This window comes from Terrapene carolina, unplaced genomic scaffold (assembly GCF_002925995.2).
Source record: "Terrapene carolina triunguis isolate 2854851 unplaced genomic scaffold, T_m_triunguis-2.0 Scaffold173, whole genome shotgun sequence".
NCBI classification, from domain to species: Eukaryota; Metazoa; Chordata; order Testudines; family Emydidae; genus Terrapene; species Terrapene triunguis.
In genome coordinates this window covers 2,255,851-2,400,029 of record NW_020664524.1, presented here as the reverse complement: position 1 = coordinate 2,400,029, position 144,179 = coordinate 2,255,851, and the positions used below count along the sequence as shown (strand labels likewise).

At 44.6% G+C, this 144,179-nt stretch overlaps 2 protein-coding genes across 2 annotated transcripts; one reads left to right on the top strand and one right to left on the bottom strand.

Annotated features, from left to right (window-relative positions):
• Positions 1–17,009: 17,009 nt before the first annotated feature.
• On the bottom strand, positions 17,010–24,957 carry LOC115271241 (aryl hydrocarbon receptor-like). The gene is made up of 3 exons (XM_029912055.1): positions 24,631–24,957; positions 17,673–17,860; positions 17,010–17,176 (listed from the first exon to the last, which is right to left on the bottom strand). Exons 1-3 carry the CDS (start codon positions 24,687–24,689, stop codon positions 17,010–17,012), a joined length of 414 nt encoding a protein of 137 aa, XP_029767915.1. The 5' UTR covers positions 24,690–24,957.
• A 34,689-nt stretch (positions 24,958–59,646) lies between these two features.
• NDUFA10 (NADH:ubiquinone oxidoreductase subunit A10) lies at positions 59,647–120,399 on the top strand. The gene is made up of 10 exons (XM_024194088.1): positions 59,647–59,778; positions 65,910–66,078; positions 66,694–66,909; positions 68,256–68,342; positions 75,349–75,470; positions 78,718–78,797; positions 85,524–85,578; positions 94,656–94,741; positions 105,032–105,140; positions 119,952–120,399. The coding sequence occupies exons 1-10, from the start codon at positions 59,698–59,700 to the stop codon at positions 120,018–120,020; spliced, it is 1,074 nt and encodes a 357-aa protein (XP_024049856.1). The 5' UTR covers positions 59,647–59,697; the 3' UTR covers positions 120,021–120,399.
• Positions 120,400–144,179: the final 23,780 nt, after the last annotated feature.

The following is a 144,179-nucleotide window of genomic DNA, read 5'->3' as shown; positions in this document are numbered from 1 at the left end:
GGTATGGCTACACTGCAATTACAAACCCACAGCTGGCCCATGCCAGCTGGCTCAGGCTTGCGGGGCTCTTTAACTGCAGTGTAGACATTCGGGCTGGAGCCCTGGCTCTACGAACCTGCAAGGTGGGAAAGTCCCAGAGCCGGGGCTGCAGCCCAAGGCCAAATGTCTACACTGCAATTAAACAGCCCCTTAGCCCGAGCCCCAATCAGCTGACACAGGACGGCTGTGGGTGTCTAACTGCAGTGTAGACATACCCTCAAATGAGATGGAACGTCCCCCCAGCTCAGGCTCTGAACTTCTGCAAGCAGAGGTCGTGGGCCACACCCCAAACTGAAGGGAAAATAGCCAGGAAAGACAGGAAATGGCCCAGGGGAAGTTAATCTGGAGCAGTGGCCAGAAGGGACGTAGCTGCCTCTCACCTCTCAGCCCTGGGCCAGGACCTGGTGGAGGAGGCGGCCCAGGTCCCTCTACCCTTCTCTCCTTCCTTGGCCTACTGAGAGGTCGCAGAGGACTCTGGGGGCCGGAGGGTGATTTGATCACTAGGCCCCGCTCGGGCAGCCCGGAAAAGTGGTCCCAAGACTCAGAGAGAGTGTTTGACCACGGCCTGACCACTAGACTTTCTGGCCATCTACTGGTCCCTATTAGGACAGACGCACTCCCTTTGTATCCACCTGCACCATGTCCTGGCACAGTTGCCACCATTTTCCCATCCGCTGGCTCTCTCTTATTTCTCTTTTCCCTTCTGTTCCTTTTTCTCCCTTCTTGTCTTTCTTCTGGGCATCTTTTCTCTCCCGCCCCCCAACTCCTTTATTTCCCCTACCACCATTCTTTTCCTGCTCCTTCTCTCCCTCCCTCACTTCTGCCTCCTGTCAACTTAACAGGAGCTACAAGGGTGTATCTGAAGCTAGAGTATGCCTGCATCCCATCCTCCAGTACTGTAACACACGAGGTAGAATGGAACTATGGAGCAAACCCACAGACACGTGTGATTATTTGTAAACAGAACAGCACATGGACACAACTCCCCCTCAAACACTGGTTGAAAAGTAAACTACACAGGAGCACGGAAGCATTGTCTCTGGGAGTGGTCCACATCCTGCAAAAAAGAGTGGCAAGCTGGCATGTGCAAACAGTGAGCAAATATCCAAATTAAAGAAGGGGTTGGCAAATGATTCAATTTTTAGTGGTAAATATCAATTTCATCAGACACACACAAATCAACAAATATTTCCATCAGGACTAATCAATAGTTACAGATGAGTGAGAAAAATCCTGATTGAGAACTCAGAGTTGGATTTAAGGGTATTTAATTGGCATATTTTGACATGTGATGCTGACAATTTGTCTGTAACTGTTATAAAGCTTTAACTTTTTGAATCTCAACATCTACTGTCATTAGAAACTGTCTGACCCCTCAATTGCCTCCCATGGCATAACTTCCAGCAGCTGTGAAATTTTACATTGATAAAAACTGAACCAAAGGTTTAAAAATAAACATCAATACCAACCATCAAAATTGTATATAAAAAAATCCAATTCTGACAAGCCTGTAGATATTTTACAGTATGGCTCACATCATGAGAGAGACTGCTATAGATACCTCTCCTCCCATTCTATCTAGGGTAGTGGTCCCCAAACTGTGAGGCGCACCCCCGGGGGGCCACACAGGAACATCCAGGGGAGTGCAGCAGGGTCGGGGCCTGGGCCAGCCCCCATGAGGTGCACCACCCCACCCCTCTCTGCCCCTAGAACCCCAGGACAAGAACTGGGGAAAAGCCTGGATCCCTACAGCTTGAGCAAAACCCTTCTACCTAAGGAATGTGTGTAATTATGTGGATAAATTAATGATAGAAAGGTAAGGGAGATGTCATTTGATTTGTAAAAATCTACAGACTCAGAATGTTCGAGGGTGTCACCCTCTGTGACATGGCAGGGGGGGCTCCTGGCCCCAGCTCCAGGTCCAGCTGGTGGAAATTTCGATAATACAGTGTTGAAAATGGGCCAAGTTGGGTATCATTCAAAAGCCCTTTCTCCTACAAACACGGTGGTACCAAACATGACAAACCTAGAACAATTTTGCAGATATACATTGGAGAAAATGCTTAAAAATCAACTTTTTAAATTATATTCTTACCACAGGCCATGTCAAACATGCATCCTTCACAAAGTTAAGTACTCGACTGACAGAACTCTGTTATCAATTAATGCTCAGTAAACTTTTTTTTTAATATGGAGATATACCTATCTCATAGAACTGGAAGGGACCTTGAAAGGTCATTGAGTCCAGTCCCCTGCCTTCACAGCAGGACCAAGTCCTATCCCTGACAGATTTCCCCCCGCCCTCCAGATCCCTAAATGGCCCCCTCAAGGATTAAACTCACAATGCTGGGTTTAGCAGGCCAATGTTCAAACCACTGAGCTATCCCTCCCCCCTGTACATGATACCCGATTAATTTATTATTACAGATTACTAGAATTGTAAGGAGTACTTCAAGTTGATTTGTTGTCATCAGCACACACACAAAAAGAAGCAATTCAGTGGTATTGATTATCAGCTTGGTTTATTATGCTGAAAGAATTGTAATGAGGCACTGATTAAGATATCAGCATCCAACCAGAAATTACTGGAATCCACCTGCAAACGGTCTGCACATAGTTACATAACATAATTAGACCTCTTAGCTGAAAAGCAGACAGTCGTGTTTGAAGACATTTCTCAAAGGGTTCAGGACTTGCAAGGCCAGTTCCACATATCCAGTGTACATTCCACTCTCACTGACCTATTGTGCACGACAGAGGGCTGCAGTATCACAGAATGGAGCAAGCAATTCGATGAGAATTGACGACAAAGACAACTTTTGGGATGGTGCAGTGATACATGAAGATCCTTGAATCTTTGCTGCTCTTTACTCTATCTGTCAGTACTGCTGATTGGAACGTGCACCTGGCAGCACTGGAAGACTTAGTGAAATGCATTTCTGCTTTAGATTTAACCAACTGTTTGCTATGATTGCCTGGTATCTCACTGAAATAAGTGGTGTAGAAAAGCCTGACCCTGCCATACAGGAGGAGTTTTGACAAGGAAATCGGGTTGTTAAAAAGTTACCATTTCCCTTCTGTGCACTTGATTCAGATGAAGCCCTAGAACAGAAAAACAGAGCAGGGGAAAGTGTTACCGACTTGATAGGCATAACACAGCATCCAAATGCTCTTTTCCTGACAACCCCAGAACTCCATCGAATTCTGAATGAAACATTAAGTGTGTCTGGGAGGACATCCCCAGAAGTAACCATCTAGACTCATTAAATGCCAAGAAGGGGCAATTTTAAAGCTACAGGATTAGCGTGCTCACACTGGGAATCTGTTTGCATATGACAGACCATAGTGCATCAATGTCCTGATGAAAGCGTGTTCAAATCATAGAATCCTAGAACCACAGGGTTAGAAGGGACCACAAAGATCATCTAGTCTAACCCCCCGCCAAGATGCAGGATATGTTGTGTCTAAACCATCTAAGACAGATGGCTCCAGCCTCCTTTTGAAAACCTCCAGGGAAGGAACTTCCATGACCTTCCTAGGCAGTCTGTTTCATTGTCCTACTGTTCTTACAGTTAGGAAGTTTTTTCTGAGATTTAATCTAAATCTGCTATGTTGTAGTTTCAACCCATTGCCTTTTTTCCTGCCCTCTGTGGCAAGAGAACAACTTTTCTCCATCTTTTTTATGGCAGACTTTTAAGTATTTGAAGATGGTTATCATGTCCCCCCTTAATCTCCTCTTTTCCAAACTAAACATACCCAGTTTCTTCAGCTTTTGCCATATGACTTGTGTTCTATTCTTTTGATCATCTTTGTCACACTTCTGAATTCTTTCCAGTTTCTCTACATCCTTTCTGTACAGTGGTAACCAAAACTGGACATGGTTCTCCAGCTGAGGTCAAATCAGCACCGAGCAGAACGGTTCTATCACCTCTTGTGACTCGCATGCTGTGCCTCTGTTAATGCAACCTAAAATTGCATTTGCTTTTTTTGCAACAGCATCGCATTGCTGACTCATGTAGAGGTTGTGATCCACCACAACTCCCAGATCCTTCTCAGCAGTGCTGCTGCCAAGCCAGTTATCCCCCATTCTGTATTTGTGCATTTGGTTTTTCTTCCCTAAGTGTAGCACCTTACATTTGTCTTTGTTGAATTTCATTTTGTTGTCTATAGCCCAGTTCTCCAATTTATCAAGATCCCTCTGAATTTTAGCTCTGTCCTCCACAGTGTTTGCCACCCCACACCCATCTCTGTCACACCCATCTCTGTCATCATCATTATGTCATCTGCTGATTGATCAGTAGGCTCTGTACTCCTACATCCAGGTCATTCATAAAGATGTTACGCAACACCAGATCCAGGACAGATCCATGTAGAACCTCACTTGAGACCTCCCTCCAATCTGACATCATTCCATTCATAGCTAGTCTTTGTTTGCGATTGTTTAACCAGTTATGAATCCACTTAATGGTAGTTCCACCAAGCCCATATTTCTCCAGCTTGCTGATCAGAATATCATGTGGGACTGTGTCAAAAGCCTGGCTGAAGTCCAGGTATAATATGTCCATTGCATTCCCCCAGCCACCAAACCAGTTACCCTGTCAAGGAAGGAAATCAAGTTGGTTTAGCATGATTTGTTCTTGGTAAATCCATTCTGGCTGCTAAATTACCCTTTTATCCTTCAGGTATTCACAAATTGAAAGTTTTATACGATGCTTTAGTAGCTTCCCAGCTATTGAAGTCAGGCTGACTGGTCTATAATTCCCTGGCTCCTGCTTTTTCCCCTGTCTAAAGATGGGCACTACATTAGCCCTCCTCCAGTCTTCCGAGACCTCTGCTGTCATCCATGAGTTAGCAAATATTATTGCCAGTGGCTCCAAGATTTCTTCAGCTAATTCCATCAGTACCCTGGGATGAATAGCATCAGGTCCCGCTGATTTGAATTCATTCAAATTGGTCAGAAGATCTGACGTTCTTTATTTATCCCGATCTGCATCCGTTCCCCTTTATTGTCTATGGTAACTTCATTAGTCATCCAGTCACATGCTATTTTTTGTGAGAAGACTGAAGCAAAGTAGTCATTGGGCAGCTCTGCCTTCCTATTATCTTCCGTTACCAGTTCACCTTCTCCATTGAGCAGCGGACCCACACCATCCCATATCTTTATTTTTTGTCTGACATATTTGAAGAACCCCTTCTTGTTGTCTCTGACATTCCTTGCCAGCTGTAACTCATTCTTTGCCTTGGCTTTCCTGATTTTGTCCCTATATGCTCACGCTATTCCCATGTATACTTCTTTGGTGACATGCCCCTTCTTCCATTTCCTGTAAGTAACCCTTTTGGGTTTTAGATAGCTAGAAAGCTACGCATGCAGCCACAAGCTATAGATGGTATGGCTGAGGTACAAGCTCTCGACAAACCAGAAACCATTAACACCTGAGGAGAAATGGCTGAACACTTCATTATGAGGCTACAGAGAAAATACTGGACCTTTGACAAAGTCTACCTCAAGTCTGAAATGTATTCAAAGGAATAAATTAAAAATATTACCAGAAAAAAAGAGATGTCATGTCCAATAGAAAATCATTGACTCCACAAACATCTCCAACATCAAAATGAAGAAGCTACTGTCTCATGCTTGCCCGAAGGACAAGTGAACCACATAGCTTGCAGGACAAATGCTCCAGCATGTGAAGAATTGCTTAAAGAATGTTGTCATCACATGGCATAATGAAGCTGCTGCCTCACACTGTTCAGTGGAGTTTCTTCTGTAATTCCCAGGAGGAGGCTGACACTAAACCTTGCATGTCATCAGTGCCACTGAGAGAGGTGCTTCTAAACTCTGGATTTTTGTTCTAGTGCTCTCGGTGAGACTCTACCTGAGACCTCCGCAAGATTCTGTTTTTCTGCCTTCTGCTAGAAAAAAGTCTCTGTATCACTTGGACCATTAAAAGCCCCCACTCTGCCAGGTTTCCACGTCCTTTCAGGATGTGACACTGCTGGGAGGTTGGCTGGAAAGACCAAATTATCTTACTGGAAGGCATTTGATTCAGCCTCTGATGAGTCGCTCCTCATTCTGAAGGTGCTCAGAATGGCTGAGCCAGTCGCAGATGAGGTAATAATTGCACTAGAGGCATTCATGTGCCAAGTTTACCATTTGAAGACCAACATTACGACACTTGCAGAGTTACATTGGTGGATGTTTTCCAAGAAGTAGACAAATGGAGATAAATTGCCACCGACGAGAGCTGCATTTATACCTCCCATCAAGAGGACAAATTATCAAGCAATGGAATGAGTCTGAGATGATTGAGTGCATCCAAAACCACTTCCCTTGCCAGGCATGGAGGATGGACTGATCAGACCAGTTATGTGTGTTCCCAAATCAGTCCCAGCTAATCAAATGCTCGTGTGCACCACCCTGCAAATATTTGGCCTGCAGCCTGCCTTGTACGGAGATGTGTGTGTGCAACACGGGCAAGGATCAGTGTGATAACGTGTCTAGCAGAAGTGCCTTAGACGGAGATGACACGGATGATAACTTTGACGAAAAAACATTTTCAGTCGTACATGTCAGGGCCAACTTCTCTACGATTCCCAGAGATCAATGCCTTTTTTATGTAAGTAACGCATCCCTGCAGTAAAGTATAACTAAAAACTGTTGATTTTTAAATATTTTCTCGAATACGTATCTACATAATTGCTCTAGGTTTGTCATGTTTGGTACCACTGTGTTTGGGGGTGAAAGGGCTTTCAAAGAATACCCAACTCGACCCATTTCCGACGACACTATTATCAAAATTTCCACCACAAAGAGCACCTGGAGGTGGGCGGCGAGGCAGCGAGTCCCCCCTGCCATGGTACACCACTGAAATGATGATTCTGTAGATTTTTACGAATCAAATGACCACCACCACCACCCCGTGCACACACACTTACCTTTCTGACACTAACTGGCCCATGGAGTGACATTTTATCACATTATGCTCCCAAGTACATATCACCCACATATCCAGCACACAGGGGGACAGAACTCACCCTGCCCAGGAGGCTGCATATGTGCTCTGAGTGCCAGGCTTCCTGCTACAACCTGGACCAAGAGGTTTTAAAAAGATCTGAGAAAACAAACATTAAAAAAACTCCCAAATGTCAGATCCCCTCAAATGACTACACTGTATGAACAAAGACAGCAGGCTGAGCACCCCCAAAGGTAATCCCACCAAGAGGAAACAAAAATGGAGGGAAAACAAAATTTACCTTGCTCTTCCCAGCAGTGACTCATCTGTTACATGTGGTCTCATGAGGGTGTGTCAGCATCACCAATCAACTCACTTTAAGTGCCACACGTAGAGGCCACCCACACAGGAGGTGCAGAAATGGCCATGTGATTGGATATACTATAAATACAGCCCACACACGGCAAGAAAGGCTTCTCATCACGTGAATTTGTGAAATGTTAGGTGGAGCAAAATGGGCCCAGCTCTCCTGCCAGGTGCTCCAGTATTTTAATTATGCTCAGTGTTGACATGATGTAGACAACTAGGAGGAAAGCCATCCCATCTCATTGCTACTGTTCTGGAAACAGAGGCATGGTACATTCCCTCAGCATGGAGGAGAGGCTGCCAGCTGTATCTTCAGGACAGAGAGCTGTTGGAGGCCTTCCATAACTACTGGGAAGGTTCTGGCTCCATGGGAAACAATGTTGATCTTTCCATACCTGTTTGCTTTAGATGGTGTTATGAGAATGCTCTAGAAAAGAGAGGTGTGTCTATCCACCTGTAAGCAGTTAACAAACCATCTTCATTGGTTTTGTAGAAGCAACAGACATTGTGGTGTACTGCAAATGGCTCCTTATGGACAACTCTTCACATGCTGCTCTTCATGGGTGACACCCTGATCTTTTACCAGAAGCACAATTCCCGAATGTCAAGAGCAAGTAGTAAGGGTTTGGTCTCAAAGGCAGACAAACAAAGGCAATTACATGCAGTGTCAGCTCAGCCAATGGGGCATGCAGGAATATTGCAAAATCCGTTGGCAGGTCAGGTACAGGAACTTCAGGCCAATGAGAGCAGGAGACCCAAAGCATGGCTGCAGGTGCAGGGATTTGATACAAAGGCTTTAGTTGTCTGATTTTGGCCTATCTCCCAAAATGATACTTGTCACATATCGGTCAGGTGACTAGTCCCTTTTGCCAGGTAACAGGCAAACACTTCTGCCAAGACCATCCTTTCATACCCATCCATTCCATTTGGCAGCGCCACATCTGTAGCACTGGAAGCCAGTCAAGCCATGGTCCAGAATTATATTCCAGATCTTTATATACAAAGAGTTTTCAGACATGTATCATCCAAGAAAGGAAAAACTAAAGGAGAGTTCTGACCTCATTCCTTCCACTAATAGCTACATGCACCGAGTCAAAGGTCACGGAGACCAATTTGAAATTGCTCTTATGGTTATGATAGTAACTATGATAGAGGGTCAGCGCCTGTTTTCCCAGTGACCACCCCATCTCCCAGGGAGTCCACTTTAAAATTGAGGCTTTTGCTTTGAAGATCAGCAGCAAGTCTTCCCGTCACTTGAAGACACGATATCTCATTCTTTTATTAGCAGGTGCCTCCCACTGGAGCCAACGTTGCAAAACGTTTACCAAATGTACAGCATCAAGGAGACTGGGGAGGAATGTTGTATGCTCTCTGCCCTGCACATGTACCATCTTTGCTCCTTTAAATGCAAACAGCTTCCACTACCTCATTCAGACAAATACGGAACACCAAAAAAGCCATATCTGCATTTCTCTATCCACCAAACCAGTTACCCTGTCAAAGAAGGAAATCAAGCTGGTTTGGCATGATTTGTTCTTGGTAAATCCATGACCAACAGGATCCAATGAGAAAAGAGAAGGGTTGCCTTGCCTTTGCGCAAATTCTCTTGGCCCTCCCCGCCAACAGAACAGCCTTTTGTGTCTCTGCTCTCAGCTGCAAAAGCCTCTCTTATCTAACAGTTACTGCTCTGCAATGCTGAAATAGCTGCTTGCACAACCAGCTTGTCAAAATAACTCGGCTGGCAGCCCTTCAGCATTTCTTAGCACCACGGCTCGATTCTTAGTACTGAAGTTCCTGTCCTACTGGCAGAGAGCAAAGCGGAATGATTCACGTGTGAGGAACTGCCTTCTCTGTGGGATTAATCAGATGAGCTGAAGAAGCTTCACTTCTGTTTTTGTGCTTGTTTCTGATAATATGGCTGCTGCATAGGCTCAGATAACTTGGCAGTGCCCGGTACATCCCAGCATATCAGTATGGAGTGTTGATGTTGAAAAAGCAGTGTGTTTCTCTGGCATGATCTATGGTGGATCAAATTCTCATGTCAAAAATAACCTGAACGTCATCGACACTGTTGCTTTATGCTTTTAAACAGACGGCATGTCTCACCCCGGAGGTGGCTGCATTTCAGCAGCAGAGGAAGCAATCCCACCTATACACACCCACAGTGTGGGTTATGTATCAGCTTGTGAAGCACCAGAGAATTCTGTCAAATGAACCATGTTCTATCCTGGAGACCCTTGGACGGCAGGCACGCTAGGGGAAGAGCAGTAGTGTAAATCATCACCAATGCCACCCATGGGATAAAACATTGAGAAGCTCACTGAGTAGAGAATCCATTACTTTATGACATGTTTTATTCCCTTCTTTTTGAGGAGAGGAGTAATTTGCCGGCACGGGAAGTCTGCCTCTTGAATGGCATTACGGAGGACAGCTGGAGAGGTAAACACAAGTAGATTGGTTTGCCAAATAAATCAGCTTCAAGTCTTTTCCTGCACAAATGAATCGGGCTCGCTGGGTATCATGTGTCACATTAAATATCATAAAACATGCTTATTGGAAAAACAAACCTTTTGGTTTTCTTGAATCCATCTATCCTGGCTGCTCCCGGCAGGGGTTTTCTAAGGCTGTAGCAACACACAGCTTCAGAGACCACAAAGGGATGGGGGAAGAAAACGGAGTGAAGAAGATACTGAATTGAACAAGCGTTTTAGAGGAAGCTTGTATCAGCAGATCGGCATCCGCACCCAACTCAACCAGCCCCAATGGCCTTTCCTGTTTTGCCACCTCCTTCCTGTTGAGGGAAAGGACGATTGGTGGGGAATGCACTGGACTGAGGCACAAATTCCGTGCTCCGGTCCCAACTCGGTCACAGACACCTGGTGTGACTTTGGCCACTTACTCTCTCTCCACCTCAGTGCCACATATGTAAAATGGGGATAATAAAGCTCACTTTTCCCCTACCCTTTACCTGCCTTGTCTATTTAGACTGTACACTCTCCCTTACAGCACTCTACACCATCAGGCCCTGATGTGGATTGGGACCTCTAGCAACTACTGCAGTCATACTAATACAGGCAGTCCTCGGACTTATGACACAATTGACTCCTGAGAACCGTGTCGTAAGCTGAAAACCTTGTACCTTGAATCCCATAGGAAGACTATGGGATCGAGCGTCGTAAACTCAGAACAGGACATCAATTTACAAATAAGAGATCCAGATGATCTACTGTCCAACGCAAGAGCTGCAATAGCACTAAAACCTCCATTTCTAGGCTGGGTGAAACTAGCTGTATACGGCAAGTGCACTCACACATACTACATCAGCTTATTCCCTTTAACTGGTTGAACACTGCAATTGATGAGAATTTTTTCTTCCAGACTTCAGAGAAAGAGGCACTTGTCATTTTACTCCTCTCTTTCCAGACTCCTCAGGAAAGATCAGCAGCGTGCAAGCTGGATGGACTTGTGAGCATATGCAGCTATATCAAATCAGCACACATAACAGATTCAGGGCTGCTTGTCAGTGAGTCACTTAGCCCAGGCCCTGGGATTTCAAGATGGACAGAGCCATCACTTAGGTCAGGGCTGAGACAGAATCCAAAACTTATCAGTGGCACATTTTAAACAAGTGAGATGTTATATGATTAAAATATGACCATGTAGATCATTGTTGCTACCACTGTTACACAACTGCAACAAAACTTGTACAAACTATGTCATGTACGGTGTGAATGGAAAAGTTAGGGTTTACTGAATACAAATAGGATAATCACATTCATGTATCATTTTTGTATCTGGAGTTAGTCAATATTTCATATGTACCTGTATTTCAAATGTGTTTGCTCCTGGGTAACACCCACAAGATACTTACATCCAGTCTAGCCAGCATATTATGTTGGGAATGTTTAAGCTGACGGCCCATCAACGAACACAATGGGCCATGGAAGAAGCCTATCCCCACCTAATGAACTTTCCAGATGGACGTTCTAACTAAAATATGGGTAATGGCCCCTGCTATGACACATCGAAGCATGCAAGGGCATGTGACTAGATCATGTGGTACTAAACTCCATCTTGTGCCTGTACTTCTCCACAAACTATGTTGAGGGCTTTTTTGGGATAATGACGTTTTCCTCCACGTGGCAGAAGCTTTAAAAGGTCCTGGAAACATCTCCATTTTGCCTCTTTCCTGCTCAAACTTCTGGATTATGGATTTATACCAATGGGAGCATTCTAACCAAGGGACGGAGGTCCTTCCAATGATTTGGAAGCAACTAGAGACTTAACAAGCCAGCAGTTTATTCCATCTCTGTTCCAAAGCTGATCCAAGAACTTTGCAATTACTGTATGTACTTGATTCCTTTAACCAATTTTAACTCTCACTTTTCTTTCTTTCTATAAATAAACCTTTAGATTTTAGATACCAAAGGATTGGCAACAGCGTGATTTCTGGGTAAGATCTGAGTTATGTATTGACCTGGGTGTGTGGCTGGTCCTTTGGGATCAGAAGAACTCTTTGGTTTGATGAAATTGGTTTTAAATAACCACTCATCTTTAAGTCTAGTGTCTGGGTGTTGAATCCAGGACTGGAATACCTAAGGAGGCTGCATTTCTGTCTTCTTGTTAGCCAGTGTGGTGAGACAGAAGTTTACTTTTGTTGCTGGTTCGGTACATCTTATGGAAGAATAACCACCAGTTTGGGGCTGGTCAGCAGCTTGTCCTGAATTTGGTATTCTCAGTTGTGACCCACTGAGGCATGGTGACAACAAGGAATGAGGAGGATCAGATTTTTCATACCACAGCTTTGTTTTTCCTCTCTACCACTCCAGAAAAATAAAGAGAAAGTCGCAGCAGCCTTTATTTTGCTTGTATAAAGTGAATCGCTTGCATACTTGAGAATGAGAGCTTAAGAGGCATCCATTCAACAGAAACTGTCCTATTTTTACATTTAAATGCAACTTTAAAAATACTAATTAAATTTTGCCTTCAACTCTGTTATTCACAATTCCCTTTCTACAGTTATATTTCTTTGCTTACCAATCATGTCATTTTCCATTTGGCAAGGTCTGACTTATTCTAACCACTCCCATAACCAAACACATTAGAAATTAACTGAACTGCATGGGCGTAGTTTGGGGGCAGGGGGCATTGCCCCCTGAAACTGCAAGCCTTGGGCAGGCGTAGAATTTGCCCCTCCCCCCACATGCAGCCCCATTGACCTGACTGGAGCTGCCCCCCTCCCCCCAAATATAGAAGTCAAATTACACCTAGTGCAATGGTCTTCTTTTTGTTGGTTTAACTTTTATTTACATAACACTTTGCCCTATTGATCTCTCATATTTTTGACCTCCAGCATAAATCACGAACATCAGAAAAGCTCTAAAAACACCAGTCCATTAGTTCTGCTGAAGAAGAAGCCACAGAGGGGGCAGAAGAGATTAGTGTGTCTCCAGAGGCCCCGGTATAGATAATGTCTATTCTTTAATAAAACATTTTGAAGAGTGGTGGAGTACAATAAAAATGAATTCTCCAGAACCTGCACAATTTTCCACAATCAGGTTGTTTACAGTTCTAAAATAAATTTATTAGACCTCAAATCTAACCAAAAAGCCTTTGCTTTGACACAATTGTTGGAGAAATTTTTCCAAAATGAGATTTTTTTCCCCTCCCAGCTCTTTCAGTGTCACTTTTCTGCCACAGTTGAGTTTCCCCCTTGTACATACCAGAAAAGGGCTAAGAGTATGTCCATCTTGAATCAGACACCTACAAAGGCTCTGGTACAGCAAGCAGCTTGCTAAAATTGTTAGGGTTTTCTTTTTGGGGGATGGGGAATGATGAATGTCTGCAGACACCACCAAACTGTTTGCCACTGCTGAGACAAGGTGGCCTTCGTCTCTAAGTAGGGTTGCCAGGTGTCCGGTTTTCGACCAAAATGCCCGGTCGAAAAGGGACCCTGGCAGCTCTGGTCAGCACCGCTGACCGGGCTGTTAAAAGTCTGGTCAGTAGCGCAGCAGGGCAGGCACCCCCGGGAAGCTGCCGGCATGTCCCTCTGGCTCCTAGGCACAGGGGCGACCATGGGAACTCTGCGTACTGACCCCACTCCAAGCGCCGGCTCCGCAGCTCCCATTGGCTGGGAACTGCGGCCAATGGGAGCTGCGGGGACAGTGCCTAGAAGCAGGGGCAGCGCATGGAGTTACGTGGCCGTCCCTGTGCTTAAGAGCCAGAGGACATGTCACTGCTTCCGGGAGCTGCCTGAGGTAAGCACTGCCTGGAGCCCACACCCCGAACCTCCTCCCACACCCCAACCTATTGCCCCAGCACTGAGCCCCCTCCCGCACCCAAACTCCCTCCCAGAACCCGCACCCCACATCCCCTCCCACACCCCAACTCCCTGCCCCAGCCCTGAGCCCCCTCCTGTACCCAAAACCCTTCATCCCTGACCCCACCCCAGAGCCTGCACCCCCAGCCAGAGGCCCCCTCGCCCCACCGCACCCCAACCCTCTGCCCCAGCCCCATGAAACTGAGCGATTGAGCGAGGGTGGGGGAGGGCGAGCAACAGAGGGATGGAGGAAGGAGTGAGCATGGGGTGGAGTCTCGTCGAAGGGGTGGGGCCTCAGGGCAGAGGTGGGGCATGGGTATTCGATTTTCGGCAACTAGAAAGTTGGCAACTCTCTCTCTAAGACAGGGGTTCTCAAACTGGGGGTCAGGACCCCTCAGGGGGTCGCAAGGTTATTACATGGGGGGTCACGAGCTGTCAGCCTCCACCACATACCCCGCTTTGCCGCTAGCATTTATAATGGTGTTAAATATATTAAAAAATATTTTTAATGTATAAGGGGGGTCACACTCAGAGGCTTGCTGTGTGAAAGGGGTCACCAGCACAAAAGTCTGAGAACCCCGGCTCTAAGACAAGTAGGACAGGCTTGGTAATGGACTTCTTACAGAAGGCAGTAACCTGTCATGGAGTGAAGAGCAAAGGGAGATGCCTGAGCCAATGCCAACAGAGGTGATGGTTGTATAGTTGGTGGCAAGGGCTCAGAGTGGGGCTTGTTCCAACTACAACCTGAGCAGAGAATTAAACTATTAAAATAATTAACTGCAGTGGGCTATGAACTCCTCATACCCTGTAGTTAGATGGGAACTCCCAGGAGACCTGCACATCCATGAGAGAGCCAGGAAGATGGTGCATTTCCAGTGGGAGCCCCTGGATAAGGCTTGTCAGAGCTACCACTCTTCTAGCAATGGAGGGCTGAATGGAACCATCGGTGCTGTTCCTTAGAAGTGCTTTGTGCCTGGCTGACTAATCCTTTGCCTTGCTCTTCCAACTCCCATCAGAGGATCCCAAAGTGCTTTCTCAGCATGAAACCATTAAGCCACAATGGCCCTGTGAGCTCTGCAGAAGCTGTAAGCCACATTTTACAGGTGGAAAAATAAAGGCAGAGACCTCAAGGCCAAAGTCTTCATAAAAGCATCTGTCTTTCAGAGGGGTTGAGAATCCACAGCTCCAGTAAGTGGTGATGAAACCCTGGGTGCGCAGCCGCCAAAAATGGGGGCACCCCAAATGAGTGCATCCTGGGCACGCAGTGGGTCAATGGCAGCAGAAGCAGGATTAGAGCTCAGCTCTCTCCCAACTTGAAGTCTATGACCCCTCCCAGCAAGCATGACCACCCCTGGCATGTCCTGAGCACCTCCCTGAAACCACAAACTGGCCCTGATGTTCTCAGGTCTAAGCCACAGCCAGTTCAAAAGTCCTGCTAATGCAACGTTACGGCAGAACACACAAGGGTAGCACACCACAGTGCCCCAATGCAGTGGGGCACAGATACAGCGTCTCTCTGCAAGAACAGTCTCTCTGCCCAGAGGAAGACCAAAAATAGACAGTGACTCCGTTCTCCCCTCCCAGCCTCTCTCCAAAGCAAAACACTTCCCAGGATACCACATCAAAGGCTGATCTGACTGTACAGCAGCCCAGATCAATTATCTCTTCGCTTTGAAATAAGTCATGCTGAGGGAGGGAGCACAGAACAAGTCCCACCCTTACAGAGCTCAAATGTAGAGATTTTCTGCGGCCTTATGCAACAGAAATATTTAAAACTTACATGATTATACTGAATAAAATACTCCAATTAACAACATCTTCTTGTTATAGCTAGGTACCTACAGTACGCCCATCACCATATGTGAGTGCTGTCCAGAGCTGTCTATCAAACACAGACACGCACATAATTGTACTTTTCTCCCCTACCCCACACCAAGAGTTTGGAAAACTAAGTGGAACCATCAAGATTCACATTTCATTTTGTGCCCAATTCAATGAAAAGTACTAGAGCTCCCACAATGTCGTAACGGTTCCAAAGCTACAGAATACACCCACCCGTGACCTACATCTTTCTTTCAGTTCTCCTTGTGGAAGTCTGCAGGTTTCTGTGATGTGGAAACAGGATGTAATTTGTCTTGAATCAGGCCCTTTACAATACCATGGTATTTCAGCCAAGCCCAGGCCAACCAAAACGAACCCCAGGACCAGAGCTAGATGAAAAAAAATATTTTTCCCTTACAGGAAATGTTGACTCTTCATTGAAAACCAAAACTGAAACATTGTTTGGCTTATAGCTGAATATTTATTTTCAGGGATGGGGGAGGGGGAAGAGAATTTTCCAATTAAAAATCAGAAATTTGAGGATAGCAGCCATTTTCTGTGACAATTTTCAGTTAGTTGAAAACACAATTTTCCACCAAAAAAAAAAAAAAAAAAATTGATGGGAAAATTTTGACCAGCCCTACCTAGGACGTGCTCAGTGGGATCACAAACCACCTTGCAGATTTTACATTGAAAATGGACACCAAAACAACTCTATCAAATTCCCAGACAGAAACAGTGACTTGTTTTTTAGAGTGCTCTACATTTGCTAAATACGACCCTATCTCAATCCCTCTGTCCGCTGGGTAGAACTACTAAGGCTTACACATGGAGATAAATATCATTCAACTAAAATTAGGATAAAACTTATCACAATACGGATTTTCCGAATCATTTAGCATTGGCCTAACTGCTCCCCTTGACAGCCGTAGCAGTTTTACCTTTGACATCAATGGGGAGCAGAGATAGGCCAACACTGTGCATTTTTGAAATCCCCTCTTTTATATTTAGCATATTAAAGATTTCAAGACAGAGGAAGGTTATGGCTGAAAGTTTTGCTTCTTGCTCCCCTAAAACTGGGACCACAACTGCGACATCACGGTTACCTGAGGAGCCTACATAGGATTAGATGCTTTACCACATGCATTCTTGCGCTATTAGTCAAGCAAGGAGCAAGAATAGAATGTTGGCCTAGGACTCCCTGGCCAAAATTCTCATCTTTCTCAAAAGCACAGGGATCCTCCACTAGCATTCTCCATGATACCGTCCCTGCAACTCCAGCCATCAGGCAATGGTGAGTCTGGGTGCTTTCCATTTTATGTTTCTAAGCAGTTGGCCACCTACAAGTATCTCCTCTTTCCCCATTGCACCCTCTGTATTTCCCAGGAGCAGAAGCAAACAGACAGGGGAGGAAGGAGTGAGATTTCTATCCTCATTCCTAGAAGCACTGCACTCGGAAAGTGAGATTTCTGGAGCCAACCCTATGATGAATATCTAGATGGAGCAGATTCTCAAAACCAGACAGTCTCACGAACCTGTGTACAGGCCCGTTCCCCAAAGTGCTTAGTAATATTGATCCCCAGGGTCTTCTCCAACACAGAGCCAACAGGCTTCATCAAGAAGGAATGTTCGTACCTGGGCAGCACCTCCTCCCACAAGCTACTCTCACAAGCACTGACTAAGTCACAGAACAGCGTCCATTAAAAAGGGCCTCAGACTCCTCCTCTTCCCAGAAGTCTTTGCTTGGAGTTCGACAAGTGAGCCTGCCTTCCCCCACTTAGGGTGGGGATGCTAGCCTGCTCTGCCTCAACCTCCCAAGTCCATCCTCTAGGCAAGGACAAATCTCCCATGGCCCATTTCCTCCGGCCACTAAAGCTTAATAGTAATGAGTTAAAAGCGCAGCCCTGAGCCACTCTGCTCTTCTGGCCTTAACGAACAAACAGGGAGCATCAATCCAGCTTCCTAGGAAGCACGGTCTGTCCTGCCCTAAGACTGCTCCCTCCTCCCCAGTGGCAGCTCATTCTGGCACAAATTGCATTCAGGACTGAGAGGCCATCTGGCTCAGAAGAAGATAAAATGCTGCCTAGCAGATCCCTGAACATCCCTTAACACCATCAAGCCAGGAAGCCCTCCCAGTCTCAGCACAGGAGTCTCTTTGAGTTGCTGACACTTACCCATGAGGTAGCTTTTCACTTTCAGGTATCCTACAATCAGCCGGAGGACGGAAAGCTTATCGAGCCTGGCCTGGACATCCTCAGGGAAGGGCAGCAAGCTCGTCAGTTTGTTCAGCTCCTGATTGAGGCGGTCCCGGTGCCGCTTGGAGGGGTTTGACAGTACGCCCTCGGGAGGTGGTGGCTTCCGGCTAACAGAGGGAAAGAAAAATGCAAATAAGAAGGGAACTATCAGCATAAACCTGGCACAAGTCACATCCCCCTCTGCTAGGCCCTTCCCAAACTCCATCTGTGCACCACTGTAATCTTAATCGTCATCAAATAGTCGCTTGCATGTTCTTTGTCCACTTGTTTAAGAGAACCACACAATGGGAACTGCTTGACCCAGGTCAGAGCAAAAGAGCTTTCCAGCAAGTGGGAAGAAGATATAAAAGGGGGAAATGACATCATGATGGTACCTCACTCTCTCTACAATCACACATCTGGAAACACCTGAGGAACAAAGACTGAACTGGGGGAAGTGATGGTCCCAGGCTAAAGGGATTTCTAGCCTGTGTATGAAAATCTGGGAAAGCCAACCTACCCAACTTAAAAAAAGAATGTAAGACTTTAGAGCCTACAAGTTGAAGCCTTAAGAATGTGCCAGCCTGTTTATCACTCAGGGTGAGAATTTGTTAATTCATATCTTACCTATCTAGTATGATCAGCTCAGTTTGCGGTTTTGTTTATTTACTAGGTAATCACTTAACATCTACCCTTTTGTAGTTAATAAACGTATTTTATATTTTAACCCAGATCAGCGTGCATTTGATTAAGGTGTCTGGGGAAAAATCTCAGCTTCGTTACCACAAGTGTGCACGGTCCTCTTCACATTGAGGGAGAGGCGGACTGGGTGTTAAACTCATATATGGGACAGATTTGCTCTGGGGTCCTAGGCTGGGAGGCTGGTAGTCAGAGAGCCTGCGTATAACTGCAGCTGGGTGTGTCCCTACCTGTGTGAATGCTGATGAAAGTGCAAGCTGGGAGGGCTTTGCAGCTTCTCACAGCAGCACAGTGTGAGAGGGAGCCCAGACTAGTGCGTCACAGGGCTCAGTGGTACCCCAGTTCCAGGTGGCACCCCGGTGGGAACTCGTCACAGTAGGATTAACTACTTTATAATTAGAATCCATTTTTCAAAGACTTCGTCACACTTTCGTTACAGAATCTGTTCATCAGAAGTTTAAACTTGGGCTAGAGCAATGGATCCATGTAGAGATAGGATGAGAATTTAAACAAAAAAATGCTTTACTAGAGTTTTCAGTTCCAGATTTTTAGGAGTGAGAAAATAAAATGATCTAGGTTTAGCAGTTCTACATCAAACATGATTCTTTGCTCTCTTGTTACTCAAAAACTGCCCATGAGAGTCCAGAAAGGAGAATAAATAAGAAGCTTTATTTTTCAAATTTTAAAAAGGGATTGACCACTATTTCACCATAGTATTTTTTTAGGGCTGTCGATTAATTGCAGTTAATGCATGGGATTAACACAACACAAATTAATTAAATTTTTTTAAATAGTTGTGATTAATCACAGTTTTAATCGCACTGTTAAACAACAATAGAATACCAATTTAAATTTATTATAAATATTTTGGATATTTTTCTACATTTTTAAATATATTGATTTAAATTACAACACAGAATACAAAGTGTACAGTGCTCACTTTATATTATTTTTATTACAAATATTTGCACTGTAAAAAAGAAATAGTATTTTTCAATTCACTTCATACAAGTAGTGTAGTGTAATCTCTTTATCATGAAAGTGTAATTTACAAATACAGAATTATTTTTTTATATAACTGCAACAATGTAAAACTTTAGAGTCTACAAGTCCACTCAGTCCTACTTCTTGTTCAGCCAATTGCTAAGACAAACACATTTGTTTACATTTACGGGAGATAATATTGCCCACTTCTTATTTACAATGTCACCTGAAAGTGAGAACAGGCATGGCACTGTTGTTGCCGGTGTTGCAAGGTATTTGTGTGCCAGATATGCTAAATATTTGTATGCCCCATTATGCTTCAACTTGTAAGCACTAAAGTTTTACATTGTGTTGTTTAAGTTGCACTTTCAAGTTAAAGAGATTGCACTACAGTACTTGTATGAGGTGAACTGAAAGATACTATTTCTTTTGTTTCTCTTTTTTACAGTGCAAATATTTGTAATAAAAAATAATAATATATAGTCAATTAATCATGACTATTTTTATCTCGCAATTAACTGTAATTTTTTTGTTAATCATTTGACAGCTCTAGTATTTTTTAATGATATTTTCACATATTGTACCAAAATAATGTGTGTGACAACATACTTGCAGTGTACTATTCAACGACTATATGTCTGCATGCTGCATAGAGTCTGAGAAAAGGTTTGTTGCTTGGTACACGAGAGACTAAATTGGAACTCAAACTGTGTGGAAGCCTGGTTGAGTCTGTAGTTTATAGTTGTTTTCTTTAATAGATGTCTCTTGTTTAAGAAGACAAGTGATTCTGTACCTCAAGACAATCAGATTGTTGGATGTCTGATCCTTATCTAATGAAAAAGTTGTTTGTTTGTCTTTTTAGAGGGAGTCAGAAACTAGCTTGTTCACAGAAGTTCAGTAAAGTTAGTTTACACAAACTGTACGATTATAAAAAGCAGAACAAAATGTAATGCTCTTATATTGCCCCATTTAAGGCATCTAATGCATTTTAGATCTGGGACAAATTTTCTTAGAGGGGGCCCACTTTCTAGTAAAGGCAGAAGAAGATCATTCTTCACTCACAAGGTCCTTCCAGGAGACGGGGACAATGTTAGGAGAAATAGGCAGACAGCAATGATACAAGAGGCTCTGCTTAGAAATAATGATAACTGAGTATGCTGAGGCAGTGGGAGGCTTTTGGTGAGTTGCCAGTCAGGTGCAAGGGTGAAGGATCTCTTGTAGCATCCAGATGAACATTGAGAGTGCTCTATGGAGGAATCTATGGTACCTACTCACCAACGATGCAGGGAAGTGTCAGAAAGAGGGAGCTAAATTTAGGTTACTAGGAAGAAGGCTTAAATTAAACAGCCTCTACAATAGCTTCCTCTTAAATGCTCCTGGCTCAACACACAAGGAACTCCCAAGGTCTCCATGGATGAGAAGATGTTGTAAAGAGGCACAGGTTGTTCATTAGACACTGGGGAAATCATAGGGAAAAGGATAGTCTGTACAGAATAGCTGGGGTTCCACCTTAACCAGACTACTTACCCATAAAGTAAATAATGTATACCAGGGAAATTCCCAGCTGCTCAGATCTGAAGTTTTACAGCCTTGCCCTTATGTCTCACTTTGACCTGACCAGACCACCCGTCCACTCCTGGTGGTGGAAGGACAGTTCAGTCCTAAGTCACTTCCCTGCTTGTCCTCTTTGCTGAGGCTGCCATGGCAGTGGCATCTGTGAAGCACACACACATCCACTGTGGAGCTGGAGCGAGACCAGCTCCTCTCCGAAAGGCAGCTGTCACCTAGTGACTGTCAGTTACTGTCAACCTGTGCTGGTTTCACACAGCAACCCGGGGGATGATATCCTAGCTCATTACCCATCCTAGCACCCAACCAGACCTCTTGGATCCGGTTCCTCTGGCGAGCTCACACATAGTAATGCAGATTCAAAGCAGTATTTAATCTAGCTGTAATGCAAAGGATAGCTATTTCTCCTCAAGAGAGCCTCCTCCAGACATATTATTTCAAATTGCCTCGTTTAACTCAAAGTTGTGTAACATAACTTCTTTCCGGAAGAAATGAAATCCTAATTCCTACCAGAAAATGTTGACCATAAAGATAGTTCATAATATCAAGTTACACTAACATGCTTTGCAATCCACTCCTGCCTCTCCCCACACACACTGGCCTTAACATTGCATAAAAGCACTGCCATGTGACACTGGTAAAAAACCACTGAAAGTCACTTTCTTCACACATTGAACAAGGGTGTGTGTTAGAATCAGGAAGCCAGTATCATCCTTAAAGCTACTCTGCCCCTGATTTACTGTAGCGCTTCTCTTAGAACCTTCCCTAGCCCTGCCAGCCTGGCTTTTTACTCCAGATTTAAAGAGAACAGTACAATTATGCTCATAAGCACTTCCAGCTCCCAACATGAGAAATGAAGAAGTCCCCTCACATCCAAACTAGACAGCCTACTTCTCCCATTTTAAGGTGGTTCAGTGGAGTTCCTAGAGCAAGCTCTTCTACTCTAGTACTTGAGATTTTTCTTCTGCGGGGCTAATACATTAAAAATTGGTCTGTCTAGGTCCTGTGTCCCAGTCAAGGCCATGAGACCCCTTACTACCCCATTTCACTCTCTTTAATTCCCCATTCGTAAGACCCAAACACACACAAACTGCAATCCTTCCTGCCAGCAACTGCACAGGAGTACCCATCAAACTGCTCCTTCATTGGCCAAAGGAGTTACTGTTGAGTAATAGGAGGCTCCCCACTCTGTGCTACAACAAACATTTTCCCAGTAGGGTGCGCTATCCGGCGATTATCAACTAGCATCATAACCTGAACCACATGCATCAGAAGGCAGAGCATGGCCGCTAAATGGGTCAGCTCTGTGAATTTGTTTACTTGTCAGAGCCATGACAAGACACAGCTATATTATATGTGTATGTTTTACAGTGCGAAACTCAGCAAACAAACACTGGGCTGCGGCCCAAAGCAGTTTTTCCCACCGGAATTTATGATGGAACTGTTAACAAACCTAGCAACACCAACATAAACATCAGGGGTGTTGCTGGAAATAAAACTGTTCTCTAACAGGGCAAAGAAACTGGATTTGTTATACACTATCACACTGCACCATTCTACTTACATTTGCTACAGTATTCCTCTACACCGGTGCTTCTCAAACTGAGGGTTGTGACCCCTCAGGGGGTTGCAAGGTTATTGCGTGGGGGGTCACGAGCTGTCAACATCCACCCCAAATCCCACTTTGCCTCCAGCATTTATGATAGTGTTAAATATTTAAAAAGTGTTTTTAATTTATAAGGGGGGGGTCGCACTCATTGTGCGAAAGGGGTCACCAATACAAATGTTTGAGAACCACTGCTCTACACTCAGCATGGGAAACACTGCAGGAAGCTGAACTATTGCAAGCTGGTGAACCTGCAACTGCAATAGTGCCTGTGCTGTAAATTAATAACATCAGTTACGGTTTTCTGTTTGGGGCAGCAATGTATATTGCATAGTTAAACAAAGATGCGAGGTAAGGTAAGTAGATACATACTCCTGGCTTTGTCTTGCATATGCAGTTTATTGGGATGCCTATTAATAGCATCTCATATATTAATTATATTTACAAATGGTATTTAACCTATTCCCCACCTCCCACCCACCAACAATTTGAATGAATTGATATTGGACCAAACAGCCCTGCTTTAACAAACATAATTTCCCTTCCTACTGCACTTTGCCCCACCCAAGCCTATCTGTCTTCCAGTTCTGGCATATTCTGAGGAGGGACTGCCAAGTACTCTGAATGCTCTGGGTCTGGGATACGGTCACATGTAGAGTTAGTTGCAAAACTTTTGACAGAACAGTTTTCCATTAGAAAATGTGTCAATTTCAGTGAATTTTTTGATGGGAAAAAGTCAAAATGAATCATTCTGATAATGTCAAATTGTTTCATTTCAACTTTATTGTTTCAATGCATTTCATTACTACTTTTATATTATATTAAACTTAATTTTAATCTGATATGTATATAAAACATTTATATTATAATGTTTCAACGCTAACCCAGTAGACATTTTGAAATGGTAAGCGCTTTGGAAATCTCAAGGAGACAGCAGGGGAAGCCTGATTCCCCATTTCCCCAAAACTTGTGCAATCATTTACACCCATGCAAAGTGAGCATGAAGCACTCATCTTTCTGATCTGAAAGCATTTTGCACAGCCTTAGTGCAAAGCAGTGGAGAATCAGAGCCATTATCTTTTGCCCTGACTTGGCACTCCAGCAAGGGCAAAGGTTTCTCTCTCTCTCTCTCTGTCACTGCAGCTCCAGCGGAAGGAATCGTCTTTCCTCTAGGGCACTGGGAAGAAAAACCTGATTCGTTTTATTAGTACAAGAATAGCCCAGTGTCTCCACCACTCTGATCTACTTGTAGGACATCCTGAGAACCTGGCCCAGAGCCTGGATTGTCATCCTTAGATTACTTAGAGCAAATGTCCCAAAATTCCACAAACCACTGCCCATTTCATTTTCTGGAGATTTCTGTCACGTTCTCACAGCTCCAAAGGGAATTTATAACTTTAAAAAACCTGGGAAGGATTTTGACTAGACTTCCCAAAGCAGGAAACAACACCCTTGTGCGCTCTTTCTTCCCTGGGAATGGCTTTTTTTAAGAGTCAACTTGTCTTTGGAGCGGAGCTGCTAAGTGAACCCGGGAAAGCACATATATTCAGCGTGAACTTTTGTGTGAGTCTTTGGACAATTTCAGATTTCACAGTCAAACAATGCAGTCCAGATGGGATTTAAGTGGCATCAGAGAATCGGCGAGCTATTTCAGCAGCCCCATCCCAGAGACCCAGGCTTCTCTCGGAGTGTATTTCACAACCAGTTCTGGAGCAAATACTTTAGACATAAGTGAGCCAAAGGGGGAGCAAAGGGACAGCAGAGAACCAAGCCTTGTGAGGTCTGTCCAGGGGACAGGGGGGAAAGGAACTCGAGGACGCTGAATAGCACCAATGAGAAGGACTAGAGCCAGGGGACAACCTGCCTGAACACTGGAGCGAGCAGGAGCCAGGGGCAGAGGAAACACCTGCCCTTTGATTAAAGCAAACAGAGGCAGCACCAGCACCTCCCCAGACAGCCCTGCAAAGCCCCAGGGGTGGGCACGGGTGATTTACACACGCTCCGGGAAGGGGAGCTGCTCTCTCTCTCACACACACCTACCTTTTCTGCACCGGCCTTTTCCTCTTTTTCCCGGCATAAACGCCTCCCGTCCGCAGCATGACGAGCCTGGGACACAAGCCGCCCCCAGGGGAAAGTTCTCGCTGCTCTTCCTGGCACGCAGTGGGGCGGCGGGGAGGAAGCCCAGACTCCCAAGGGAAACCCACCGAGCCCGGCCTGCCCCGCGACGGGAAGGGGGGCAAAGCCCCAACGCTGCTGCAAGCCGTGGCGCGAGCCTGCCCCCTCCCGCGGCCGGTCCCGGCTGCCCCACGCCACGCGCGCCCTCCCGACCCAGCTGGGACTGGGACAAAGTTGACGCAGCTGGGCAGGTACAACCCTGCAGGGCGGGGCCGCGCGCCAGCCCCCTCCGCTCCCCGGGCAACACCCCACCCAGGAATCACAGCCACGCGGGGAGATGCTTTAAGGTGGATCGGAAAGTTGACACCGAGTCCTTGGCAGTGGGGGGTGGGGAGTTGCCTCCCATTGCCCCCCTTTCCTGCTGCCCCCTTGGGGCCCTCGCCCCCCTGCTGCCAGCTCCGTGGGGGAAAGGCCGGGAGAAGGGTCGCCTGCATGGCTGTAGAGCTCCCTGCCTCCTGCTGCCCCTCAGCCTGGCTCCCCGGGGCAGCGCGGGGGGGGGGGGGGGGGGCGGTCCTGTGCTATAAGGCCCCAGCCCCGCCAGGCAGAGCAGGAGGGAGAGACTCATAAAAAGGGGGGGGGCAGGGCTGCCCAGAGGATTCAGGGGGCCTGGGGCAAAGCAATTTCGGGGGCCGTCCATAAAAAAAAGTTGCAATACTATAGTAATGTGTATTTGGAAATGTAAAAAATAATCAGTGTATTTGAAAATACACTAAATACATTATTTAGAAACATTAAATGCTTTAATGGGATGTATACATTTGCAATTATATAATGGGCTGTCACTGGGTGATGGTGATGGTTGGTGCCAATGGGCTGTCGCTGCCTGGGGGTGGCGCCACTGTTGCCCAGGGCTGGGTGGGGAGCTGGGCTCTGGGTCGGGGGGTGCCCGGCTCAGAGGGGCTTGGCTCAGTGATGTGGGGAGATGGGGTCAGGGGGGTGCCCAGCTCAGAGGGGCTGGGCTCAGAGCTGGGGGTCAGGGCTGTGGGGGGGATGGGGTTGGGGGGGGTCAGCCTCAGAGGGGCTGGGTTCAAAGCTAGGGGTCAGGGCTGTGGGGGGATGGGGTCGGGGGGTACCCAGCTCAGAGGGGCTGGGCTCAGAGCTAGGGGTCAGGGCTGCGGGGGAAGGAGGGAGGGGGTGCCCGGCTCAGAGGGGCTGGGCTTGGAGCTGGGGGTCAGGGATGGGGGATGCCCGGCTCAGAGGGGCTGGCGAGGTGCCCGGCTCAGAGGGGCTTACCATGCCATTTACCCCCTCTCCCAGAGCCTCAGCGAGCTGCGTCCAGGAGCTCCTGCCGCTCGGCCCGCCGGAGCTTGCAGCTCCGTCCCCTTACCAGGTGGCTCTGAGTGGGAGGAGCTCAGGCCATGTGGCTGCAGCGCTCTCCAGGGCCGCTCCTGGACGCGGCACGCTGAGGTGCCAGGGGATGGGGGAAGGCGAAGGCAGAGGCGGAGGGGAGCCTCCGACATTCTCTTGGGGGCCGCTGCGGGGCCCAGGGTCTGGGGCAAATTGCCCCACTTGCCCCCCCCCCCCTCTGGGCAGTCCTAGGGGGGCCTGGACGGGACCCGAGAAGCCGACCAGGTTCAGCCCCCAGCAGGAGAGAGTCCAGGCCTTGTGCCTTGCCTTTTTAGCCTTCTAAGACAGTGGTTTTCCAACTTTTTTTCTGAGGACCCGGTTGATGAAAATTGTTGATGCCTGTGACCCAAGGGAGCTGGGGATGAGGGGGTTGGGTTGTGGGAGGGGGACAGGGCTCTGGGTGGGGGGGGCACGCTCTGGGGTGGGTCTGGGGATGAGGGGTTTGGGTGTTGGAGAGGGTTCTGGGTTTGGGGGGGTCTCAATGGGAGTGTGGAGCCGGTGCTTTGGGTGGAGAAAGCGCACAGAGTCCCGTGGCCCCCCTGCCTAGAAGCTATACCCACTGCTGGCCGCTGTCAGGGCGCAGCGCAGTGTCGGAACAGGTAGGCACTAGCCTGCCTTAGGAGGGCAGCACCACCGACGGGACTTTTAACGTCCCACTCGGCGGCGCTGACCAGAGCAAGGTGACCCAGTGCCTTACATGCCATGACCCAGAACTGGGTTGTGACTCACGGTTTGAAAAACACTGTTCTAAGATCATCTTCCTGAGTGGAGAGCTGCTTCTTAGCCTATGTGCAGAGTGCCCCAGGTGGCACCTGACCAAGATTCATCACCGAATTTGGTCCTGGTTGGATCATTAGCTTCCCTGGCCCAGGTCGGGTACTGATATAAGAACATCCAAATGGTCATACTGGGTCAGACCAAAGGTCCATCTAGCCCATCAACCTGTCTTCCGACAATGGCCAATGCCAGGTACCCCAGAGGGAATGAACAGAACAGGTAATCATCAAGTGATCCATCCCCTGTCACCCATTCCCAGCTTCTGGCAAACAGAGGCTAGGGACACCATCCCTGCCCATCCTGGCTAATAGCCATTGATGGTCCTATCCTCCATGAACGTATCTAGTTCTTTTTTGAATACTCTCATAGTCTTGGCCTATGTCACAACATCCTCTGGCAAAGAGTTCCACAGACTGACTGTGCATTGTGTGAAGAAATACTTCCTTTTGTTTCTTTTAAACCTGCTGCCTATTAATTTCATTTGGTGACCCCTAGTTCTTGTGTTATGTGAAGGAGGAAATAACACTTCCTGATTTACTTTCTCCACACCAGTCATGATTTTATAGAGCTCTATCATATCCACCCCAGTTGTCTCTTTTCCAAGCTGAAAAGACCCAGTCTGATTAATCTCTCCTCATACAGAAGCCGTTCCATGCCCCTAATCATTTTTGTTGCCCTTTTCTGAACCTTTTCCAATTCCAATATATCTTTTTTGAGATACTGCGTGCAGATGTGGTCGCCCTATTCAAGATGTGGGCGTACCAGGGATTTATACAGAGGCAATATAATATTTTCTGTCTTATTATCTATCCCGTTCTTAATGATTCCCAACATTCTGTTCACTTTTTTGACTGCACATTGATAGGGAGCGCTACGTGACTGCTGATCCATGCCCTGCAGCGGAGAGCTCATTTACAATAAACATAAAGGGAGCAAACTGCAAAGAAGGAAGAAGAGGCATTATCCCCAGGCTCTCAGCAGAGCTGTTCTGCACAGCTCACTCCTGCCCTACCATGGACTCCCTTGCCCTGCTCCTCTATACAAGAAGAGCCAGTATGACAATGGGCCATTTGGGAGCTAGATGGGCACTGAAACGGCTCTATTTTTCTTTGGAGACTTCCTGTACAGTACATTTCCGACGAGTGATTTGACTTTGTAACATCTAAATCCAGTGTGTTTCTGCAGCATATGGGGCCCAACCATGCTCCCACTGCAGTCAATGGCATTTTAGGGTGGAGGAAGCAGGATCAGGCCCCACCCTGGTGAACACCGCTAGGGAGTGCACATTTCAGAGAACAACCCACACCCCAGCACCCACAGATGGCAACCTTCTAAAATCCTGCATCTAAGACACACGAGAGGATATTTTTTAAGCCCCCCCTGGAAGAGAACTGGTGGAAAGGGGGATAGTGAACACATTGTTCTATCTCTTAACCATTGGGTGGAAGGGAAAACAGATTTCTCACTAGGTAGCCTGGGAAGAGTGCCGAGAAGGTGTCACCACTATTTTGATGCATGGCATCTCTTTTCCTGGGATATATTTACCTAATTATCAACCTTCAACTAAGTAAGAAAAATCTACAATTGATTCTGTTTTCTGTTCTTTTCTCCTTTTTTTTCTGTTCCCTCAGAATAAGAGGATGTTCGATGAAATTGAAAATTAGCAAACTGAAAACTGATCAAACGAAATACGTTTTTGTACAAAAAGTATAATTAGAACTCATTGCTACATGAAGTTGAAGTGTGGAACTCATTGCCACATGAAGTCTTTAAGGCCAAGAATTTAGCAAGGGTCAAAAAAGAGATTGGACATTTATATGGATATCCAGAATGATCACAATTAATGGTTCCAAAACATTTTGGAAGAAACATTAAACATCACGTATCATGGCTTAAGTCAATCTCTAACTATTAGAGACAAGGATCAGATCCAGTACGGGTGTGGATTATCCCCCACCCCTAGTTCTTGAAACTTCATCTGAAGCATCTGGCACTGGCCATAGTCAGAGATAGGATCATGGGCTAGATGGGCCTCGGGTCTGATTCAGTCTGGCAATCACTATGTTCTTTTCCCTTCTGTGTATTTTCTTCAGTATTTAAAAGGATTCATGTTTGACTCTATCCTTTGTGTCTCTTTTCTGTGATACTGTCTCACCACCCTAGATTGCCCCAGTGCTCCAGAACTGCGCAAAGAACCTCTCCCTTTCTGCCTCTTCAACACAGAACTGCTCTGGGCTGCACTGCCCCAAGCTACTGATGCCACTGTGAGCTACCTGCCCTGCTGCTGGGTCAGAGGCAGGAGAGTGGGACCAGGGAGCAGCAAAAGACAGAGGGAGCCTCCCAGGAGGTTGAATGGAGAGTGTGGGACTGGCCCCATGCCCTTTATCTTCTCTCCCAATCACAGCCCTTCTCCAAACTCAATGGCCTTCCTACAAACCCAAGGCACCGTCGACCATTTCTGAGATGCAAGAGACGTCAGGCCTAGCTGTTGTCATAAGGGCTAAATATCAGAAAATTCCTAATGGAGATTATGGCGAGACCAGATTGATCCCTTTCCAAGGCCAGTAGTGGGAGCTCTTCCATTGGGATGAATGCGCAAACCACTCTCCATTAGTACAATCATTATGTGAGTAACATACTAGATATGACTAGTGGGAAATTTTCCATCAAAACTGTTTTTTCCATAGAAAATTGGGTGTTCAACTAAATTTTTTCATAAAAAGTGTCTGCTTTCCATGGGAAATTTAGATTTTTCATTAAATAAAGAACACACAAAAACAAATTTGATTTGGACATGCTTCTGCAGTGCCTATGAGAATTGTAGTTTGGTTACCTTAAATCCATAGTCTCATCTATTAGTCTATTGGTCAGGCTCACTGGTCAGACTACATCTCTCATGCTGGACCTCAGCCTGGGACTCCCATGATGCCCCACTTCCCCAAAAAGAAGAGTGTAGTGCATCATGAGAGATGTAGTCCAACTAAAGAGCCCTGTCTCTAGAGAAGAATGGGAGCAGCGGGAACCTGAACTACAACTTCCATGAGGCACCACAGTATTTCCAAATAAAAAATATTTCATTTTGTTGGCCCAAATACTCTGATATTCAAATTTTTGCTGAAAAATAGAAAATTTCAGCGGAAAATATAGACACAAAAGTTATTTGTCTTTCTCAACATTTTCCAACTAGCTCTGCTCCTGTCTCTTTGATTGCTGAGAGTGTGGTGTGTTGTAAGGAGCTGTGTGTCTCTTGATACCAGAGCCCAGACTACCTCCTGATGCAGCTCCGCTAACCCATTGCCTCTTGTTTTGTATTTATTTCTGTTGGTTAATATTACCCAAAGTTTACACGTCTGTGCTCCCTCCTCAGACCTGACTTCATTTATTGTAGAAACAGGCGGAGAGTAAGACAACATTTAGTAGAAACTGCTATTCACATAAAGACACCAAGCAAGCAAAGGAGAATGTTAGGAAGAAGTACTAAAATAGATACTGATACTTAGCATATCTAACCATGTAATATTTTGACTATTATCTCTACCCTCCTCTTGTTTTCCCCTGCTAATGATTATCATACTCCCTTGTTGTGTCTTGTCTTAAATCAGGCCTCTCTCGTGGAATCACTTATGTATGTGAATAGTCCTATTGGCCTAGTCTTGACTAGTGTAATGGGGCATAATTCTCCAGCCCCTCTTCTTTTAGTGTCCAGTCCATATAATGTATTCAAGTCTTCTCCACCAACACCTGTAGAGTGCAATACCTATTACTGTCAGCCTCTCTTCATCAAAACCCTGGGAGGAAAAGAGGTCTCCCTTACATGGATCAGACTAGGGCAGGGCCAGACCTATCCTAACTCAATAACATTTCCTTCCTGCTTTTTATCAAGATCGTCATCTGAGGAGCCAGTTAGTTCCTTAATTTACCCACCCTCCTCATCTGATTAGCTATTTCATCCCTATTTCCTCAATCAGCTGTCACTAGGGAAAGTAATTGATGCTACAATGATCTGAGGGCTAACCCATCTTTTAGACCTCAGCACTCTATCACAACTAGGAAGAGGTCATGACTGACAACATGTTATGGGTCTGTCCTTCCTGCAGACACCTTTTAGCACATTAGCTAGTTGTGGTCAACCTTATGAAGGAGTCTAGGGTCAACCATGACCTGCTAACACCTGTTAAAAGCTTTCTACACCAGGAACAAAGCCTTGGCTGGTGTTGTGTTAGCCAACATGATGTCAACCATGACCACTTTCCCTAGTCAAGCCATTGCCTTTGAACTAATAGATTAATAGATTTTAAGGCTTACTTCTGAGGGAATTCTGTGCCAAAAAATTAAAAAATCACCACCAAAAAATAAAAATGATGCACATACTATTTTAAAATTCTGCATATTTTATTTGTTAATAAATAAATGTGGAGGCTCCGCATGGCAGTGGGGAGCACAGACCACTGGCTACACGGAGATGGGAGATCACTCTGCAATGCCCAGACACAGACTCGGCGGTGAGGCTACACCCAACTCTGACACAGTGCAAGGGCTGGGCCTGCCCCAGAAACACCCCAGGGCCCTGCCCCTCCACACCAGGCACACCAAGATAGCAAGCGAGAGGGACAGAATCTCACACACATCCCCAGCCCTGGCCCCCAATATGGGTGTGGGGCAAGCAGGCTCAGCCTGGCAAGATCCAAGTGTGGGGGGATCCAGGTGTGGGGTAAGAGGGTTCTGTGTGGGGCAGTCTGGGTGTGGGAGTCTGGGTGTGTGATTGAGGAGTGATGGGGGCAGGAAGGGGGAGGTGTGGTGTGGAGCTTCCTGCAGCCGGGTAAGGTTTCTGGGGGTGGGTCTGCCCCAGCCCCAGCTGCTCCTTGTATGGGAAGAGGAAGTCCCATCCTCCCCAGTCCAGACAGGACTAGCAGCGGGGCCCCGGCACAGTGTAGGACCCACTGGCCAGGGTGTCCTCAGCCTTGCACACACACCCCCGGTGGTTTTTACCTCTCCGCCAACTGCTCCAGGTACCCGAAATGATGCACCCACACTGCTGGGGAGGGGCGTGTGACAGCTCTTGCGGCTTCCCTTTGCTTACCAAATAATCTCTATAGAAACCACATTGGAAAAACTGAGCTAGAGAAGAAGGATGGCCCAGTGACTAGGGGACTAGTGTGGCTCTCAGAGGACTAGCATCAACTCACTTCTTTGCCAACAGTTTCTCTCTCATTCTTAATGCCAGCTGAGCTACTACTGTTAGTCAGATCTCAGACTTCAGAGTAAAGTGGATTGCTTCTGGGGGCAGAAAGGCATTTCCCTTCTCCTCTCTCACTCTGTACGTACTCTATCGGGTTAGAAGTTCTTGCTTCCCTCTGAAACCTCAGCTATTGGTCTCTGCTAGAGGCAAGATACGTGACTAGAGGGACAAAATCTTCGATCCTTGAGGGCAGGTGAACCATTTGTTCTTGTCGAAGGAGATCCTTGATGAGGAAGAGGAGTTAGTGGGATCTTCACACTGAAACATTCTGAAAGGAACATTTATCTAGAAGGAAACATGGATTTGGCCAATATTTCCATATATCTTTTTCTCTCAAGTTAGGTTTTAAGAAGAGTTTCCTCCTGACAGCTCAGTTTTTTCTGCTTCACCTGCCAATGAAGTTACATTTGAAGATGTGATATCCCAATTGACTGTGGCCCATTTGGACAGAGATGCCAGGAGATCCCCAGCTGTCAGGTTTATATGTGATCTTCTGAGCAGTGCCAACTACTCCATGATCTAGGAGTGACTGAACCATGTGGTCCCATCAACATGACCACCTGCTCCCTAAGCCATGGTAAAGATGCCTATAGTCAGCATGTTTCTTTCAGTGTCCTGGCTATCGAGGAATGAGTTGGTGTGTGCTAAAGGGCTCTCTGGCTCTAACACAATCCAACAGAGTAATGATTTTTATTATTTGTAGGCATTTCTTGGCTCGGTGTGGAAGGAATTCCAGTCTATGAAGTCACAGAAGAAATAAAATAATTGCTTCTAGCTCCTTACTTATTCCATTTTGGGGTGATTTTAATTGTATGTCTGAGAAAATTGGTAACAGCAGACAGATGGTTTTGAGAACAGATGGTAGACTTCTACAATCAGTTATGTGAAGCCACCATCAACAGAAGATATCCATAGGGAATGATAGCTAAATAATCCTGGATGTAGTGGACATATGCAAGATTGTGTCCTTAAAGTCTAAAACAGAAAAACCTACCAGTGAAATGAGACAAACCTTTTTCAGAGTTATAGGAAAGAAGCGTTTGAAGAAAATAATTTCAAAAACAGTTGAAAAAAAGTTAGAGAGACCCTCTCAAACTGAATCTAGAGCTAGGTGGGAACTGGAATTACCATTCTGTGAGAAATTCCAACATTCTGGTGGGAAAAAATTGTTTCAAATCAGAAACAAAAAATCAAAATTTCCCTTGAAACAAGAATTCTGAAAAATTTTGCTTCAGGACCAGCAAAATGTTTTGTTTCAATAGTGCCATTTTGTTTAATTTCATTTTGACTTTCATAATATATTAATATTAAAGTTAATATTTTAATAATATTACTGTCTAAACAAATCATTTTGATTTCTCCCCATTAAAAAATTTAATCAAAATGGATATATTCCCACAAAATGTTTCGATTTCAACAGAAAACTGTTCGATGGAACATTTTTTGACCAGCTTTACTGAAATATATTCTGTTTTTTTTAAAAAGTGAGTATAAACAGCGTTAGCACTACACCTGCCTTCGAATGCCCTGCCCATTTGTGTGGCTTCATAAGCGCAGCTTCCTGTTTTCTTAAAAACAATTCTCTCTCCCGTTGCTCGGTGGAAGACCCAGTCACAGAACAAGGAGAAATGGACAGAGGATACAATGAAAATGATCCTAGAGACAAAGTGCTGTCAAATGCACCAAGTAAACCAACTGAAAGGAAGAAAGTATCTTTTCTGATCTTTCAGTTTTAGGAATCATGAGGGTTGCTTGCAACAACAGTAGGTGAAAAGATGCAGAGAGGTGTGTGATTTTTTTTTTAAGCTGCTGGTGTCCTTTTAACAAAAACAGGCTATGAATAATAATACGAGATGTTAGTAGCCGTGTATTCCAAGAGAGCATTGCAGTATGAGGGGAAGGGGAGACAGAAACCAAAGATGTGAAATAAAAATGGGTCGGTTATTGATGTCATTTGTATAACAATAACACCTAGTTGCCACAACTGAGATCAGGATCCCATTGTGTTAGGCACTGTACAAAAAGGTAGTAAGAGACAGTCTCTGCCTTGAAGAATTTACCAAAAAGTAGAAAAGCTAAAATAATGGGAGGGCAAACAGAGGCACCGAGATACAGCCTGATGCCCAGCTCATTGCAGTCTCCACTTGGCCATATTATCAGTTTCAGGCTATCAGCAACTGTAGCCTGCCTTCGTGGTCTTCTCTAGCCATCACCTCTCTTTGGGCAGGGACCCACGTCCCACTTCCTTCTCACCATGCATTTTAGGCTGCAGTCACCTAGCACTCACTGTGATTCTCCCCAAGCAGGTCTGACAAATGTCCAGCCCCCCCTCTTTAGCGTCACTCTGGGGACAATGGCAGTGATTTACCAGTGACCACACAGCTCTTTCAGAACACAGTACATGTATTCAAAGATAAAAGCATTCAGAAAAAAACACAGAACCCCAAAACAGTATCGAAAGCCTTTACCAGCAGTTCCCCATCAGTCCTATGGAGACCCTGCCAGGTTCCAGTCTTTGGGTCCCACCTTGAGCCAGAGGCCAGGTCCATTGGTTCAATCTAAAGGCAGGCCCTGAGGTTGTGCCTTTATACCCAAGCTCTTGCTTTGCTTTCCAGGTGAAACTAGACACTGCCCCTCTCCCCAGGAGGTCAGACCTCAAAGGGTTGGTTATCTGCATAGCCAGCTTTGGACTTCTGCATCAAGCAGCCCCCAGACATTTTAGTTCCTGAGGGAATGCAACAACCCTCCACCATGGAGTAGAATGCAATCCCGAAAGGTACTGCATGTGGTTGTCACACATACTGCCCCCAGATCATTATAGTAGGATTAGTAACATTATATAGGATAACTACAGGGCCTGATGCATCCAACTGCTCTCTAAATCTTCCCGTTTCTATGACACAAAAGACAAACTAAATGGTGTAGTTTGGGGTGGGAGGGGTTCTATGGAACTGAAACCTCATTGAATTTGCTGAACGGGGTCCTAAATGAGAGTAACAGTCATCAGCTTTCAAGCAGAACACTTAAAAAGAAATGCTTGCTAAGGACATCCTAGAATGCCAAGGTGTTAAAGAGAAAAGAAGGTAAGAATAAAAAAAATCTTCATTTCTAAGAAACCCAGAGGGGTTTTTAAAGCTGTTTGTAGATTCCAAGGATACATTCTTTGGAAGAAATGCAATTAGTAGTTGCTCAGGGGCTAAGCAGAAGTGGCTACTGCTACTAGAAAGATCTTAGCAAACATTCCTCAGGTCAGATGAGCTGATATCAACGTTTTCTGAAAAGTTTGTTAAGACATTAATCTATGACTAGATGTTGAGATCTTAAGGATCAGAAATGTAGCTAGACCACAAGCATTTCAATTACGTAACTTAAGACAAAGATTCAGTTTAGCTCTGGAAACTGCTCTCCGAATCTCTGTCAAATGGAGAAGGGAAACCACTGTAATCTCAGCTAACAATCAGTGTAGTAACTTGGCCTCAGAGTTTCAGGAAGTTCCCAACTCCCACTGAGCTAGAGGAAGATTGTCATAGGCACAGATGGGAGTTCAGTGCCCAACTCCCACTGGAAATCAGTATGACCTGGGCACTAACTCCTGTTTGGACCTTTGAAAATCTCCTTTGCATGCCTAGCTCCTTGAGGCTGAGACTGGGGCCTCCATCAGTAGGAAATGCCCCTGGCATTCCTAAATGGGAAGGATGGCCCAGTGGTTAAGGTGCTAGTTGGGAACGCAAGTTGAAGTCCTTGCTTTGCCACAAACATCTGATATGACCTTGGCCCTCATTTAATCTCTCTCTGTCTGTGTTCCTGATCTGTAAAATGGACATAAGAGCAGTGCCCTGCCTCACAGGAGTCTTGTGAAGATAAATACATTAAAGATTTTGAGGTGCTCAGATACATTAATATAGAATTAAAGGACAGTAATATAATTAATGCCAATCAACCTAGGTTTATGGAAAATAGATCCTGTCAAACTAATTTGATATCTTTTTTGATGAGATGACAAGTTTGGTTGATAAAGGTAATAGTGTTGACTTAGATTTCTGTAAGGTGTTTGACTTGGTACCTCACAACATTTTTATTAAAAAACTCCAGTAATATAAAATTAATATGGCACAATTAAATGGATTAAAAGCTGGCTAATTGATAGGTCTCAAAAGGTAATTGTAAATGGGGAATCATAAAGCGGGTGTGTTTCCAGTGGGGTCCCACATGAATCGGTTCTTGACCCTATGCTAGTTAACATTTTGATCAATGACGGAAGAAAACATACAGTCATAAAGTTTGCAGATGACACAAAAATTGGAGGAGTGGTAAATAATGATGATAGCTCACTGATATAGTGATCTAGATCGCTTGGTAAACAATATATGGTTTAATACAGCTAAATTTAAATTTATACATCTAGGACCAAAGAATGTAGGCCACACTTACAAGATGGGGGACTCTATACTGGGAAGCAGAGACAGAAAAAGACTTGGGGTCATGATGGATAATCAGCTGAACATGGGATCCTAGTGTGATGCTGTGGCCAAAACTTGGCTGCATAAACAGGGAAATCTTGAGTAGGAGTAGCGAGTTATTTTACCTCTGTATTTGGCACTGGCGTGACCACTGCTGGAATACTGGGTCCGTTTTTTGTTTTTCACAATTCAAGAAGAATGTTGCTAAATTGGAGAAGGTTCAGAGAAGACCCACAAGAATGATTAAAAGATTAGAAAGTTTGCTTTACAGTGATCAACTATTTAGTAAAAAGAATGAGGAGTACTTGTGGCACCTTAGAGACTAACACATTTATTTGAGCATAAGCTTTCGTGGGCTAAAACCCACTTCATCGGATGCATGCAGTGGAAAATACAGTAGGAAGATATATATATATATATATATATATATACACACAGAGAATATGAAAAAATGGGCGTTGCCGTACTAACTATAACGAGAGTAATTAATTAAGGTGGGCTATTATCAGCAGGAGAAAAAAAAACTTTTGTAGTGATAATCAGGATGGCCCATTTCCAACAGTTGACAAGAAGGTGTGAGTAACAGTAGGGGGGGAAATTAGCATGGGGAAATAGGTTTTACTTTGTGTAATGACCCATCCACTCCCAGTCTTTATTTAGTAATTCCCTTATTCCCTCCAGAAAATGCATAGTAGCCTCCAGAGTAATCTACTGGAAAAAGCCCTAGAGAGCAGCGAGATAGCCTTTAAGCAAGTATCTGGAATCAGATCACTGCAAAATTAGAATTATTGTTATTATTACCATTTATATTACAGTAATGCCTAGAGTCACCAACTGAGATCAAGGTCCACTGTGCTAATGCTGTACAAATATATAGTATGAGAGGCATTTCCTGCCCTGAAGATCTTACCACCTAAATAGAGAAGACAGAGAAAGGATGGGAGGAGAAACAGATGCACAGAGAGGTAAAGTGATTTGCCCAACGTCACATGGCTGGCCCGTGGTAAAGATGGGCATAGAACCCAAGTCACCTACCTCTCAGGCCATTGGACAATACTGCCTCCACCTAAATACCTTCCCCTTGCCAAGCTCCCACTACATTCAAGAGAGGTACTGGCAAGCAACTGTACAGTGAGCTCCCATAGGCAAGATGAGCCTGGAGACTTCATTGGAGTTACATACTATAGTGTTCCTCTTTGAGAGAGTCTGCCTAAATCGAGGTCCCTGTGTCTTGATCTAGATGTCTTTAAATGCATGTCTCCATTGTAGTGGCACTGTTTTATGAAGGGGAGGGGAAAAGGAGGTTGGTGATAGCCAATTGGCTGACATCTGCTGATGTTATGAACAGCTGTCTTTCAAAGAAGTTCAGGAACAGCAGGGATGTCAGCCCAGGTCGGCCCTCCAGACAACAGAACCAGCATTGCATGTGCTTGAATGATTGAAGTGGGCATAACATGCAAGCAGAGAGAAATGGAGGGACGCATCAGAAGTGCTGCCATTCCCAGGTGCTCCCACTGTATGGAACCAAGGAAGACCCTGCCCCCCTTCCATCCCATAGGAAAGCAAGGAAAGCCATCCTCGCGTGTGCAGATGATTATCTCACGGCTTTCTCATTTGCAAGGGTGCTCCAGAAGCAGGAAAGAATGAGCTGTGAAATGCACTCTCTGAAGCTCAGATGAATAAGTCATGAATTCATTCACCACTGCCCAACATCTGCTGTTGTGCTGCCAGGCAGATCAAACCTTCACAGTTAAAAAACAAAAAAGGCAGCTTTAGGCTTACTATACATTTCAGTCCAGACCTGTTTGCTTCTTAAAGAAATGGCACCATGGCAGTGTCATCACATGCAGTCTGCAAACCCCTTCCCAATGCAGCGCTGGGGACCTGCCACAGCCCTCACACTTCCCAAGAGCTTTAAGGGCAGACTTTTCCAGGGGGAAGTAAGGCCTCTAGTCAGTGACAACCATGGGCTGTGAGACAGGCTGAACTCTTCCTGCTCAAAAGGGAACTGCACTCCAGTTGCATCACCTCTTAGTCTGGGACTTTGTACACTTGAGAACTTCTGTGGATCAGAAGAATAATACTTGGTCTGTGATTAGTCAAAGGCCAACAGAATACAGAAGAAACATTTCCCAGCATCTGTTAGTTACGAGCCAGGTTGTGTCCTCAGGAGCACAGGAAGGGTTCAAAGTCTAATGCAGGATTTCAACTGGCAGCCCTCTCTAATGCAACAGCTTTCCCTCCCCCTGACAGGGTTCATAATGTGTGTGAGATTTTAGTGATGCGTAGATCTTTAGCTGGTGAATTTCACCCCCTGAGACTAGGGGAACAGAGGCGGCTGAAATTTCATGTTCTCTATGGCAACCCAAGGGGAAAATCTGTTAAATGGTTGATTCTTGTAGTACAACCCCCTACTGATGTAGATTCCCTAGTGGAAGACAGACGGAGACCCCTCCTGCAGAGCTGGTTTCTTCCTTCCTTCGTCCAATTGCACTGCCAACTCTGGTGATATTTTGGTGATTTTCCTCAACCCCCAGCTTCTGGAGTCATCTGATAACATGGCAATCTCAGGGTTTGTTTTTAAAATAAGTTTCTAGCCCTTGTTGGCTCCAGAAACAAGTTGATAATGGACCCAAGAGTAAGCTAAAGGCTCAAAAAGCAGAAAGCAAAGAAAAAGGAACCACACATTCATTATTTTAAAAATATCTGATTTTTAAGGCAATCTCATGAGTTTTTGAGGTCCGCCACATGAGTTTTGAAAACTGGGGATTGGCCATATTGGCCTTATCACAGAAGGTGCAGAGTTGGTTATTCTTACTGCAGGGATCTCTTTGTGGCAGGTTTCCCTGGAGCAAGAAGAGGCCACTATGCCTGATAGGGGCTGTGGGACTCCATTTTGGGTCATGCAAGGAATGCTGCTGTTTATACCTTTGCACGGCACCATCTGATGTTAGGAATGCAGGACTGCAAGGAAGGCAACACTACTGCTTCCCAATAATGAGTGGTGAATTGCTAGCTATTATAACACCGCTTGGTTTAGTCTCGTATTGGTGGGGGCCCTGTACTTCTTTCTGGCCAACTGATAGAAAAGGTTAATGGAGGGGAGGGTGAAATACATCCATGGAAAAAGAAGAGAAAAGGAAAAAAACAACCTCCCCAAAAGTGTAGAGATCACAGTATGGGGAAACTTGACATGGCTAGATCCTAATGCAGGAACTGGGCTCTTCTCCGGAACACAGCAGTGGAGTTTGGCAGAGTGGATGCCAGTTCTCATTTAGCCCAGGCTTTCCCAAGGTGATATCTGCTTGGCTGACAAAGGTTCCAGCTGTGTGAGTGTTGTCTGGACAGATAGCCCGTACAACAGGCTCCGATCAAACTGCCCAATAACCACAGACTCCTTTAGAAGCGATGGCACTCGATCAGGTTTATTGCCAATGAAGCATGGTGCTAATGCCCTGGCTCAATGGTTACAGGTACACTAACATATATATGCCCGTGACAATGGACCAGCTCAGTCAGTGGCGGGACTTTCCACTGCCCCCTAGGCCAGACAAAGGGTTAAAGTGAGGTATTCCAACATTGGTAGATTGAGACAAATACTCTGGGATAAACAACTTAGGTATCACGTTACGTGTTTTATGACATGTTTTTTACCTTCCCTTGTACTCTTCTCCTGATGTTTCAGACAAAACATCCCTATATACCACCTGTCTTTGTACCTTTCCTCATGATGTTTCCGACAAAATATCTCAGTTCATCACTTTTGTCAAACCATTTTATTATGTGCTTGGCCAGGGTGTTCTTGTGCTGGCCTGCTGGAATGCATTTACACATTCAGTGTGTTTTAGCAATGCTAGCAATACTAGTGCTGAGTTCATGTACTGGACGCTGACTTGTCAGCAAGCATCTGCTTTTGACAGGGCCTGACTTACTCATAGCATAACTTTTGCTGACTTTGGTTCAGGCCTCAGGACTTGCACCAGGACCATGCTTCAGATTCTCTCTTTCAACTACTTTCTCCCACTTTTTGTGTTTTTATGGGGAGGGTGTTTCCCCATCATCCCAGAAAAGCATAATGCATGGACTGAAGATGACCCAGTGGGTTAAACACCGTTATGTGGTCACCTTACTTTACCATCCATACATCCATGCCCCAACTGTCCTTTAGTCTGCACAGTCCCTTGTATGACCAATGGATAGATTTTATTTTCCAACTGTGTTTAGTCCTTTATGGTGGGCCTGGGAACGTTAGGCCCAGGGCCATGATTGAGGAGTGGGGTTCATAATTCATAGATTCATAGATTCTAAGGCTGGAAGGGACCTCGAGAGGTCATCGAGTCCAGTCCCCTGCCCTCATGCCCTAATTGTGCTTTGATGACCTTCGGGTAGTATTATAAAGGGAGCCACCTCTTGCACTTAGTTGGTGGTCAATAATATGGGCTTTGGTCAGGATTATAGATTATATTTGTCATCGTGCTTATACTTTTGTAGAATATATATATATGATTACATGATATACCTATCTATCTCGATAGTTTACTTGAATTTATATAAACTAATATGCAGCTCAGGGGAATCACCGGTGGACAAGGTGAATGGAAAAGACGTCATTCAGGTAAATGAACAATTTAGAAATAACGTTAGAGGATTTGTGTGTGTGCGTGTGTGCATGTGTGTATGTGTGAGATGGAGTTAGGAACCAGGGTTGTGTAAATCTAAAAACAAGCACTGGGAACTTACACTTGTTTCTTTTCTGAAAATCTCTCAACAGCTCGACGATGCCTTTCTAGAGGACCCAGAGGCCCTGGACAGTGTTGTATCAAACAGCGAAGATGAACCGGGCCCGCCTTGTTTTTGCTCAACGCCGATACAAATTGTTGAAGAGGACTCCGAGGCTGACGGCTATGAGGAGTTTAGGAGGAGGCTTGGCATGGAACTAACTGAGCCAGTGCCAAGTTGTGAGCGTAAACAAGTCATGCAGACTCCTGTACATGTTGCTGTTTATGCTGTCCTTAATCACTGTCTTAGGGAAAAGCTTTTTGAAGCTTGTGAGGGCTGTGTCATAGATGGACCAGGCCAGCGGCACTATGACTGTGTGACTTGGACTTCAATGGATATAAACTGCAAGCTCTGGGGCCTGTGTGCTGAGCTGTGTTTGGAAAGCTTATTAAAAACTGTTATTGCCATAGGTTATGCTACGTAATGTCTGTGCTTAACTCAAGAACATTTAGTGCAAGGGGTGACCTTGATAAATGCTGTGCAATTCAGTGGAGACCCTGATCGTGTTTTAAAGAAAATGACCAAACCGGAAGATGCCTGCTTACAGCGTTATATTGACCGTCTGGTCCGCACAAAAAGTTACAGAACCCCGCTTACGAAAAAGTCTATTTGTAAGAAATCTAAAAGGATTAAATTAGAGAATGGTGAGGGGACAAACATGCGATATAAAACTTGGTAGCTGTAAATTAAAAAAAAAATCTATTGAAAAGGGCTTTGTGACTATCTGTGTTTCTGTTAGAAGGTCTCTGTGGCCCTTAAGTGAGCTAAAAGTTTGAATGGAGCGTCTTGGTTTGTTTTGAAGGAGCTTTATGTCTTTTAAATAAAAAAAATAGTTTGTGAGAACCTTGTCGTTGTGTAAAAGAGACCCATTTAGAGCAAAAAGCTAAAATGTACATTCATAGAATATCAGGGTTGGAAGGGACCTCAGGAGGTCATCTAGTCCAACCCCCTGCTCAAAGCAGGACCAATCCCCAAATGGCTCCCTCAAAGATTGAACTCACAACCCTGGGTTTAGGAGGCCAATGCTCAGAACACTGAGCTATCCCTCCCCAAAAGATATGTTGTAGAATCTTGGGGGGGGCACCCAAAAAATGTTTTAAAAAAAAAAAAGCAGGGATGGTTCAGACACGTTGTTTGAGTACAATAGAGCTGACTCACCCTGTTGAACTGAATGGTTTTAACCACACCCCCACTGAATAGCCAGGGTGACTGAGATTACCCACCCTTGTTGCCATCAGGGTTAATCGTGTTAGTGATCAGTAATTAAATTTGATGGGTGTACACCCACAGTAAGGGAGGTGGGTGGGTGAGCATGGTGAACTCTGATTAATAGGAAATGAAATAAAACCCCAGGAGCTGGTAGAACTCTATTGGACAGTTTAAATAAAATCTCCGGAGTTGGTTGAATGCTATGGGTCACTCTTTCTAGCAACTCAAAGTCATTAAAAGTTTAAAATAATATATTTACAAAAATAAACAAGGATCTAACCCCAAACTGAAATGTTTCCAGAGTTCATAAATCTCCACCATACTTTAGAACAAGCTTTTGCTCTAAAGAAAATCAAACATTTAAAAGCTATGGGTATTTGTAGGGTGCTTACTATGGTTGTGATACACCCATTTTATTTAAAAAACAACCCTCAAACTTTAAGCATGAAAGAAACGTATTTAAAAAACAAATAAACAAGCCCCAAGACATCCATTGATATCTGCAAGGGGCCCCCACTTGGGAATGGGTACAGTAATGTTACGGACTGTTGTGTATGGTGATTTACTGTTTAATACTGTAAGAAGGCCCTACAGAAAAAAATAAACTATATCGGGGTGTCCGATAGGGTATTTTTTGGTTTTGTTTACGAAAGGGTACAGGCTGGTAAAATCATAATAGTGGATTTCTTCTCCGGGGTTAGGTTTGTAATACAGGCGGGACTTCGGCGGCAGCTCAATTGGCTGCCGGTACCTTCGCCGGCATGTCGGTGGAGGGTCCTTAGGGACCTTGCGGGGCCCTCTTAGGGGCACGAGGCCCGATTCGGGGGAATCGGGTGAATCGCCCTAAAGCTGGCCCTGCCTGCAAGCTCCCTGTCTGTGTCTTTCATCACCTCCCACTCGTGCTCCCAGAGAGTCCTCACTACAAAACCAAATCATTTCAGATAGTCCGTCTTGAGCTGTGTCTTGTAATAAAGAAACCCAAAAGTTGTCCCCGTCATAGGGTTCTGGGCTTTTTCACAATAACAGGTGACACAGCCATGGAAAAAACACCGTTAAACTCAAAGGCCGTGCATACCCCGTCAACATTGGCGTAACTGTCTAAAATGTAGGGGCCTACCTGTAGTTCCCCACCCTGTACAACATGCCGTAGCTGTATATTTTCTGTGTGAGAGGTATGCAATAGCCACTGAATAGATGGGGTCGAATATCTCTTTTTCTGTCTGTGGTAGTTGTCTGGAGGGAGAAGAGCTACCGTGTTAGGCTCCAAAAACATAAACCTGTACATAGCCATGCAGACAGACGCCAGCATTATGTACCGGAAAGGATCTAGACACAGTTTTATTTTGGTGAATTTATCAGGGCCTCTCTCTATATCTCCCATCTCTGTCATTTTCATAATCGCTGTGGGAAAATGGGCCTACTAGACACTGGGACAGATTCCGGCCTAGACGAGCCTTACAGGCCACAGGCCTGAGCCAGACTAGATGTCAAGGTCTCTGCCAGCATCGGTCAAGGGGTATGGCCAGAGGAGGGAGGGAGAGGCCGAGGGAAAACAGAACAAAAAGCCCCAGCAGACATAGCACGTGTGTTTACGCTTGGTGAAATATAATAACCGCTTGTGTGAAGCAATAAGCGAGACTGTAACTAATTGAACTAGCTAATCATATCGCTGCATTTGGCTGCCCTAAACCCCCCTTCTCCAAGTGCATGAACTCCCTTCCCGTAAGCTGCACCCTGACGGGACCATTTGCACAAGAGGCACCCCAAATGAGGCAAGATAATACCAGTATCGGAAAACCACCCGAAACCCCTCTACTTAATTAGCACCCTATTCCGAGAAAATTGCCCAACGGTTGCCGAGAAGGGCGGAGGTTGCCGAGAAGGGCGGAAAGACCCTAACCTCCTATTCTGATAAATGACATGTAACGTGTAATATGTTTGCGGTTTTCGACTATAAAGGTAACTCTGTATGCTCAATTCGGGGGAGTGGTTTGTAACCTCTACCCCCAACGCGTTGGTATGTATTGCAATAAACGGGCCTCAGGCTTGAGTCTCTGATCAAAATGATGCGTGGGTAACTTTTTCCACGACATCTCTTTTCTGTATAGGATTCAGGTCTGTCTCAAAATTTTGACATCCTGCTGACAGTAATACTTGAGCTCTTTCTGCAAGTCAAAGTCTCATATCTGTAGTCCCGATACCGGCCGAGAAACTCTGTTTTCTCCCTGGGCATCATGCTGTCTACGCAATAGTACTCCACCCCAGGCATAGGCCCCACGTAATTTTGATTTTCTAAAGTGTTAAAAAAATGTGGAAAATACCCTTTACACCCTTCAAACTCCATCGCCTGCAGGAGCTTGCTAAGCTTCATGGGCAAGAAGTTTAAAGAGTCTATAAAACGAATGCCCAGGGCCTTAACTTCCAAACACATTAGTTTACTACCCTAAGTGATTAGTTTACTATGCACGTCTTTTCCTTCAGTAACTGTCTAACGATGAACTACGCATCGTAACCTTTGGAATTGTGCACTAGGAATGTGTAGTCCTGGAACTCTTTGACAATAAAGTTCTTAAAGTTAGAAAGACACTCATCGCCCTTACATTCCCAGGATTTTTCTGGCTTTAGGGACATAGCAAAAATGTAATTGGGCATGTGCAACCCAGTCTCCTACGTGCATTCAAAATCATTAAAAAATATACTTTTCTGATGATTTGGGCTTTCTAAGGCTGTCCATAAAACACAGGTGGCTGTCTACATCACTGGCGATCAAACCCTGACACGGCTTACAGCGCCTCCCTTTACACCTGTGCCGCTTGTCCACGTAAGACTGACACTTATCACACAAAGTTTTAGACAGGCATTCGACTTGTTTTTTTGATACACAGTCCACATGTCTGTCTGAACACTCTTTGGAGCGACAATACAGTCTACAGCTAGGACACCTCAGCTGCACGCCCACACTGTTCGAGCACATTACGCTCAAGCAGAGGCGGCAACGATACCTGCACGAGTGGTTGTGACTGTACACCGTGTGGCAAAACTCACAGTAATTTTTCGCTCCGAACAACTTTTTCACATCCAGAACCCCATAGTAATGCTCATTGTGCAACAGAATGAAATAAGTCTTGGAGTATACCGGGTCCCCCGTTTAAAAAAAAACCTGTCTGCCTTTCGCCGCATACAGCACCACCTGTATGTTGACTCCTAAATGCTGTTCAAATGTTGCTACATCACTGAGCAGAACCATTTTTTTTAATCTGACCACCCCAGTTTCTCATGCAACTTTCTCACCCTCGCTAACAATTCCACATCTGTAGGTTTACGGTCGGACATGACAGCCAAAAGCCAGCCCACAAAACACAGATTGGTACCGGCGTAAGTCAGGTCTACTAAACACTGTCTCTTTTTATGGATGATTTGACTACTGAGAATAGAATTTAAAACTCTATGACTGGCCCCACCCCTGTTTTTTACAACTGTCACAACCGACATGCATCTCTCTATTGCTCTGTAGCAGCTTTGAGGTCTGATTTAAGAAATCCTCAGCAGACAGCTCATCCCTAGTTCTTCTGACAGAAAACAAAGGGTTAGTTATATTACGGCTCTCTAAACGTAACTGAACATAATCATCAAGGCCTACCCTGCCATTAACGTCATCGAGAACTAACTGTATCTCCCTGTATATGGCTTCAACAACCTGCTGAGCTGAACTTATTCGCTCAAGATTGACAAAACGAAATCTCTCACAGTACACCGACCCCCCCAAATCTAGGTAATTCACATTGCCAACTTCTCACTCTCTCCATATACACCTCTGCATTTTCAGGGTTACTTGGGGGTTCCTCTACGTGGGACCATCAGCAGCATCTTCTACATCAGATGCTATTTGAGAGTCAGACTCTGAGGGGCCTCCGGGAGGGTCATCAGGAGTAGATGGGAACCCATCTAGAGAGTCTTCTGGGGAATTTTCTAAATCAGACTCTGTGTGAGAGTCACCACCACCTTGCAGGTCGGATTCCACCTCCCCATTTTCAGACAAGCCAGTTTGAGAGCCTCCAGTAGGGGCCATCTTTTTTTGTTTTTTCCCCCCTCATTACCTCTTTAGCCTTTTTTAAAGAATTTACAGCAACCCTGGCCTGGAACTTTTTGGCAGCCGTCTGTTTATCCCCCAAGCGCTGTCCCCCCTTTTGTTTACACCTTATCTGATGTGTATCCTTGAGGGTGCCCCTTTTACCGAGGCCCCTTTCCACGAATAGTCGTGCCTGCTCAGAGCCACCCTTTGGAAAAATTGAAGTATTTTTCAAAAAGTCACCCGCAAGAGCTTTTACATTTTTGATATAGTTTCCAGCCCTCCTTTCTTTTAGAACCCCTGAGGATACAGCATCCACTAATATTCTGAACGAAGCGTCATATTTTGCAAATTCCTGATTCTTTGGCGGTTCTGGTGGAGGTGTCCCCGTAGCTCCGACTACAGCATTGCAGGAGAGCTGCCCATGCCTAATTAGGGGGGGGAAATATTTTACAAAACTTAACTTTACCATCTTTCTCCCCCACACCTATGTATTTACTTAAAATACACAACCCCATAAAACAACCAAACCAATAAGCAAAATATATTTACTGGGCTTCATCCAGCCATCAGTTACTGATGCTGGTGAGTTTTCCTTTTCAGCGGTCTCTTTCCATTTTCTTTTGAGCTTGTTCATCCTCTCATCTAAGGGTCTCTCATGTTGTGACCAGGGCCGGCTCTAGCTTTTTTGCCGCCCCAAGCAAAAAAAATTTTGGCTGCCCCCCGTCCCAGCCCTGGGCCCCTTGCCACCCCCCCCCGCCGCCCCAGCCCCGGGCCCTCCCCCCCCCCCCCCCCCCACCCTCCTGCCGCCGCGGCCCTGGGTCACTGGTCACTTGCTCCCAGGGCCGGTCATTCAGCAGGAATTTTAGATGTGCACAGAACACAGACAGGATTGGTTCCCATATGGTTACAGAACTGCAGTAAAGTGGAACAATTTTCGGCTTGTGTGATTGGAGGATATCTGGATGCATATTATAAGACTGTCCTACATAAATGAGGAAAAGTTGAGGTGCCTTTATTATTCTTTTGTTCCACTCTTTCTTTCTATGGGGAATTTGCCAATGCAATATCACTGTCTTCCTTTTAAACAAACAAACAAACAAACAAACAAAAAGGCAATGGCTGTTGAAAACAGCAATTCCAGTCCTAATAATCACTGGGAAGCATTTCTTGCTCAATTTTATCCTACTTTTTCTACAGCAAGTTACAGTGGATCAGTATATTTGATTTGGGAGAAATGAAGTAACAGCTGCCCAAACTGAGCTTGAGCACTCCTGAATTTTGAGGTGTTCAAATCTGGAAGGCAGGTTCCGGGGGGGCGGGGGGGGAGCTGTGGTTCCGCAGGGGAGCACGCAGCATGTATGCAGCAGCGTGTCTGGTGCTGCGCGAAGCCAGACACGCTGGTCTGAGTGGCACGGTAAGGGGGCTGGGGGGTTGGAGAAGGGGAAGGAGGTTCCGGGGTGGCAGTCAAGGGACAGGGAGCAGGGGGGGGTTGAATGGGGCAGAGGTTTGGGGGGGCAGTCAGGGGCAGGGAGAAGGGGGGTTAGATGGGTCAGGGGTTCAGGGGGGGCAGTCAGGGGACAGGCAGCAGTTGGATAGGCATGGGAGTCCGAGGGGTTTGTCAGGGGACAGGTAGGGGGTGGGGTCCTAGGGAGGAAGTTGGGCGGGTCTCAGGAGGGGGCAGTTGGGGACAAGGAGATGGGAGGCTTAGATAGGGGTGGGGTCCTAGGGGGCAGTTGGGGCAGGGGTCCCGGGAGGGGGTGATCAGGGGACAGGGAGCAGGGGGGTTGGAGTTTTTGTGGGGGGCAGTCGGAGGGAGTGGATGGGGGCAGGGTGGGGCTACCCTCCCTCCCTGTGGAGTGTCCTATTCTTTGAATGTTAAAACATGGAATCCCTACTCACAGTGCAGCTCTCCATTCAAAGCAGGCTGCAGCATGAGGTCTCAGCTTCCTCACTCCCTCCCCCTCTTTCCTGTTGGTAGTGGCCAAGGGAATGCTGGGAAATGTAGTTCTTTCCCTGCTCCAGGACTGGCTCTATAGGCAGGGAGCTAACCAAGGAACTACAGCTCCCAGGGCCCTCTGTTGGTTCTCAGCTCCCAGGCTGGATCCCCCGGCTGCCGCCCCTGCAAATGGGCTGCCCCAAGCACGTGCTTGCTTTGCTGGTGCCTAGAGCCGCCCCTGGTTGTGACCGTACTGTGTTTTAAAACACATAAAACAGTATTGTAAACTTAAAAATAAAATACTCATTAGGCTGTTATTCTATTTAAAAAGTCATAGCTTTAAACAAAATAATCCATTTCAGGCTGTACAACAAACACCGGTTTTGCTTCATTTCTACCACTTTAAAAAAATAAATAAAAAAACCCCACAAACATTTTTAAAAACACATCTCATTTTGCAGAATAAAAACCAAACTGCTTTAAAAACTAGAACACACCAAACCAATAGTTTGCAGCCATATACTTTTTTAAAAAAACCAGCAATATACTTTTGAAAAAATGCATCTATGTTTTGCACAAACTCAGACACACACACAAAGCAGTTTAAAACACCAAACCAACATTTTGCAACAAAATATTTTTTAAACACTCACAGTTATCTCTAGCGTAGGCCCCTGAATCACTAACAATTTAAACATTAAAGAGAACTCTTTTAAGAAGACAAACCACCCCATTTTTTTAAAAAAAACCACATCTCTTTTTTTTTGCAGAATAAAAACCAAACCGATTTTAAAAATCAACTTTTAAAAACCATTTTGCACAGAAAAACAGTTAGTTTAAAAAACACCATACCATCAGTTTGAAGCCATAAAACTCCAGCAGTTTAAAACAAAGTTTGCAACAAAATACTATCAGCAGTTTGCAGCCATAAAAACCCTTAGCAATATACTTTTTGTTTTTTTAAAAAAAACAACCTACTGTATACCTTGAACAGCCCCTAACTCACAATTTAAACATTACAACTATTTAAAAAAAACAAAACCCACACACGCTTTAAAAAACAATTGCAGAAAGTTACTTTCCACCACAGGATAAAGGGTTGCTGGCATGCGATTGTTCTGTTTCCCCCCATGTGTGTTTGGGCCGATGGGTTAAAGGACAAGCAAAAATTTTAGTTAGTATTACCCCCAAAACCCTATGCAACCTGTGTAATACCTGAAGGTTTTTTTTTATTTAATAGTATTAAGCTCAACTGTAGTTAAAAATGGTTTGTTGGTTTGTTTTGTTTTTGTTTTGTTTTTCTGTTTTTTGGTTTGTTTTTTACCTTGGCCTGGTGGTGAAATGCAACTTAAAGTTACTAGTTCCATGCTAAACAGATCACACTTTAATAAAGATAGGTACCATTATTTAATAAGGACAGCATGGCCAAAGAGTGACATTATATAATATATATTTTCAGAGTTAAAAACAGGGAGCATACCTCCTCTTGCAGTCCAGCAACAATTCAATTCAACATAGTTTCTGTTGAAAGAGGACAGTGTCCAAAAAACTGAGATTTTTATACCATCCTAACTTTTTGTTTCATACACACTTCAAAAGTCTGTAGTTAGCAGGTTGATTCGATCACCACAACTCTGAATTAATAGATACTTAAGGGCTTTAGGCACCCCTCCCCTAACATTCCCTTTTGTGATCTGGGGTGGGGGGATTAAGTCGTCTGCACAACTGGGCTGCTTTTGGCTAATTATTTTTTCTTTTAGTTAAAATACATTTTCTTAAGGGGCCAAGGGGCGGGGTTAAGGTTTGATTGATGGTAGGGCCCTTATACTACTCAACATGGAAGCTAAATGGTTGTGCCCTTGCAAACATAATCTGAAGCAGTACCAATAATTATTTTTGTTTGTTTGTTTTTCATTATTTTCAGCACTTCTACAACCACTGATACTTTTAGGGATTGGGTTCCTTCCTACTCTAGTTTATACTGAAAATTCTTTTTTACTTGCCCATCTGCAAACCCTGTAACTTGCTTTCCTTCCTTATAATAGGAGCTACCATTCACAAACAAGATGTCCCCCCCCCCTCCAATTACCTGTTCAACCGGGTTGCCTTAATGACAGGGCTCACAGACATGTATCTGACCCGTTAAAGTTAGTTCCCAGATATTTCAGGCTCTTTTAGGGTAACCAATTGAGCATTTTTTGTGTTGGGAGCAAAGACCCATTGTATAGCCTTATGCACTTTCACATGCCCCTTAGATAAGTTTTCCTGACTTACTAATTTTTCCAGAGCATGATGACTTTTAACAATTACTTTACTTGCTCCAATAATTACCTGTGCCTTTTGCAGCATCCAGTAGGCAGCAAGGGCAGGTTTGCTCACAGATTCCCAATTTGCTTTCTGGAGATGTTAAAGCTTGGCTATGATATGTCCTGTTTTTTTCGCAGCACCAGTATCCTGAGTGATCAAGCTGACAATACAGAAATTTTTAACCCCAGGATACAACACAAAGGGGAACTCATTGTTAGGGGCAGCCAAAGTAGGCACTTCCATTAACCCCCTTTTTAAGCTTTCCCATACACAAGTTGCTTCTTCTGTCCAGGTCCATTGCGGTCTTTTAACTACCTCATACAAGGGTCCTGCTTTTTCTGCATATCCCACCATAAATTCTCAGCAAAAATTAGTGAGATCCAAAAGAGACTGCAAGAATTTAGTATCCACTGGCATTGGAAGGTTAACAATACACTTCCCTCTCTCCTTATCTACTGATCTTCCCCCTGCAGTGAGTCTGATTCCAAGATACTGCACCTCTCTCTGTTTGATCTGGGATTTAGAAGGGTTAAGTTTCAAGTGTATGCCTGGCAGCAACACAGTAACCTCCACACTAACCCTGCATGCTCCTCTTCTGTTTTGCTTACTACCAAGATCTTATTCCCATATTGAACTATTTTACCCATTTGCAACAATCCTTCCTTTTCCAACATATTCCTTACAGCAACATGAATATTGTGGGGGCATCGCAGTACCCCATAGGCAGAACTTTCCAGCAATATTTAGTACCCTGGAATACAAAAGCCATTCGATACTGGGATTCCGAGCTTAAAGGTAAGCTTCAAAAAACATTTGCCACATTAAGTACAGTAAACCACTTCATTTCGGGGGGGCACTACCTCCAGCAGCTCAAGATAAGCAGCTAGAATGGCGGCGGCGGGGGGGGGGGGGGCTCTTAGCGGTTTTATTTAACCTTGATAGTTAATTTCCATGTTCCATCTGGCTTTTTTTACCAGCGAAATTGGGGCTGCATTAGGTGCTGAGCATCTCCAGATTAGTTTTCACTTTTCCAGTTCTTCTATGACCTGTTTCAGTGATTATTTTGCTTCCTGAGGTATCGGATACTGTTTAATGTACAGAGGGGTGTCTCCTTATACTGTAACTGAAGTCTGTACTTCTCCTGTATCTAAAGAGTCTGTAGCCCACACATTTCGTATTTTAGTCCACCACGTTTCCCAGCCTTCCAGTGTGGGAGGTGGCTTTTTTGGTTTTATTGCCTTTACTGTTTGAGTAGCAAGCCCCATGGGGATCAGACTAACATGTTCCTTTCCCTCTTTTACAGCAAGGGCTTGTTTGTTACACATATTTGGGCTACAGTCTTACTAAAGACAATCTTAGACAGTTTTTGTAAACTATTCTGACAACATTTTTGGCCATGTCCCCACCATCCCCCAATCTGAGCTCAAAAAAGATTTACTGGAGAACTTTGTTAGAAGTATCTTTGCAAGTATAGATGAGCTCCGTCTCTCACAAAAGTGAGCTCTGTTAAGGTAGTGTGATTGAGTGGCTGTAGTGATAGACTAGCAGGTAAGAAGTTTAAGGATCTAGTCCAGGGGCGGGCAAACCTTTTGGGCTGAGGGCAGCATCGGGTTTCGTAAATTGTATGGAGGGCCGGTTAGGGGAGGGGGTTGTGGCCTGGGCTCCACCTTCTATGTGCCCCCCCGGACCTCCGCCACCCCATCCAACCCCTCCTCTCATTCCTGACAGCCCCCCCGGGACCCCTGCCCCATCCAACCACCCCTTCTTCCTGTCCCCTGACAGCCCCAGAACCCCTGCCCCCCCATCCAAACCCCCCTCCTTCCTGACTGCCCCCCGGATCCCCTGCCCCCATTCAACCCCGTTTCCCCCCAACCCCTATCCACACCTCCGCCCCCTGACTACCACCCCGAACTCCCCTGCCCTCTATCCAACCCCCCCTGCTCCCTGCCCCCTTACCACTCTGCCTGGAGCACTGGTGGCTGGTGGCACTACAGCCACGCCACCCACCTGGAGCCAGCCACGCCTCCACCACCACCATGCAGCTCAGAGCACTGGGCCAGGCCGTGCTCTGCAGCTGCGCTGCCCCAGGAACTCACAGCCCTGCTGCCCAGAGCATTGCGCCGGCGGCGGAGCGAGCAAGCTGAGGCTGCGGGGGAGGAGGGACAGCAGGAGAGAGACCAGAGGCTAGCCTCCTGGGCCAGGAGCTCAGGGGCCGGGCAGGATGGTCCTGCGGGCCGGATGTGGCCCGTGAGCCGTAGTTTGCTCACCCCTGGTCTAGTCTGAGTGCTGCTATTACGCTGCTGGGTGGTCATTCAAGTCAACTCCCACCTCAGTTTCCCACCCCCCCCTTTGTGAAATGGAGAAAATGACCTGGCTTGGACGGAAAAACTAAATATTATCCTGCAGTAGGTGCATTTTCCCACACTGTCCTCACTGCCCATCTTAAACCAGCACTTAAACCTGGCTCCAGGAATGACCAGATACCTCTCAGGTAGGGCTCATCCTGTAATCAGGGTTGGCTTAGCCCCAGGCACTCCAGCTCCTCGGGCAAGCCACCCTGTTACAGTCCTGATTCGAGATGGGAACATTTTTCAAAATCTTGCAAATTCTCGCAGGATAGGAAAACCATTTCCTGCCCAGCCGTACCTAGTACTTGACATCCCCAAGACAGCAAAGCATGCCCCTTGAAGGTTGGGGGGCACCAGCTGGGGCACTGTCTTGTCCTCCAACCTACTGGTCATTTAAAACTACAGCTCACTTGAGCAGTGTTTTCTAGTCCTGCCTATTGCTGCGGGGGGCACAATTCACCAATACACTCATGCAGTGGTGGGCAAGATTTTGCTCAATACATACAAAGAAATGAAAGAATCTTCACCACCTTGCTGGAAGGTGGCAGCTTTTTACCCACACCTAGCAACCCCACACAAGAGATTAGAACTGGAAAATAATATTGTATCCAGTTATACCTGTAGGGCAGTTCAGGTAGAAAGAATATGTTTACACTAGCTGGAATCTGGAGAGATCACTCCTTTTGTGGAGGTGACGTGGAATTGTTAGTGGACACAAATGGTGAAGACCTCAGTTTTACAACTCATCTGAAAGAAAATACTCAAAAGGCACAAAAAACAGTGCTTACAAAACTGGGACCACACACTGCCCCTTAGATCTATTCATACAATTCCTACTGAAGATGGATGTTGCACCTTTTTAATGGTAAGCCTGACTCAAAATGATGAATCATAGAAGTGTAGGACTGGAAGGGATCTTGAAAGGTCATTGAGTCCAGTCCCCTGCCTTCACAGCAGGACCAAGTACCATCCCTGGCAGATTTTTGCCCCAGATCCCTAAATGGCCCCCTCAAGGATTGGGCTCACAACCTTGGGTTTAGCAGGCCAATGCTCAAACCACTGAGCTATCCTCCCCCCCAAAGACCAGAGTGTGTGACGAGAAAAGTTTATACCAGGAGTGGAAGCAAATTCCGGACTACAAGAAGTGCTTTTAAAAAGCTGGAAAACAGGCAGGGTTGAATTTCAGCCTTTCTTCTCTGGAAAAACTTGAGGAAAGTACAGGTTTGGAGATCTTGACCCCACCTGCACTGGCGCAGTACACTGTCTGAACGGGATCCTAACTGTCTTGAAGGTCCCATGGTATTCTTAGCTAATCTTTTCATGGATAATAGCGATTTTCACAGCCACTGAAATCTGACATTTCTTTGATCTTTCCAGACCATCCAGCTGATCCCTGGCGATGGGAGGTGGCAGCAGCACAGTGACTGCATCCTTCACATCTCATCACATGTGGGCTAATGTAAAGAGACACGACAGACACAACATGCGCCGTGTTAGGGTACATCACATCACAGAAGACTAAACAGGAACAAACAGTTAATCTACAGTGAAAGATCTGAGTTTCCAGAAAACTAACGACTCTAAAGCATTTAGCAACTGCTGCAGAGCCCCTGGAAGTCAATGGTCCCATTGACTTCAATGGGCTGTAAAGCCAGTTCTTGGATACTAAAGTGATTGGGAAATTAGAAGGATTATACAGTACATAATATTACCAAGATTTACATTATCTCTGATAGAGACAAGGTAGGTGAGGCCCAACAGAAGTTGGTCCAGTAAAAGATACTACCTCACCTACCTTGTCTCTCATATTTTGGGACCAACGTGGCTATGTCAACACTGCAAACATTATCTCTGATAGACTAGTTCATGCAAAGCCCAGTGTCCAGGGGATAGTACCATATACATAATATTATATCATTATAATTTCTCTTTCTGAAGCTCCATACAGCAACACTTGCAAATATAGGTATTTCTAAGTTGGGGAGAAAGTCAAAATGGGCAAAGTCACTGGAACACAATCAACACAATCATTACAACAGGCCCTTGTGCTCCTCACACTGCTCCACTGCTGAGCCCTGTCATCTGGCTCCAACTCCTCTTATTTATAAACTCCCCCCTCCCCTTGAGTTCCCATTTAGTTCCACTTTCAGAGTGCGTGACAGGGTTTGGAGGGCAATCCAGACCAGGGAAGGGTTGTGTCACCACTTGCCCTGCAAACCCGAGTGCCTCACGATGCTTTGCTGCTGTAGCTCCCAACCTGGGATGCTCCCAACCAGCCTGCAAACATGCAAGTCACACCCTGAAGTGTCTGTGGGCTTAGACAGCCCTGGTTCAGCAGCCTGTCCACAGCCCAACTCTGGCTTCCACCAGCCTTGGTTACAACCAGCAAGGTGAGCCCAACACAGTCCCAATTTCAAATTTTCACAAAACCATGTGCTCTGTAATGTCCAGCCCTTTCCTGGATAGTTCACAGCTGTTCGTGCCTCTAATGACAAAAAAGGAGTCTGGCAAGTGTGAATGCAGACAGGGGCATGCGTAAGCAGGGCAAGCAGGGCCACAGGCCCCGCCCATCAGTGGGGGCACAGAACTCCTCTGGGGCGAGCGAGCTCCTCCGGGGCAGGGCCGGGGGATGACATTCCTAGGCCTGGGGAGAACCAGGTCCTCCGGCCACGGGGGACGAGCCAGCTCTTCCAGGCAAGGGGGGGGCATGGGAGAAGAGCCAGCTCCTCCGGCTGTGGGGGGGGCCAGAAAGTGCCCCTCCAAAAGTGGCCACATTTTTATTTCTGGGCATGCCCCCACATGCAGAGTCCCCCAAACAAAGATAAGAACTATGTATCCTCCCCACTTATTATATCTTCCCTTATTTACAACACTGAATGCTACAAAACAAGTATGTGGGTACACAACCAATCCACGCCTGGGTGGGAAAACCTGTGCCTAATCCTAGGAGATAGGAGATATAGGGCAAAGATAGAATCGTAGGACTGGAAGGGACCTCGAGAGGTCATCTAGTCCAGTCCCCTGCACTCAAGGCAGGACTAAGTATTATCTAGACCATCTCTGACAGGTGTTTGTCCAAACTGCTCTTAAAAATCCCCAATGATGGAGATTCCACCACCTCCCTAGGCAATTTATTCCAGTGCTTAACCACTCTGACAGTTGGGAAGTTTTTCCTAATGTCCAACCTAAACTGCCCTTGCTGCAATTTAAGCCCATTGCTTCTTGTCCTATCCTTAGAGGTTAAGAAGAACAATTGCCCCCCTCCTCCTTGTAACAACCTTTTATGTACTTGAAAACTGTTATCATGTCCCCTCTCAGTCTTTTCTTCTCCAGACTAAACAGACCCATTTTTTTCAATCTTCCCTCATAGATCATGTTTTCTAGAGCTTTAATAGTTTTTATCGCTCTTCTCTGGACTTTCTCCAATTTGTCCACATCTTTCCTGAAATGTGGCACCCAGAACTGGACACAATACTCCAGTTGAGGCCTAATCAGCGTGGAGTAGAACAGAAGAATTATTTCTCATGTCTTGCTTACAATACTCCTGCTAATACATCCCAGAATGATGTTTGCTTTTTTTGCAACAGTGTTACACTGTTGACTCATATTTAGCTTGTAATCCACTATGACCCCCAGATCCCTTTCCACAGTACTCCTTCCTAGGCAGTCATTTCCCATTTTGTATGTGTGCAACTGATTGATTGTTCCTTCTTAAGAGGCATACTTTGCATTTGTCCTTATTGAATTTCATCCTATTTACTTCAGACCATTTCTCCATTTTGTCCAGATCATTTTGAATTATAATCCTATCCTCAAAAACACTTGCAACCCCTCCCAGCTTGGTATCGTCCACAAACTTTCTAAGTATGCTCTCTATGCCATTATCTAAATCATTGATGAAGATATTGAACAGAACCCAACCCAGAACTGATCCCTGTGGAACCCCACTTGTTATACCCTTCCAGCATGACTGTGAACCACTGATAACTACTCTATGGGAACAATTTCCCAACCAGTTATGCACCCACCTTATAGTAGCTCCATCTAGGTTGCATTTCCCTAGTTTGTTTATGAGAAGGTCATGCAAGACCGTATCAAAAGCCTTACTAAAGTCAAGATATACCACATCTACCGCTTCCCCCCTATCCACAAGGCTTGTTACCTTGTCAAAGAAAGCTATCGTTGGTTTGACACAATTTGTTTTTGACAAATCCATGCTGTTATTTATCACCTTATTATCTTCTAGGTGTTTGCAAACTGATTGCTTAATTATTTGCTCCATTATCTTTCTGGGTACAGAAGTTAAGCTGACTGGTCTGTAATTCCCCGGGTTGTCCTTATTTCCCTTTTTATAGATGAGCACTATATTTACCCTTTTCCAGTCTTCTGGAATGTCTCCCGTCTTCCATGACTTTTCAAAGATAATGCTAGTGGCTCAGATATCTCCTCAGTCAGCTCCTTGAGTATTCTAGGATGCATTTCATCAGGCCCTGGTGATTTGAAGACATCTAACTTGTCTAAGTAATTTTTGACTTGTTCTTTCCCTATTTTAGACTCTGATCCTACCTCATTTTCATGGGCATTCACTATGTTAGACGTCCAATTGCCACCAACCTTCTTGTTGAAAACCGAAACAAAGAATTAAGCACCTCTGCCATTGCCACATTTTCTGTTATTGTCTTTCCCCTCTCATTGAGTAACGGGCCTACTCTGTCCTTGGTCTTCCTCTTGCTTCTAATGTATTTGTAGAATGTTTTCTTGTTTCCTTTTATGTCCCTAGGCAGTTTGATCTCATTTTGTGCCTTGGCTTTTCTAATTTTGTCCCTACATACTTGTGTTATTTGTTTATATTCATCCTTTGTAATTTGACTGAGTTTCCACTGTTTGTGGAACCACAAAGTGGCATCACACTACGCAGAAACTTGCCACCGGAACAGGAATGGACAGTAATGACAAAGAAATGGGCATGTAGCTCTGTCCTGAGTTGGTTGTACCTACCTCTGACAGATAACCTGAGCCATTTCTTTTTACTGTCTGGCAATCCTTGTGTAGCTTGTCACACCAAAAAAACAAAACCCAGTGAGTTGAATTGTATTAAGTATGGTGTCAGACTTGAATAATTAACCTATGGTGATTCCCATAGCTTTATTTTTCTTTAATACTGTATACAAGGTGTCTGTGTTGTTTGGGGTAGCATGTCTGCACTTTTAAGTGTTAAACAGTGGAGATAGTTTGGGAATTAACATTGGTTACAGCTGCCTAGAGCAATGGGCAGGCAGACTCCTGTACTCATGCAGAGCACCACTGATTTCAAACAGAATTTGGGTGGGGTGGGGTGCTCCCCTATAGAGCTGATTGCAGGACAGTGGCCTTAGAAAGTAACCTCTTTGAAGACATGGTAGGGCCATTGTCTGCCCTTTGTTCTGTGCGGGGCCACGCATATCCTCAGGGCTAACAAATAACGGGTGGCTCTACAGTTGAGCTACTCCTCCCTGGCAAGTGGAGTGGACTGCTCATCTCTCCTGGGGTGGCATAGGGCAGGAGTCAGCAACCTTTCAGAAGTGATGTGCCGAGTCTTCATTTATTCATTTTAATTTAAGGTTTCACGTGCCAGTAATACATTTTAACGTTTTTAGAAGGTCTCTTTCTCTAAGTCTATAATATATTAATAAACTGTTGTTGTATGTAAAGTAAATAAGGTTTTAAAAATGTTTAAGAAGATTCATTAAAAATTAAATTAAAATGCAGAGCCCCCCAGACCGGTGGCTAGGACCCAGGCAGTGTGAGTGCCACTGAAAATCAACTCGCGTGCCGCCTTTGGCATGCATGCCATAGGTTGCCTACCCCTGACATAGGGAGTGCATGACGGATCATTACACCCTGTCCCACAGGTACTTTATCCACCCCCCCATCAGTGTAGCAGCTGAACCTGCCTTGCTCTTGAATCACTCCCCTCCCCCATGAGGCAGGACAGCAGTGCCGCTGTTGCCATGTGGCACTCGGGGAAACTGAGGCACAGATAGACTAGTGTTTTGGCCAAGGTCACAGGGGGAGTCTGTGGCAGAGCAGGGACTTGAACCTGGGTCTCTTGGGGCCTGGCCCACCCTTCCAGCCCGCAGGGAGGGGCCATGCTCCGGCCCGGCCCACGGGGACACACCCAGCCGGCGGTGGCGCAGCGGGGCTCGGAGAGCCCCACGCCCGGCCGAACGGGACACTCCCCGTGGCGGGGGGAAGGGTCAGGGGAGAGGAACCAAACGGAGGAGGGACTGAGAGCAGGCACCTCGCCCACAACTCGCCCTACCCACTCAGGCGCTCGCCAAAGTCACCTATGCACCGGGCCCTCTTACGTCATATCCGCGCCGGCACCCGGTTAGGCCCCCGCCTGTGGGTCCTTCCGCTGCAGGCGTCGCGTTGGTCGCAGCGGAAGAGCGTCTTCCAGGCGCTGTGCTGGGTCCGCGATGTCCTTGCGCCTGGGGAAGCTCGCCCTCCCGGGGGCTGCGGCCGCTCGGGGCCGCCCGGGGCTCGGCGCCGTGCGAGTGGTGAGGCGGGGCGGGGCGGGGCGGGGGGCTTGCGGCATTCCGCGTCCTAGGGCGGACCCTGGCAGCGGGTCACTCGTTATCTCTGTGCAGCGCCGGGCCCAGCGCCCGTGCTCAGGGTCTGACGGGTCCCCGTACGGGGCGGGGGGAATTTCCCCCAGGACTCACGGGCAGTGACCTTGGCGGGTTCCCACCTTCCGCTGCAGCCGGGGGTGTGAGTCGCTTGCCAGGCTCATCTGGGGAGAAATTCCTGCCGTTGTAGGGGGCCTCGGGCACTGGTGCAGCTTGGCCCCTCCTGTGGCACATAATAGTCTAGTCTTTTGTAGGCTGTAATACTTTGGTCTCATTTTGGGGGCTGGGTCAAGGAGGTGATCTGTGATCTACAGGAGGCGGGACTAGTTCTTTCTGGCCTTAAATTCTATAACTTCGTGTGTCCTTCAAATGTTACCTCAAGCCGTGTTTAGTAATAATTCTGGGGAAGAGTACTGGATCGGTATCGCATCTTGCTGTCACAAGTGACTGGATACCACAGAAGTGATGCACGCGACCTTTTGCAAGGCTTCAGAGTGAAAAAAGTGACACGAGGATCCTTTATAAAATTCATGTTTGGCACCCACATTATATCAATATAGATATATATAAAATATGCACACACACACATCTAGGTAAACTTAATTCATATTCTAACCTGGAATTCATTACAAATCTGAAGACACTCCTTGTGTTTTCTAAGACTTCGGCTACATGTTACATGTAATCATTAGCAGATCACTTGGGCAGGAAGAATGGTTTCGTTATTAAGGCACAGGGCTGGGAGTCAGAAAAATCAGCATTCTGCTCATTGCTCTGACAGATTTCTTTTCACAAGTCATTTCACCACTCCAGCACAGTTTTTTATCTGTAAAATGGAGCCCCTGATACACTACTACGGTACTATTCCAAAGACTTGAGGCTTGATTTACCCATGTTTGGAAGGCGCTTGGAAAGCTTTGGGTGGAGGGTACTATAGAGTAGCAAAGCGCTATTTATTTTCTTTATTCTTAGAGCTCTACATTTAAGAGCTCAGTCTTGCAAACATGTTCATTTTTACCAGTCTAAAAACACAATCTTCTTGCCTGTTCATTTTGATGATGATGAGAAAACTAGTGATGTTTTACTAAGCTCAGTGGGGGAGAACAAGAAGACAGTCAAGGAAAGTGTGGGCCCCTTACTGAATGAGGGAGGCAACCTAGTGACAGAGGATGTGGAAAAAGCTAATGTACTCAATGATTTTTTTGCCTCTGTCTTCACGAACAAGGTCAGCTCCCAGACTGCTGCACTGGGCAGCACAGTATGGGGAAAAGGTGACCAGCCCTCTGTGGAGAAAGAAGTGGTTCGGGACTATTTAGAAAAACTGGACGATAACAAGTCCATGGGGCCGGATTCGCTGCATCCGAGGGTGCTAAAGGAGTTGGCAGATGTGATTGCAGAGCCGTTGGCCATTATCTTTGAAAACTCATGGTGATCGGGGGAGGTCCCGGGTGACTGGAAAAAGGCTAATGTAGTGCCCATCTTTAAAAAAGGGAAGAAGGAGGATCCGGGGAATTACAGGCCAGTCAGCCTCACCTCAGTCCCTGGAAAAATCATGGAGCAGGTCCTCAAGGAATCAATTATGAAGCACTTAGAGGAGAGGAAAGTGATCAGGAACAGTCAGCATGGATTCACCAAGGGCAAGTCATGCCTGACCAACCTAATTGCCTTCTATGAGGAGATAACTGGGTCTGTGGATGACGGGAAAGCAGTGGATGTGTTATTCCCTGACTTTAGCAAAGCTTTTGATACGGTCTCTCACAGTATTCTTGCCAGCAAGTTAAAGAAATATGGGCTGGATGAATGGACTATAAGGTGGATAGAAAGCTGGCTAGATTGTCGGGCTCAACGGGTAGTGATCAACGGCTCCATGTCTAGTTGGCAGCCGGTTTCAAGTGGAGTGTCCCAAGGGTAGGTCCTGGGGCCGGTTTTGTTCAGTATCTTCATTAATGATCTGGAGGATGGCGTGGACTGCACTCTCAGCAAGTTTGCAGATGACACTAAACTGGGAGGAGCGGTAGATACGCTGGAGGGTAGGGATAGGATACAGAGGGACCTAGACAAATTAGAGGATTGGGCCAAAAGAAACCTGATGAGGTTCAACAAAGACAAGTGCAGAGTCCTGCACTTAGGACGGAAGAATCCCATTCACTGCTACAGACTAGAGACCGAGTGGCTAGGCAGCAGTTCTGAAAGGTTGCCGACCCCTGCCCTAGGTCCTTTTCTGCAGAAGTGGTGTGCCGAGTCTTCATTTATTCACTCTAATTTAAGGTTTCACGTGCCAGTAATACATTTTAAAGTTTTTAGAAGGTCTCTTTCTATAAGTCTATAATATATAACTAAACTATTGTTGTATGTAAAGTAAATAAGGTATTAAAAATGTTTAAGAAGCTTCATTGAAAATTACATTAAAATGCAGAGCCCCTCGGACCGGTGGCCAGGACCCAGGCAGCGTGAGTGCCGCTGAAAATCAGCTCGCGTGCCGCAGGTTGCCTACCCCTGACCTAGGGGTTACAGTGGACGAGAAGCTGGATTTGAGTCAACAGTGTGCCCTAGTTGCCAAGAAGGCTAACGGCATTTTGGGTTGCATAAGTAGGGGCATTGCCAGCAGATCGAGGGATGTGATCATTCCCCTCTATTCGACATTGATGAGGCCTCATCTGGAGTACTGTGTCCAGGTTTGGGCCCCACACTACAAGAAGGATGTGGAAAAATTGGAAAGAGTCCAGCGGAGGGCAACAAAAATGATTAGGGGGCTGGAGCACAAGAGTTATGAGGAGAGGCTGAGGGAACTGGGATTGTTTAGTCTACAGAAGAGAAGAATGAGGGGGGATTTGATAGCTGCTTTCAACTACCTGAAAGGGGGTTCCAAAGAGGATGGATTTAGACTGTTCTCAGTGGTACCAGATGACAGAACAAGGAGTAATGGTCTCAAGTTGCAGTGAGGGAGGTTTAGGTTGGATATTAGGAAAAACTTTCACTAGGAGGGTGGTGAAGCACTGGAATGGGTTACCTAGGGAGGTGGTGGAATCTCCTTCCTTAGAGGTTTTTAAGGTCAGGCTTGACAAAGCCCTGGCTGGGATGATTTAGTTGGGATTAGGTCCTGCTTTGAGCAGGGGTTGGACTAGATGACCTCCTGAGGTCCCTTCCAACCCTGATATTCTATGATTCTATGAAAACTGTTCATCATGGACAAGCAGAACATTATGAGACTGTGCGGGTTGATCACTTCAGTTTAATTGTAAATCTCTAAACGTGGACATGCTGTTGCATAGAATATGATCGCTTACATAGCACTAGCATAGCAATGTAGCTCATATTACGTGGATTGGATGGAAACTGGTTAACTGACAAATTAGAAAGTAATTGTATGTGGGGAGTCATCATCCAATGGGGATATTTTTAGTAGGTCCTGCTGATGCTGTTCAATAGCTTTTTTTAGTGGCCTGGGAGAAATTTAAAATCACTGTTGGTAAGGTTTGCAGATGTTGTTCTTATTGGTCGAGTGGTAAATAATGATGGGGACTGTCTCAGTTGTACAACGTAATCTAGATTAATTGGAAAAGGGCTCAATTAAAGAACACGTTTTAGAACAGCCATATGAAGTGTCGGATCTCTAGAAACAAAAAGTGTAGGTCACACTTACAAGATAAAGGGTACTGTATCCTGGAATGCATTGATTCTGAAAGGTTTCAGAGTAGCAGCCGTGTTAGTCTTTATCCGCAAAAAGAACAGGAGTACTTGTGGCACCTTAGAGACTAACACATTTGTTTGAGCATAAGCTTTCGTGGGCTACAGCCCACTTCATCGGATGCATAGAATGGAGCATATAGTAAGGACACACAGACACACACAGACACACACACCAAGAAACGGTGGGAGTTGTCCTACCAACTCTAAGAGGCTAATTAATTAAGAGAGAGAACTTTTTTGTAGCGATAATCAAGGTAGCTCATTACAGACAGTTAATTCTGAAAAGTACTTATGAGTCGTGGTAGATAACCAATTGAACAAGAGCTCCCAGTGAAGTGCTGTAGCTCAGGGTAAAGATGATTCTTTGATGTTTAAACAGAGGAATAGTAAGTGGGAATATGGAGGTGATATTACTAGAGCCCTGCGTGGATACGCAAATGTGTATCCGCATCCAATCTGCTATCTGCAAAAATTATTTGCGGATATCCGTGGATTTGCAGGGCTCTACACTGGGGGCCAGGCTGAGGCTCCCACGCATCCCTCTGCCGGAGTCCGGTCGGTGAGAGCCGCAGGCAGCTTTAGGGAGCCCACGCGGCGTCACGGACCCTCCACCTACCATCGGCTGGGTGGGGATCCTGGGGAGCGGGGACACGGTTGGGGACTGCTCTCAGGTGCCCCTCCGCACCGCGGGCAGGTGAAGGGTCCACAACAGCTCCCCAGCTGGGCTCCATGCTGGCCTGGGAGGGGGAGACCTGGGGAGCTGCCCGGGGGCTTCTCAGGCCCCCCACCCAGGGCAGGTGGAGAGACCCAGGCTCCCCACAGCTGCCCACCCAGCTCTTACTGTGTCCGGCTGCGGCTCCCAGCCGCCCCCCACCCTGGCCAGAGCTGGGTTTGGGAGAGCCACACTGGCAGCTGTGGGGAGCCGCAACAGACCCTCCACCTGCCCTGGGCGGGGGGCCCGAGCAGCCCACAGGCAGTGTCCCAGCCTTCCGCCCAGGGTAGGTGGAGAGACCCAGGCTCCCCACAGCTGCCAGCGCGGTTCTCCCAGACCTGGCCCGGGGGGGGTGGCGCTCGGGGTCGTAGCCTGGCCATGATAAGAGCCAGGCGGGTAGCTGTGTGGAGCCACGGCGGACCCTCCACCTACCTTGGGCAGGGGGCCCAAGCAGCCCCCCGCCCAGTTTCCCTGCTCCCCAGATCCCCGCCCAGGGCAGGTGGAGGATCCGTACTGCAGTTCCTCATAGCTGCCCGCCTGGCTCTTACCGTCAGAGCCCTGTGCGGATACAAAATTTGTATTCGCATCCAGGCTGCTATCTGCAGAAATGGTCCATGGATATAAAGTGGATACCTGTGGACTCTGTATGTAGTACCAATGAGAGCATTACTAGAATGCTGTGTCCAGTTTTGATATCCACACTTCAAAAGGGAATTGGAAAAATTGGAATGAGTTCAGACAAGAACTCCAAGAATCATTAGAGATCTGGAAAACTGCCTTACAATGAGAGACTAAAGAAACTCAATCTATTTAGTTTATCCAAAGGAAGGTCAAGAGGTGACTTGATCATTGTCTGCAGGTATGAACACGGAGAAGCAATTTTTGTTAATAGATGGCCCTTTAATCTTAGTAGAAAAAGGCACATAAGGAGATCCAATGTTTGGAAGTTGGAGCTTGACAATTTTGGAGTAGAAATTGGGAGCAAATGTTTAACAGTGAAGGCAATTGACCATTAGAACAGCTTACCTAAGGATGTGGTGGTTTCTCCATTGCTTGAAATCTTTAAAACAAATCTGTATGTCTTTCTGAAATATATGCTATGGCTCAACAGATGCAGAAATTACTGCGTGAGGTTCTATGGATTGGTAAGCAGAAGATCTGACAAGATGATCAGGATGGTCTCTTCTGGCCTGAGTAGTGGACATAGATATGTATAAAATTAGTAGTAAATAAATTGTACTTTAAAATAAGATGTTTGGCACTTTTTAGACTAGGGATATCAATCCTTTTCTTCTGGCCAAGTTCTATTTTGTGGTAACATATTCAATCACTTTAAATCACTCGTGATTTCTATTAGATACTATTTTCTTCACTTCCTGGGTTACGCTACAGTTAAACAAATCTAATCATTTAATAGATCCTGATTCTACAATCAGGGCTGCAGGACAGATGGTTATACTCTCATGGATCTGATTACAAGATCAGGTCCTAAAACTAAACGCTCCAAGGCGGGAATGATGCCTTTAATTGTGTTAGGCGCTATACACACTGATATAGGCATTGATCCTGATTGGGGCCTCTGGGTCATTGTATTAATATAAATATTATGTTAAAATCAACAACTTGAATTCATTAGTTTGGTTGTTGTGTTTTCTTGCAGGCAAAAATTCACGTGAGCGCTCAACAGAAGTTGCGGTATGGCTGGTTGGCTTATATGCTGGGAGAGAGATCTACTAAAAAGTTCAATAAATACAGCAAAATCTTTACTGTTGATGGCAACTTATCTTCTGGGAAGGGCAAACTTGCACAACAAATAGCAGAAAAGCTAGGTATGGCTGATTCTTTTTCTGTCCTCTATAATATTTTATGTAACATAACACATTATTGCAATCCTTGTACAAGCAAAGGCACTGATTCATCAAGTATCAGTGGTTTGGGGTGGCTTGAATAGTTCTTTGCTGCCACAGTTAATATAGTGGTTTGACTGGCAATGAGAATACCAAATATATGGCAAACTGGGATTTCTGGATGTCACATTTTCCAAATGTGTGGGCAGTTCTAGGGGTGTTGGTGGAAGAAATCCTGGCCCGAAGGAAGTCAGTGGGAATTTTCTCAGTAGGTTGTCTTGGGTTACACTGCAGTAAGAATGTTCTCTCAGCAATAGAGTGGGGTTATAAGAATGGTGGACAGGGAAAGGGCTGCTCAGAACAACAGCTTAGAGGCCACTTTTGAAGAAGGAAGAAGAAACTGAAAGATGTATTCATTGGAGAACATTGTGTAGTAATATTTTGCTTAGAACTTGTGGAGATGAGTTATGTATGCATGCCTGTAAATAAAATAATTTCACTTTAAACTACAGTTTTAAAAATAACTAAAATGAATAGGAAATGTCCAGTTTAAACTAAAGCAAACAATTTTATGATCTTGATTCCTCTTTGTCTCAGGTATGCAGTATTTCCCAGAAGCAGATATGCATTATTTGGACAGGGTCACAGGAGATGGAACACTACTGGATGAGAAATTTAATGGCCATTGTAGTCTAGAGAAATTTTACAATGATCCTAAATGTCCTGATGGAAATTCATATCGCCTACAAGCCTGGTTGTACAGTAACCGTGTTTTGCAGTATTCCGACGCACTGGAGCTCCTCCTGTCTACAGGTTAAGTTTCATTTCTAAATTAATTGGTGAATTTGGATTCTAGGGTTGTTAAAATGATTAAGCTGCCTTTAACAGTTTGGCTGCCTCCCATAGCTGTATTTTAAAATATAAAATCTCATTATTCCATTAGTTTTTTGAATAGTCCTTTTTATAAAGTAGTGTTTAAAAATGAGAAACCGTCTGAATTATTAAAAAACAAAATAGCAGTTCTATTCAGAATATAAACTATGCTATTTTTCATTATGCCTGTCTAAAAGGCATCACACTGTGATGATGAGCTTCATTAGCTCTTTCAGGGGGAGAGCAGAGTGAGGTTGGTAATCTGTCAGGTCAGCTTGGCAGAATTTTCCAGAGGAAACTGCACTTAGACCTGTTAATGTGGCTTTTTGAATATAATCATTAAGGTGGCACAGTTAAAATCAAAGCCCAAAAATACATAACTGAAATTGTACAGCCATCTTTCAGGATAAAAATACGCTTTGCCTTGTAAGGGTCCATACCTGTGGCCACTCTGTGACTAAGCAGAATTGATCTGGAAGCTGGGGGGGGGAAGTGGTTTTTCTAACATTCAGTCTTGCAAGCTTGACCTGGAATCTGAAAGGTAAGCTGTGGTGTTTCTGGCTCTCACATCACCAAAATACAGATTCTGTGATGACGTGTAAGCCAGAAAAAAAATCTGTCTCCCTCTTCGATAGCTGTATCAGATTTGCCTCATTAACAGAGATAAAAATTAACAATCTTATTCTAATCAGTGTAAAGTAAGCAAATGAGAGGAACAGGTTGGTTAGGTAAGAAGTTGCTATTTCCATAGCCACTTTTGTACCCTAACTATACTTTTAAGGTTCCAGCAGCAGCATTAACTCAGCCATCTTGCACCTGCTATGTTTGTTACATGTATTTCTAGGGTAGCCCTCACTGTAGTATCTGAGTGTATTTTAAACACGAGAGCTCTTTCCTATAAGGAGGAACAATAATATCCTTGCCTTCACATTAACAAACTAGATTTCAGATGGGGTCTCCTCATGATGTATTACTTATTGCATCATTGGAAGGTATTTGGATATCATGGTGATAGGTGTGCTATAAAAACCTGAATAGAATTGATCAATTGGTACGTTCAGTAGTGCTAGAGATGTATGTTCGTTTGAACGTATGCCTGATATTATGTTGAGGGGTGAAATCTTTACTCTTTTGGTACGTTAACTTGCCCAGAGAAGAGTGTGTTCCAAGATTATGTAATTATAAGAGCCTGACTGTTGCTTATTATCTAATAGCTATGACTTGAGATGTTGTTGCAGCGTAGTTTTATTGAGCCTTTCATGATTAGAACCTGTTTGTAATCATAGGACAAGGTGTAGTGATGGAACGCTCCGTCTACAGCGACTTTGTGTTCATGGAGGCGATGTTTCAACAAGGCTATATCCACAAAAGATGTAAGTCCCTATCTGCAAAAAGAAACTTAATTTGTAACACTGTCTGAGGAATATGATGGCCATGTAAACAGATGGAAAGGCAGCAAGTCTGAATCCTTAATGTCTGAAGGTGTCATTTAGCCAGTGGGCCATGCTACTGACCTGTGCACCAAGGAACTCTCTAGCTGCAGGATTCCAGTCCCTTTTCTTCAGTGCTTCAGTTTTATTTCTTTAACATTAAAGTTGTTGAACACAAGTTCCTCCTATCAGTTGTGTTCTTTTCCCTGATTCGGGAACATCTGCAGAAGCACTCCTGGTCCTTGCAACTCTTCCCCCTAATTGCGCTCTTGCTGCCTCTAATGAGGACCAGGTGATCTTCAAGCTATTACCTGATCTCTGGCCACATAGCGCCAGCTGGGAGACAGCTGATTAGGGCTAGGCCCAATTCCATTTAAAGGGCAAGCCATCTTGTGATGGGGTTTAATGGTATTCTTAACAAATCAAACAAAGTTGCTTCTACGGTCTTTTTAATGATTACCCAGGCCTCTTAATCTGTGGTGTGATGTTCTACATTTCCTTTCACACTTCTTATCACAACATATGAGTATATATAGGGGACAGTTCTCCTATGGTTATCCCCTTAGTCTTGCCTGGATTCAGTGATACCATAATTTTTTGTTCTTTCATGAAATCATAATCTATTGCTATGGAAATAGTCCCTGAGTAAATCTGCAAGGGAAAGGGGGCAGATTAAGAGGAAGAGCTAATTTTGGTGATCAGCAGGCAGGAGAAAGATACAATACAATATTATTAAATCCACACTGTCTCACAGCTGGGAATAAAACTCAGGAGTGGAGTTCCTGGCTCCCAGCTCTCTGCTCGGTGTACTTGACCATGATGCATCTGGTGCCTGCCTTCCCTGTCCCTGGTGGAATTATTGAGATGCTTCAACTCGGAAGTTGAACTAACAACAAGAATTTTTGCTATAAGATGGGGATTTATCAGTTGGAAGGGATTGAGGAGGAGAAAGACCTGAATGTATTGGTTGATCAGAGGATGACTATGAGCTGCCAGTGTGATTCAGCTGTGAAAAAGGCTAATGCAGTACTAGGATGTATCAGGCCAGTAGCGACAGGGAAGTATTAGTATCATTATACAAGGCACTGGCGAGACTTCATCTGGAATATTGTGTCTAAGAAAGATGAATTCAAACTGGAACAGGTGCAGAGAAGGGCTACTAGGATGATCGGAGGATTGGAAAACCTGCCTTATTAGAGGAGACTTAAAGAGCTTGATTTTTTTAGCCTAACCAAAGGAAGGCTGAGGGGAGATATGATTGCTCTCTGTAAATATATCAGAGGGATAAATACTAGGGAGGGGGAGGAGTTATTTAAGTTAAGCACCAATGTGGACACAAGAATAAATGGTTATAAACTGGACTTCAACAAGTTTAGTCTTGAAATTAGATGGTTTCTAACCATCAGAGGATTGAAGTTCTGGAACAGCCTTCCAAGGGGAGCAGTGAGGGCAAAAAACCTAACTGGTGTCAAGACTGAGCTTGATAAGTTTATGGAGGGGATGGTAAGATGAGACTGCGTACATGCTCATTGTAGGCAATCTGCAATTGCTAGCCGCAAATATCTCCAGCGGCCGATGATGGGACATTAGATGGGGAGGGCTCTTGAGTTACTACAGATAATTCTTTCCCAGATGTGTGTCTGGTGGGTTTTGCCCACATGCTCAGGGTCTAACTGATTGCCATGTTTTGGGTTGGGAAGGAATTTTCCCTGGGTCAGACTGGCAGAGACCCTGAGGGGTTTTCGCCTTCCTATGGAGCATGGGTCACTTGGAGGTTTAAACTAATGTAAATAGTGGATTCTGTCACTTGAAGTCTTCAGTAACTCAGCCAGAGGTTAGGGATCTATTACAGGAGTGGCTGGGTGGGTGAGGTTCCGTGGCCTGCAATGTGCAGGAGGACAGACTAGATGACCTTGATTGTCCCTTCCGGTTTTAAAGTTTGAGTCTATGAGAAGTGAGGCAGCTTCTTGAGCCAAGCAGGAGTATTTCATACCAGCTGAGAATGGTCCTTAGAAGCTTCAAGGGGGAGCTCATGGGCTACTGAAAGATTCAGAAGTCTGTAGAAATGACTCTGAAATGAAGCGTAAAACCGTCCCCCAAATCAGTTCTTATTGCATGGTTGTTTTTGTCAAGTACAGGTAGATAAGCCAGTTTGGAGTTTGTTTCTGAGGTGATGTTTCAGAACAGTTAAACATTTTTCAGAAAGTGAAAACCCCTTGTCTGTCTTACCCTGTATGTTTCAAATGTCTTGTCTGATTCATGTTGGATTTAGTTAAAAACAAAATCACCTGTTGCAAGAGACCACTGTCACGTTATGGGGTGCAGTCCAGACCAGTGCAGAGTTGTCACCTCTTACCTGTAATGCTGAGTGCCTCACAGTGTTTTGCTATCATAGTTCCCATGCGTGCAGGTCACACCCCAAAGTATCTGTGTACTAGACCAGAGGCTCTCAAACGGGGAGGCACGGAATGTATTCTGGCACACGTGTGTGTGTGTGAGAGAGAAGCTGGGGGGGGGAGGGAAGACTTACTGTGCATGTTTCACCCACAGCAATGAGAAACTCTTCAGGTTTGAGGGGGACAGGGCATCCATCTTAGACCCTGGCAGCTGTTCAATATGCTGCCCTTACTTCTGTGCTGCTGCTGGTGGCTGCACTGCCTTCAGAGCTGGGTGCCTGGCCAGCAGCAGCCGCTCTCTGGCCACCCACCTCTGAAGGCAGCACAAGAGTAAGCGTTGCAATGCCATGACCCCTCCCACAATAGGCTTGCAATCCCCTTTTTGGTCAGGACTCCCAGTTTGAGAAACGCTGCTCTGTATACTTAAATGGCTCTCTTTGAATCAATGCCTTACTGTTTTTAATATTTAGTGAGAGCTGAAGGACCCATCTTTCTCAGCTTGTAAGAGCTATATTTTCTTGTATCTGTCTAGTGATGGATGCCAACGACGGCTTCTGTCCTTGTTTATATCACCAAAAGTTCAATGATTTTGTTTCAAGAGGCATGATAATACTCAGGGTGCTTTTCCCTTCCTGTGAGTGTCCTATCCCCCTGCTGATCTCCATGTAAATGCAGCTTCCGTTGTTTCTGTTCACACCTAGCTTAATTTACAAAGCTGTGACATTCCCTCCTGTCTGGGTGGGAATTGTTCCTTCCTTTCTTCAACCGCATGCTTTAAAACATAATATTAATGAGTATCCATAATTCCTTCTGTAGTGTTAATGTATACATTTCACAGTGATATTAATCACCAGTGTGGCATTACCTTTGAGAGAAGACCTCACTCTGTACGCTTACATTACCGTAATGTTGTATGCAATCAGTTGATTCAGTTGCTTACCACTTGAGGTTCAGCCCCCAGTCTTTATAGACCAGTAAACCGTTGAAATGAATTCTTTGAGACCAAGCTTCTCTCTCCTGCTGGGTGTAGATGCCATGTTGTCTTCTCCCACACTTGCTAGTGTGAGGTTTGCCTCCATCCCTCATTAGCTTGATGTCTGTTTGCTGCTTATATGTAAAATTGAGGAAAACACACGTTCCTTTGAGCATGGCTACACTTGCAGATGTAGAGCGCTGAGAGTTAAATCAGCCCTCGGAGAGCGCAGTAGGGAAAGCGCTGCAGTGTGTCCACACTGTCAGATTCAAGCGCACTGGCATGGCCACATTAGCAGCTCTTGCAATGCCACAGAGAGCAGTGCATTGTGGTAGCTATCCCAGCATGCAAGGGGCTGCAACGTGCTTTTCAAATGGGGGGGGGTGAGGTGGGGTGTGACAGGGAGTGTTGGTATGTGTGGGCAGAGAGTGGGTTTTGGGGGGGCTGAGAGCATGTCAGCATGCTGTCCTGTAAGTTCAGACAGCAGCAGACCTCCCTCCCCCCACCCCTCTCTCTCTCACTCACAGCAAGCAACATTCCACACTAATGGTTGCTTTGTCTTGGAGCAGATAAGCAGCGGGCGGTCAAAGGGAGCTGTCAAAGGGCATATCCAAAACAATGACGAGTGGTCACTTGACTTAAGGGGATTATGGGACGTTTCCTGAGGCCGATTGCAGTAATGCAACACCTTGTTCACACTGACGCTGGGACGTTTCAGCCGAGGCGCAGCAAGCGTTATGCTTCTCATGGAGGTGGATTACCAGGAGCGCTCCAGCTGCAGAGTCCAGGCACTTGCCAGTGTGGACGGGTTGTGAGTTAGGGTGCCCGGGACTGCTTTAATGTGCTCTAACTTGCAAGTGTAGCCAAGCCCATAGTTTAGGATTGACCCATTTAACAGCTCACCTTACATACCTGGCTTAAAAATATTTTAGTTAACATTCCTGCATGTGTCCATATCTCTTTATACCCACCACGTACATACATGATACAAAGTGATACCTCACAAGACCTATTATGTAAAAAGATTATTACAATAGCGTGTAAGGTGTGAATACGGGGTGCTTAGTGTCACAACCACAGAGGAGAAATTTCACGCAGAATGGATTTGTTTGGAGGAATTTTGTGGAGAAAGGTGTGTGTCAAAATAAGGCTTATAATAGAAAGTTAGTCACAACCTGCTGTGGTGTTCATGCAAACAGCTCAGGAACCTTAGAACAATAACATCTTGTTTAGGAACACACCCTTGTGCATAAATCTTCTTTTCTAGGAAGCAACTAATCTGTTATGAAACATCCAGCAATACTGATATCCTCAAACAACATATACTGTACTACCCATAAATATGGACATCCCAGTAAAGACAGTGACAGTGTTTTATCAGTAGTGCTAAAGATCATCTTATAAATATGGAAATCTCTCCAACTATTTGGATTAGAACACAATAAAATATATGTAGCCAAATTCACCCTTAATTTCCCCTGACTTCATTGGAAGTGCACTAAAGATAAATTTAACAGAGGCATTCTACGCTACAGTTGAAAAAGCTACTACAGAAGAAAAGATTTTCATAGAAATCTGTTCATGGATGGTTATTTCTGGTTGTGCTCAGAGACCTCGGTCATGGTTTGAGCGAAGGGGGAGGGTCCCAGAGCCCAGACTCCAGCCCGAGCGTGAACATCTACCCTACAGTTAAACAGTGCTGTAGCCTGAGCCCCCCAAGCCTGCGTCAGCTGACCCAGGCCAGCCGCGGGTGTTTAATTGCAGTGTAGACATACCCAGAGGGTCTTTCTTTACTGGAAGCTGAATCTGGGTTTTAACTAGTCATCCTCCACTCCACCATCCACGCAGAAAAAACAGGTTTGGAGGTGCTTTAAGCCCAGGCTAATTTACTTGACTGAGGCTGTGCATTAGAGCCCAGGTTCTACTTCAACTCTGGCTGGAATCCACCAATTTTGCTGTGGATGCAGCAAGTGTAGATAGTTCTCCCATGCCTTCCCACAATTCTTTGCAAGGTACAGAGAGATGTCCCCACAATTGCCTGGGAAAGAACCCTAAAGCTGCTTTGCACAATGAACCCTGGGCTGTGCTCCCAGACCTGCACGGGCAAGTGTAGAAACTCTGAGGGTACCGTATGGCTTTGTGGGAATGCTTACACCTGGATTAAGCTAGCTCAGGTGCTTAGACCTGGTGGTGATTACCCAGGTTAACTTATCTCCTGATGAGAGAGCACAGAGCTGTTGGGAAAGTAGCAGTAGAGCAGCGGTTCTCAACCCACGGCCCGTGGACTGCATGCTGCCCGATTAGCTCAAAGCTGCAGACCAGCTCAGCTGTGTGCTGAAGGCCGGCCCGTATGCCGGGGTCCTAGAGGTTCCCTCCTGCCTGGCGCAGAGTGGACCAGGCTGCCCCAGCACAGCTGGGTCGGGGTCTGGGCAGCCGCCCAGCCCCACAAGCTCCAGGATCTGGGGCAGCCGGCCGGCCCTGCCGCCCAGGTAACACATTGTGGGTTGCATATGCAGCCAATAATGTGTAATAAGTTGAGAACCACTGCAGTAGAGTCTGGGGGCTCCACAGTCTGTAGTGGGAGGGAGCACTAGGCTCACAGCTCAGTGCACTCAGATGCTGGGCACCCCAACAATATTTCCCTTCCTCCGAGACGTCCCTTTCTGATGTGTGGGGGTGTGTGTGTGTGTGTGTGTGTGTGTGTGTGTGTATTGTGGGAGCACAGATGTGCCTCTCACGCTTCCCCTCAGATTTCTTTAAGACGGGACAGGATGGGTTTTTTGTGGAGTGACATGACGTGGTTATTCCTCCTTTTCTTCCCTAGACTCCTGAGAACCCATGATTCTCTCTAGAACCCCCTTTGCCCCGCTGCCATGTTCTCATTGGGTGCAGCTCTCCTCATACTGTGGCTATTGGAAGTAGCAGCCTGCTGCCTTCAGGCAGTGTCTACAGCTGCCTCTGCCCGTGCTCTCTGCTGTTTCTATAAGAACCTACCTGTGCAGGTTGGGGGAAGGGTCACTTTTCTGCAAGTTCATGAAAGGAGGGAGGGTTGGAGGCAAAAGGGCTAATGCAAAATAATTAAAGGGAACTGGGATTTGTGGCTTGTTAGGCTGAGACTCTTCCTGTTAATAACAGTGACCTCAGTGAATCTGGCAACATTTAAGTCAGAAGTAAACTACCCTATAATGTAATAGTGGCATATGAAAGACTAATATTTGTTGCTTATTTTCTATTTCTATAAGGCTCTTTCAGCTTTAAATTTGCTAAATCCCCTTGCCTGGGGGAAAAACCCAATCTAAACTGTGTATTCCGGCTGAAATCTTTGCAGGGAGATAAGACTTCATAAACACTTCTGCTGAGCAGACAGACTTCTCTGAAAATGAAATGCAGTTACAAATGCTGACAGAATCGTTTCAAGAGGCTGTATTGATCATTTACCTGGTGGGTGGAATGATGGTGATCAAAATTAAACTGTTTCTTTTCTGTTGTTTGTTCTTGAGCTTCATTACATACATAGAAAGACGTAACTGTCTGTATTCTCCAATTAAGGAATTCCCTACTCTTGTTTTGTTTTTTTCAGGTGTTGATCATTATAATGAAGTCAAGGGCATCAGTATCTGTGAATTCCTGCCACCTCATTTGGCCATCTATATTGACGTACCAGTCTCAGAGATACAGAAAAGGATCCAAGAGAAAGGAAAGGTAATTCTAACTGTTAGCTTGCTTTTTTGTGTTAAAATGTCGTGATCAGGGCCTTGTGCATGAATCATGCAGCTGTGGAACTTGCTGCAGAGTCTGTCCCTCTGCTGCAGAATTGTGCTCCAGAATCTCGTTTCATTTTTTTTTTTTTTTTAAATTGTGTTTCATCCTTTTGTGAAGAAAACCTTCAGAAATGTTCGGAGTCCCATCAGTGAGGTTCTGTCTTCCTGGGCATGCACTTAGCCTGACATGTCAGCTCTGACTATCTCCACGGGACACTACTGCTGCCACAGAAAGTTGACTGACTGTTAAAATGTGTGCATTGCAAACTCTTTTGGCTGGAATTTTCCAAGGAGCCCAGGGGAATTAGATGCCTGACTTCTATTGGAAATCCTGGCCTTCACTGCTAATCATTTTAGTACAAACATCCTGCTCTGACTGGGCTTATCCCAAAAGTCTTAGCAGCCTCTCCACTCAACTGCAGCCTCCCCTTCTGGCAACCCTTAGCGTGCAGTTATATATTGTCAGCATGTGGTCAGTGTAAAACGAACGGAACTTGGTATTCAGATAAATAACATGAAGGCTACTGTACTGATTGCTATTAACTTTCATATTTGATTCAGTAAAAATCTTTTTTTATATTTAAATGAAATTGCCATAGAGGTTTCCACATGCTGCAGAAACCAGAGGCTGGTTCTTAAGTCCAGCCCATTGCAGAGTACACAGAGACTTGGCTATTACACCTCTACCCCAATATATCGCGACCCGACATAACACGAATTTGGATATAACGCGGTAAAGCAGTGCTCCGGGGGGGTGGAGCTGCGCACTCCGGTGGATCAAAGCAAGTTCGGTATAATGCGGTTTCACCTATAATGCGATAAGATTTTTTTGGCTCCTGAGGACAGCGTTATATCGAGGTAGAGGTGTATTTCAATTATTCATTGTAACAGAGAAATGATTTCACTTCCTAGTCTGAAATTTTGGTTCCTGAACTCTCCTGAAACTGGGATATTCTATGAAACTCAAGGGTCTTCTCCCTTTTCTTTTCAAATTCTTCTAAAAGTAGAATAGTTTTGTGGGAGAAGAGAGAGAATCTGCCTTTTGTTAACGTATGGTACTGAAAGAAGAATAACAGTTTTCTTGAATGCGTTGACTTCTGGTATTCTGTAGCAACATGTTTTAAAATTACCCCTCTAATGGTTCTAGTAAATTGGGTCAGTAACACAGTCTGAGAGCAGGAGAGCTGTGGAGTGTTTTCATTTAACAGATAATCTGAACTAGTTTTCCTCCCCGCTCCCTCCCCAGTGGTATCGGGCCATGTATCAGTAACTGCTCCCAGATGTGCTACAAGAGCCAAATGATGTTTACCCTGCACCTTGTTCAAAGGTTACAGGAAATTGGATCTGAGTGAGGAATTTAACCATGAGAAGTCTAATTAATAATAATAATAATAATAAAAAAAAAGCCTTTTATTCAGATATCTACAAACATTTGACCACATCTGTTTTCCAAAGCCCTTTGTGTGTATGTTAGAATATCTGAGAGGGCAGCTTTGGTGACAGACTTGGAAATTGCTGTGCTCGTGTCAAAGCAAAGTTGACCATTGTCCAGGAAAGGTGTATATGTAGTGGGGAAAAAAACCCAAAAAAAGCATAGGCAGTTTTCTGTAACTTCACTGTGATAACATTCTGCTAAGATAGGTTTGTCACTGGCCTGAGTTGCTTTGTATATCACAGTCTTGCACTTCTTTAATATAATAAAATGCCTGACAGATATTCAAACCATGACTGAACGTTACCCTTTTGTTTAAAAAACAGGATCTTACTTTATGCAACAGTAATAATGGGCTGTTTCTTAACTAGAGGAGAGCTACTCTGTTTAAATTAAGCTGCTTTTTTGAATGATACCTTATGAAGCCCCATGAGAGGTTTCTAATTTTTACCTCCCTCTGCTTATCTTGGGGAAAAGAGAACTGGTCTCCTTGACCTTGCAGTCCTTCTTATTCTGGCACAAACTGCTCCTACAATAACATTTCTCAGGGGTCGAGGCCTTGAAGGGTGAATGTATTTATTAATACATCCTTGTTTGTTAGCAGCAGTCCCTGGATCTCTTCTGTCTGTTTACATTAATGGCTTGTAGTTGGCATTGACTGAACAGTAATTAGAGGCTTGGAATAGAAAAATACCTCTGTGTGCTCAACTAACTGAGGAGCCTGATTCCCCAAGGCGCTGCACACGATCTCTGACATGCAGGTGAGGGCATTCTGTACCTCACAGGCAGGATCAGGCTGCAAATGGGTAGGGAAAGAGCAGAACAGATCTGCTCTTAAGGGAAGCAGGAAATCGTGATGAACCATGCACTCAGGAAATGTGATGAAAGAGCTATATAGAGTAACTGATGCTTGCCGTTGATGGGTAACCCCTTGACAGTAGATTTGCAGTCCACTTAACTTACAAGAAAAAGTTCTTCGGCTTTGTATTGAGTGCACTGATGCTCATCTGTCTGCCTAAAAATTAGGGAGGATTATATTTGGGGTGCACGCTGTAATCACGCACATCCTAATCAATCCTCAAGAGAAGAAATGATGGTTAGTTGGCCCATTCTGATTAACTTGCTGAAAGGGTCGATGTGGGCAATCTTTTTTAAACCAGCTGACTATACATAACTTCCTTAAATGTGCAGGTGAGTAGGATTAGTCATCTGTTTGGAAATTAATCTGTCTGGAGCCTGTTCTTGGTTGGTAACTCTGTGTAAGCTTAGAAAAATTGAGATTCTTCCACCTTTCATCTCAGCCTGGTAGAGAAGTGTCTCTTTGTGCATTCTTCAGCAGTACTTGCCTTTTTCTGTCTTTTCAGACTCTTCTGTACCGAGAATCCTATTAATCCGTATCGTTATTAAAAGAATTGCAAAACAAATACATTCAGCTTTATGGAGAACATACAGAAAAGTACAGTGAAAAGCTATGATTCTACAGCAGCTGCAGCTTATTCCCTTTGCCACATATGTAGTGTTCGATATGTTAATACAATATTCTGTAATCCCAAATAGTCCATATGTTACTCGTAATTTTGAAGTCTTCATAGATGCATGTGGATGTAAATGACTGTTTGGCTGTTTAATGCAGGAGCTGTGCTTCAACAGATGGTGTGGGAGCTGTGGCTTCTACTTGGGATCTCTGGCATCTGTACCAGTGTAAAAAGAAAACAAACACCCACGTTTCACAGTGTTTTGTTTTCTTTGTGTTTAGCCCCATGAGAAAAAGGTGTCTCCTGCCTACCTCCAGAGCATTGAAGATGTCTACAAGAAATCTTTCCTGCCAGAGATCAGGTTAGCAGCTAAAGCCATTTTGTGTGACAAATATTTATGCAAAACTATTTGTGCATGTAGAGCTAGAATCGCCACACGTACACTTGATTCAAACTGTTTGTATATAAAAATCCTCCTTGTGTTTTGTTACCATATTTAACTCTGGATGTAGTAAGTTATGCACCTACACAGTTGGGTCCCTATGCTAGTGCTGAAATTTACCCTTTGAAATTATTCACTGCAGTTACCCTTCATGTCAAGGAACCCTGGCTACCAACATCATAGAATCGTAGGACTGGAAGGGACCTCGAGAGGTCATCTAGACCAGCCCCTTACACTCATGGCAGGCCTAAATATTAACTACATCACCCCGACAGGTGTTTGTCGAACCTGCTCTTAAAAATCTCTAATAATGGAGATTCCACAACCTCTCTAGGCAATTTATTCCAGTACTTAACTTCCCTGACAGTTAGGAAGTTTTTCCTAATGTCCAACTGCCCTTACTGCAATTTAAGCCCATTGCTTCTTGTCCTATTCTCAGAGGTTAAGGAGAACAATTTCCCCCCCTTTTCCTTGTAACGACAACAGTTTAAGTACATAAAAGGTTATTTCCCCTCTCAGTCTTCTCTTCTCCAGATTAAACAAACCCAATTTTTTCAGTCTTCCTTCATAGGTCATGTTTTCTAGACCTTTAATTAATCTTCTCTGGACTATCTCCAGTTTGTCCACATCTTTTCTGAAATGTGGCACCCAGAACTGGACACAATACTCCAGTTGAGGCCTAATCAGCACAGAGTAGAGCAGAAGAATTACTTCTTGTATCTTGCTTACAGCACTCCTGCTAATACATCCCAGAATGATGTTTGCTTTTTTGCAACAGTGTTACATTGTTGACTCATATTGTGAGCCACTATGAGCCCCAGATCCCTTTCTGCAGTACTCCTTCGGAGGCAGTGATTTCCATTTTGTATGTGTGCAACTGATTGATTGTTCCTTCTTAAGTGGCATACTTTGCATTTGTCCTTATTGAATTTCATCCTGTTTATTTCAGACCATTTCTCCATTTTGTCCAGATCATTTTGAATTTTAATCTTTTATCCTCCAAAGCACTTGCAGCCCCACCCAGCTTGGTATCATCCACAAACTTTTTAACTGTGTTCTTTATGCCATTATCTAAATCATTGATGACTATATTGAACAGAATCGGACCCAGAACTGATCCCTGTGGGACCCCACTCGATATGCCCTTCCAGCATGACTGTGAACCACTGATAACTAATTTCTTGGAGCGGTTTTCCAACCAGTTATGCACCCACCTTATAGTAGCTCCATCTAGGTTATGTTCTCCTAGTTTGTTTATGAGAAGGTCACGTCAGACAGTATCAGTAGCCTTACTAAAGTCAAGATACACCAAATCTACCACTTCCCTCCATCCACATGACTTGTTACTACATGACCTGTCAAAGAAAGCTATTAGGTTGGTTTGACATGATTTGTTCTTGACAAATCCGTGCTGACTGTTACTTACCACCTTATTATCTTTTAGGTGTTTGCAAATTGATTGCTTAATTTTTTTTGCTCCATTACCATTTCGGGTACAGAGTTTAAGCTGACTGGTCTGTAATTCCCGGGTTGTCCTTATTTCTCTTTTTATAGATAGAGACTATATTTGCCCTTTTCCAGTCCTCTGGAATCTCTCCCGTCTTCCATGATTTTTAGAAGATAATCGCTAATGGCTCAGGTATCTCCTAAGTCAGCTCTTGGAGTATTCTAGGATGTATTTCATCAGGCCCTGGTGATTTGAAGACATCTAACTTGTCTAAGTAATTTTTAACTTGTTCTTTCCCTATTTCAGCCTCTGATCCTATCTCATTTTCACTGGCATTCACTATGTTAGACGTCCAATTGCTACTAACCTTTTTGGTGAAAACTGAAACAAAAATGTCATTTAGCACTTCCGCCATTTCCACATTTTCTGTTACTGTTTTTCCCCCCTCAGTGAGTAACAGGGCTATGCTGTCCTTGGTCTACCTCTTGCTTCTATTGCATTTGTAGAATGTTTTCTTGTTACCATTTGTCTCTAGCTAGTTTAATCTCATTTTGTGCCTTGGTCTTTCTAATTTTGTCCCTACATACTTGTGCTATTTGTTTATATTCATCCTTTGTAATTTGACCTAGTTTCCTCTTTTTGTAGGACTCTTTTCTGAGTTTCAGATTGTTGAAGATCTCATGGTTTCTTGCCATACTTCCGATCTTTCCTACTCAGTGGGATAGTTCACTCTTGTGCCCTTAATAATGTATCTTTGAAAAACTACCAACTCTCTCTTGAACTGTTTTTCCCCTTAGACTTGCTTCAATGGGCTTAAGAAAGATGAAAGATTTTATTTGAACTTTTAGGTTCCACTGGCTTTCTAAAAGCATAAATTTATTTTTTGGGGGCAGAGTAGTTGCTAATGGTCACTTGGATTGTAACTCAACTGGATTTCAAGACTGAACTCAAATTCCTATGTGGTAGCAGCATTGAATATATTACAAGGTTTATGGACCCAAGTCCATAATTCAGTGCTTTTCGTCTTAGTATCTCAGAGCACATTATAAACAGCCTCACAATTTCACAGCTAGGTGGGGAAGTATTATTGCATTTTACAGAAGGGTGCACAATAGTGCAAAGAGTTTCTGGCTTGCTCACAACCAAACAGTATGTCAATGATAAAGCAAGGAATAAATCCCAGGATCGGAGATTGCTGTCCTCTTTATTCCAACTATGAGAGATGTCTTCCTTGCCTCTCTTCTAGTGATGTACTGTGGGCATTTGGCATTAGCATCTTGGCTGCTTATCCGGTTGACAAGATATTGTGGACAGCCTATAGAGGTGAAGAGAGCACTTTCCTAGAGTGGTGTCAGTAGCTTTAGCTCTTTATTGTTGTCTGTGTTTGTAGGGGAAGGGGCATTGCAAGATGAGGAGGAGCGGAGGTGTCCTAATATGATCACCTGTCAGATTTGTTTGGAGAGAATACTTGCTTCCTTCCCCCCCCTCCCAAGAATCTACTCGTGTGGTAGCTCTATAGTTGTCTCTTTGTTAATTTTTATTTTTTTGGACAACTGATGATAAAAAAATAATTCAGGGGGATTTTCACATCCATCTCTTGCTTTAACTCTGTATCCTCCTATCCCATGTGGCAGCCACTTTCTGAGCAGTCTTCTGTGGCCAGAAAAGACTCTTTAGTTGATTTTGTGGAGCTTCTGTTAAATGACACTCGCTCCTCCCTAACCTGTTAGACTGGATGTACTCTTCTCTACAACACTCCTAGCTCTGTCCAGGTAGGAAGGAAGGACCTAGGAACTGAATTTGAGATTGCAGTATGGCAGCTCTGAGCAATACCATGGAGACCATTTCAATGTGTCCCCATTCCAGTTCTTATAGGAGAGTTTTGATTTTGATGGGTCTATCTTGTGGGCTAAATTTTGCATGAAAGTACGAGTCTTTGGGGCAATTAACATAGGCCATTTCTACACTACAGGTGCTGTAGCGGCAGTTATGGTGCTGCAGTTATGACTCTATAGTGTAAATGCTTCCTACGTTGACGGAAGGGGTTTTTCCATCACCGTAGCTAATCTGTCTCTGAGCAGCAGTAACTAGTTTGACAGAAAAATTCTTCTATTGACCTAGACACATCTACTTAGGTAGGCTTATCTATAGTATTCTGGGGGGAGTCCTTTCTCTCTGCCGTAGCCCCCAGGCAGTGTACACCCTAAACCCCTCATCCCTGGCCCCACCCCAGAGCCCACACCCCCAGCCGTAGCCCCAGCTCCGCACCCCAACCCTTTGCCCCAGCCCTGATCCCCTCATCTCTGGCCCCAAACCGGAGCCCTCACCCCCCACCTCCACCCCAATCTTCTGCTCTAGCCCTGAGCCCCTCTCCTACACGCCGAATCCCTCGGCCCCACCCCCACCACATGAATTTTGGTATGTGCATCAATATGGAGTTGATGTGTGACGCATCACCTCCATATTGATGCACATACCAAAATTCATTCCACATGTGCATGGGAAAAATTAGAGGGAACACTGGTTGGCTTGTATATACATCTGGTTATCTAGTCTCATTGATGCAAGTCAGAACAAACCTTAAGGTGTATGGTCCATCTCCTCTTGTTTTCTTGCTGCAACTCCCAACATAAATCAGGGTAATTGTGCTGCCAGCAATTGAACTGAATAATTTCATGTCGTCGTCTTGAAGCCTGTCTGTCATCTGGGGCTTGAGATGTTGATGCAGCTAAGGTCAACTGCCTCCCTTGGTGAGTTCACCGCCATTGATAAGCAGCTAGCGCACAGCTGTCAGAACAAAGCTGGAACTAAAGGCTGAAGAGAAAGGGTAGGAAACCTTAGGACTCCCATCCCTGAGGGTAAAATTGTTTTAATTCACCAGTGAGGAGAAAACTGTTGCTTATTCTTTGGATCAAATCGAGCCCCTGAAACATACCACGTTGTTATTTCATTCAGGTTAAGTCCTGGTCTAGCTTGTCCTGCTGTGATTTCAACTCTTCATCTGTATGTGGTTTAATACACTTGTTAAGCAATCACTCTGCTTGGCATCTCCAGTGTATGGGTTTATAACAGCCTGTCAAACTGAAGTTTGTACTCAGTTTCAAAGGAGGACACATCTGCCCCTATGATGTTAAAAGTTTTAACATGTATGACACTTAAGTTTCACACAACGATGGAATTCATCAATAGTTTGTGTTAGATGAAAACAGGAGGTTGATGTCCTACTAGAGATACCAGAACCTGTTCGTGCTTCATCTGATAGTCTCATAAATGACTAATGCCGGGATAGGTACTTTCTTCATCATGTTGAACAGACCACTTCACTTCAATCCTTTTGGTGGTCTTTTCCTGGCCAGAAGCCTAAAATTGCAAATCTGTTCTTAATCTTCATATCTAATTCTGCTATCACTGAGCAGCTGCTTCCTCTTTGTGAAAGCTGCGAAGTACCAAGTGGCTTGATCCACTCTATAATGCAGTTGCCAGTTTAGAACTCTGTATTTGGTCAAAACAACCCGCTATCCTTTGTTTAGTGAAACTTGAAACTGAAGATGCAAACGTCTGTGCTGCATTGTGATAACAGTCCCCTTTTGGGGGGAAAAAGCAAGGCAGTTTTGTTCCTCTGCCAGTTGACTGTAGGGAGATGAATGTTGGAATTGAGGATTTCAAGAATCCTTCAGCTTCTTCTTCGAGTAGCGTCCCTATGGGTGCTCCATTGTAGGTGTGCTTGTGTCCTTGCGCTGCTGATCGGAGAACTTTGGTATCGGTGTCTGTTCAGCCTGCGTGTGCTCTGTCTCCTCTCGTGCCCTGAAATGAGGTTAACCAGCGCATGCGGGCGAACTCCCTTTAGTTCCTTCTTAACCACAGAATCCTTGACAAGAACTCCAAAGTAGAGGGGTGGAGGGTGGGTTGTGGAACACCCATAAGGACACACGTCTTGAAGAACCATCGTTATTGCACAAGATGAGTAAAAAGAACAAAATAATGAAATCCCTTCTTGTAACCAGGAAACTCTTTAAACATTAAAGTGCCATGGGCAGTGGCTCTCTAGCGAGTAACTGACTGTGTATCAGTGGTGCGGTGACGTGCTTTGGGATCCTTTGGAATAAAGGGCGTATGTTTCTTAATAACAAAGCTGTCCGGATGGACCACTATTAACTCAGGCTTCAAGCTGGTTTTGGCCTCCATGCTGCTGCTGTCCTGAATTGTCACTTACTGGTAAGATGACTGCTGCCAGCAGTAGGCTTCAGATTGCCAGGTTTTACTTCCACTTTGGACTTGCAGGTTGTTCTGCTAAGCAAAAGGTGATTTTTCTCAGAACTTTTTTAGCTGCAAATTAAATAAAATGCTGTACTTAAAAATTGCCTGGGCTGTGAACTTCCATCTTTAAAGAACCTAGAAGGAAAATAAAAGCATCCAAGATTGCTATTTGCTCCCGTAAAAAGCACAGGGGTGTCTTTTGAATTCACGGGTTTATTTGGGAGGAACTGGGGGACGAGCATGGAATTACAGCACTGCAAAAAGTGTTTGTGAATCACAGTAGCGAATGGAACCAAGTTTGTTACTTCTATTGCGGTAGTGCCCAGAAGCGCCAGTTAGGCACCAGACCCGATTGTGCTAGGTTCTGTACAAACACAGAAAGATGGTCCTTGAGCCAGGGTGCTTTACAGTCTGTTTTGTGGGCATTTTTCCATCCATAAGTATGGACCCAGCTTTAATGTCATATTGTTTGTTACCTTTTATCTTGGTAAATAAAGATAAACAATTTAATCCTCTCCAGAAATAATCCACAAATGTAGTGGTTATAGTAAAATGCAAGACTCTCACTGAATTTTGGGTCAGACAGCTGCTAATAGTTTGAAGAGTGGTTGTCTGGACTGAATAGGAGCAGAAGTGCATAATTAGGACAAGTCTCATATTAGCAAACTCTTAGATTCAGCTGTACTTAGATAGTTTTCAGTTAATTCTGACATTTGGAATTTTTAACGCTTTCATTGCAGGAAAGAAACATTGAGCAATAAAAGGAGCAACAATTTCTCCAAATAACTCCTCCACAAAAAAAAACTTAATTTGAAATTATTCCACTTATCTTGATGTATTACATCTTAATTTCATTTCAGCATGAATAATTGGGGTCTTTTTTTTCTGGGGGGCAAGGTAGCTATATCCAGTAATTTTAATATTATTTCTTTTCTTTACAGTGAGACCTCTGAGGTTTTGCAGTACACAGGGAGCGAGGCGCAGAATGTAGAGAAGGTAAGAGCTTGCTGCATGGAGTAGATATCATTACGCTTTGATTAAGGAAATCTGTTTTTTGAAATGCATTGTCCTGGCCATCTTTTGTAGTTAATCTTGGATTTGCAATTTAGTCATGTCTTTTAGAATAACAGCAACATAAAATAATCCACTCTAGTCTTGGAACTAGTTTCTTTTAAAATTTAAAGGGAATATTAAGTTATTTTATTACTTTGCTAGAAAACTACTAGTGGATCTAAAGTTTGACTCCTTTTACCATCCCACGGATTCTTTGATCTGAGAAAAATGTTTGTGATAACTGTAAGAGCCAACTGCTAGAAGGTAGTCATGCAACTACAAATGTTGAGACTGCTAAAAGGCCAGTCACTTGATCTGTATCAACCATTGCATATGGTATCTGTGAATTGCAGTTCTTCTCTCCAAATGGATTGATGCAGACCAGTGTGGACGTGGGGAGAATCAACCAAACTGCAGGATAATAGACCAGTTTACAGTATCCAGTTTGATTAGCCTGGGGTTGATTCTCTGTGACTTTATTCTGGAAAAATGCAGTCCACTTGGTCATAATGTGGGGAGAAGTCGGAGAAGGTTGTAGAGGATTCATAATGGGATAATTAAGGCCTTTCACCTCTTGTTTGTTGGTTTGTATCTACAGTTGTGGCTAGTTTCTAATGCCTGCTCACTGTCTTCTATAGCTTTGGAAAAGTTTTTGTAGTAGATTTGATCCCTCATCAAAGGATCATCTTTCATTTTCAGTACACAACTCTTTAAAAGTACAATCAAATTTTATACAAGTGATAAGGTTCTGCACAGCTCCTAAGATCTACATCACCCATATCTTTTTGTTGTTGTTGTTGCCAATTTAACGGAACCCCATTCTCCCCATACTTGTTGCTTTGAAGGCCTGATGTTATGGTGACCTTCCTTGTGTTTTCATCAGGAGCCTGTCTAACTTAACTCCTCTCATCTGCTAGAAAAAGAGAGGTGCAAAGAATCCTTCCCAGGGCTGATTGCATAGCCCGAGAGGTGAGACCCAGACCCCCTGCATGGTAGCATGTTGCTTACTTCTGAAAGAGGAGGGTTGGGAAGAGAGGATTTACAGAATGGTGACCTCCTGAGGGAGATGGGGACCTAATTAGTTCAGGGATCTACTAGCAAAGTAATCCTCCTAGTTAAACCCAGACTTTGCTACGGATGAAACCGTCTCAGGAACAGCTCTGTTGATGCATCGGGGGTGGGGAATGTTCTATCCAGGTTTCCATGGCAAGTGTGGAGTGGGAGGTTTTTATCAACATTTGATAATAAATTAGACACAGGGATGCATATTGGTCTTAGAAAATGTGCTAAAATCCCTGCTGACAACAGGTGTACATAAACATACATGTTAATGATACAGTTTCTGCCATCATGTGAAAAGGATCTTGCTCCTTCACCCTTAGGGTATGTCTATGCAGCAGCTGAGGTTGTGTTTTCCAGCATGAGTAGACGGACACTCACCAGCTCCGCTTGAGCTAATGCTCTAAGAATAGCCATGTGGCCACAGCGGCTTGTGCCAAATACCTGAGTACAAACCTGCCTGACCACCTGCATGCGTATTTGGGGTGCTTTGGCCACATTGCTATTTTTAGCACTCTAGCTCAAATAGAGCTTGTGTATTTCTGTCTACCCGTGCTGGGAAATGCCACCCCAGGTGCAGTATAGACACACCCCTAAAAGTAGAAGAATTCAGACATCTCATAACTTTCATGAATTTCCTGCTGCTGTGGAAAGCCCGCCTTCCATTTGGTGATCAGTGGGTAAATAAACACATTTGAGGACCAGTCCAGAAATGGTTAAACAAAAGGGTTAAGTAGTTAACATGGGCAAGTTCAACCATAATAGTCCATTATGCTATGTCTTGTTCTGATCAAAAATGAAGCCTCATAAGAGATTGGTGACTTTCTAATGGTGACAGTGTACTTCAAGGATGTGAGGCAGATGTGAATTTCAGCTATACGTAGTTGTTGAGCAATCAGACAGCAAAGCAAAGTTGTAGCTTTGTAATTTTCAGAATTCTGCCTCTTGATAAGGCTGAAAACATCAACAAAAATTTAACACTGTGAATTCATGTTGGAGCAGTTCATTACTCTGATTTTATTTTTAATGAAAAGTGGTGCATTTTTGTAAGGAGTGGGCTATAAGAACCTGGATGTAATGGGATGTACATTTGAATTCAGTGCAGCACTCAGATCCAAGTATACATCTATTTTCCACCTCTGTACAACTGGAAGGATGCCAAACTGATTTTGTTTTAGCTATGAAAATAGCTTTTCCACAAGTCTTTTGCGTAATTTTGCAGTCTGTGCAATCTTATGTAATAAAAGCATTGTTTTTCAGTGCTGGGTAGTAATTTCAGAGTGTTTTTCTATGATGAGCAGCACACCTAAATTTGCCTTGGGAGTGATTTTTATAGCATTCAGGTTGGTATATTAATACCATGCTGCCGGTTCTTACTTCCCCATACGATGATCTTGAGTTCCTCTTCTCCACCTGGTCTGCAACGAGATGCTTAACTGAACATATTTAAATGTAGATCGGCAGTTAATAGCAAAAGAGGCTCCTAACCTAGCTACCATATTGCTACCTTTGTGAAGTTTTTATACTGGATTTTTGCCTTTCAACGTTAAACGGCTTTAAAACCTTTGTGGAAAGTCGCCTGCTGTCACTGTGCCTCGCTCATTGATAATGACAATGCAGCATCAGGGTACAAATGAAACATGGAAATCCTGAAATCAATTGCCTTTGGAATCTCCAGAGAAAACTAATTGTGAACTGTAGCTGAATAGACTCTGTCAGGCAGCAGGAAAATCTTTGTGCCACCCAATTTCTGTTGGAATCATCTCTGTAATTCCTATCAATTCATGTTAGCTAATATGTGTATAAATTCTACTTTCTGAATTGCAGAATGAGATGGGTTTGTGTTTTGACCAGGAGCAGTACAAGGCAGAGAATGGGAGGCATATGATGTAATACCTACCTCCAATTGGTAGATGTATCTAATTCGCAGGTATTGCAGCCTAGGGTTTTAGCTGCATCTCATGGAAAAAAGTGTCAAATGAAACCTCATCCCAGGTGATGCATGTTTAACTATTTAATCCAGATGGTAAAGTCTAATAATTTGGTCCAGTCTCCCCTCTCTTATTGATTTGGTTTTGGTGGCATTATTTATGTCCTGTCAACTCTATTAAAATCTTGAGTTGGGGAACCTAGTTACCTCATGGTCATGCTCAACACAGTTGGGTGTAGAGCAGTGGTTCTCAACCTGTTTATCATTGTGGGCCGCAGGTTGAGAACCACAGTTCCCCCCTCAAAGCCCCCCACACTGCCCTATGCCCAGTGGCTCCCCTCCCGCCCCCTCCCAGAGACCCCTCCACAGAGGGGCCAAGAGCAGAGCTGTGGGGCTGGGCAGCCTAAAACCTTGGGGTGCTGCAGCACCACCACACACCCCTAGTTCCCAGCGCCTCCCACCCCCTCACTGCCCAGAACACCTCTCTCCCCCAAACCTGCCCAGAGACCCACTCTCCTGCCCCCTGCCGCACTCACCAGCCCCCTGGTGGCAGGAGCGCTCCAGCAGGCTGCCAGACGCTGTGTGCCCCTCAGCCAGCCCCGCCCCCTTTCAGGTCAGAGCAGCAAATTTTGAATTTTTTTTAGCACAAAGCTGGGCTGCAGCATTTTAGTTTTGCTGCACATTTTAGTCCATTTTATGTTGGTAATACAGATGTGTGTTGGGTACTACTGTGTTGTAACCAGATTCCCTAACACATAATAAGCAAAGGCTAATTAAGAAAATCTGATTTAAGTGGTTGGTTGAGGGACTTGTCAGGCAGCTTGATTTCAAAATCACAAACAGGGCTGGTTGTTTCAGTGTGCATATGATAATGGAGTGTGTTAACCATTTCCCCAGAACACACATTTCTAAGCAATGATTTGCGTCTCATGTTGGTGGTTATTAAATGATTGTCAAAATAATTATTGTAGAGATAAAGATGTGTAATAGCTGTCATTGAAAGCTTGCTTAGAACTGCTGACAAAGCGTTGTTCGCACCGGTGCTTTTCGTCGGTAAAACTTTTGTCGTTTGGGGATGTGTTTTTTTAACACCCCTGAACAACAAAAGTTTTGACGACGAAATGCCAGTGTAGACAAACCCTTAGTGAGCCACAATGGGGAGAGCACCCGTAGAGCAGTATAAAAAAGGTAGCATTGAGATTAATAGGGTAACAAGGTAGATCTCATTGATGGAGGTGAGGCTGGAGAATATGAGAGGAAGTCAGATGCAGGAGCAGATTTGTGTATGACCCTTAAAAGCAAAAGAAAAATCTCTTAAATCTGAGGTGTTGGACAATGTGGTGCAAGTGAAGGGATTCAAGAAGGATTGTGATGTGGTCAGATCAACAGGCAAGGAATAACATGTTCGGTACTTCATTTTGGGCGCACTAAGGAGAGATGTTCAGATATGCAAGGGAGGAGGCGGCTGTAATAAACAAGAGAGGAAATAATCAGGGTGTTGATGAAAGAAACAGTTGGATTTTCAATATGTTGCTGAGGAAGATACAGCAAGATTTGACAGGACCTGGTTGTGTGGGAGGAATCAAAAGATGATCCCGGGTTGTAGGGTTAGGGGGGTAGTCACAGGGGTAGGCCCAGGCTCAATAGGGAAGTGGAGAGGATTTAGGAGAAAAGTTTACTTCCCTTCTATTCCTTCCTGGTAACTTTTAGCAAATCCCATTGCTGACAATTTTATTTTAATCCTGTAAATCGGGGTTTAAAGTAGCCTAAAGGTCTTATTGCTCAAGCAGATATTCCTCCGGGCCAGCAGTATTACATCATCACAGTACATGGCCAGGGAGTGTGTTGATGACCCATGTCACGCCCATGTTTATTTTGGATTTGAGCAAATCTGGAGTAGAGTAGGAATTTATTATTTTCAGTCACGGACTGCAAGAATAGCATACAATTTAGCAAGTTTGATGCCAAGTGGGAACCACAGACATGGGTATTAATTCTGCTTACAAGGAACTTATGCTATATTTTCCCTTTTTGAGACTGTTTCCCATCAAAGTGAAATTTTCCTTAAAAACTGATGGAAGACAGACAAAATCATTTGTAGTCTATAGATTCTGTAGACAAAAAATACATGCACATGCACACTGTCACCCACCCACAGTAAAACAATGATGTGATACGGATAAGAAGCTGCTGAAAAGATGCTCTTTCCTACAGTCACTTGAGTAAATGCAACTGATTAGAATACTGATTGATTTCACACATGCTGATTCATGATGTTTTTAGAAATTAACGCGAGGGCTCTTTCGCCAGCCATTAAATGGCAGTGATTAAAGGGTTACCTCGGCGTGAAAAATAATTGCTTTCACATTTGTCAAGTGAAACATATGGTATCTAATTTGAGTATTTGGAATCTAAAATTAAGACTAAAGAAGGGGCATTTAAACTAACTTGCCATACCATTCCCCAAGAAATATTTAGTGAAATCAAAGACAGTGAAATATAGGATATTATATAATGCTAAGGTACATGCTTTATAAATCATAGACATTGTAGACTTTGGCACAGTTAATTAGCCCCTTTTCTTGCTAATATTGCAGTTAGTAACAGATCAACAGTGGGCATAGAGGATTCAGGGTTTTCTTTAGATTCTGTCAGGTTTTGAGACTATCGCACATCAACCATCTGTTTATAAGTTTACATCAACTAGATGGTCTTAAGAGAAATGTACACTACAATGCTCAAAGTAAAATGATGATCATTCAGTTAGTTATACCTGTGTAAATTAACTCTTGTTCCTACTTAACATGAGGAACAAAGCAGAATTGTTTAGGTAGTAAAGAGCCTTTTGTAATATAAACAATGGATACCTTTGCCACCCCTTTCTGTTTAAATGCCAAGAAGCATTTGATGCTCTGTGAGATACAGGGAAGTGATTACCATACAGCTCATATGGATATAGTGTGTCATACTATGTAGCATAGAATAGAAATGTCTGTTGTGTGTGTAAGTGAGTGTCAGTAAATAGATAGATAAATACAAGTGGGCTGGAACCTCTGCTGCTGTAGATTATCGATCCCTTCAAGTCAGTGGAGTTATAACAATTACACCCGCTCAGGTTCTGGCCTTGTAGCTGTATTGCTAATTGTTTCATCTAAAGCAATGGTTCTCAGTCAGGGGTGTATGTACCCTTGGGGGCACACAGAGGTCTACCAGTTGGTACATCAACTCATCTAGATATTTGTAGACTCATAGACTTAAAGGTCAGAAGGGACCATTATGGTCATCTAGTCTGACCTCCCGCATGATGCAGGCCACAAAAGCTGACCCACCCACTTTCCCTTAACTCAGCTGTTGAAGTCTCCAGATCGTGATTTAAAGACTTCAAGTCGCAGAGAATCCTCCAGCTTGCGACCCCTGCCCAATGCTGCGGAGGAAGGCGAAAAACCTCCAGGGCCTCTGCCAATCTACCCTGGAGGAAAATTCCTTCCCGACCCCAAATATGGCGATCAGTAGAACCCCGAGCATACAGGCAAGATTCTCTAGCCAGACCCACATTTTACCAGCGATGACACTTTATTACCTAATTGACTAAAATCACGTTATCCCATTAAACCATTCCCTCCATAAACTTATCTAGCCTAGTTTTATAACAGGCTACCTAAAAAGCACTAGCAAAGTCAGTACAAACTAAAATTTCATACAGACAATGACATGTTTATACTTCTCTATATACTATACACTGAAATTTAAATATAATATTTATATTCCAATTGATTTATTTTATAATTATATGATAAAAATGAGAAAGCAAGCTGTTTTTCAATAATATTGTGCTGTGACACGTTTGTATTTTTGTCTGATTTTGTAAGCAAGTAGTTTTTAAGTGAGGTGAAACTTGGGGGTACGAAAGACAAATCAGATTCCTGAAAGGGGTACAGTACTCTGGAAAGGTTGAGAGCCACTTATCTAAAGGGTCTTCCTGGAAGACCTGTTAGGAACTACCCTCTTCACTGCATCCTCCAAATTTTCCCCAGCTGTTAATCCCCACCTCATAAGAACATAAGAATGGCCAGACTGGGTCAGACTAAAGGTCCACCTAGCCTAGTATCCTGTCTTCCAACAGTGGCCAATGCCAGGTGCCCCAGAGGGAATGAACAGAACAGGTAATCATCAAGTGATCCATCCCCAGTCACCCATTCCCAGCCTCTAGCAAACACAGGCTAGGGACACCATCCCTGCCCATCCTGGCTAATAGCCGTTGATGGACCTCTCCTCCATGAACTTATCTAGTTCCTTTTTGAATCCTGTTCTAGTCTTGGCCTTCACAAGGTCCCTTGTTTAACTAACTTCCACATTTTTGTGTAGTCCCCCTTTCTGAAATTAAATGCTAGTATTGGACTGCTGTGGTGTTTTCCCTGCTACAGAGATGTTAAATTTGATTATATTATGGTCACTATTACCAAGCAGTCCAGCTATATTCACCTCTTGGACCAGATCCTGTGCTCCACTTAAGACTAAATCAATAACTGCCTTTCCGCTTGTGGGTTCCAGGACTAGCTGCTCCAGGAAGCAGTCATTTAAGGTGTCAAACTTTATCTCTGCATCCCATCCTGAGGTGACATGTACCCGGTGTATGTGGGGATAGTTGAAATCCTCCATTATTACTGAGTTTTTTATTTGTATAGCCTCTGTAATCTCCCTGAGCATTTCACTGTCACTGTCACCATCCTGGTCAGGTGGTCAGTAATATATCTCTGCTGCTATATTCTTCTTCTTCAAGCATGGAATTACTATCCATAGAGATTCTATCATACAGTTTGGTTCATTTAAGATTTTGACTTCATTTGATTCTATGCTTTTTTCCACATATAGTGCCACTCCCCCATCAGCATGACCTGTTTTGTCCTTCTGATATATTTTGTACCCGGGTATTACTGTGTATCATTGATTATCCTCATTCCACTAAGTTTCCGTGATGTCTATTATATCAATATCTCATTTAATACGAGGTACTCTAGTTCTCCCATCTTATTATTTAGACTTCTGGCATTGGTATGTAAGCACTTAAAAAAAATTGTCATTTTTTAGCTGTCTGCCATTACATCAGGGTGGCCAACCTGTGGCTCCGGAGCCACATGCGGCTCTTCAGAAGTGAATATGCAGCTCCTTGTATAGGCACCGACTCCGGAGCTGGAGCTACAGGCGCCAACTTTCCAATGTGCTGGGGGGTGCTCACTGCTCAACCCCTGGCTCTGCCACAGGCCCTGCCCCCACTCCACCCCTTCCTGCCCCCTCCCCTGAGCCTGCAATGCCCTCAGTCCTCCCTGCTCACCCTCAGAGCCTCCTGCACGCCACGAAACAGCTGTGCAGGGAGGGAGGGGGAGGCGCTGGGGGGGGGGTTGGGGGAAGAGCTGGTGCGGAGCTGACGTATTACTGTGGCTCTTTGGCAGTGTACATTAGTCAATTCTGGCTCTTTCTCAGGCTCAGGTTGGCCACCCCTGCATTACATAATGTAATTGAATGGGCCTCTTTTTCATTTCACTGTTTCTCATCAGATCCTACCTGTATTTTATCATCTTCCATCCTCTCCTCCTTACTAGGACATAGAAAATCTCCATTAATAGAGCCTCCCTTAAGGGATGCCTCTGTGTAACAGCTACAGTCTGGACCACGTGTGCGTCTAGTCAACATCATAGCCAGTCACTTTGGAGTGTTTTGAGAGCAGCACAAACAAAGCTCCTACCACCACCCTAAGTATTCCCCACCTAGCCCTCCATAGGGACGTAAAGCATCAGTAAGTGAACTCAGCAAGAGTTCCTCAAGGACTCCAGTCACTGCCTTTGGGGTGTTCTGAACCTGTGATCGTTACTAACGTTTTGCATTATTGTTGGAAGGTGATAGCAAGTCATCTATTGGGATGGTTTTATTGTTTAGTTGTATGTATTGTTTGCTTGACTGACTTTTATTTTTCTTGACTGAGGATAGTAATTTTGATAAACTCTTGTAATTGTAACGTATGCCTCTCTTTCAGGTAATTGAAGATATTGAGTATCTGAAGTTTGATAAGGGACCTTGGCTGGAACAAGATGATGTTAGTTTCCATCACTTGAGGCTTTAGTAAGTAAACCTAATCCTATTCAAGGTTACCGCTGAGGGGAAACTTTTATTGTCTTTTTTTTTTTTTTTTTTTTTAAGTAAAAGGCATATTTGCACCAAGACTTAGTTTTATACGTTGTCTGTCAGAGGTAAATAATGATAGTAGAATTCCATGGTGTAGGTAGGCTTTTGTGAGAGGGTGGTTGCCACTAGTCTGGTTTGGGGACCACCAACTTTTAGTAAGCCGGACATCAGATGGTGGTGGCTCTTTGGTTACTACCAACTTGAACTAGATTTAGCCAGAGACCCACAGATGAAGGTTCCAAACCCCATTAATCAGTCCCCAAACCACAGAATCCTATGCTTATTTCATAATATAAGAGTTTTGCCACGAACTGTGGCTTTTTGAGCTTTGGGAAATTGTGTTTAATGTGCAAGTTATATCAGTGTAAGTACTCTTGTCCCCAAACAGTAACCATACCAAAATGAGAGCCTAAAGACTTAAAAAACAAATGCTGCAATGTGTAGTTAGCTACCCTGTATCTTTCACTGTCCCCTTTTGTTGGGAGGTGATGGTATACTAAAGCTTGCTGAGATATGTTGCTGTTAAATTATAATAGAGCCAATCTTAAAGGTTTGGGGGTGGGGAGGGAGCCCTGTTAAGCCCTTGCGTGCTGCACTTCCATTTCCGTTTTCAGATCTCTGCTATTCAGGGAGAGCAACCAACAAGGAATCTAAAGGGAATGTAGGAGAAGAAATGCAACTTATGCCAACTTGGATGGTTGACAGGAACACAGTTACTCAATCAATACTGTTTTTCCAGTAAATAATCCTAGATAAAGAGCCTTAATTAATCCTAATCTGTGTTTTAGAATATTGCAGGTTTTGTCATTCACGCTTAATTATTCAAAGATTTTAGAATACTGCTCTTTCAGGACATTTTTTAAAAGGTTTCTGTTTAATTGGATCAATAGAGATAGAATCAGAAGAGAAGACCTTACTGAAATAATCTGTCAATGAGATCCTTCTTTTTAGGCTAGATTGTCAGTGAATATCTACATTAAGCTCTTCAGTCGTGTTGGAGGTATTGATACTAGTGCAAAGAGTACCTGACAGATCCAATTAACTGCCTGGGCATTCCATTTGTCCGAAGAGAGATCCAGTGCACGTATGCTGAGCTGGAGCAGGGGATTGACTGCTTTGCTGACTAACTTTGGTCCTCTTGGTGCCCTTCCTACTCAAGGGGTGCTCTCACTGACTTCAGTGGGAGTTCTGCCTGAGTGTGGAGGGCTGGTTCCAGGCTCTGTCAGTTGTCGGAAAGGGAGATGGTGGGGTCATAGCTATAGGTGCAAGAGAGTTGAGGGAAGAGAGAACAGCACTGGCAAAAGGAACACTTGCATGATAAAGAGCGGGGGCTGCAGTGTTGTGACTCTCTGAATGCACCTGCTGGCAAACACAACCCACTCCAGGGAACTTGCCCTTAGTTCAGTTAAACGTGGGCACAAATTTAGTTTAATATCTCAGTTTATTTTTGAATTGACATTAGCCATTTGCACTGATTTTGCTACCTGTGAACCAACTCTAGAGCTGGAAACAGATCAGCTAGCCCCTCTCCTTTCATGTGCAGGATTGCCCTGGGGTAAAGTTTTCTGCCACTCTAGATTTAAATGGTGAATTGGTCCAGTTCCCTTGGGAGACTATTTCTTGATATTTTTCCTTTCTGAATTTCATCCTCTTATTCATAGTGTCATAGATTCCAAGACCAGGTGGGACCATTGTGATCATCCAGTCTGACTTCCTGTATAACACAGGCCAGAGAATTGCCCTAAAATAATTTCTAGAGCAGATCTTTGCATTTTTTTCTAAATATTGATTTAAAATGGTCTGTGATGAATAATAATACCCTCTCGAGGGATTATATCCTTTAAGCATTGTAGATTGTCAGCCCTTATCCTGTGCCCTTAGTTCAAATGCATAGCAATGTTGGAGGATACTATTTCATTATGAGGAGGAGGACTTTTTGCCTTTTCATGTAGTTATATGATGAAAGTCCTTTATTCTCGATGTTTAGATTATCCTTTTTAAAACAAACAAAAATTTGCTGTTTCCTCACTAAAAATTCTCCTCCCTGAAGATACTGCTTTTGTAGCTCTTACATAAGCACACAGCATAGTGTTCTCCCTATGTTGGCTGCAGCAGTTAACGAACTACCACTGTAGATTCACAAAGGCACGTATCTGGGTAGATGAAGGTGCTCTTTAAAGAAAATTGCTACTTCAGTGTCGTCTGCATGTAAACTGAAAGAGACAATTATTTTAAAGGGGAAAAATGTTTGAACTTCTACAGTAGGTTTATAAGCAATGAAGAGTAAAAGACCAAATCTAAAAATAACTTGAGTGGCCTTTATACTTCTAATTAGAATTTTCACACAGTATTTCAAGACAAAATCAGCTGGCCACTTGCACCCAGGGCAGCTTTCAAAAGCGAGTTTTGTTTTGAAAGACACAAAATACCATCATGTTAGTTTTTATTAATGGAAAGCACTAAATCTATTCCGTCATACTAAAAGTGACAACGGATAATTGTTATTGCACAAAGCGTAGGAGGGAATTAAAGGTAAGCATTCAAATGAAATGGGTAATGTTTAAGTTTTATTGTGAGAACCACCATGAGTAAGCCATACTTCACAATATGAAAGGCGGCAAATTACATTGCTCAATAGTTCTTTATTGAAGGTAGGAAAGAAAGAGTTTCCTTTTATATGTCAGTGCTTTCATTCATGGTACTTGATTTGTTCTTAATTGTTCATGGCAAACAACTCTGGCTGAACAATTACAATATCGCAACCAGTTACTAACAGAAATGTTCTGTATATGGGTTTTACTGTCCTCTGTGGCTTACTAAAAATCAAACTGTCTGCCTTCATGAAGACAATCTTTTGTTTTTAAATTCCGTTTACAAGAGTGTTCAGTGTTTGTGCAACATGCTGCCTCTCTTAAGATTGTCTACTCTTACAATGCTACAGCGGCACAGCTGCAGTGCTGATGCTGACAAGAGAGGTTCTCCTGTCGGCATAGTTAATCTAGCTCCCGGAGAAGCGTAGCTCAGTCAATGGAAGAATTCTTCTGTCGACCTAGTGCTGTCTATGCAGGGGGTTAAGTCAGTATAGCTACATCTCTTAGGGGTGTGAAAAATCCACACTCTTGAGAGACCTAGCTATACTAAAGTGAATTCCTAGTGTAGACCAGGCCTAAGTAAAAAGTCAAAGGTAATGTGCTAATTTATGAATGATCAAGCTGACACTTTTCCAGGAGCTTCCCCCTTGTTTTTTTTTAAACTGCTTTCCCTTTAAGTCACCCACAAAAAGATTGTTCGTTGTAGAATCTAGGCTGATGGACTGTTTGAAATGGTGGCTGTGTCTATACTAGAAATGCTACAGCGGTACAGCTCCAGCTGTAGCACCATAAAAGACATTACAGCAATGGAACAGGTTCTTCTATTGCTGTAGTAAATCCACCTCTCCGAGAGACAGTAGCTAGGAAGATTTCTTCCGTCGACCAACCTACCGGTTGGAGTTTCTTTCTCAGCAGAACTCAAGGAGCCTGCCCTGGGCGCACAAGCCCTACTTATGTGTGACTTCCCAAGTGTTAAAAGCTTTTATTTGCTACGGAAGAATCTACTTTTTTTTTTTTACTTATATATTTCTCGTGTGCTCGGTGAGCTGCTGTCCATGTTCGTGCACATGCTGCCCCCGTGTGGACATTAAAAGGGATAAGCTATTAAGTTAAAGTCTCATTCTGTGGTGGAGTTGAGTTGAAGGGACCTCTTGGATCACCAAGTCCAGTCCACTGCTATTGCAGACAACACCATCATATAGTCCTGTCCATAAAGTTAATTCTCGAATACAGCATGATGCATTTTATAATTTTGCATCACGATCATTCGCACCAAATTCCTTCCAGTTTGTGTAGAGCAACACTAGCCCCTTTAGTCTGATTTAATATGAAAGAAGCCTGTTCTAGGCTCCCTGCCATTAACTAAAATACAGGGACGCAGCATGATCTGGTGTCTAGGGCACAGGACTGGGAAACGAGACCTGGGTTCTATTCCCAGCTCTGGTAGTGGCCTGCAGGGAGACCTTGAGCAAGTCACTTCCCACCTCTATGCCTCTATTTCCCCTCTCACCTTTGTCTGACTTGACTTCTTAGATTGTAAGCTCTTTGGGGCAGGGACTGTCTTTAACTGAGTTTGTGCAAAGGCCAGCACAACGGGGCTGTTATGCATAAGAATGGCCATACCGGGTCAGACCAAAGGTCCATCTAGCCCAGTATCCTGTCTTCCGACAGTGGCCAATGCCAGGTGCCCCAGAGGAAATGAACAGAACAGGTATTCATCAAGTGATCCATCCCCTGTTGCCCATTCCCAGCTTCTGGCAACCATAGGCTAGGGACACCATCCCTGCCCATCCGGGCTAATAGCCATTGATGGTCCTATTCTCCACGAATTTATCGAGTTATTTTTTGAACCCTGTTATAGTCTTGGCCTTCACAACATCCTCTGGCAAGGATTTCCACAGGTTGACTGTGCGTTGTGTGAAAAGATGCTTTCTTTTATTTGTTTTAAACCTGCTGCCTATTAATTTCATTTGGTGGAACCTAGTTCTTGTGTTATGAGAAGGAGGAAATAACACTTCCTGATTTACTTTCTCCACACCAGTCATAATTTTATAGACCTCCTTAGTCGTCTCTTTTCCAAGCTGTAAAGTCCCAGTCTTATTAATCTCTCCTCATACGGCAGCCGTTCCGTACCCCTAGTCATTTTTGTTGCCCTTTTCTGTACCTTTTCCAATTCCAATATATATTTTTTGAGATGGGGCGACCACATCTGCACACAGTATTCAAGATGTGGGCGTACCAGGGATTTATATAGAGGCAATATGATATTTTCTGTTTTATTATTTATCCCTTTCTTAATGATTCCCAACAAATAATATGCAAATAATAAATAAGTTAAAAGGGCAGACCCTTCCCACATAAAACAAACCCTGTGTAATAAAATCTCTTACCTCCCTGTCCTCTTTTCCATCCCAAACACTTGTGTGGGGGAGGGGGTGAAGGGCCTCTGCACCATAGCCTGAAGGTAAAAGGTCATGACTATTTCAGTGTGTGTGGGGAAAGGGGATCAGAAGTCCAAGGGCCCTCTCAGAGAATGCTTTACCAGTATCTCCCATTCCTATGTTCCAAGACTCCCATTGACTTCAACAGGCTTTGGATCACACCCAAAGGGAAGCCCCAGTGTGATTGCTGCCTGAAACAGAGAGAGGTTATCTCTGAAGTGGGCTGGTCCCAGGCCATTTAGGGCAGCACTAACACCCTTAAACTCCAGAAACCAATGGGCCTGAAGTGCATCTCATAAGCATCGGTGTCATGGGCTCCCAGTGACCTACTCACTTAACATGAGGGCTGCTGGATTCCACTCTAGCTTCAGCTTCTGACTGGAGTTAATGCCTAGTCGCTTGTAGAGCACATTGCGATAGCCCAGTCTGGGGCAGACAAAGGAGTATCCTCTGTTCCAGGACTCGTGTGTGTAAATAAGTTACAGTTGGAATATTCCCAGACTGAGTGTTGCTTCCCCTGGGAAGCTAATCTGCAAAGCCCAGGATGTCTGCTACAGTTTGGCAGAGGGTTAGTGCTGCTGTTAGAATGAGACACTGCTGTTGATAAATTGGAGGATGATATAAAGCCAGTGCTTTTAGGCCCCAGGGCAGAAAGGTACTTAAGCACCATGCCTAATGCTAACCATGTGCAAAGTCCTATTGAAGGCAATAGTCATGGTTTGATGTCTTGTAAACAGGTGCCTCAGAGACCTAATCATGGGTCTCAGAGACCTAATTTTGGTAAGTTCTGTACAAATACAGACCAAAAAGACAGTCCCTGCCTCAGAGAGTTTACACTCTATAGTGCTGTCAGACTTCCCTTAAGAGGGGCTGGGTGTAGATGTGAAAAGAGTCACCACTTGGAGAGATCCCTTCTGCATGGGAGGAGGCTAAGTTAATTCCACTTTAATGGCTTGTCCCTATTCTACAGAACCTATATGGACCAGATTTAACATATGGCAAGGACAGAAATGCTCTTTTCTGAGCCAGTGGAATTCACAATGGGAATCGCATGTGATTTTTATACTATTCTTCCAAGCAGAACTTACTCTGCCTTAGGTTTTAGCTTTTCTTGGGGTGGGAGATGAAGGTGCAGGTGTGGAGCAAGTCATTGGCAGTGTGGCTCCTAATAGACCCATATTTGTCTTGGCTGGAGGGTCCATCTTCCTGTCCTGTAACTTGTGGATGATGCTGGCTTTGGAGACTTGGCTTCCTTGTTACATCCAGGACTCCTCTGGTTTTCCTGGTAAACACCATCTTGCAGATAGGGTTATAAACCCCCAAACCTGTTCTTAAAAAAAATCCCAAAAAACAAAGTACCAGTCCTCTCCTGCCCCAATATACTAAATTGGAAGGGAAAAAATGATCTCTGATTAAGGGAAAACCACAGTTTTATAGCAGGTAGTATGAACAATCTTTTCAATTGTAGGAGAATTTCTTTGACATTATTTCATCCTAACTTTGACAAATGAGCATTTACTGTTATTCATTTTTTGATCTTGGAATAATATTCCAGTTGTTAGTTCAGTGTTGTTTTTATGTTCTCTATCTGTAATAGAGTGGCACATAGATTTATATCTTAACTCACAAACCATTTGGGTTTGTATTCAGTTGTGAATTAGCTAGCTAACTCATGGGTTATTGTGTTCTCTTATGTTCTAAACAGCATTGAGCACAGCGAGGTCCTGATTTGAACTCTTGGAGCACTACTATAATACAAATGATTAACAGTAGTAATTAATTGAGTCACCCTTTTCTGCACCATGTTTACTCCTTTGCATGCTGGTGTAAATGTTTCTAGAGAAATGGCAATCCCTGAAAACCAAAAGCACAGCAGTGTTTGTGTACCTCTGTTTTTGAATTCATTGTCAATTGCAATGCCATGATGGGTGTGCTTTCCTCAGACTTTATATAGATGGCGCTGTTCCTCTGTATATAATTTCTTCATCTACATAGTTGTGCTTTTCTAGCAGTTTCTTAAGCTCTTCAAGTAATTTTTGAATGTGCTTAGTGTTGCTACAGAGTATCCCTTTTGTGGTGGATTTCTGCTTATATCTGTACTACTCAGAGGTGAACTGCAGCAAAATCCTAATAGCACAGCAAGGTATCTCTAAATATTCCCATTCTGGTAAAGGGACACTGTTGACTTCAAAATCATGTTTCCAGTTGAAATTCTGTTACTGCTTGTTGCATGTAACATTGAGGGTTAATGTAACTAAAACATTTCCGATAGGAAGTTTGGGGAGATAAGCATGAATCTAATATTTTTGTTCTGTTTGGGTTCACTTGTCTACTTGGCAATTTTTTTTATATGAATCTTATGATGAAACGTGACAAAGTGCTGAACTTGATATAGGAATATAGCAAGAGAGGACTGTACATAGTGAATTTTATTTTTATATGAAATTAATGCAATATATATTTTAAAACTGTTTCAACTTCAAAACTTTCAAAACACCTGGAGCAGCTATTGAAAGGTATGGAAATGCAGGGTTATGCTACTCAGAACAGTGTTATCTATATCCCCAGGATGCACTATCCAGTTTATGGGCAAAGCGATTTTTTTGAGATATGAAGTTCCAAAAGCCGGACCACTTCTACAAAAGTCAATAACTTCTCTTGCTTCTGTCTTCTTCTGAGTGTCTTGTCCAATTAGCACCTAATCTTCCCCCCAGTCCTATCCTTCTTTTCAGATGGGAAAGAGGACTTGTTAGTATGACATTCTGGGGTGCAATCCTGACCAGTGAGGGGTTGTATCACCACCTGCCCTGCAACTTGGGTGCCTCACAGTGCTTTGCTGCTGTAGTTCCCACCCGGGCCACTCGCGGACAGCATGCTTGTAACACTCTGAGTGTCTGTAGAGCCACAGGCCCGGTCCAGCAATTCTGCCCCCTACAGCCTGTCAGCAACTCACCAGCCGCACTCTGGCTTCTACAGCCTTGGTTACTGCCTGCAGGGTGACCCCAACACACTGCCAGTCCTGGGTTTTCCCCAAAAAACATGTGTTCTGCACTGTCCAGCCCAGATATATTAGGTCCAATGCCTCTCTGAGTGGATCCATATACAACAGTTTGCTACTCTAAATGGAGTTACCGACACAATTCTGTTTAAAGACAACACTGGATTTGTTTTAATTAAAGAATAAAACAAGTTTATTTAACTATAAAGAGAGAGTTTAAGTGAGTACCCGTATAAGGCATTAAAGTGAGAAATGGTTACAAGAGAAATAAAGATAAAATGTTTTCTAAACTTAACAACAAACTAGACTTGGGTCAAGGTGAAGTCCATTCCCACTAACATTGTTGACCAAATTCTCAGGCCGGCATCTACTCCCAAAGTCCAACACCTGTTTCTTTTGTCATCTGAGGTGGAGAGAGAGAGAGATGGATAGGGAGAGAGAACTTGGGGTGTTTTGCCCCTCACTTTCATAGTTCAGTCACTCTTTGAAATACATTGTACTGAGGATTACCCCTAGTTAAAGTTCATTCAAACAGTAAAGAAGGCAACATGGTGTCTGGTGGTGAAAGAGGTTACATGCAGTTTCTTCTCACCTATGCTGAAATGCAGATTTTACTTGTCTCCTCCCTCTCACTGTCTGAGGACCCTGTTTACAACTTGCATGTAAATTGAGGTAAACACACATTTCTTTAAGACCTGCTTGACCAGTCTGGCCTAACTGCGGCTACATGGGTTTGAATATGTGCTACCAACATCATTCAGGGAGAATTCATAACTTTATATATAATGTTGCTACACACATTTCATCATGATGTTATTGACCAGTGAGTGATTACTTTTCAAATAATACCTCACAAGGCATATTTTGCACACAGATTATTACAATGGTGTATAGGTTGTGAATATGGGGTGCATTCCATCACAATTGGGCAGTTGTGGATAGCTCAGAAACATATTGCTGTCATTGGCACTTGTCTTTCTAGTTTCCCCTCTTGTTGTTTTCTTTCCCATAACCCCCTGCCATGACATCTTGTTGAGAGAGGCTAGAGAAGGATGGACTAACATAATCTGAGCCAACCTAAGGAACACTGTAGCTCCACATGGCAGTAAAACTGAGTTTTGCTGTGAAGAATGGTAGCACACCCTCTACACATTGAGCATATTTCCTCTGCTCTAGCCTCAGATCCCACCAGTTGAGAGATTGGGAGATTGCCAGTAATTGAAGCAGGTGTTGTATGTGACCATGTCAAGAGCTACCATTGGGCCAGTTCTTGTTATGTTGAATATTTGCACACATGTATCACCTGGTGTGTTGCCAGGTACATTTAAAAACATTTTCATACAAACTGTTACTGAAAAAGGAATAGAATTTAGATGCTGTGTATTTATAGCCTCGTAATGGAAGAGGAGACCTATGCCCTCACTTGTTCTTGAGTCCTTAAGAAATGAGAATGTATTAAATGATTTTGAATGCATTTAAAAGAAAATGCGAGTAAGATCTCTTTACTAGTTTCATGAGTTGGGCTAAACTTAATTTACACAATTTAAGCAAACTGGATTAAAAAAAGAACAATATGAAGCTGTTGTATTAAGCTCAAATTTTATCTGGGACAGAGCCATACATGTGCGATTTGTTCATTTCACTAAAGATGGAAATATAGATTAATATTGATGAGAAAAGCATCCTTCCACTGAAAATGAAATGCCAGAGCATGGACGCTATTTGCAAAACATTAACGGAGTACAAAAAATCCATCTGTTTTATTTATATCTGTTACTGAGTTACAAAATTGAAATGTTTCATAGAAGCAAGTAGCTGCAGCATTCTGACACACCAGGCTTCCAGCAACTGCAGAGCTACCATTAGAGGAGTTAGCCTTTCTTTCAAATAAAGGCCAAATGGGAAAAGGGCTATACTGAAATGGGGTAGGGAAGGGTGCAACGGGCAGTCTGTTCATGCATACAATATAACCAAAAGGGAACCCTACATCTGCAGAAATATAGTTAAAGTATACAAAAAATCGATTTTTTGTATTTGGTTTGCCTGAAGTAATGACTTCTTTATTGTCCTTTGCATCCAGATTATTAATGCATTTCAGTTTGCATTAGTGTATGTCTCTGAATTTCAAAGTTGATTGAATTATTTCCAAGAAGGATGGCTATAACTGTTTTTATTTTCTTCTTTCTTTCTTTTTTAGTATGGAGGACAAACATGAAGTGGTGAACCCTACAACTATCCCTCGCTACATCCCAGAAATCACAATTGGAGGGAATGAATTTGATAAAATATATTACCAATACAGATCGGTAAGAAATGTCTGTAGGGGATGAAAATGTTGTGGACAGGAAAGGTTTGGGGAATGGAGAAGATAGTCCTGTAAAGTCATGAGCCCACGCATAAAGCGCTTTGTGTAGCTCAGAAGTTTCTTTCTCACCAACAGAAGTTGATTCAATAAAAGCTATTACCTCACCCACCTTGTCTCTCTAATAGCCCAGGCCAAGCACCGCTACAACCACACTGTCACTTATGTCAATTTTATGCATAATATGCTGACTCCTTTCCAGGAGTGGGGCCTCTTATCACATGTACTAGCTTTGTATAGAACCCAACTTTTCTTAAAATGTAGCTCCTATTTAGGGGAAATAATGAAGCAAATTGTTAGATCTATAAGCTGATTCTTTTTTCTCTCTAAATTTGGACTAAAAGATAAATCCTTTTTTTATTCATCTTTCTGCCCTCTGATAAATCTAAAATACTCAAAGTCCAAAGAGAAAATTGAATCCCCATTGAAACACCTTTTTTGATACAACTATAAAAAATACTTGTTGCTTTCAAAAAGTAGCTGCTGAGGATGTGAACGTTTCATTGGTTCAGTGAAATGTTATTGCTTTAAATAAACATGTTCCTATAAGCGTGCAATATGCTGCACCGCTTCCTGCAGCCCACACACGATATGTCTACGCTGCAGTTAAAAACCCATAGCTGGCCTGTGGCATCTGACTCGGGCTCAGATCTAAGGGACTGTTTAATTGAGGTGTAAACATTGGAGCTCAGGCTGGAACCTGGGCTCTAGGACCTTGCAAGGGTCCCCTTAGACGGAGTCCCGCAAGCCAGAGTCAGCCTGCTTGCGTCTATTTTCAGTGTAGACATACCCAGAGACTCCCAAACAAATGAGCTGCTTGCCTTGCTGGTTTTGGAGATAATGGCTTGTAATTGGCTTGTAATGGCTTGTAATTGGCTTCCTACCTTTATGCAGTCAGTCTTGCATGGGGTTTTGTGGGACTTGGTGAAAATTAGCATCACCTGCTCTTCAAGGTACTCTGCAGAATTTCTGTAGGACTTCTGTAGGACTTGGTAAATTCTTAGTTTGTACAAATTGAACAGCCAGCTGATGGTGGTGTCTATATATTTTTAAACGGTATGGAAACTTTTACTCTGCTGCCTGCTTGTGGAAACTAGGGCAGGTAAAAGTCCAAGGAAAGTGTATTTGGAAGTTGTAGTAAACTATGATCTGCAGAGTCAAAACAGTTTAATTAGTGCATGAGCAAGGTTAGAAAAATCACTTGTGGTATGTATAATTAGTGTAAAATTCTGGTATTTGAGACCCATTTGGAGAGTGCAAACTGTTGGGGGGTGGGGGGGAAATGTATGCATTAGGTTTAGAATTTCCAATAAATATTACCCCTTCTCGGCTCCTACTCAGTCTGTACAGACCTGGCTGTAGAGAAAGATGCTCTGGGTTCATACAATTCCACATCTTCTGAGATCTCTATTAGCAAGCATTCTCTACAGCTTGTAAATTGAGTTAGAATAGCAGAAGGCTTCTCGCTGTTGCATAAGTTCAAATCAGTTGATGACTTGGAATACTCCCTAATAAGTTTGAGGAAAAAATACTTCCAGAATTAAACACCTTTATGGTAGCTTTTGGCATCATTTCCAGCATGAATCTGAAACTTTGGACTTGATGACTAAGTATATTTGTTCCAAGAATTATTAGGATTCTTGTGTTTCAAAATGAAACAGAAACCTTTGTATGCATTATTGCATATTTAAGGGTGTTGCTCCGGTATGTGCACTGTCATCAGTGCAGTATCCATCTGTACCCACTATGCCTGTTCTGCGTAAGAAAACAGGCTTTCCCTGCTAAAGGATCACATTGTGCTGGAGTTCAGAATTGTAGGTGTGTGTTGAGCTCCCTCAGTAGGTGACCTCAGTGCAGCATATTGGGAACCTAGGGATGCTCGTTCTAAATACGCTTTTTTTCCTAACTTGTGTAACTGACAATCTTGTGTTCGGCAACAAGGCAAAGGTGCCCTGTCTCAGTTCGAAATTGGCTTTCAAATACACCTCTACCCCGATATAACGTGACCCGATATAACACAAATTTGGATATAACGCGGAAAAGCAGTGCTCCGGGGGGGCAGGGCTACGCACTCCGGCGGATCAAAGCAAGTTCGATATAATGCGGTTTTCCTATAACATGGTAAGATTTGTTGGCTCCCGACGACAGTTATATTGAGGTAGAGGTGTAGTGAGATCCACTTCCCAGATATGATGGAAGGTTATTTGGCAGGAAGAACCATGTAAGCCTTCTAGAAAGGAAGACAGGAAGCTCAAGTCACACAGTTTCTCCATGATGCCAATCAAGGAAGGCATGATAGTCTTAGGGACCAAAACCATCCAGCTGAGACTGTGCTTAAGTACTTTCCTGTATTGGGGCCATACTTCCTACTGCTGTTTCTCTTCGTCTTTTCTTTTTACTTGGCCAGTATGTTTAAATGATAGTCATAACCCTTCTGTACTTTCACGTGGCCGCTCTAGAGAAGGATTCTACCCAAATGATGTATCTACCCTCAATCTGGCCTTCAACCGCTGGGCTCTTTTTTTCCTCCTTCCCCACTTCCCTCCTGCAAATGTGACCCAGTAGCTCCCGCCTTCCTCCTCCCACTCCCATCTGAAACCTTTCTGCTCCTGGGTAGTGTCCCTCCTTCCCTCACAGGCCTGTTCCTGCAGAGGTGCGGCATAAGAAGCATCTCCTCCTCCAGCCAACCAGCTGCCCCTATGCTAGGAAACACCCCTGGAGTTAGGGGGCCACACAAGAGCCACGAGTGGCTAGGGCAGCCCAGGGCCAGTGTCATGGAGGGGGCGTAACAGAGCACAGTGCTACAGAAAGTCTGAGCTTGTAGGCCTAGTTAGTTAGTAACTCCAGACTTAATGATCCTGTAATTAAAACATCAACAGAATTGTAAACTTTTCATTTTGGACAATGCGTGCCTGTTTTAAGTTAGTGGAAATAATACACTTACAAAGGGAATTGCACAGTATGTGTTCTCTGTTTCATAAACCTTTCACATGTGGCTGTTTTTTCCCCCCAGTGCTTCTCTTCCCCCAAGGGTTGGGGCAAAATCACAACCCTGGATCTAATCATCAGTCCCAAGGCTTACAAATAGATCACTAACCTCTAGGCTTTCCAGACCAGCGCATGCATGTAGTTTTGCTGTTTAATAATGGCAGTTTCAAGGTTTCTTAAATTATAGGCAGAAATTGTTTTTCATTCAAATTCTCATTAGGCATGAGGACCTATGAAAACACCTTCCTAAGAACAAGGTTTAAGGCATATCCAACCTTTTGTTTTGTTTTGTTTACGGTAGTGAGGCAGCTGCATAAGATTTTTGTTTTTACCTTCTTCAAACCGTCATAGAAATATGGGTCTGGAAGGGAGCTTGAGATGTCATCAAGTCCAGCCCCCTGCGCTGAGGCAGGACCAAATAAACCTAGACCATCCCTGATTGGTGTTTTGTCCAACCAGATCTTAAAAACCTCCAATGATTGGGATTCTAGAATTTAGTTACCCTTATATATAACTTCCTTCCTTCCATTTTTTTTCTTTTTTGTTGTTCTTAAATGATCTCTCTCTTTCTGAGACCAGACTTGCTGCATCTTTCTTTTACTATTAAGTAAGTATCTGGCTCGGTTCAGCAGCTTTTTATAAAATTTAAAGATGTGCATTGGGAGGTAAAAGGAAACTCAGTAAAAAAATAACTTTGTCAAGTCATGTAGATCACTGGAAGATAAGCGTGTTAATTCTGACAGGAAGCAGCAAAGACTTTAGAATTCTTTAACAAGTGCCCCTTCTCTCTTTCCAATGATAGACAGCTTCTGACAGAGAATACGCCAAAGTCCTTGGCCTTCCTGGGATGCTAGATTACTTAGAGGTGTCCACAGAGGGGAAGGAATCAAATAATACTACACTTCACACTCCCAAACTGAATCAGTGAGTCCTGCTGGAACCTTCTAGGGACTTCTTTTCTCACCCCTCCAAACATGTCCTCTCTCTTCTCCCAAAATTAGGCAGATGATTATTTGAAGGAAAACGTTAACACAAGCAGCATTTGTACCTCAGAAACCAGAGCTGGATAATTCCTCTGTTCTCACTTCAGATCAAAGGAAGACTAGTCAGTGTTTCCCCTACACACACTCTTTGAAAACCTTTGATATTGCTGTTAATTGAGAACTAAATAAAATTAGTGGGGGCTAATTATCACTAGTCATCCTTGAGTCTGAGGCTGGTACTGAAGTCCACTGTTCCCTGTACGTTTGTTCAGGGCTCTAAAATGCATGCAAAATCATTTTCAGTGTGTCAGGTTCACTTGGGATTTCTCTGGAAGTGCAGCTCTGAATTAATAACCATGCAGCCCAGCAATTTGTCTCTTTTCTGGAATTTATATTATAATTACAATAGATGGAAGTCTCCCTTCTCATTCGTCTATGACAAGAAGAAAACATAGCTATTGCATTAGAGGATCAGACCTGTGGTCTGTCTAGTCCAGTGTTCTGTCTCCTACATTACCTAAACTAGCTGCTTTAGAGGAGGGTCTGAGAAACTCTTCAGCAGACGAATGTAAGATAACTTGTCTCCCTGTAACTCTTGTCTTGATCCCTATTAGAGATCTGGCTTAAGCCCTGAAATGTGAAGTTTAATATCCCTTCCCATTTATTTAGGCATTAACTGACATAACTGTGGACAAATTCTTGTCATCCATACAAATGTCCATTCCTTCATAGACTCTTGTTCAATTACATCCTGTGGCAATGAGTTCCACAAGTATTTCTTTTGATCAGTTTTGAATTTCACACCTTTCAATTTCACTGAATGCCTACTCCTCCCTCCCCAGAAAAAAAACAAAAAACCCAAAGATAAGACTTCTATAAAGAGATGTATTTTTATTGTATAATGATGATACTAGCCCAAGAAGTGAGTTAACTAGAAGAAGATACAGCGTGGGCCCTCACTGTGTGTGAAGTGCTACTCAGACACATGCTGGCAGCTCTGGTTGGGGTGGGGATGATGCCTAGAGTGGGAATAAACACTCAGGCAGGCCTCCAATCTTCCCATCCTTCTTCATTAGTACAGAGCACTCGGGGCTTCCATACTAATCCTCCCTTTACAATAAATACAAGGACACCACAGAGCAAATACTTTAGATGCTGGGGATTCCAGAGTCAGGGTGAGCAACAGGGAGATTGTGGCAGAATAATAAATGTAGGGTTAACGCCAAAATAATTGTACTGTGGAGTAATAAACATTTTGGCCATTGGTCTCAGATTTTAGATATGGTGATTGAGACAAACACCATGTTACCTACCCAGAAAATGTCCTCAGTATGTTGAAAAGAAAAAATTCTTTCCAAGCCAGACATTGTCATGTTTTTAGAACACTGCAGCTCTTTCTTTAATGTAAGTAATTACATAGTAAATTGTGTTTCAGTTTAGCCTCTCTCTGTTTTTCCAAAATTAAGGAGGCTAATTATTGTTAGGGTAACTCCCTCCCTTCTTATGTATGACTTTATCAAAGACAGCTGCTATGGCAACACCATCTTCTGTTTTCTCTCCCCTGCTAGTTTTTCCTTTACCATCTTCAGTTGTTTTCATTTTTCTGGATCAAGGTCTCCCTTTTCATTTTTTATTTTAATGGAGATATTTGACAGCTTTAATACAGAGCACTGTCTGTTCTCAGAGCTAGGAAGAAAAAGTTTAATAAAGACAGACGTGCAATAAACAAGAAAAGGCTCTAATTTCTAAGTGTTCTGCTTTGTGAAATATTCGTCTCTTCAAAATGACTTTTTTAGCAGATTCCAGTAAATAAAATTGTTCTTGCTATCAAATTTAATGTTTGTGCATATTATGTGAAAAGACTGTTGTCTGATAAAATATCCTTAAGCATCTAACAAACAAAACCCAGTAGATTTTAAATGAACTACCAAACTATCTTTAAAGCTGACCTGCAATGGGGAAAATGGGTGTTCTGTGCTTTTCTTTCACTACTTATAAAATGGAGCATAAAAGATTTTTGTTTGTTGTGTTTTGCTTTAGAAGTTTAAATCTTACCTGCCCTGGTTTCCCTGGAAGAATCTGTAGACGGCTAAAGAAATAGTAGGATTATAAAGTAGAGCACAAAGGGAGTGAAACCAGTGTAAATGGTGAGTTTGAAGGCTTGGTAGACTGCTTCAAAATTTTTTTGGAACATCATTACTAATACAATAAAATGCCAGCACCATTAAAATAACCATTTCGAACAGGAACCCGGTCAGCAGGAAACCTAAAATAAAAGAATCTCTCTCCATTGTGAGAAGCGTGCCGTCAGCCCCCTCCAACGACCCTGTAGAGCAGATGTCTGTTGCGACATGTCTGTAAAGTCACCAAATTCAGGCTATAGTGGACCACGCAAGTTCCAGACTTCTGTAGCCCTCACAGAGTGCCTCCTTCATAACAAGGGAGATCCAGCTTGAGTGTTTCTACTGACCACCGCTATGGCAGTATGATGGGGGGAGAGGTGATTCCTCAGATATGCCTCTTTAACTCAAACAAATAGCTGTGGAGAAAGTTTTGTTAAAGATTAAAACCCTGGCTATTTCACTTCAGGGGTCAGAGAGCTCCCATGCCCCTCCTTTGGGCCACCCAGAAGGCCTCCAGCAAAATCAGGGAGGACAAGATTTGATGATGATCCTAGTATCTCTTAGACAGGACTTTCTTGGAATGGGGAAAGACTTCAGGCTGCCTTTTTCAGATTCTTTACTGTGCAAAGAACACTGGCCCCATTATTTTCCCTTTGGTTATTCCTGACTTGCTCTGTAAAGTTGGATTCTGCAGGGCTCTCAAAGAATTGAAAATACTGCATAGTTTATATGCTGGATTTTGCATAGCCTAAAACTGAAGGGTCAGTTCTCATTTCTGAATTTCTTGGTTCGTGGAGAACATTGTTTTGGAAGCTCTTACTGACGAGAAGCACTTCTGACAACACACAAACTGAATTATATGCAGAGCTAACTTTCTGGGGTTAAAATTGGCGTTTCTAAAGCCTGCTGCTACCTTGCTAAAATATGTTAATATGACACTAACCATAAGTAAGCCTAAAGGTAAGAGGCTTCAGATGCATTTTAGTACTGACTAATCAGAAAAATAAATACCCAGTTATAATAATCACTTTATTCAGCATGGCACTAGTCAGTTGGCTCTACAGCGACTTCCTGTGGCGTCATGTGGTGATCTGGGTCTGCTCCCCACTCTGCCACTGGCCTGATGGGTGACCTGCGGCAAGACACTTCACCACCCCGTGCCTCAGTTTTCCCACCTGTAAAATGGGGGTGATGATACTGCCCTCCATTGTAAAGTGCTTTGAGATCTACTGATAAGTGCTAGATAAGAGCTAGGTATTACTGACTAAAGTCAATGTTTACTATTAACACTGTTCTGCTAAGAAAGAGCAAGGTGGATTCTGTTCTGCCTTGCATATGAGTGCTTAGAATAGATGTTGTAGTGATTTGCCATTATAGGAGTATATAGTTTTGTTACTAATCTCTTTTAATCAGCTAAATTCTGCTGCCTGAATCTTTATTATTGGCAATGTTATAAAAGCAAGAACACAGCTGTGCTCTAGGTTGTCTATAGTCCTGGTAGTTGGAGAAATCAACTATTAATTTGAGCAAGTTTGGTAAGTTAATCAGTGAAAGAAAACAAACAAGGAGTCCCAGAGATGTCATTGTTAATGACCCTTCTCAGCACTCTAATACCTTCTGTAGTTTTCTGACAGTTGACCCAATATGAGTAGTGGATGGAAAATATTTCACCTGGCATTGTACTCTTATGCTGCGGGTACCACAGATGTTGTTTTTCAGCATTCTGGATATGACAGCAGAGAAGACTCATAATTTCCAATTGATGACCAAAATCTTCACAGTACAGCTCAGTTTATATGCAGCAACATACATCTATCTATGTAAAATTTCAGAACATGTCAACAAGAAAGTGTGGTGAACATCCGTGTTACTTAAAAAAAAATTGTATGCATTTAATTTTCTTTATTTTTTAGCAATAACGTAGAAAATATTTGGATTGCCCTGACATTACTCTTGCTTATATTGGCATCATAACTGCAGCTTAGATCACCCTTTTCATGCCAGTGTATACATGTATTGGGCCAAGATTTTCTTAAGTGGCTAGCAATAGATGTAACCGAAAATCAGAGCCCTTTAAGTTGTTGTCGAGTTGGGCACCCAAAATCAAATCAGTGATGAGAATCTTGACACATTTTATGCATTAAGAACCTAGAGGAAACCAGAGATCATTAATAACTGTTCTTCTAATGAGCCTGTCAGCTTAGCGGGACAGTTGCTCGTCTGTTCATATTGTAACTTTTTTTACTTCAGTGAAGAATAGGTTACTTTAATATTAGGTCAGTACTCATTATTCGGGCTAAAAAACCCATTGACTTCATTGGGAGTTCTGCCAAAATCAGGAACTGTAGCAGCGCCTTAAAAATTAGCATCCTAATTAGTGTGCTATTCTTCTGAAGCATGTGTATCTGGCTCACAGATTTTTTATTTTCTATTAGATAATTTTGCACTGGAGCAAGTAATACCAAGCCTACCCCAAAAAGTCCAATGTCTAAACCAATGTTTAAAGAGTTCTAAGAAGAAACGGTATCTGAAGTGAAAAGCGTGCACTTTAATTTACAGCCAGCTAAAATAAACCACCTTAGCTATAAACCTCTGAAAACCAGGGCTTCTAATGGAAACAGCAATAGACCTTAACTAATAGCCGCAATGACAGGTGCTGCTATGGTACTTACTATAAATGGTCAGCAAATGAAAAGGCTTGGAGATTGGTAAAAGCCTCCGTGCTTTGCAGAGTGATGGCTTGTGTTTTTAAATACTCTTTGATCCACAGTGTTCAAAACCTGTTATTTATGGACCTGTTTTAGCTGTTAAGCACAGTGGTTAATGAAAGCAGCCAAGGAGTTGCGGGAAGGAGGTAGTTCTTCTCTTCGGTCCAGAAATTCTGGAAAATAAGACAGGCTCCAAACTTCATGATGGATTTAGACATTTCTAGATTGTTTAAACTCTCAGGCGGCTCTGGCTACACGTCTGATTTTCATTTTTTTTGAGGATCTGTGAAATGCAACTGTAGTATACAGTAAACACCTTGTTGAAACTGTTCATTATTCTATAACATATACCATTTTAAAGAGGCATTTAATCATATTCATGTTCTTGACACACTTCTGTGGTGTCATTTTTAATTTAATTAGTAAAGTGATCTTTTATTTTTTATCTAATTTGCTTTTTAAAAATCCGAGCAAATTAATTCCTTTGTATGAGTCAGTTCTGTCTTCGGAGCAGCAATTCAGTTTGAGGAGTTGATGTGTCACATACTCTTGTTAAGATGGGCCCTTTGGTCAAGTTTGATTAATTCAGTGCAGTGTTACATAGGAGATCAAGGTTTGATTCCTGGTCTCCTACTTCTCTCTGCTAGGATAGTAGAAAAGGCTTTGTTGGGAATGGGCGAGAGGGGACGGGTCACTTGATGATTACCTGTTCTGTTCATTCCCTCTAGGGCACCTGGCACTGGCCACTGTCAGAAGACCAGATACTGGGCTAGATGGACCTTTGGTCTGACCCACTATGGCCATTCTTATGTTTTGCATTACTCAGCAGTGACTATCCTGGAAGGCACATTTCTGCTTTGCAAGGGAGATGTATTCAAATGATCTATTGGGTGTTTCCATTGCTCATGTGTGTCTGTCACCCCGTCTTGTGTTTGATTGAGAGCTCTTTAGGGCAGACACTTGTTTACTATGTTGGCACAGCATCTGGCCAAGGCCTCTAGACGTTGTTGCAGTACTACAAATAACTTGGCTTTGTTTACTTTATCAGAAGGTGGGTTCTGGGATTTGTATATGAAGATAAGCTTCACCCCACAATCCTCTTCTACTTGGGAACCTTAGTAATGACACAATTCACAGATCTGACCATGATGTGTGCAGTGCAAGGCCCAGGAGGAATTAAAGGGACAAAGGTGGCTTTGTCTGTGTTTCATACCTCTACTCCCTCCCTAATCATGGCACTTCAGGTTGCCTTTGTTCCCGGGGCAATTCAAATAGTTGGGGATAGGCAGAGATAGCAGTGTTCCAGCTACACCCCTTTCCCTGGCCGCACACCATAGGTTCAGCTATGCTCCTTCTGCCCCACTGGAGAAATCCTCTAAACCGGGGATTCTTTGGTTGGCCATTCATGTCATCACAAAACAGATTTAATTGGGACAGGATCCTGGCCCTAAATGTTTCCCTCTTAATTGTATGAAGAGACGCCTGCTCTGATTTTACGTTGCCAGTCAGCTGCATCTTCCCTTTAGTCTAATTCAAGCCTTAGTGAAATTGAAAAGTTTTCTCAAGCACAGAGCAGTACTGTGAACAGGCCAGCCACTCTCATTAATCATGTGGATTAACTGATTTTCATTATTGCTCTCGGAGAAACTCTGTTTGTTTTCCATGAGACTTAGAACTTTTCTAACTCACGTTAGAACAAAAGGGAATGTAGCGGGTAATCGGGGCGATCTTCCCCCACCTCTGACCAAAAAGGTGTGGGTAAGTAAGGTGGAACCCCCGCCTAGGAGCCCAATTTGGGGGGAGGGGGTAATGGGACTGAGATGCAGTGCATTTCAAGTACAAATCCTGCTCTGCTTCTGCCTATTACATAAAGAGAAAAAGTTGACTTATGACTAACTGTACTTACCCACCAGTTATTTTAAATACATGTTTAAATGACCTAAAAGGACTTCACTAGAATCACTGGAAAAGATTTTCTCAGTCATTCTACATTCAGAGAAAGGTGGCATCCTCTGTGAAGTGTGCTCAGAACAAACCATATATATTTCAATAATAATGTTGGAGTTACATCACTTTTTCAGTTCAGTATCCACTTCATTGCTGCAGGTTTGTTTTCTGAGCTGTTGCTACATGGCATGGCTTACTAGATATGTGACTTCACTTAACTATATTAGTTTCCCTTTGAATTTTTAGCAATTTAAGAGCCTGTCTAGTAATACGTCCTCAAATTCATATAATCTTGGCTCTGTATTTTAACAAATGTCTTTGCCAAAAGTCTGACTGAATAACCCTCCTTCGATGAATACATATTATAACAGGGGTAGGCAACCTTTGGCATGTGTGCCGAAGGTGGCATGCGAGCTGATTTTCAGTGGCACTCACACTGCCCGGGTCCTGGCCACCGGTCCGGATGGCTCTGCATTTTAATTTAATTTTAAATGTAGCTTCTTAAACAGTTTAAAAACCTTATTTACTTTACATACAACAATAGTTTTGTTATATATTATAGACTTATAGAAAGAGATCTTCTGAAAAGGTTAAAATGTATTACTGGCATGCGAAACCTTAAATTAGAGTGAATAAATGAAGACTCGGCACACCACTTCTGAAAGGTTGCTGACCCCGTATTATAACAATGGCTTTCATGTACTTTATATCTCTAACAAAAAACACATGGCATCTTTGTATTGGATCATTTGAATTGTGGTGGAGGTACGATATGAGTTTTTTTAGAGTGGATATTTACTCAGAAATGAAATAATAAAATTCATGTTTTTTTCCCCCAGATACGACCCGCCCTTCCCCCGTTGCTTTAATAATCTGATTATCATCATCTGGGAATTTCTTTAAATCTGCCTTAACAAAGCTGGGGAGAGCAATTTTTGTGCTAGAATTAATAGATGCAGGCTGGACACAGCAGCCTGATGCCTTAATAGATTTTTTTTTCTCCAGCTTTCCACTGTAAATTTGTGTTGTAGAGATGGAAACAAATGACTTACGCTATCACAAATCTACTCTTCAATCAGCAGGAGTTGCTGTTAAAGGGACTGCATGATTGCATCTCATATTTAGACGAGACATTAAAAGGCAACTTTTAAATTAAAAACCTTAGAGAATCTGATCGAGGTGACTTGTAATAGTTTCTACTAGATGGGGTGGGTGGGTGTGTTTGTGTTCAAGACACGGAAACCTTTTGTGACTCATTTGATCTCTGTCGTAACAGACGTTGCTTCTTTCTGACCTTAATCCAGGATGAGGCCATTTTTGTTAAATAGATAAATATTCTGTGGCATAGCAAACTGCCATCGACCACATCAATACCTAATTGCACCCCTCTTCCCATGCTGTGAACAAGTGCACTTACTTGAAATAGTTTTGTCCAGACTTCATTTCTTCTTTAAAAAAGAAAAACAATAAGCCTGTGGTTCTTGCTATATTACCACTATCTGTGTGGGGAACCGAGGCAGGGAAGAGTTTATACATCACAGATCAATGTTTAGCATTGTTTAAAAAATCATTGAGGTCACAGTAGATTTTTACAGTGTTATGTTTTCTTCACGTGCTGAGCATCATCTTACAGAACTGTGATGTGCTTTGTATATTTGATGTTAGTTATGTACCAACTTTTTAGAGGGATAGATGGCTTTTGTTATCTGATGGATCCTGCAAAGAAGAGCCTGAGAACTTCTGGCATTCTTAGACCATTGTCTGTGCCTCCGTCAGAGAAAGTGTTAACAGCTCAGAGTGTAAAAAAGGCTGAAATGTATTTCCCTCTGTTTGGCCTCTCACTGAATTTGGGGGATTTGTTGCCAAAGTAGTTATTTTATGTCTGGTTTCACCCATATGGATCAGATTGTAGACTCAGGCCTCAGTATGTGTCTACTGAATACATGCAGTATTATAGATGTGCTGGTCCCAAGACCTGAAGAAGAGCTCCTGTGTAAGTCTGAAAGCTTGTCTCTCTCTCTCACCAACAGAAGCTGGTCCAATCAGATATTACCTCACCCACCTTGTCTCTCTACTGGGTGGGTCAGTTTACACTGGGTCTACGTTAAAACTCTCACTAGTTTATTAATATTGGATAGGGGTGTAACTTTTCTTATGTTTCTATACTGACCAGAGGCCTAGTATAGCCGCAGTTATAGTGGCATAAAAGTGCATTTGCTGATGTACCGTCTTTCACTCGGGGAACTGAAATAAGCTTTGACAGCCAGAGCACCTTTTTGTCAATTGGCAGGATAGCTATCCAAGCAAACCTTTCCTAGTGTAGGCCTGGCCTTAGACATCGTAATTTGTAATCCTTTAAAAATGCTGATACTCAAAAGAAACACCCCACTGCCTCCACCCCAAAATCTTAGCAGCTTGAAATTGAATTCTGTACTGGAGTGGGATTTCTCACTGTGTACCATGGGGTGGTTTTGTGCTGTTCCTGGATACTGAAAATGTAGGCTGTGTAATGCTTTGGTTCGACTTCCTGTTCATGTGCACAGGCAGGGGACTATGCTGTCCTGGCATTGCTCATCAAGGCTGCCTGCGCTCCTTTCCTTACACCTCCATGCAGGAAGTAGTTCTTGAAGTAGAAGAGTTGTGTGTGTACTGAGAAATTGCATGAGACTGTCCATAAAGGGATTGTCTTTTTTAATATTGCACTTGAATTTTCCATGCTCTTGCTAACACTCAGAAGGTCTGCTGATCCCCTGCCCAGCTCAGACATGGATCCCACAGTTGCTTTCCATTAAAGTATCCCATCCTACCAAGCAATAGGACTCTTGGTCAGCTCTTCCCATGCACCTTTGCTTTACTTCCATCTATAACCCCCCTTCCTATCCTCTCTCAAGTTAGCGCAGCAGGATCAATCCTATCTCCTTTCCTAGCAATCCTGGCCTCTCCCCTTTTTTTCTCTGCACTTCCCACCTGTTCCTTGGTTTTCACACTTGCACGGTTCTCTCCACTCATTCCTCTTACCTGTCAACTTCAAGTCCTGATCAGCTTCCCTTTCCCTTATGGTCTTAGGCCGACACATACCACAGAAATTGCCAGAACTGTTTTTAGATAAGTCTTTCGCCAGAACTGTCTAAAAAGATGGATCATTCCAGCTGGAGAGTCCATTGGGATCCCACTTGAAGGGGATGTGAGATGCTTGGGCAGAACTGAACTTTCTAGAATGTTAAGGGAAAAGCTGTCTTAAAATCTATCCAGAAGACTGGTTTCCATTTAAAGGGACGGTGTGTTAAGTAATATAGAATTCTATTTGGAAATGCATTACACTGTGCATAAGTAGCATATAGTAATAAGATTGTGATGTGTCCCAACCAAAGGTTGTCATCGCTTTATTTTCAGTTGAAGTCGTTGAGACCTGAATAAATGGTATGAGGAACTTTAGCTGCCATGCAAATTAGGAAACAGCTGTCTGTTAAATGCAAATTGAAAATGCAATGAAAATACTGATCCCTTGAAAAAGTTTTCTGTTTTAATGAATTCAAGTTAGATCTGCATATACAGGCTGAATATTAATGTATTTTAAATGGATTAGTTTTACTGTAATAATTAATTGGATTTTTCATGCATGCCATTTTTCGTATTGTTAATTTGCATTTATTTTGGGATTAGTATCTACACTCTTACTCCATTTCTGTGGGACAAACTACAATGAACCCTTTAAACATTTAGGATCCCTCCAGGTTTCTGAAGCTGTCAACCAAGAGAAATATTGGCCAATGGTTTTTAAAGCAACTTCTCATTGTGGATGCCCAATTGAAGTTACTTTAAAGAGGCCTGATTTTTAGAAAGTGCTGAAAATTGGGCACCCAAAAATCACTAGTCTTTTTTTAAATTGAAAACCTGGCCAAAGGTGTTGGGGGGTGAAGTGCAGAGGAAGAAGAAGAAGAAGAAGAAAAAATGGTTTATCATCATAAATGGCCTAGCCCTGACTGAGCTTGTTTGTTTTTTCTAGCTTCCTGGTCGCAATTTTGACAAAGGTTACAACTCCGAGGTGGGGGACAAGTGGATCTGGCTGAAATGAAACCCACTGCACTTTGAAGCCCTAACACCGAATGACCACAAAATTTGAATGATTAAGAAGCTGCTTTCAATCTCTTTGCTCACCATTTACTGTATATGCAGCACAAAGGACACACGTGTAAGTGATTCGGGAATTAGAGTGTAAGAGAATGGCCTCAGAGTAAGACAAACCACCGTAATATTTAATTTAAGGAAACGTCTTGCCTCCTTGTGGGATTCAGCTCATTTTTATTTTAGAATGATCCACAATAATTGTAATAATCTGACATTGCAGTGGTAGCCTTTCTAAGATCAACATGGAATCGCCATCAAACCTGGGGCTTCATATTATACAGGATTGTGATTGTTTGAACTGAAAAGAAATAAAACCTGTATCCTTATGATTTTTCCAATTTATAGTTCCATCCCCGTGTCACACGCAGTTCTGTTAGGCACACCATTCTGATGCAGCTGTATTTCTATAAATAGGTCTTTCATAGGTATTGACATCAAAGCAAACAAATTATTTTTTTTTTTTTAAAAAGCCACCAAGAGTGAGGGGGAATGAGTAGTGGTCACATTTAAACAACAAAGTATTTGTTGCACTTACAAATGTAAAGATTTCATAATAATTGCCAGCAGTTGAGCACTAATTTCTTTCTCTTAATATAAAACCATAAATCAAAATGTTGGAGTATAAAAGGCAAAGTAAAAGTCATTATTTTATATGTCTCTAAAAATCTAAGTTAGAGTTCTTTTAAATAAATGATTCATTTGGCTTTAGTTACCAATCATAAAAATTAGGCTTCCTGGCATTACTTCTAGCAGCGCTGTCCAGATTCAGTCTGTCGTAATTCTGCATTTCCAGCTAGGGGCCAAGTACTTTAATCATTGAATGAAAGTGCTGCCAGGCACTCCAACGTTTAGGGCAGTGCTCTTGTCTAAGCAACCACGTCTGGCCAGCTCCCTTTTCCTGCACCAAGTCTATTGTGAAAAGGCTTCTTTAAAAACTGCCTTGGGGGCCCAGTTAGATGTTGAGATAGGCAAGCTCCCTTCCTGCCTATTTCCTTGGGCTGATCAAAAATCAGCTGTTTTACTCCATTTGGTAGTGTATTGCTAACTCCCCGTTCACACTGGGGCTTTCAGATCAGCTTCTGCATTTCCAGCATCATGTCAGATGTGCAAGTAAAGCAGGAAAGTCCTTAGTGACAAATGTGAGTGCCCAACCACCTGGGCCACAGTTCCCCATTCCAGACTGGCCTGGAGCACTGCAGAGCTCTCAGGCTGTGGGCCTCATCAGATCCTCCAGCCTCAAGGCTGGAGCTTGGCATTTCCCCCTGTGGAAATGCGCATATGCAAGTAACACTCAGAAACGTGTCTGCCACAGGAGACAGGCAGGTCTAGGGGCCAAAGAGTGCAGCAGGAATTGGCAACAAAGTCACACACTTCCTTAGTCCTCACACCTATCCAGATGGCTGTGTGCCAGCTCTCACTTCAGCATGGGCCAGTTTTGAGGCTCCTCTTGCCACCTGGACCTTGTATTAGCCTTGCAGATGAGATGCAAGTTGAACAGTGAGTGTGCTAGGCATATATTTTACTAGCTTTTTCCTTCCGTGTTTTGAGTGCCACCCTACAAGCAATCATTAAGGAGGGGTGGAGGAGAGATGACATCTGCTGGGCTTGCTGTGACCTTACAAGTCCTTTTTTGAGAGGTCCAACACTGTTTTCATAAGCTAGTCCTCCGTGTTCTGCGGACGTTGGTAACTCACTTGGCATTGCGTGTGCAAGTGTGGTATAAGCTCCTCTGCTGGAATGTGAAGTTCTGGTATTTGGAATGCTGGAAAAGGGGCTCAGTTTAATTTTCCAGGGTGGGTGCTCTGTCTGTGTGTGGTGTGGAGTGGTCGGAAGCAAAGAGACAAATCTTCCCCTAAAATTCCAGTCGTCCTGTTTGACGAAGTGCATATCCCCCAAGCCCTGCTTTAGATGGAACATAATTCCAATCAGAAAAAAATGCACACACAGCTCACATTATGACACAAAACATACAGCATAAACCTCTCCAGATTTAACTGGAGCTTCAAGGACTGTAAACTAAATATATAAGAAAAGGAATGTTCCTCCTCCTGATTCTAACTTCTCTCTGTTTGCTGTTACTTTTTCCTTACTGGGAAAAGAGTTCCCTCTGAACCAACACTGAAAAAGGTATTTAGATTTTAATTCCACGAATTAGCATTTGGTGTCATGCCAACGTCAACTTACAGATCCCCGGTCAACTCTCTCCTGCCTTTTAGTAGGTTTGAAAAGGTTACGTATCTACAGTCATCAAGACACCGTCGGTTAAAGTTTGTTCTGTAGTATCCAGCGCCTGTGCAATATAGGCTTTAGTCTGCGCTGTCACCAAGACCTCTTGCCAGTCCCAGAGTGCGAATCCCATTGGAGGTCTCCAAAATGCTACAGATATGAACTGAACCAATCGCTGGGTGAAGTTTCCTAACCTGTGTTATCCAGGAGTTCAGACTAGATGATCACAATGGTCCTTTCCGGCTATTAAATTCTATGAGTTGATAACAACCCCTGACCAATTTTAAAACGAGGGCTATGGCTATGCTAGCAAGCTTACAGCGGTGCAGCTGCATCAGAGATCTCTCCTCTTACTCAGGGGTTGAGTAATTATGTCGGCAGGAGACCCTATCCTGCCAACATAGCACTGTCCACACTGGTGCCTAGGTCGGTGTAACTTACCTTGCTCAGGGGGTGGCTTATTCACACCCCGAGCAACATAAGTTATACCGACGTAAGTGGTAGTGTAGACATAGCCTTAGTTCACATGGGTTTATGGAGTTCCGGGTTCCCAGTAAACCCTCCCACTCCAACCAGCCCTGCAGTTGACGACTGGCTTGTGTTTTCGCACTTGAATTGTCCATTAGTAGTTTCCATGTCAGCTGATGGAGAGTTGAAATCTTGTGGTGTTTAACAGGGTCAGTCTGTCTACATTCGTTATCTCTGTGCCCCCTGAACCACAGAGCAAACGCTGTATTTAAGCTTGACATTTTAATTCCACACCTTCCCTCCCTCCTAAAAAAAATGCTTCCCTTTTAGAGAATGAGCAATGACACTTGGCTCGGGGCGATGGCTATGGGATCCAATGAGTTATTCTGCTCCCTGTCTTAAGGTGCCTCCTTATGTTTTCTAACGAGATGGTTTTGATGTTAACCACACAGCTTTTTTGGCGAGAGCGAATGCAGTGATAAATTCCTCTGCTGAAATAGAACAGAAGACAAACTCGCTGTACGCCAACCACAGACCAAATTCAAACCATGCCTCTCTCCGGAAAAGCTTGCTCGGGGGCAGGTCTACACGAGAAGCTGCACTGCTGTAGCACGTCTGGTGAAGACGCTTTTTGCGGATGGGAGAGCACCTCCTGCAGACAGAGCAACGGTGTGGACAGCACTTCAATCAGTGTAACTTGCGTCGCTCGGGGGCGTGTCTTTTTCACCCTGCTGAGCGATGTAAGTTACATCGATTTCAGCGGCAGCGTAGACCTGCCCTGAGAGAATGTAATTTAGATCCACAACACATTCTAGCGGGCTAGGGATGTTATTTACAAAGGAACTGGCAAAACACCATTTGTGCATAGGTTAATAGAAACAAGTGTAGCAGAGGCTAAGTAGGGGAGTGGTAACTAGGGAGCTCTCAGTTCAAGCCTTGGGGGTAAAACCACAAGTGTACTGAGGTCAGAGGTCTCAACTCCTCCTGCTGCTGGGAGAACCACACCATTATTTGGCCATCTGTCATTAGGAGAGTCTTATGCTCAGGATGAATGTGCTGTGATTACACCTCATGGGGGACGATTGCATACAGCCTAGCTCCATGATACCTGATTTTAAGATATAGAAGTTACTTAACAAAACCATGCGGAAGTCAGGGCTTCCTTCTTTTCCTGGTCTTTTCATTGGGTTATATGGTATCTTGGGCAGGTAATTTTGGACCTGATTTTCAGAGCTGTTAAGCACCTGCAGCTCTCATTGATCTCAACTGGAGTTAAAGCTGCTCTGCAGTTCTGAAAATCAGGCCTTTATCCTCTGTCGGATTTCCCTGTATATGAAAGGTTGTAAAACTACTGTGTCTAAAGCAGTGCTCCCCAGTGGGGTGCACCCCCACAGGGGGGCAAGAAAGAATGTTTGGGGGATGATGGGGTGTACTCACCTGCACTAGACTGAGAAAGATCAACATTGTGGGCTGAGGAAGCCAGGCCCACCAAGCCCTACTGGGCATGCTCCAAGTGCAGCAGTAGTATAAAGAGGAGCAGCTCAGCTCAGTCTGGGCAAACAGCTGAAGGGGAAGGATGCTTGCACCCTACAGGCTCTAGCCCAAGAAGCACCGACAGCGGGAGCCAGGAATGCCGAGACCCAGGCGGAGATGCAGATGTCCAGGAGAACCCAGGATCACTGGGAGCCATCTGTACTGATGAGTCTGGCGATGCCTGGACCACAACTACAAGGGACAGAGTAGGAAGTAGCCCATGGGGGACACCAGCCGCAGGCCTGAGAACCGTCCGTGTGTTGCGATTGGATCCCCATTGACTCTGTGGCAGAGACCCTCGCCACTGACAGGGCCCTGGGCTGGGACCTGATGAAGTATGGGGGGCCCAGGTCCCACTATCCTAGCTGCCACGCACCCCTAGGTGAGGCTCATTGTCTTTGAGTCTGGCCACTAGGCCTTACTACCCTGCAGATAAGGGCAACCCCAGTTGACTCTGGCCACTAGGCCTTACCGCTATGCAGATAAGGGCAAGCCAGTGGACTGTAGCTATTAGGCCTGATCACCCTACGGATAAGGACAATCCTATGAACGTTGGTTCTTAGGCCTTATAATTCTGGGACCTAGAACAGTGCGGTGAACTTATGGATTGGGAACACCCCCCTGCATGCAAGGAGGATGGGGAGCACCCACCCTGCACTAGATGCGGTGCCCATATCCTATCACAGGGGGATGCAGCAAGGCCTGGAGTAGCCCCCACAGGGGGTGAAGAGGGAGCACCACCCAGCCACGCCTTGGCTTGGCCCACAATAACAGCCACGGCCCCAGTTCAGCCCCTGACTCCCGGCCCAGCCGCAACTCCGGGCTCTGCCTCAGCCCCCAACCATGGCCCCGCTCCTGGCCCAGGCTCCCAACCACCGCTCCCCGGGCCTGTGGACAGATCACATTACAGGTAAGGGGGTGTGACGTAAAAAGTTTGGGGACCACTGGTCTAAAGCATAGGGATAATATATGCTATGGGAATACAGAGGAGTTTACCAATATCCTTCAATGGTACCAATCTGTCGCATGAGCACACCTTTCCAAAGGAGCAGTACAAGGGCTTTTAGTGTAACAAGACCCTATGCAATAAAATACTTAATCTAAAAGAAGTACACAAGTGTCTTTGTAAGGGTCTGCAGAGTTCCAGGTGGTGGCGGGGTCTCCCAGTCACACACATCCTCACCCTGGTTGACTTGAACAAATCTTCTGGGGGCTAAGACCTGTCTGGCCTGTGGAAGATGAGCTACATCCTTATCTGCAGAGTAGGTTCCCTCCAGCTGGGAGCACTGCTATGGCATTGCAAGGAATGTTGCCCAGCACTCTTCTTGGCCTGCAGATAAAGGGAGCGTGTCAGCCTTCAGGGCCAAACTTCAGTACCTTTTATGAGCATTGCATTAAATTTTTTGAAAGGGGGGAAAAATGAACAGCAGGTTTTTGCATCAATAGAGTTGTAGGTAATTTGGCTACATCTCCGGAAGGGAATGGAACTGTTGGTAATGAAACTGGTGAAACAGCTCTGGTGTGTGGTGCATACCCCACCAAGGGCATGTCTACATGGTGCCACAGTATGAATCAAAAGGGAAGTGCTCTAAACGCCTTGTGTAGACCCTGCTGGCGTGCTCGAAAAGTGCATGTTAAAAATAGCCCTGTTTGAAACGGGACAACAGCAATGTGAACTAGGTACCTTTTAGAGTGCTCCAGCAGGGCCTACATGGGGGAGCAGTTCTGCAATTCACCCCCCTCTAGTCTGCACTGGAGCAGTGGTAGTTGTGCTCGCATCCACACTTGAGCTGAAGCACATCATGGGAGCAGCACTGCCCTCTGGGGATCTATTCCACAGTCCCTCAGGGCACTGACTTGTGGGACACTTCAAAAGGCCTTCTGGGACCACAGGAGAATGGTAAGAAAAGAGGTCAAAGTCCCATAACTTGTTGGGGACTGACGCCAATTCTCAATAGGCTGGGCCGACCGCTCTGCAGGAGGTGGAGGGTGTCCTGGCGGAGAGCTGAGATTGCTGTTAGATTGCACAGATGTATGGCTGCAGTGGTCATGCACAACCCCGCACTGCAATAAGCAGTACTTGAAGCTGCTGCTCACTGGGGGAGGCGTTTCTTTGGGGTCCAGCCCATGACCACAGCCGGGTGGGAGTGGTGTTGCTCAGGACTGGAGTTGAGCAGTAACAGCTGCAGCACTGAGAAGCTTTTTCTGCCCGTGTGGCGAGCTAGCCCTGATGTTACAGCACCAGACCATGGGGCGGAGGGTCCCCTCACCGAGGAAACGGGAGTGGCAATCGATCTGGCTAGCTGCTATTGTTACTGCTCAGCTGAGCACCAGTTTGGGGTGGGGACATCAGCGCTGCTGTGGTGGGGAATGCACAGCAACGCACACTGTGTGCGAGGCCAGTGTGCCGGAGATCCCTGAGACATTTCAACAATGGCACACGAGCTATCCATGGAACCCTGTGCCCATTCCCACTCGCCCGCTAGAAAGGTGTCTTAGGCGCGAGCCTTGGACGATCAACAGGGCAGGTTCTTGGGTGGGTTTGTAGCGCGGCCAGGCATGAGGCATGAACACCAGGGCTCATGAAAACCATTCCCAGACTACATGCACCTGGAGAAACACTGTCTCCACTGCCATTCCTAGATCATGGGATGTGGGTGTCTCCTGGGCCAGCCCATGTCCATCTGGTTTCCCTGGTCCTGGTGTTCTTCCCCTCCCCCCTCTTTCCTCTCCATGGCAGTGTCTAGAGCCTGCCTGTTACACAGAAGCACATTAGACTATGCAGTGGGCTGAAAACTGAGGGAATCAGTCAAGCTCCTCACAGACCAGACCTGTTTTCCATCTGGCACTGGAGCTAGGAGTACCACGCCCGTTCTGGTTGTACTGGGCCACAAGGCTCTTGACCTTTTCCCGGCACTGCTTGCAGCTCTGAGTGAAGCCAGCACACCGGTCACTCTGACACCTGGCCATAGACCAAAGTATTCCTTATGAATGCCTCCAGCTGGGCTTGGATTTCCTCCCCAGGAACCGCATGTCTGCTGAGTAGCTGCCACCAAGGAGTAAGGCCCTACCAAATTCACGGTCCATTTTGGTCAATTTCATGGTCATAGGATTTTAAAAATTGATATTTCAGATTTAAATAGCTGAAATCATGAAATTTACGTGGTGTTGTAACTGTAGGGGTCCTGATCCAAAAAGGAGTTGGGGGGAAGGGGGAAGTTGCAAGGTTATTGTAGGGGGGGTTGCGGTACTGCTACCCTTACTTCTGCACTGCTGTTGGCGGTGGTGCTGCCTTCAGAGCTGCGCCGCTGGAGAGCGGAGGCTGCAGGCCGGGAGCCCAGCTCTGAAGGCAGCACCGCCGCCAGCAGCAGCAGCGGCGCAGAAGCAAGGAAGGCATGGTATGGGATTGCCACCCTTACTTTTCTGCTGCTGCCTGCAGAGATGGGCCCTCAGTCAGCATCTGCCACTCTCCAGCCGCCCAGCTCTGAAGACAGCAGCGCAGAAGTAAGGGTGGCATGGTATGGTGTTGCTACCCTTACTTCTGTGCTGCTGCTGGCAGGGTGCCGCCTTCAGAGCTGAGTGCCCGGCCAACAGCTGCCGCTTTCCAGCTGCCCAGCTCTGAAGCCAGCACAGAAGTAAGGGTGGCAATATTGTGACCCCCCTAAAGTAACCTGGTGACCTCCCTGCAGCTCCCTTTTGGGTCAGGACCCCCAATTTGAGAAACACTGGTCTCCCTTGTAAAATCTGTATAGTATAGGGGAAAATCACACACAAGACCAGATTTCCCAGTCTGTGACGTGTTTTTCATGACCGTGAATTTGGTAGGGCCCTACCAATGAGACATCGGTGGCAGAAGCAGGATGAATCCAGTCGCTGCTGAAGAATCTGATTTGCTGGGGAAACTAGCGTGGAGCAGAGTCCTGTGGTATCTGCTGTGAGTGTGGGAAGCAGAGTAGAGCGGAGCAGTGCACTGTGGGACAGGAGTGGGGGATTACTTGCACCGTTTGGGCTATTAGGTCACAGATCCTGGCATGGCACTGCTGGTGGCTGTCCCAGGGAAGGACCACACCCTGGCTAGCCTGGCCTGAAGTCAACATGGCCACCTGTGTGCTGCTGGGTGTGTCTGTGTGGGTGTGGACGTGTGGCAGCTGGGCCAGCCCTTGGGTGCCGGTTACGGACGCTCAGTGAGCACAGTCACTGGCATAGTAAAGTGAGAGCTGAAGGTTGGTGTTTTCAACAGAGCTTACGGGCATTCGGTGACCAAACTGAAATTCAGTAGCAGCTGGGTGCCCAACTCCTAGGCTGTTCTGAAAACCTAGCTTTAAGTAAAAAGAACGAGGAGTACTTGTGGCACCTTAGCGACTAACAAATTTATTTGAGTATAAGCTTTCGTGGGCTACAGCCCACTTCATCGCATGCATAGAATGCAACATATAGTAAGAAGATATATATACATACAGAGAACATGAAAAGGTGGAAGTTGCCATACCAACTCTAAGAGGCTAATTAATTAAGATGAGCTATTATCAGCAAGAGAAAAAAAACTTTTGTAGTGATAATCAAGATGGCCCATTTCAGGCAGTTGACAATCTGTGAGAGAGTCCACATAATCAGACAATCCTGCTGTTAGGGTGCCAATGCCTGAGATGATGGGGCATCCAGGATTTCCAGGTTTATGGATCTTGGGTAGCAAATAGAATACCCCTGGTCGGGGCTCTTCAACCTCTCTGGTCACTCAGTAACAGATTTAAAGGTGGCAATTTTGCAACAGAAAAGCTTCAAAAACAGACTCCAATGAGAAACCGCTGAACTGGAATTAATTTGCAAACTAGATACTATTAATTTGGGCTTGAATAGAGACTGGGAGTGGCTGGGTCATTACACAAATTAAATCTATTCCCCATGTTAAGTATCCTCACACCTTTTTGTCAACTGTCTGAAATGGGCCATCTTGATTATCACTACAAACGTTTTTTTTTCACCTGCTGATAATAGCTCATCTTAATTAATTAGCCTCTTAGAGCTGGTTGGGAAACTTCCACCTTTTCATGTTCTCTGTATGTATATATATCTTCTTACTATATGTTCCATTCTATGGATCTGATGAAGTGGGCTGTAGCCCATGAAAGCTTATGCTCAAATAAATGTGTTAGTCTCTAAGGTGCCACAAGTACTCCTGTTCTTTTTGCGGATACAGACTAACATGGCTGCTACTCTGAAACCTAGCTTTAAGTATTGCGTGTAAGACCCCACCCTGCCCCTCCAGGAGCTGCTTGGCATGGTGCAGAGCTGCAGTTATTGCTTCACAGGCTGGAGATGGCTATCGTGCTAGAAAATGAGCCCAGGTGCCGCGCGCTAGGGAGCTCTTCTGAGAAAAGGGAAACCATTTCCCCCTCACAAGCAGTCAGCGAGAACCACTTAGTTTGATCTGACCCTTTTAACCCTGATAAGACAGCAGCATTCCACCCATAGTTATTAGGCAGATAGCATCGTGGTGTTTGCTCGAGAGGCACCTGGGGAGCACAACGTGGGCAGGTTCTGCTTCGCTGAGCTGCCAGCTGAAATTTTTTGTTTTCCAAATGCGTATTCACAGCAAGATCACAACAGGATGTAGCCTGTGCTTAACCTCCCAGTGCCTAAATCTCCTGCTGGCTGTGTCGCTGGTGGGCTTCTTTCTTTGTGCATCTCTGCCACCCGCCACCTTAACACGATGTCAGGGTTTAGCCAATACCCACACTCTGGGGACACACAAGAAGACGCCATCTCTATTAGCTTAGTGCGTACAGAGCATGGCCAGAGATAGCAAGGCTCCCTAACCAGCCCCATGCATGCTGTCTCCCTAAAGGAAAGACACAGACCCCCCCCCCTGCGAATGCTGGCACATTTAGTACACAGCACTGCCCCGGAGAGCGAATCCCTGACAGCACTTCTGGGAAGGAGCTAAGGCCCGTGTCCTTTGGTCAATGTGCGTGAACGCTGAATTCCCTCCTTCATGCCCATTCGTGCTCCTGCTGGGTCATTGGCCGTGGATTTAGTGGCGCAGTGTGGTCGCCTGCATGCTGGCCAGACGTTCCTGCTTTTAGTGCTCACTGGTGCAAAGCACCCGCCCTTTCCCCGAGACTCGCCTACCTTGATCTGACAGATGTAGGGTGACCAGACAGCAAAGGTGAAAAATCGGGACGGGGGTGGGGGGTAATAGGAGCCTATATAAGAAAAAGCTCCAAATATCGGGACTGTCCCTATAAAATCGGGACACCTGGTCACAGATGAGAGAGCAGGGCCTTTGTCCTGATCAGAATTCACTGACTGAAAGCAAACCTACCTCGGGGCACCTCTTCCCATGGCCTTCCACAAGTAAATGTGGCTCTTCCCCAGCACCCACTAGGTGTCACTGCAGTCCTCGTTTTCTAGAGGAGGGTGGTGCTGGGATGGGATTGTCAGGCTGGCCCGTGTTTCTCTGCCTGTGGATTTCCCAGTGAATTCAGTACTTGTGCAAGGTGCTGAGTTTTATAGCACGGGCAGCTGAAGTCCTCAAACCCAATTCGCACTGGGCACTAGCAGCGTCGGCTCCCAGTGCTGCCTCTCTCGTGTGTAAGAACCCTGTGGAGTTTGGTGCCCAGGTGATTCTTACTGCTGAGATGGCCCATTGTTAAGTCCATTAGGAACATGGCCCAGATGCTTTCCATAGGCCGCTGACCAGCTGTCAGCTACTAACAGCTTCCAACACCTCCTGCCTTTGCTTGGATTTGAACCAGCAACCTAACAGCAAATGGTGCTGTAGCCCAATCCCAGTGCTAATTCCCTTCCCTGTTCTGTAACCACGCGTGAGGCTTTTGCATCCCTTGGAGTGTGGATTTGCAGTTGTCTGAGTGGTATGACACAGGGCTCATCCAAGGAATTTGCTTCTCCTCTGGCTGTAGTGTCATAGGTGTAGACTCAATGGGTGCTCCAGGGCTGGAGGACCCACAGAAAAAAATTAGCGGGTGCTTAGCACCCACCGGCAGCCATGTCCTCCCCGCCCCCCAGTGCCTCGTGCCCATTGGTAGCCCGGCTGATCAACTCCTCCCCCTCCCTCCCAGCGTCTCCCACTGCCGCAATCAGCTGTTCTGCGGCATGCAGGAGGTGCTGGGAGGGAGGGGGAGGAACAGGGGACAGGGCACACTTGGGGTAGGGAGTGGAGGCTTGTGGGAAGTGGTGGAGCAGGGGCAGGGCCTGTGGCGGGGGGGGCATCAAGCTTCCCCCCGGGTAGAGAGGAAGTCCATGCCTGTGCTCAGATTTGGCAGGTGCCAAATAACCCACCAAGGAACACTTCATAACATCTGCTTCACATGTTTGTTCCCACGATTTGCCAAAGAATTCTCTTTATACACCCCTTTTGGGGCTAGGATGGCACCTGGACAGATGCTGGAGCTGAGTCTGTGCAAATGCTTCATACAAAACAAATAAGGAAAACTCCCCAAATGCATACCCCCCTAACTCTAACTGCCCTCAGCCGGCATCTCCAGCAGCCCTGTGTTTCCTGCCTCCAAAGACGCTGTGTCCATTTTTTATACTATATTTTTTCTCTCTGAATATGATGCATTGGAACCTACTTCCCAGATAATTACAACAACTGCAGAATAAGAGGCAGTGTGGTCCAGTGGGTAGGCCCTGGGCTAGGAGACCTGGGTTCTATTCCTGACTCTGCCATTGACCGCATGTAAGTCACTTCCCTTCTATTTCCCTTCCCACTCTGCATGTGTCTTGTTGGTTTAGACTGTAAGCTCTTGGTCGCCAGGCCTATTTCCTACGTACCCGTAGATCACAATGGGGCCCATAGCCTCTATTATAATATGAGATGTATAGTGTCTGTGTTGTGTTATGCCAGTGTAATCCGTGGGATGACTGGTGGCACCAAAGGACAGGTGACTATGACAGAATGTATCCCCGTGTCCACACCCTACATGCTGTTGTGATAATTGTTCTACAAAGTACGCCTTGTGAGGTATCATTTGAAAACTCATCATTTGCTAGTCAATATTGTCCTAATAAAATGTGTGGCAACGTTGTATGGGGAGTTATAAGATTCCACTGTGTGGCATTATTAACACAGGTGCCAAACTGAGGTTGGCAAACAGGTTTGTCTCAAACAAAGGAGTGTGTGCTCTGCTTAATTTCCATGTATGCAGTAAACAGGCAGGAAGGGGAGACAAAGGAAGCTCAAACAGGTGAGAAAAAAGCAGCAGGGAACATCCTTCCATATAGATCTTTTGTCTCTTGGTCCCCAACTGGAAATGTTTTTCAAAAGAGGGACTGAAACTATATAAAGGAGGGGCAAACACACCAAGATACCCCCTGCTGCCTATTGCATTCATGGCATGAGAAGCAACAAAGGCAGCATATGTTGAACTCTGGGAGAAGGGATCCTGACCTAAGAAGCTCGGTCAGTAAGACTGCTGAGAGCATGTGGTGAGAAAACCTTGCTTTGAATTTAACATAGTTTGTTAGGCACCAGTTGCATTTTATCTTTCTTTTTCTTGTAACTGTTACTGACTTTTCTGCCTCATTACTTGCACTCCCTTAAATCTCTCTATTTGTAGCTAACAAACTTGTTTCACTGTTTTATCTAATCCAGTGTTTTTAATTGAAAACTCTGGGAAACCCTATTTGGGTGGCAAGTTGTGTGCATGTTATTTCTATTAAAGAAATAACAGTCTTTATATAAACTTGTATTGTCCAGGAGAGGGCTTGGCAGTACAGGACATACATGTCTGGGGGGAAATCTGGGATTGGGGAGTGAGTTGGGGTCACCTTGCAGTATAACCAAGGCTGGTGAGAGCCAAGGTGTGGCTGGCTGGCTGCAGCATACACACAGATGTAGCCGGGAGTGACTTACATGCTGGAGGCTCTTTGTGAGCAGCCCAGGCTGGAGGCTACAGCAGCAAAGCAATGTAAAGGGCAGCCCAGGTTACAGGGCTGGGGTGACACAGCTACTCGTTGGTCTGGATTGGAGCCTGGTATGTCGCAGTTGTGTCTGTGTTATGTTATGCCAGTCTAGCTCAGTGAGAGGACTGGTGGCACCAAAGGACAGGGGTGCTCTGAAGGCCACATGAGAAAGCTACAGCCCCTGTCCTGCAAGCTGCTCCAAGCAGGCAAACCCCTCCTGAGCTCTGTGTGGGCATAGGGGTCATCCTATGGTGACCCACTTGCTGGTTTGGGGCCAAAGTTTTCATATCCCTTTCACAAGCCCCTTGTTCCGCGTGGTAGAGACCATGTTCCTGCCCATAAGCATGGGTGGCATCACTTCCTTGAGCAGAATATACATGCACATGACCATCTCCTAAACTGTAGGGAAAAGTCCTCTTATTCAAGAACGTTAAAGACTTTCCTCTCCAGCCGCCATATTGAATGACACTGGGGATTGAACCGGGGCTGGCTAGCGCTAAGAGATTAAGTTAAAGAGGCAGGCTCAGTCGCTGAGGGCTGTAACAGGCTCACAACCTCTGAGGATCAGCCCCTGAGGGTGACATGTGACACACACTGACCAGTGGGTTACACCTGTTCACTGAGGTGCTGGTGAACAAGTAAATAAGGCCCCGATCCAGCCAAGCACTTAACAGGTGCTTCACTTCATGACTCCAACTTTGCTAAGTGCATAATGAAGAGTTAATGTTTTCCACTAAATATATTTCTTGTTTTCAGGGTGAGGAAATGTCTGAATTTTCAGCACCAGGGATCGTAGCCTGTTTTGGTTAAGGAAGAAAAATGCCTGTCTTCAGATTTTTAAGCTAACTAGTGGAATGGCATTATTATTATTTCTTTGTATAACTGTAGCGCCGAGGAGCCCCAGCCATGGAGTAGGACCCTATTGTGCTAGGTGCTGTACAAAGGATATGACAAGAGACAACAGATGGAGACAGACAGACCAATGGGAGAGAACAAGGAAATAATGAGACCACGTTGGTCAGCATGACAGGCAGTGATCAGAGCACACCAGCTGTCTAACCATTGTGAAGGTTTAACGGTCCGTGGGTTTTTTGGGTGTGGTTTTTGTTCTGTCAAACAGTCAGTGAGCTGAGCCAACTCTGTGATGTCACCCCTTTCACCATAGTGCATGCCGTGACACCGCCTCTCCCTTGTTTAAGTAGGATTTTATCTGGAGATCAGAAAACATTTGGGGCTGGATCTTTCGAATGGAATAGCATTTCATGGCAACCTGGCCAAAGGGAGTTGAGTAATGTTAATGCATAATATTTCCTAGCGGCATAATTAGCAGCAGCTGCTTCAGAACTGAAACAAATTACCCTTAAAGAAAGAGTTTAAACTGGAGAGAACTTTGAACTGAATGACGGCATAATCTACTGCAATATAAATCCTTTTGTTTTATGAGGAGGGAGTGGGGTTTGGTGCTTAGAACAGGGCTAGGGGAGTCGGGCTGCCTATATCCTTTATGCAACTCTGGCAAAGTGTGAGTCATTAAGGCCAGAAGTGCCCACTAAATTTTGGGCACCCTGGGTGCCCAACCTGGGATACGAATAGAGACACCACCGAGTGTTAGCGGTGAGGGTAATTAACCACTGGCACAGATTAGCAGACGCTAATGGGGGACGCCCCATCGCTTTCCCTCTCTAATTCAAGTTTGGATGGCTCTGTCAAGCCAAGCTGTTGTTGTGCACTTCCAGGTTATTGGCTGGATAGTGGGAAGAACAATTCTTTCCACCGCAGGCATCGCTTGGTGGAATTCTGTGGCCTGTGTTATACAGGAAGTCAGGCTAGATGATCATGATGTTCCCTTCTGGCCTTGGGACCTATGAAATACTAGGGTCTAACGCTCCAGTAATTCAGTTGTTGGGTCACAACTCTGACATAAACTCAGGCTGGGCACCCAGAAATAACAGATACTTGAAAATGCTGCCCTAGACTTCCGTGGGTCTGTACAGCGATAAAAGACCCGCGGCAGGCCCGGCTCAGCTGACTCGGGCTCACAGGGCTCAGACTGTGGAGCAGTAAAATTGCAGTGTGGACATTTGCACTCAGGCTGGAGCCCTGGCTCTGGGACCCCAGGGACAGGGAGTAGAGGTGGTCTCAGAGCCCAGGCTCCAGCCCAAACCCAAATATCCACACTGCAATTTTAGCCCCGCAGCTTGAGCGGACCTGGACTCAGAGACTCGGTGCTGTGGGTTTTTTATCACCGTGCAGATGTACCGAGGTCTGTTTCCCCATCTCTAGGCCGCTGACCTACAAGATGGTAGTACAGAAAGGCTTAATTAATTACTCTTTGCACGTACGATGCTGACACCTTCCTCCTGAGGATTTGAAAGTGTATTACAAAATATTCATAGTAACTGCACTTTTTCAAATAATTTACTGCCAGGCTGTGAATCATCAAACATATTGTGCTCCAACTGCTTCCCTCTGCTCCGTGGATTCTCAAGCCAGAAGGAACGACTGTGATCATATCGTCTGCTCTTCTCCTTAACACAGGCCAGAGAATGTCACCAAAAGTGGCTCCTCCAATCACAAGCCCCAGCAGTTGGGGGTGAACTACTCCAGCCTCTCTTTTAGCAAGGAGCCTAGTCTGGATTTCAAGTCCCCAAGTGATGGATAATTTACCACATCCCTACATAAGTGGCTCTGGTGATTAATTACTGCATTGTTAAAATTGTGCCTTATTTCTAATCTGAATTTGTTCCAGCCATTGGATCGTATTATGCCTTTGTGCAATAGATTAAAGAGAGCTCTACTACCAGCAATCTTCTCCCCAGGTAGGTATTTAAAGATTGTGACCAAGTCACCTCTGAACTCTCCCTCCAGTAGCTGTATGGCTCAGCCCTGCCCGAAGGCCCAAAATGTGCAGAAGTGGGGAGGCAGGTGGGTGCACGTCCCTGCCCAGGAAAGTCACTCCATGTTTCCACTGTGTAGTAGACACCCTGCAGGTTTGGGGGTAGGAGAGTAGCAGTGGTGGAGAGGAACACGCTTCCCTCAGGCGATTGTGACCTTACAAGCACAAATCCAATTGGGCATTACCGCTGGCTGAGCTACCAAGGTTTCTTCTCTGTGTTGTCCCACCCCCCAATCCAAGTGAAAGCCAGAGGGGGTGGGGACAGCTGGAGTAGGGACAAGTCAGAGGTGGTGAGGACTCTGTGAAGAAGACATTTGACCCTCCTCCTCCAGTTTTTAAAGACGGTCCTCATCTCTTCTCACTGACCACTAGAGCTGAAGTCGCGGATGACTTACGAGGAGAGGCTGAGGGAACTGGGCTTGTTTAGACTGCAGAAGAGAAGAGTGAGGGGGGATTTGATAGCTGCTTTCAACTACCTGAAAGGGGGTTCCAAAGAGGATGGAGCTCGGCTGTTCTGAGTGGTGGCAGATGACAGAACAAGGAGCAATGGTCTCAAGTTGCAGGGGGGAGGTCTAGGTTGGATATTAAGAAACACCATTTCACTAGGAGGGTGGTGAAGCACTGGAATGGGTTACCTAGGGAGGTGGTGGAATCTCCTTCCTTACAGGTTTTTAAGGCCCGGCTTGACAAAGCCCTGGCTGGGATGATTTAGTTGGGGTTGGTCCTGCTTTGAGCAGGGGGTTGGACTAGATGACCTCCTGAGGTCTCTTCCAATCCTAATCTTCTATGAGTCTATGAGCAGGTCTAGGGGGATTGAGCCTTAGACCTGGTGTGGGGATAGTGCTGCAATGAGAGAATGCAGAGGAGGCAGCAGGAGTGAAGTTGAAATCACTGTGGACAGGGCTAGGTGATGGAGGCTCAGGACACAGCCTCACAACTGAAGGCAGTGTACTGGCAGCAGGGCACCCTCTACCCACTAGCCCCAGCACTATGATAACTTATTGCTGGGCTAGGTGGGCATTGTGCTGTGGGTCTGGACGGGGGTAGCGGCAAGAGGCATCACTCCCGCCCCGTAGGGCAGGAGGTGAACCACTTGAACGCAGTCCCAGTGGGTGCTGGGACTTTGGTGACCCCAAACAACAAACCCTGAATGGGATGCAGCAGAGGAAAGGGGGAGTGGTGTGTGAAAGGGACAATTGTCCACTGGACTTTCACATCATAAGGTGGGAAACTGAAGCAAAACTCCCCCGGGTACAGTGGGGTGGGTCCCCTACTTCAGTTTGCATACTTTCTAAGTCACTGTTGCAGTATTTTCCCAGCCTAATGTTGTGTTTCCTCTCCCCTTAATACAAGTTGTTTTTTTTAAACATCGACTCAGAACTTGCAAGTGGGGAAGCATTGATTCTTCGAGGCGCCTAGTGGGTGGTTGTTTAGTTTTTCCAGGTTTCTGCATGAGAGCGTGAGCCAGTTCTATTCTGTAATGCTAAGAGGGAACCCCTAGATATTGGATCCTGTCTTTGTTGCTGCTAACACCTCCTGGCAGAAGGATTACACCATTAAAAATTGTTCTCTTTTGCAAGAGAAAAGACTCTCTCTCTCTCTTTCCTTTTTTGAAACTTTTCGTACCCCTAAAACAGGAGTAATAAAGCAAGAGAGTGATCCCCGCCCCCGCTGAAACAAAACAATTTTTAAAAACATCACAAAATTTTGGTTGAAAAACAAAAACTTTTCATTAAAAAGTTGTGGTTTTTTTAATCAAAAAGGCATTTTCCTTTAAAAAAAAATATTGGTGGATTTTTTTTGACCATGTATAATATTGAAGGTTTTAAAAACAATAAAATGCCTAAGGTCTTCTTGTGGCCCATTGTCTCCCAGGGGAAAAATGACAGAGTAATTGCCAAATGCTATTTTGTAGCATGTACCCAAGAATGGCCCATCGACACTGAAGAGCAGGAGAATCCCAGTCACTGTCCTTTGATGTTGCAACAAAAGTCTAAGTATATTTGTTAAATGCAGGAGATCTTTAAAGAGAAAAAATATAGGAAGAAATTGTACTGAAAATCCCGGCCCTGTGGGGCGGACTTCAGTCCCAGTGCTATACAAAGTAGACCCACTTTGAGTTCAGCTAAACAGGTTTAAATTAACATCAGCAGGACCAAGTCTACTGATGGATAAATGCAATAGAAAGGTGCTGAGAATGCAACATCCCATTTGCCAGGTCATTATTGGGCTTTTTCCCAACACCCCAAGTGCCTGAGACCTCAGATAGAATCTATGATTGAAGCAACAGGCTGGAAGTCATGTGATCTGGGTTCTATGCCTGGCTGTACGGTCAATTTGCTGTGTGACATTGGCAAGGTCATTCAACTGGTTAATGTCTGTTTTCCCATCTGTACAATGGGAGTAAGACTATTCCCTTATGTCAGAGGGGGTTGGGAGAACTACTCTTTGTTAAGTACTCAAAGCTTCTCTGAGGAAAAATGCAATGTCTACATCCCAGGCTAGTGTAAATTGCCGTTCTTCCACTGGAGTCAATGGGTCAGATCCCCAGGTGGTGTACATCACCGTATCTCCATTAATGCCAACACTAATTTACACCATCTGAGAATCTGGCCCACTGTTTTTAAAAGTGTATCTGCTGCTAGAGGAGGAGAAGAGGAGATGCAGAAGAAGGTGGTGGCGGCAGTAGGAGCTCACTCATAAACTAGATAAATTAAAACACATCAGAAAGAACTTCTTGAGGCTGCAACAGGTCACGGGCCGAGTCCACAGTTTGTGCTCAAGACTGTCTTTTATCAGAGGGTCTGTACACTTGGCAAAGCTCAATTGTTAGTCTCGCATCATCTGTTGCAGGTAAGCATATTAGGTCCATCTAATAGAGGAGGAGGCCGGTGGGCAACATCACACAAGAGATCTGTGACGGAGCTGGGAATAACCTTCCGATGACTTGAACACCAGTTCTTTCATTTAAAAGTTAGAGACCAGGGGACAGACCCTTAGCTGGCATAAAATCACACAGCTCCAGGAGCTATGCAGATTTATACTGGCTGAGGATCAGGCCCTGAGCTTCGTAATTAACCTGACACTGATGGCTGCAGAAGAGCAGAGCCAAACCTGGGACTGGTTCAGGAAGTGGTATGTGAAAGTAGGGCAAGCATCAGTTCTATAGGACTGGAGAATGCAGAGTGGCAATTCTTGCTGTTACATTCCCAAAAGCGTCTGCGTATGGACCTACTTTCCGTGCTGCTGAGAATCTCTGGAAGGCTCAGAACCCATGAGCTGTTAATGATCAGAGATTTGTGGTAGTAAATCTGCTGTCGTGGGAAGGATATCTGCCTGGTACTTATGTAAAAACGAAGGCCATTTATTCAGCAGGCAGTTAGGAACACAGGATTACTGTGCTTCAGCTGGGGAAGTAGTAAATAACTAGGTTTGTATAATGGATCTGACATGGTGCATTACGCTTTGCCAAAAGTAAGCCCTTATTTTTAAACCTTCCATGAGAGCGAGCAGGCCAGACTGACTAATACCTCGGAAAGTGTCAGCGTTTCAAGCACTAACCTAATTGTCCCGGCTTGAAATGTTTGTTCAGTTAACTTCTGGGGTGTGTAGTGTGTGTGTGTTTCTTTAAAGATCAGGGGAATAGCCAGCTACTAACAGGAAGATATTCATAACGCTATATCTATGTCAATGCACGTGAGTGAATGTAACAATCATGGGGGAAGATTTTCAATGGGCTTTGGAGTAGGCCTGAAGACTGGGGGAGGGATAGCTCAGTGGTTTGAGCATTGGTCTACTAAACCCTGGGTTGTGAGTTCAATTCTTGAGGGGGCCCCTTAGGGATCTGGGGCAAAATCAGTACTTGGTCCTGCTAGTGAAGGCAAGGGGCTGGACTTGATGACCTTTAAGGTCCCTTCCAGTTCTAGGAGATAGGATATCTCTAATAATTAAGTTCTAGTGTCAGGAACCTGTTGTCAGAAATAATTACAGCCTAGGAAATACAATGCTGGATTGTGCAATGTCTGCTGTATCCCTGCCACAAAATACAGCCCCCTGCTTTCACCATCAAGCCAGCAGCTCACCTGGCTCTGTCAGAGCTGCTTCACAAGGGGCTTGGTTTTCTGTAAATGCCATTAAGGAGAAACCAGAGTGTGAAATTTAATTTCCGAGTACCATTGTGGCCACATGTGACTGTGAAGTATGTACTTGGCTTCCCCTTCTGCCTGTTGGTTAGTGGATGCATGTGAGGCTCTACCCTTCCCTTCCCAAGTTCTATAGGGAGCCTATGGGCTTGTTTACTCCCAGAAGTTGCACCGGTGTCAATGACATTGTTTTCAAAACCCATCCAGTTAAAACAACGCACACCCCCGTTTGAACACTCTGATTTTGCTTTAAAAGTGGCTTGGTTTGGTTTAGCTTAAACCAATGCCTAAGGCCTGATCTAGACAGAAAGAGGCACTGGTTTAACTTAAGGTGTGACTTTTAAACTGGTTTAGTGAAAGCGGGACAAAAGGCAGCGTGGCGGCCCTGATTTCAGCTTAAACTGAAATAAGCCTGGTTTATCTTAAACTGATTAGGAATCCGCTTAAGCGAAACCAAAATAAGCCACTCTGAAACTGAACTAGATGTGCGCTGGGATCTGCAGCCTGCTGGCCATCAGGGCAAGCAGTGGGTCAAACAGGTTCCTGGGCTGCTGTTGGTCTGTCTCCTACCACTCCTTCTCCCACGCCAGCTGGTGCTTCTGGAATTCATGGGCTGGTCCAGCCTGTGGCTTAAATTCTGCATTTCTTAGAGCAGGTCATCCCTGATCCTTTTCCTTTCCTTTCCTCCAGTAATTCGTGGTCTTCGCCCTAGGAGGTTGGGTGGTTGCCTCAGGCCAGCAGAGGTGGAAGGCCCTGCCACGGCCAAGTGTGGGGTTTTTTATGTCCATGGAAAGACAGAAAAGTTTCTCCTTTTTAAACGTTCTGCATCACAGCAAGACCGCAAGTTGACATTTTTATCTCCTCAGTAGACTTTTATTTAACTCTGCACAGTTGCCCGTTCAGAAGCAGCTGCATCTGTTGCCCAATATATGCTGACTAGCACATAGATATATGTAGTATTTGCACCGTCTATATTAGTATGCATTAAACACATAATATTAATAACAATTATATAGCCCAAAATTAGCCTATATCTTTTATAATTCTGCATCCCATAATACCCTGCGTTAGCTGAAGTAAGTTTTGCCTGCAGTAAATAGGAAAACCGTCAGGATCAGGACATAAGAGTTTTTTTACCATAGCACCAGGTAGAGTGTCACGCTAATAGGCCAGTACTGGCGTGTCCCCCAAAACAGGACAGGACATACCCTAGTACAAACCTCGGAGGTGACTTCACAGACCAGTACCTGAAATGCTACTACCCAAGACAAAGATAAGGACAGGAAAAGACCAACAAGTTAAGGACTGGCACAAACTGATGGGTTGGATTTTAGTGATATGTAAAGAGATATGTAATCTTACTCCTGGGGGAATTCTGCCCCACCCCCCCAAAATTAAAAATTCTGCACACAATATTTTATAATTCTGCAAAACTCTGCATATTTTATTTGTCAAAATAACACAATATAATCGTGCCAGTTTCAATTATTTTGGTAATTTATTTCAAAATAACAATACAGACACACACAAAAATCCCCCCAGGTGTTGAGAGTTAAAGAAACCCCTATGACAACCCAGTTCCTGTTTCTCTGCCCTCTCCCCGCCCCAGAGCCCAGCCACGGGCGCCCTCCAGCCCAGACACCTGCACTCTTCCTCCCCCGCCCCCAGAGCCCAGCCACAGGGCCCACCCAGCTAGGGTGACCAGACAGTAAATGTGAAAAATCGGGATGGGGTCAGGGGTAATAGGAGCCTATATAAAAAAAAGACTCCAAAATCGGGACTGTCTCTATAAAATCGGGACATCTGGTCACCCTACCCCTAGCCCAGACACCTGCACCCTTTTTGCGTACTGCTGCTTCAAACAGGAGGAAGTCAAAGCACACTGGGGAACTTTCGGTGCAGAGAGCAGGGTCCGCACGGACACTTAGCGTGCAGCACGCTCGAGCACTGTAGATTTACACCCCATTGGGCCATGCGTTAACTCCTTGTACAGAAATGTCTTCATTTAGCAGTCAGCAGGTCAACCCCAGCTAGAGTAAATCACTGGGTGCACATAATTTCCCGCCCCCCCTTGGAACCCATCTTTGATCACACATTATAAGGGGGAGGAAGGGGGCCATGGGAAGGGCATGGCTTCTGCGCTCAAGTGAAGCAAAGTCCACTCCATCACACTTACTATCCTCCATGACAATAGTTCCATTGGTCATAAACAGGCAAAACGCTCCGGCTACTGCTGCACCTCCCCGCCAGGCTATCACAGAAATGGTGGGGGCTCCTTCCCCAGCTGTGACTCTGCCTCTGAAGCTGCTTCCTCTCTGTTCTGTTCCCCAGGCCCTTCCCCAGACAGGTCTATGGACCGGAGGGCATCCTCCAGTCGGCCTGGCTGCATGGTCTGGTCTGGGGGCTGTTCCTGCTCCCTCAGCTGCCCAGGTCTCCTCTGGCTCTGCTGGTCCCTCTCTCCCAGCCTAAAAATCAGATTGATTCACTTTAAAAGCCCATCAAGCCAGGCACTGGGCACCGGGCTTGGGGCAGGACTGAGCACCTGGTCCAATTACTCTTAGGGGCAAGTGAATGGGGGAATCCAGACTTGCCACTGGTGTCCTTTGCCTTGCAACATATGCCCTTAGCGGTCTTCTATTTCTCTCGTGGCACTGCGGTGCAGTCATCTTCATCTTCTCCTCCTCCAGCCTCTCAGCAAGGCGGTTGTAGAGCAGCTGATTCTGGGTGCATCTCCTGCAAGCATGGCAATGACTGGCCCCACAGCAGCGGTCCCTGGGTGTGCACCTCTGGCCAACTGGCAGCCTGCTGGGATGAGGCGCTCCCGGGCAGCATCGCGGTACAAGCGAGCTGTGAGGGAATGGGACAGGCTGTGCAGACTGAGGGGCACGACCACCGACCAGGTGTATTTGAACTGGGAGGTGCACAGGAAGTGAGGAGGTAGAAAGGCAGGAACTGCAGCCCTGGGGGGAATGATGGGAAGGCCTTGGAGGACTATCACAGCCCGAGCTCTGTGACCCGGGCTTCCGCTGTATCCTGAGCTCCAAACTTATACCCCCAGCTGGGCAAGCAAGCCCAGGTTCAATGCCGTATTGAGCTGGGTAAAAGTGCGTGTGTGTGGATATTAAGGGAGGTTGGGCTAAACCATAGGTAAGAGTCTGTGTTAAGTGTGCAGTGAAGACAGACCCCACTAGCTCCTGCAGCAACGAACCACGGCACCTCCTTTGCAAGGTTGCTCTTGTCAGACGTCAGCTTGTTTGCCATTACAGAGAAATACAGGTAATGTTCCTGTAAAGCTGTCATTCCTAATGGGAACTCGATGTGGTTACAGCCCCGCTGGGGCAGCTGGAGAGCTAGGTTTCTAACCTTAAAATCAGCCAAGTGTAGTAAGTTAATGATTAGATTTATCCTACAGCAATCTAATGAGAAGCAATACAGCCAAGCACTTTCCATGCAGTGACGCAAATCTGAATCTTAATAGAAGCTGACAGCCTGACCCTGCTACCACGCTCTGGCCAAGGAAAATTATCTTGATCGCTCCCTGGAGAAACCAGCCAGGGCTTTAATATGCTTTTTCAAAACATTTATTTGACCAGCTTTAAAAAAAAAAAAAAACCCCACAGTGATTCAGGGCTGGCTTACATGACCTCTGCTAGCTCTTCCCTTTCTAGAGTCATTGCTGTGTAGGATGCTCAACATAATAAGGCTGCCCTCAAAAACCCTTTGGAAATACCACTGCATAACCAGTGACCTAGTGGAAGGAGTCACAACAGTGGTTAGGCAAAATACTGGTAAAGAATTGTGGGTGAGCATTAAAGTAATCCAGCTCATGTAAATTGTAGATGCATGGAAAAGGGTTGGTGCCTGTTATATAGATGTGATCATGAATATTAGTTCCTGTGAAGATTATCTCCATGGG

Excerpts from the sequence above, each read along its gene's own strand:
- LOC115271241 (XM_029912055.1), bottom strand. The coding sequence starts at position 24,689 with ATGCTGCGGACGGGAGGCGTTTATGCCGGGAAAAAGAGGAAAAGGCCG. Across the intron at positions 17,861-24,630 it reads AAAAGGCCGGTGCAGAAAAG|CCGGAAGCCACCACCTCCCG; the intron begins GTAGGTGTGTGT and ends TCCCTCTGTTAG. Across the intron at positions 17,177-17,672 it reads AGTGAAAAGCTACCTCATGG|TCAGTGCTTGTGAGAGTAGC; the intron begins GTAAGTGTCAGC and ends TCTGTGACTTAG.
- NDUFA10 (XM_024194088.1), top strand. The coding sequence starts at position 59,698 with ATGTCCTTGCGCCTGGGGAAGCTCGCCCTCCCGGGGGCTGCGGCCGCT. Across the intron at positions 68,343-75,348 it reads AGGCTATATCCACAAAAGAT|GTGTTGATCATTATAATGAA; the intron begins GTAAGTCCCTAT and ends TGTTTTTTTCAG. Across the intron at positions 105,141-119,951 it reads TATATTACCAATACAGATCG|CTTCCTGGTCGCAATTTTGA; the intron begins GTAAGAAATGTC and ends TGTTTTTTCTAG.